Source organism: Sinohyriopsis cumingii, chromosome 1 (assembly GCF_028554795.1).
Source record: "Sinohyriopsis cumingii isolate HCF-2022 chromosome 1, ASM2855479v2, whole genome shotgun sequence".
NCBI classification, from domain to species: Eukaryota; Metazoa; Mollusca; class Bivalvia; order Unionida; family Unionidae; genus Sinohyriopsis; species Sinohyriopsis cumingii.
The window spans coordinates 92384238-92512531 of record NC_142961.1 but is presented as its reverse complement, the minus strand read 5'-3'; the positions used below and the strand labels follow the sequence as shown (position 1 = coordinate 92512531).

The 128294-nt window shown below is 35.5% G+C and overlaps 2 protein-coding genes across 4 annotated transcripts; both read right to left on the bottom strand.

The window, feature by feature from the left end:
• Positions 1-8278: 8278 nt before the first annotated feature.
• On the bottom strand, positions 8279-80699 carry LOC149807352 (IQ motif and ankyrin repeat domain-containing protein 1-like). 3 transcript variants are annotated; one of them, XM_089965746.1, is made up of 14 exons: positions 80448-80699; positions 75614-75828; positions 73047-73211; positions 71317-71446; positions 65275-65399; positions 61598-61660; positions 47542-47681; positions 44376-44430; positions 42038-42130; positions 29466-29580; positions 28232-28331; positions 17454-17588; positions 16272-16400; positions 8279-9546 (listed from the first exon to the last, which is right to left on the bottom strand). In XM_089965746.1, the coding sequence occupies exons 1-14, from the start codon at positions 80563-80565 to the stop codon at positions 9381-9383; spliced, it is 1749 nt and encodes a 582-aa protein (XP_089821872.1). In that variant the 5' UTR covers positions 80566-80699; the 3' UTR covers positions 8279-9380. The 3 variants fall into 3 exon arrangements, with proteins under 3 accessions (XP_089821872.1, XP_089821883.1, XP_089821884.1); XM_089965757.1 differs by lacking the exon at positions 80448-80699 and adding an exon at positions 79636-79768; XM_089965758.1 differs by lacking the exon at positions 80448-80699 and adding an exon at positions 79044-79097.
• Positions 80700-97141: 16442 nt separating this feature from the next.
• Positions 97142-114719, bottom strand: LOC149807351 (protein PET100 homolog, mitochondrial-like). The gene is made up of 4 exons (XM_089965736.1): positions 114560-114719; positions 105328-105414; positions 100945-100977; positions 97142-98195 (listed from the first exon to the last, which is right to left on the bottom strand). The coding sequence occupies exons 1-4, from the start codon at positions 114587-114589 to the stop codon at positions 98106-98108; spliced, it is 240 nt and encodes a 79-aa protein (XP_089821862.1). The 5' UTR covers positions 114590-114719; the 3' UTR covers positions 97142-98105.
• Positions 114720-128294: the final 13575 nt, after the last annotated feature.

Sequence of the window (128294 nt, the reverse complement as noted above, 5' to 3'; positions counted from 1 at the left end):
TCTTACATGCTTAATATAGCATTTTATACAGTTGTTCAAGCTTCATTGATATTTCCTTATCACACACCTGGATTTGAACTATAGATATTTTTAGACGTACTGATTCAAACTTTTCTATATCCCAGTTTGTTTTAAATTTCATTCATATAGTAAATCTAAAAATATTTTTGTGTAAAATATGGGTGTGGGTATGTAATAAATACAAAGTCACATTTATGTTTTGTGCTGAGTCTGGGGAAAGAACTTGTTTGATGTGGCATTGGAATATGTCTTGGCCTGATGGCCTTGACATATCTCAGTGTATATCAAACTTGTTCTTTCTGCTAATTCAGAACAAAACATGTATGCAGTTTTATGAATTATTATTTCACAGTATATTATTTGTAAAATTCTTGGTAATGTTTGTTGCTTTCTAGATGTCAGTTTCAATGTCTTCCAACATAAACATGCATTATTTAGACATTATTTACAGTATTTTCTTGCTGGCTTTAGTAAAGCATAGATACCATTTTTGATGGCTTGAAAATCAGGCCACAATTGCAGCCTTGTTTTTTCAGAGAAAGAGAAGAAATGAAAGCATGTGTGTGCATTGTAATTGCTTTAATAGATGGAGGCTTTAAACTAATGCAGATAATCTAAATATGATTGTTAATGTTCATAAGGGCATTAAAGTTGTGACCTGTCTATTTGGGTTTTGCTAGGGGTGAGAAAGTAGGACTTGTTAGGGTGTGAAGAATGATTGTTGCATTGCTACGTAATGCTAGGTGAGTAGAAAAAATATCAATTGCATAAATGAGCAGATGGATCTGTGTCTACTTTGTTTGCTTGGAATCGCAAGGAGTGCAGTCAGCCTAGACCAGGATCTGACATATCTTTTGCATGAAGCCCATTGACTGCCAGAATCATGGACCTGTGCTTCCATAGGTTGAATTCAGGCAGCCTGGTGACTGCCAGAATGATGGACCTGTGCTTCCATAGGTTGAATTCAGGCAGCCTGGTGACTGCCAGAATGATGGACCTATGCTTCCATAGGTTGAATTCAGGCAGCCTGGTGACTGCCAGAATGATGGACCTGTGCTTCCATAGGTTGAATTCAGGCAGCCTGGTGACTGCCAGAATGATGGACCTGTGCTTCCATAGATTGAATTCAGGCAGCCTGGTGACTGCCAGAATGATGGACATGTGCTTCCATATGTTGAATTCAGGCAGCCTGGTGACTGCCAGAATGATGGACCTATGCTTCCATAGGTTGAATTCAGGCAGCCTGGTGACTGCCAGAATGATGGACCTATGCTTCCACAGGTTGAATTCAGGCAGCCTGGTGACTGCCAGAATGATGGACCTATGCTTCCACAGGTTGAATTCAGGCAGCCTGGTGACTGCCAGAATGATGGACCTGTGCTTCCACAGGTTGAATTCAGGCAGCCTGGTGACTGCCAGAATGATGGACCTGTGCTTCCACAGGTTGAATTCAGGCAGCCTGGTGACTGCCAGAATGATGGACCTGTGCTTCCATAGGTTGAATTCAGGCAGCCTGGTGACTGCCAGAATGATGGACCTGTGCTTCCATATGTTGAATTCAGGCAGCCTGGTGACTGCCAGAATGATGGACCTATGCTTCCATAGGTTGAATTCAGGCAGCCTGGTGTCTGCCAAAATGATGGACCTATGCTTCCACAGGTTGAATTCAGGCAGCCTGGTGTCTGCCAGAATGATGGACCTATGCTTCCACAGGTTGAATTCAGGCAGCCTGGTGACTGCCAGAATGATGGACCTGTGCTTCCATAGGTTGAATTCAGGCAGCCTGGTGACTGCCAGAATGATGGACCTGTGCTTCCATAGGTTGAATTCAGGCAGCCTGGTGACTGCCAGAATGATGGACCTATGCTTCCACAGGTTGTATACAGATAGCCCAGTGACTGCCAGAATCAGTGCTACCATAAGTTGAATTCAGGTATCACAGTGGCTGCCAGAATCTGTGCATCTATAGGTTCAATTCAGGTAGCCCAGTGGCTGCCAGAATGTTGCTTCTGTGCTACCATAGGTTAAATTCATGAGCCCAGCAGACGTCTACATTTTATCATGACTTGTTTAAACAAATTAAAACATACTGACTTAAGATATTGTATCGGTTGATGTATCAATCTGTTTAAAATTGCCCTTTATATAAATATACACATATTACTGAATACTTTTTATGATATTGCGTAGGTCTTCGCCAGTGTTGCAAACTTGGATTGTTTTTCCTTGTGGCTTTTTATTTATTTATTGGCGACATTTTTGGCTGTTTAAACTTTTATATACGACGATTGGTTTGGAGTGCAGAAATTCAGAGGTCCCATGAAAGGAAGCTGCAAACTGAATATAAAATGCACTGAAATTTATCCATTGTTACATAAACAGATTCTTTGTCCATACTGACAAACCATCTAAACAGTGCATTGTTATATCATAATCCACTTATCTTGACATCTAGCATGAGTTCTGTATGTTGTGAAATATCCGCTTTTTTGTTGTTGACATTTCTGGTAACTGAGATCAACCGGACGAGGCATTGTCTCGTAATCTATCTTTCATCGGATTTTCGGCCGCTCTCTAGTAATTAATATATTTACAAAGACTGACATTTGTATATGGATAGTAAGTAAAATTCATCTTCTTTTCACTCAGAATTAAATCTTTCAGAACACTCACGTTTTTTGTAATAATCCCTGTCATCAGAATACCTGCGTCTCTATCGTCTGTTGACCCTTTGTTAATTTTCAGGCGCATGCATGGAAGCATCACACTGCTACCACAAATGTAAAAAAAATATATCTTACTTATTGGTTTATTCAGTAGGCATGGAGGGACAGTAACTAGAATAGTCTAAACGATGGCCAATTTCTTTTTAAAAATGTACCCAGATAAAATAGTTTGCTGAAATTTCAAAGGAAACATATTACCTTTGAAGTACCGACTTTTATGAAAACATACTCAGCAAATGGAAAAAATACCAGTCTCAATCATGCAATACAATTATTTGATGTTGCTGCCACAATAAGAAATGGGCATTCGTTTGGTTCTCCAAAGCCGCCCTTTAGCGGTGACTTCAGTAGCGCAAGCACCCATCATCAGAGAAAGCCGACTACAATCTTTCAATAATTTCTTCAAAGAAGTCAGTACCAAACTTAAATAAAAGTGATGGAATCTGATGGAATTTTGCATTTTCCAACATGACTGCAACACGTTAACTGTTCTGTGAAAGTTTCCTTTTTGTAGGGAAAAAGTTTATGCTTACGAACGCTACCAACAGCAGCTTAAAATGCAAACTAACTTTTACCGACTTTGAGCATACTTTAAAGTAAATGTGTTTCATTATTCATCACGTGATTGTGCTACGTTTTTCCACTGAATTCAGACCAATATGACCTGTTACAAAATTATTGAATATTTTAAAGCTGCGTGTGCATATTTTCGATGGAATCACTTGTATTGTGGATTCAATGTATATGATGAGGTTCACAGGTGAGTACACGGTGTTGATATTCATGCTGTACATTATACATTTATATATAAACAGGATTCACATATATGTACCAATTCATGGTTCTCTAAATAAGTAAATAAAGTAAACTGTTATATTATGTCTTCTCTGTTTTCACTACAGCAGTATTTCTCATTTTATATGCATCAATTTAAGACGGTAACTGTGCCGATAAAGCACGTATTTTACCACCCACATTTATTACCCACACCCACCCACCCACAATTTTTTTTGGGGTACATTTTCTTCAGCTGACTTGGTTGCATATAACACGGTTCAGTATAAAACGCAGTCGGGTTTTATGGCTCCCAACTACCGTGTTATAGCGGGGTCACACTGTGTATGTATATATATATATATATATATATATATATATATATATATATATATATATATATATATATATATATATATATATATAATGGTTTAAATTTATTGGATTATATATCAGAATTTCAGTATATATTTAATCACAATTGATTTCTAATGTATGCTATATGAATAATGTTGAAGATTATTAAATGTATGATGTGTGTTAAATAGTTTTTCAATTTGGTGCTTTGACATGGATGATAATACAACTTATTTGCCGTTCTTATACATGGTAAAGGAGTATTCATTGCTAGAAAAGTTAAGTTTGTGCATGTCGAATTTATTATTGTGACAATTAAATTTATATATTCTCAAGTTACTCTTGAATTTTACTTAGGAGCTAGTTTATATATATATATATATATATATATATATATATATATATATATATATATATATATATATCTCAGAGGAACAGATACTTGTACAAAATATTGTATATGTGTTTTCCATCAGAGAAACCAGTACTGATATATTATACATATAATTTCCATCTATAAGGATATTGATTAAGCTAAAAACATACAACTGAGTGGAGTTAGAGTACCAACCCACCCCCACATCAACCCCAAAGAAAAGATTTACTAGTGCTCTGGATTGAGGTGAGGGATGCCAATAGTAATCACCTCTTTTATCTGTCCATTCATTCATACTTAATTTAACCACCAAAACTTTTCAGTATAGTCTGATGCCATTAGATGTGTACATTGCCTTTTAGCTCGATGCCACTTTGTTGTGTTTTGATGCCAACTCTACTTTGAATAGAATTATGGCCCTTGGAAATCAACTTTACATCTTCATATGAGATATTGCTCATAACTACCATAACTCTGCAGTTCTTGCACACAGTCTGATGCCATTTTGGTAGGTTAATTGCCTGTTAAATGTAGATATTCCTTTAAATGGTTTCATCTTTTCAGGTCCAACTTTAATGCATTTTTTCAACCAAAATTATATCTCCATGGAAAATATCCTTGAAACCATCATGTTCTGATGCTGGATACATTGTGCCAGAATGGTAATGTAGCATAGAGGTATGCCAATATTCTCTCCATTGTATTTGTTGCAACTTCACCTTATACCTATCCCTCTTTCAGAAGTACTTAATACCTGTATAGCAGAACCATACATTCACATTTTCCCTTGTTGGTGTCACAGTAACCTTGACCATAGACCTTTTGACCTGAAAATCAATTGGTTCCTTTCTTGTTCCTTGTGCTAGTCATTCACAATGTTTAGTCAGCACTAAAGTAGAAGTCACTCTGTTCTTAATTGACATATTATGACCATAACCATTAACCTTTTGTCCCTCAAATCTATCTTTCTTAACTCAAATACAAACCATCCACACAGTTTGTCAAGGAACTTAGTCATGAAGGCATTGTAGAACTAAAATACTGTGTGGATACCATTTATCTTTGTTGCGAATCAGTGTTATTTAGTTTTTTCCTTTTGACCCCCAAATCAACAGGTGTTATCATTACCCCAAGTGCAAGCCATGTACAAAGGTTTGTCAAGGCTATTGATCTGGAGAAAAAAATTATTAATATGTAGAAGTCATTTTTGTTTCTTCAGTCACAGGCACCTTGACCTTTTATCTTTTGACCCCAAAATTAATAGGTGTCTTCCTTGCCAGAAGTCCAAGCAATTGACAGTGTGTCATCAAGGACCATAATTCAAACTAAGGTTACTGTACAGAAACCAAAACAAAGAAACTTGGGTCACAATGTGAGGGAGACAACCTCCCTTGTATTTTTATTTCTGTTGTTACATGTATATTTATATACAAAAAAGCAACAACACAAGCCCCTTGGGGTTGATGATGATGGGAAAGATAACAACTGCAGAAAAGGCTCCAGATCATTTCATAGAAATTAGACTGATCCAGTGTAGTTCACCTGGGCATAACACTTGCAGTATTTTCATGCCTGCATTAATGCCTGTATTTCAACTGAAGCAAGCATACATACTAAAAGTTGTTTCATAGAAGTACAACATAAAAATAAGGTGCTTATGCAGGTCTGTATGAAAAAGGGCATACCAGTATTCAACTTGCTGAAAACAATCATGAAGTGGTGGCAGCAGATCTGTAATGTCTGGCAAAGATTTGAACATTCTGGAGCCTCTCGTGTGTGTGTGTGTGTGTGTGTGTGTGTATACTTTTATGGATGTATGGATGTTCTTCTGGTAGGTACATTATAGTTCCAAAGTAAATTATTCTTTTTAAAGTATAATATACAAACCAGTAGTGCTTGATGATGCAAAAGCACTTTAAAGAATAAAGTATGGATATATTAATGATGGATTGTTAGAAACAATTTTCAAAATGGACTGACACGTAGGGGTGGGAGACTGGCTACCCAGACCATGAAAGATGTAACTTCATAAAATAACTTCTGATAACATTTGGATTGTAGAGACTTTCACTGTTAGAAGTCACAATAGTTCATTTAACAATTAAACAAAGGTCATCTAGAAATGATACCTCTCCCCTAAAGATGTACTTAAAGTACTCTGTTGTCAAGTTTTATGCCACTTTGATGAGTGTGCCAAATTTTATTGAGACATATTTAGTCTTGGAGTCTTACCACTGAAACAAAAGCATGGCTAATGAATGGATAGACAAACAAGTAGATAAAAACATTAAAAATATTGAAACAAGAATTGAATATAGTAAAAGACACATCTACTCCATTAGTCTAATATGTGTGCCATTTTTCACAGAGAGATCTGAAATGGTTTGGAGTTTTGCCATACAAATAAAGGTGTAGATAATGGACAGGCAAATAAATTACAAATATTAAAGATGAACAACTGTGATAAGCAAAGTAAATCGGAATGATTGGTCTAATATTTGTACCAAATTTCACTGACATATCTTGAACTGTTTTGGAGTTGTAATGGGGATGACTAAGTCTAATATTTGTACCAAATTTCATTTAGGTATCTTGCACTGTTTTGGAGTTGTAATGGGGATGACTAAGTCTAATATTTGTACCAAATTTCATTTAGGTATCTTGAACTGTTTTGGAGTTGTAATGGGGATGACTAAGTCTAATATTTGTACCAAATTTCATTTAGGTATCTTGAACTGTTTTGGAGTTGTAATGGGGATGACTAAGTCTAATATTTGTACCAAATTTCATTTAGGTATCTTGAACTGTTTTGGAGTTGTAATGGGGATGACTAAGTCTAATATTTGTACCAAATTTCACTGACATATCTTGAACTGTTTTGGAGTTGTAATGGGGATGACTAAGTCTAATATTTGTACCAAATTTCACTGACATATCTTGAACTGTTTTGGAGTTGTAATGGGGATGACTAAGTCTAATATTTGTACCAAATTTCACTGACATATCTTGAACTGTTTTGGAGTTGTAATGGGGATGACTAAGTCTAATATTTGTACCAAATTTCATTTAGGTATCTTGAACTGTTTTGGAGTTGTAATGGGGATGACTAAGTCTAATATTTGTACCAAATTTCACTGACATATCTTGAACTGTTTTGGAGTTGTAATGGGGATGACTAAGTCTAATATTTGTACCAAATTTCATTTAGGTATCTTGAACTGTTTTGGAGTTGTGATCTGGAAAAGAGTGTAAATAGATGGATGAAAAGACAAATGGATGAAAATGCTAAAAATATTGAAACTGAAGAGTTTTGAAAAGCAAAAAGCACAGCTGGGTTTACAATGTGGTCTGGAGTTTTGTATTAAAAACAAAGATAAAGATAATGGATGTACACAAAATGACTATTAAAACTGAACAATTGTAAACAGCAAACGGCACATCTGGATCACAATTCCAATATGTGTACAAGTTTTACAGAGATACATCTGCACTACTAGTCCAATATATGTAACATGTTCACAGAAATGCATCTGTATCACTAGTCCAATATGTGTACCAAGTTTTGCAGAAATATCTGGATCACTAGTCTGATATGTCCAATATGTGTACCAAGTTTCACAGAATATCTGGATCACTAGTCTAATATGTCCAATATGTGTACCAAGTTTCACAGAAATATCTGGATCACTAGTTCGATATGTCCAATATGTGTACCAAGTTTATTCATAGAGATACATGTACATTGAACAGCTTCAAGGTTATGCTCTGTAAATTAAAGTGTGGAAAACTGATAGATGAATATTTGGATAGACAGAAAAATAGATGAAAACAAATTATTGATATTGAAGAGTTGTGAATAGAAAAGTTACCTCTGAACCACTAGTATAACATATGTATAAAGGGTTTGAGAGTCAAGTTCTGGAAATGAAAATGTTTATGGACACAAACAGACACAGCAATAGCTATATCTGCCCAACATTACATACCTAGGGAATATAATAATAACATCATAAAATACACAGAGTTAAATTTGACCACTTTTATGTACTGTGAATTAATTATATTTGTTGTGCACCATATATACTCTTGTATAATTTGAACCTAACTGAAATTGCTTAGACCCAGATCCCCCTTTGCAAAATGCACTTAAACATCTGGGTCTATGCAGTTTGTTAGGAGTAATCAGTAGCACAAAGAACCTAGACCCTGATTGCAGTGTGACAGAAGATCAGGGTCTGCATTATTTATAGTTTGACCTGACTTATAAATAAGTATATATATTCATGGATTTTGTGATTGATTCAGCACTTGAATTACAAGACACAAACAAAGGTGTTCTGCTTTGGAAGAAAATAGACAATCCTGGTTTGACTGTCATAAAAAAAAAATCTTTCTTAAGTATGTACTCAACTCATACATTTCATTCTCCCTAAAATTTATATTGAGTCAAATTTAAGGTTTGCTTCTCAATGCTAGGCCCAAACTGATCAACATGTTTTAAAACCTAATGTTTAAAGTCGATTGAAACTGCAAAGAACAAAGATCCTGATCTACTGTAGCATAATGCACCCACAGATCAGGGTGTATGCTGTTTGTTCTACTGATTACTCCAAACAAAATGCACAGAACCAGATCTTCTGGTGCAATATGTGCTGGCAGATCTGGGTCTGTGCAGTTTGCAGTTGGACTTCATTTCTAAGCTTGTACATATGGTAGGTTCAATCCAAGTACACTGTATCATATTGTAATTTACAAATAATCTGTATAAAAAGCTGAGCTGAGCTTTACTCAAAGTTAAGACATATTTAAAAAAACAGGACTAGATGTATCAATGAATGTAAGCACTGTATAAAAGACCATTTTCACAGACTATGAAATGTAATACCCACATAAATAAATAATCCATAGTAGAGGTTATCTGATGGAACATTTTCAAGTACTTTATTCAATTTTGTAAGGCTTACAAACATCAAACTTGGGTCTGCTCTTGAATAATTTATTAACATAGTCCAAAATACTCAATTTGTCTTGTTCAACCAAACTTTTACATAGATCCATGGTATCTCTATCATAAATGGATTTGGTTGTATTATCTATATATCTTGTAACAATTACAATGAAAACAACTACACAGGAACATGAGTTCTGATTAGATATGTTCTTTCTGTCAAGGATTCTGGAGGATATGGATTTTTGGTAATGATAAAAAATTTGAATCGTGACGTTCTGTATTCATTGAATTTGTTTTTTTGGTATTCATCTCCATCTGTAGGCTTGATCAAAGGCAAATACCTGAAAGACAGGAGAAAAACGATTGGGGAGAATTATGATATATAATTATTGACGAGTAAATACTGTATTAGGACACAGAATGATATCTGGAGAGTTTGATTAAATATCTTCTACAAGTCAAATCATACTAGAAGATATCAAATTGTTCAGAAAGATATGGTCTTTAATTCCCCTGCTCTTGCAACCTGCCATTCATCATTCATAATACTTGCCACACCTTTGCAGACTGCCATGATCTGTGATTCTAACACAGACACAAATCATATAATTGATATTGTCTTACTAGATTCCACAAAGACAATCATGCCATCTGTCATTCATAACACAAACACAAATGATATAATTGATATTGTCCTACTAGATTCCACAAATACAATCATGCCATCTATCATTCATAACAGACACAAATGGCATAACTGATATTTTCTTGCCATGATCTGTGATTCATAACACAGACACAAATGATATAACTGATAGTGTCTTACTAGCAAAGACAATCATGCCATCTGTCATTCATAACACAAACACAAATGATATGATTGATATTGTATTACTAGATTCCACAAATACAATCATGCCATCTGTCATTCATAACACAAACACAAATGATACGATTGATATTGTCCTACTAGATTCCACAAATACAATTATGCCACCTGTCATTCATAACAGACAAAAATGATATAACTGATATTGTCTTACAAGATTCCACAATGACAATCATGTCATCTGTCATTCATAATACAAACACAAATGATATAATTGATATTGTATTACTAGATTCCACAATGACAATCATGTCATCTGTCATTCATAACACAAACACAAATGATATAATTTATATTGTCTTACAAGATTCCACAATGACAATCATGTCATGTGTCAGTCATAACACAAACACAAATGATATAATTGATATTGTCTTACAAGATTCCACAATGACAATCATGTCATCTGTCATTCATAACACAAACACAAATGATATAATTGATATTGTATTACTAGATTCCACAAATACAATCATGCCAACTGTCATTCATAACAGACACAAATGATATAATAACTGATATTTTCCTGCTTAATACACAAGGACAATCATGTCATTGATCAATCATAACACATGCAAGACTTTGCATGCTGTTAGCCTGGTATGCTAGTCTCAAGAAAGGCTATCTAATGTCATGACATAATAAGTATGACATCTTCATATATCTGGATAATGACTTGCTTTTAATACATCATTATAAAATATATATAGATACTGATCTGTCTTGAAGAGATCATTATAGTAGGCATCATTATATAATATATATATATATATATTAATTCTGTATACTGATTTGTCTTTAAAACAACATTATATTGTATATCTGGATCCTGATTTGTCTTTAAAACAACATATTGTATATATGGATATGGATTTGTCTTTAAAACATCATTATATAATATATCTGGCTACTGATTTGTCTTGAAGAGATCATTATATAACATATCTGGATACTGATTTGTCTTGAAGTCTGTAAGTCATATAATATGGATACTGATTTGTCTTGAAGAGATCATTATATAATATATCTGGATACTGATTTGTCTTGAAGAGATCATTATATAATATATATGGATACTGATTTGTCTTGAAGAGATCATTATATAATATATATGGATACTGATTTGTCTTGAAGTCTGTAAGTCATAATATGGATACTGATTTGTCTTGAAGAGATCATTATATATCTGGATACTGATTTGTCTTGAAGTGATCATTATATAATATATATGGGTACTGATTTCTCTTGAAGACGTCATTATATAACAACTCTGGATACTGATTTGTCTTGAAGACATCATTATATAATATATCTGGATACTGATTTGTCCTGAAGAGATCATTATATAACATATCTGTGTACTGATTTCTCTTGAAGACATCATTATAAAACATATCTGGATACTGATTTGTTGTTAAAGCATCATTATATAACATTTATGGATACTGATTTGTCTTCAAGTCTGTAAGACATATAATATGTATGGATACTGATTTGTCTTGAAGACATCATTATATAATATATCTGGATACTGATTTGTCCTGAAGAGATCATTATATAACATATCTGGGTACTGATTTCTCCTGAAGAGATCATTATATAATATATCTGGAGACTGATTTGTCATTAAAACATCATTATATAACATATCTGGATACTAATTTGTCTTGAAGACATCATTATATAATATATCTGGATACTGATTTGTCCTGAAGAGATCATTATACAACATATCTGGGTACTGATTTCTCTTGAAGACATCATTATATAACATATCTGGATAATGATTTGTTGTTAAAGCATCATTATATAACATATATGGATACTGATTTGTCTTCAAGTCTGCAAGACATATAATATGTATGGATACTGATTTGTCTTGAAGACATCATTATATATCTGGATACTGATTTGTCATGAAGAGATCATTATACAACATATCTGGGTACTGATTTCTGTTGAAGACATCATTATATAACATATCTGGATAATGATTTGTTGTTAAAGCATCATTATATAACATATATGGATACTGATTTGTCTTCAAGTCTGTAAGACATATAATATGTATGGATACTGATTTGTCTTGAAGACATCATTATATAATATATCTGGATACTGATTTGTCATGAAGAGATCAATTTATAACATATCTGGGTACTGATTTCTCTTGAAGACATCATTATATAACATATCTGGATACTGATTTGTCTTCAAGTCTGTAAGACATATAATATGTATGGATAATGATTTGTCTTGAAGACATCGTTATATAATATATCTGGATACTGATTTGTCATGAAAAGATCATTACATAACATATGGGTACTGATTTCTCTTGAAGACATCATTATATAACATATCTGGGTACTGATTTCTCTTGAAGACATCATTGTATAACATATCTGGATACTGATTTGTCTTCAAGTTTGTGAAATTGAACAAGACTTGCTGTTAGGTTGATTTTTTTAGTCAGAAGGTGTGAACTATATTCGCTTTCAATTAAAAGAAGTTATTCAAAAGCTACAGAGCTGAAAATAACTTCTTGACAGACAGTACATATGGACTGACTAATATTTGGGTATGTTATGTGAGTGATACAGCCTTGACAAGTATATATGACAGAGTATTCATTCTCTCAATGATGATTATACATGCAGAAAAAGCTTCATTATAGACCTGACAAGGATAACTATAATATAATTTACTGTCCCTGTCCTTATAAAGAAAACTGAGGACATACTGTCCACTGCCTTGTAACAAAGACACAGAATCTATGCATACATCTGTCCATCCATTCAGCTCTATCTGTCACACTTTCATTTCTGCTAAATAGTTTTAAAGCTGTTTGAGATTAAAGGATAACACTTAGTATACTTGCTCATCATCACTAGAAGGTGTGTAATGTACCACACTACAGGTGCTACCTTCAGGTCATCATGGCTCAATATTTTATGTTACCATTTTATTTTTGTTTCACTCTATAACTTGAAGCTGTTTGACATTAGGGGAGATTACTTACCATACATGTACCTCATCAAAAGGTGTGTTGTGGACCATATTGGGATTCCTATCTACAAGGTCATGGTCACAGTTCAATCTGTCATATCATATTCTTCATCCCACTTTCAAACAGTTTGAGAATAAAGGAAGCAGTTTGGTACACATGAATGTCATCATTAACAGATGTCTTCTGTTGGGAGTTATATTTTCAAGGTCAATATCATGGGGATAAATGTTAATTTTTATTACTTTCCTTTAGAGCCATTCAAGATAAAGGAATGAAAACTTGTATTACTCTATATCATCCTCAACGGTGTGTTGCCAAACATAATGGGATCCAATATTCAAGGTCAAGGTCACATTTTAGGTTGCAGTGACATTTTCTCTTCCATTTGATAACTTAAGAATTGTTTAAGATAAATGGGTGAAGCTTTGTCTACTTATATATTGTCACTAGAAGTTGTGATGCACTGCATTTATGTCTTTTTCTCATGGTCAAGGTCACAGGTCAATACTGTAAACTTTCTTTTGTTTTTGCTATATATCTTAAAAGCTGCTTGAGAAACAGGGGTGAACCACAGTATACTTCTGCTTCACAGTTTGGTGGCATTTCAAGTATCACACTTAAGGTTTTACGATCAAGGTCAAGATCACTAATTAATTTTTGTTTATCCCTTGTCTGCCGTTTTCTTCTACTGCCCATTGTGATGAAGCAATGACACCTGGTTACTTTCCATGTCTGCCCAGTAACTTTACAGCTTGCTTGTAAAGATGATAGATTTCATTATTGTGGACAGAAGTGGTGCTAGGTAAGACTGAGTTCATATGTGAAACAGACATTGAATTCTTCACTCCATTGGTCAAACTTTGGGACATCACTGCAGAGCAGTTGTGGGACAGTGAAAAGGGGAATCTTGACCTGACTGGCCTCATCTTGGGACACAACCACAAAGCAGTGTTGGGACAGGGAAGGGGGAATTGAGAACCAACTGGCCTCATCATCTTGGATAATAACCACAGAGCAATGGTGCGACAAAAAAAGGGGGAAGACTGATCATATAATATTCCATCTGTGAGTTAAAAGTTATATCATAAAAAATGTAACCTTAATGTTTCCCATTTCGGAACCCCATAAAATGTGAACAATTATTCTATTCATCATTTATAAGACACAAATGATATCATGACAGTGGTATTTTCTCTTTATATTCCACAAGGACACTTGCACCATCTATCATCCATAACACAGACACAAATGATTTGACAGTGATATTTCCTTCAGGGGTGGCCCTAGAACAGCTGCCAACAACTGGCACCCTAGGTAAACCATGCAATCAACATCCACCCATCACCATCAATAATTTCTCCTCAAATATGCTGCTCCATCTAACTTTGCACCCTAGGCAACCACCTAGTTTGCCTATATGGACACACAACCCCTGTTTCCTCTCAGTAATCCACAAGGACAACTACACCATCTATTGTTCATACGGCAGACACAAATAGTGTTACAGCAGTGATATTTTCTCTATATATTCCACACTGAGAATCATGCCATCTGTCATTCATAACACAATGACATAACAAAATTAGAGAGAACAAAAATGGGACATATCGTATTTCAAAATCTGCAGTGAATTTGATAAAAAGTTAATTATTAGATAAGAGATGGAATCAAAAGTTTCAAAGGTGTCCTACATATTGCCCCAATGACCACACCCTTGAACTTGACCCAGGGGTAGAAGTAGTTAAATCCATGATGTTATATTCAATACATGATGTGAACTGGCTTTTGAAAATATAAGCAAAATAAAAGCATTAATCAAACATCATACCCTATTATAATTCTTGACCTAATAGCCCCACTTATAGGCATAACCTAGAGGCTGGAGTAGTACTAGGAGAACAGGATTGTGTAATGACATTATATTCCAAATATAAAATGAATTGGAAAAGGGGTTACTGACTTACAATTACTGGGAAAAACACTTTAACAAAAATATATCCCCATTAATTGACACCATGACCCAACCCTGGGGGCAGAAGTGGTAATGACAGAAGTGGCATATGTCCCTATTTTTCAAGTAATTCTTGACCCAATAACCCTGTGCAGAAGCAGAACCCAGAGCAGATCTTGTAATAAGAGAAGAAGGGTATTTAAAGATATTAATTAAAAATATGAAGCAAACTGGGTAAGGGGTCACAGTTACAAGCTGTCCCCCCCAACACACACACACACACAGACACACAATCAATACGTGAAACCCTTAAGCACAGCTTATTACTGCCAGTGAAATGAGTGATGTTGATGTTTTACCCTTGCCTGAACTGACAAGATAAAAATCACAATGTATGTACCTATTTCAATCTAAACCATCGTCTTAAAGTCTTTGATATAAGTAGTGTACCTTTGCCTTTCAAAAATAGTATGGACATTTATTAAGTTATGTATTTAAACTTTCAAGGCAAAATAGAAAGAAAACATAATTACTGGTGCATTGATACAAAATCCTAATGTAATAATAAAAAAATGAACAACAATTAACTAGAGTCAAAGGGAGAGGCTACTAGCTTTAGGTAAAATGGCATGAAAATTACAGCTGCAAAAAAAGAGCTCCATGGGTGTCCCCCTTCAACTGAGCTGATATGCTGGTTCTGAAATATGTATTAGGATACAGATCTGATGTTCTGGTTCTGTCACATGTATGAGGATACTGATCTGATGTCCTTGTTCTGTCACACATATGAGGATTCATATCTGATATCCTTGTTCTGTCACATGTATGAGGATCAGATATGATGTCCTTTTTTTGTCACATGTATTAGGATACATATCTGATGTCCTTTTAATGTCACAAGTATTAGGATACAGATGTCCTTGTTCTGTCACATGTATGAGGATTCATATCTGATGTCCTCATTCTGTCAAAGTATGAGGATACTGATCCATTGCTGTACCTCACAGAAGAGAATATGTATTTCACATCAAAGTAAGTTCTTTTGCAGGGAATTAAAATATACTGAAATTGTATAATTTGAAAATTGCTAAGTAATGAGTGTGTTTTAATTAAAAAACACAATAAATGGCTATTGAAATGAATATAAACAATATAACTGTATTTTGATTTCAGCCCTCCTTGTTTGTGATATAAAACCAATCACAATTGATCTTACTTCTCTTCTCTTGTAATACTCTTGTCCATTATGCTGTCCATTAGTCCTTTTGAGATACCATCCCATCGGTCAGAAATTGCTTCAAACATATCCACTTCCATCATATCTACAACTAATGGTTTCCCATACCTAAACAGAACAAAACATTCTGATATAGTTGCGTGGCCAGGCCAATGCATGCATACCAACATTTTGTCAAAAGTCAAATGCAAGATAGCATTTCTCATAGCAATCAAAATTAACGCAATTCTTTCGGTAATACCAGTCAGACCACCCACCTGAATCAAATGGAGAAAATAAAGAAAATGTTACTTAAGCATCCTCTACACTAAAAAAATGTAAGCAGTAAGACCTGATACATTTTTTCATTCATGTCAATATAATTATCAGTATAAAGTATGCAATTTAAGTCAACCAAGATCTTTCAGTTGAAAATCTGTGATATTAAAATCTACCAGATATTTTCAAAAGTAGATTTTTGGGATGAATCAACCAAACAAAACTTACAACAGGAGGTCATGAACAGCATGTAACATGCTGGTATACTATTACATTAGGTTGATGCTGTTTAAAGGAAAATATTTAAATGCCTTAGTGTATGTACAGTAAAAAAAGATCATTTTAAGGTGGTTTACTAAACAGAGTCAATGTTTTTCACCCTATACATTAACAAATTCCTACAATAAAAATAAGACTGTTTTCAGTTAGTTTATGGAAGAAATTAGATGGCCTTTTATTCAATAATAACAGTGAAAATAAAACCATTTTATCAGGTGATTTACTGACCCAAGTCAATAGATATTTATATCATAATAACACATTCCTGCAATCATTTCATATGAAACTGATCAAACATGAATAATTTATGATCGACCTAATGTGGACAGCTTTGGTCAGGTCTAAAATATTCCAAAAAATAGACATGGACTATTTAAATCAGCTCAACCAGATATATGTTAGAGTATCAGTCTGGATATTTCATCAGTATCCATGGAAACAGTTATACTTCATGTGTTTTCATGAACTGCTCTATTTTATGCATGCATATCACTTATCATCAGTTTCAAGTTTGTAACTCTTAATACATTAATTATGCTACAATTAGGATGATGATGATGATGATGATGAAGATGATTTTTACTATTACATAATGACTACTAATTTACCGTAGCTGTTTCCTACCTGATAGCCCCTAAAATAGCAAGTCTAGCTCTGTCTTGCTCCATGTCAACAGGACTTAGGGCTCTAATGTAGTTGGTGTCACGGTACCTCAGGAAGATTGCTGCCTGGCCAGTAGTATCAATAATCAAAGGCCATCTGAGAAAGAAAAATAAAATTACAGCACAGAGCAGTCAGCAGTGGGGTTATGGGGTTATGCACATTTTGTATGTATCTCTGTTAGTAGTAGTAGTAAGTGATAATTAAATATGGAGTTTGAACAGTGCAACAGTACACACTTGCTCTGCAACTCTGCAGTCCTGGGTTCAATTCTCTGTCCAAGCACATATAAGCTTGTGCTCACCAACCCATTTAGGTCCAGATTTTTTCTTCTGTTTATCAGTGTCCTTCCACCTCATATAAAACCTTATGCCAATATCTGAGACGTCAAGAGTGCTAGGTATAGGTTGTTTGAAATTGTTGTATAAACAATAAAAATTAAGTCTTTACAAATAATAAATGGGAGGAATAGAGCATATCTAAGTTTTCTGAGCAGATATCAGAAAATATTTCATGAGTAAAATAGAAACATTGTATTGTTATGAGTGGTGAAACCATAAGTGACAATACAAAATGTATGTACTTTATGAATGAAATATTTCCCTATATGTACTAAAAAAAACATAATTTTAATTTTATTATATAATTTTTATGCCAAATTCCTTTAATTTGCATGGATTTGTTATGCCATCTTGTGTCAGTGCAATTAATGGCTGAATTACAACATTGATAATTTTAGGATGGCAACTTGTTTAAAAAATTTAGACTCTACATATAATGCTTCAGATTATTTGTCAAATTAATGAATGTGTTTTCATGCAAAAATGAAGAGATTTTATTTTTTGTCTGCACATTTCTTCTGTGGATTGACACGGTGAACATTGCTGGGGTGGGGATACCATAGCAACATGAAAGAATGCTCCAATAGACTTAAGAGTGTAACATGCTTAAACAACAATTTTTAAGATTGTGAGTTTACTTGTAAGCATTTTGGCAGTTATTTGTGTTATATTTCTCCTTTCAAACACAAATTTTGTGTGTTGGCAGGCCAGCAGTCGATTTCAGTAACAGAGAGCAGACTCAAATTTAGATTGTCCATAATTTTTTGTTTGCAATCAACATTAATCAATGCCTGATTACTTGATCATTTTCAGACATGATTATGATTGTGATGACATTTAAAATCACTACTTGAACAATTTTATTACTGTATGTAATCAATAGTTGTACCATTTTTTCAATGATTGTAACTGGTACATTATACTGTGTGGGTGACAGAATATTGACTAGAAACAGGTAATGTAATGACAATTTGCATGATTCCTGTGGAAAACCAATTATAAAATTTTAATACTTGAAACCTGCTTTTTCTTGTTTGAGGTTCATTGTCATGCAGAGTTTATACAGCACCTTTTCACTAATTACGTAGATGTATACTACAGGGTCAACAGTCTTTATACATTTTAAGATCTATTCATGCTAATGAAGTGAGAGAAAAGTGTCAAAAAAATAGAGAGAGAGAAGGGATAAAAAAATAAAAATAAACTAGGTCTAAATATAGAATACAGGTCTGAAGAATATACATAAGAGTAGATATACTTCCTAAATGAAAAAAGATAGTAGTTCCAAATGTGATATTGCCACTGTGGTGTTATCTTTTTTCTCCCACTAATACATTTCAATATCTCATCATGAAATGTATAATAAAATGATATATCTGCTTGAAACAGTTATCCTTTTATATTTTTGCTGTCATCAGTATTTATGTTGCCCAAAAAATGCCATTTGTCATTTGGACTTGAATTTTTTTTAAAAAAAACACTGAAGGGAAGTGGGAGGGGGATTGTTGTTTATATAGTCTTTAAATTCATAGCAAACATAAAATAAACAAAATGTTCCACATAAAAACTGGTACCCCATTCTATCCATAAAAAACTGGTACCCAAGAATAAAATGGAACTTAAAGCATCTATTAAGAAATATCACACATATATGAAGTTGTTGTTTACATTCAGTGTGTAACTATATTAACCATAACAAATTTCATATTTATTCAGCTGTATTGCATAGTAAATATGAATACAGATCGTAAAACTAATTTCATTTGCAGCAGCAGAGATGGCGGACAACCTCTAATTGGTTCACTCTCCATTTCGCAAAATACGCCTTCCTGGAAAATCGCAAAAAATCTCGATTTTTCTCAGTATCCGGCGTGAGACAACCCTGTTCACCGAACTTAATAGACTAAAATTTGACTTACTGTCTATCGACAATCGTGAAAAAATCTCAGGAAAATACGCGATTATGTTGATGCCAAGTTGGAGGCAGCACCCTCTCTGCTGCTATTAATTAAAAATTATTATATCATAATATGGTACATCCGGAATCTTACACAGCTAGATTAGCTAGAGAGCGACTAGAAAGCAATCAAAAAATTTGTTCCTGTTAGAGACGAATTTAGAAAAAACTTACAAGCACGACAAGAAGCACAGGTTGAGCACGCAGCAGAAACGGAACAGTTATTTAAACCCGTCACTGCGGTTACTGGAAAGGTCTTAACTGCTATTAAGGGACCTAAGAAGGAAGAGGGGGAGAAGGAGGACAGTCTTATTCAGGTATTAAAATGGACTGCTGAAAAAATAGCTGCAGCTCAGCCTCAACTTGAAGAAACGCCTGAAGGTGCTGTTGGTGAAAAATCCAAAAAAAAAAGGGAGGAATTGATTTTAGGGAGAAATTTACTGAAAAAAGTATAGAAATAATAAAAAAAATATCAACCAATAAAATCTGATGAAATAATCAAGTTTGGTGCATTTGCTGCTGAAAGTTATAATTCAAAAGCAAGTTTTTTAAACCCCGAACATGTTAAAGGTGTAAGTCGTGATGAATGGGTTGATTGGGTGTTTAAAATAAACCGAAATATTTTATAAGACATATTTATCAGGAATAAACAAATATGATAAAATGATGCGAGAACAACAAGAACAAGAGCGAGAACAACAAATAACAAAAGAACAACAACAAAAAGAAAGGGAACAAAAACGAGAAAAACAAAAGAAAAGGGAACAAAAACAACAACAAAAAACCTCCCAGCAAAAGTCTTCCTATCAACTTCCTCCTCCATTGCAACAAACAGAAGAAGAAATGTATTATCCAGATGAGGAAGGAGAAATACCTTACGATGCACTTTATCCTCCAGAAAAAGAATCTGGTGCTACTGGTAGTGGTTTGGGAAGTGTTTTTTTGCCTGTCCTGATAATATCCTCAATGACGTACAATGGTTAGAGGTTCTCATAGGAGGAAAATGTGCCGGAAATAGCTCACCAGAAATAATTAATGAAGCAGCTGATATCTGTCGACGATTATTTCAAGGCGGTATCATGGATATTGGTGTTTACCGAGAACTCATTGATGAACTCGTTGATGATTACCACAGTGACTAGTTGTTAGATAAATAACAAATAGAATAAAATGATCATGTACAATAGACACTATAGACCCGTACAGGTCAGAGCAGTAAACTCACGATTACCAATCTATAGAGCAACTTACGGAGATGGACTTGGTGATGTTGTTCAGGGGTTATTTGTGGGGTTAGCACCAAAATCGGGGAATCTTGCAAAACAATTATCGATGAAAGCTATTAATGTTGTTGGTGAAAAAGCTCCTGGTGCAATCGTTGATGTTGCTGGTAAGGCATTCTCGGCAATCAAAGAAAGATTAGCATGATTAATAAGATGAAAATCACCACCAGTAAAATTATCTAGCACCACAGATATGCCCGCAAATGTCAGTAAAGTACTAAATCAAGCTGCAAATCTGAAACTAGCAGCCTTGATTCAAGGGGTTAATGAAGCAGAAAAAAATATTACTGCAAATTTGATAGCAGGTGGTAGACATCGTGTCAGCTGATAATTTAGATCACCATTTGGAAAATGGGCAAATATAATAAAATGTTTAAACGCATATACGACACAGCATTCAACATAGATGAACCGGTCCCCAAAGATAAATCAGTAAGTGATTATCAATTTTATTCCTATGATGCAAACAAACCAGATCAACGGGGGCATATCGAACTTCAAGGTCATGATACAAGTAGATATTTCTTGCCCGCTGAGGCATTTATTGAAGTAGAAGGTGAACTTGTAAAGGGGGATAATACTGCATACGATGGCGATTCACGAGTTGGTTTTGTCAATAATGGGATTATGGCCTTGTTTGATAGCACCACATACATGTTTGATGGAAGAAACATCAAATCAATTCAGAAGGATGTCAATGTTGCTACAACGATAATTGGTCTAGCAAGATATTCTGATGATTACACAAGATCAGCTGGTCCATCAATGATGTTTGCTAAGGATATTACCATCTACGCTGATCATACTCGATATATTAAGTTACAAACACCACGAAATACTGCAGCTGATCCACAACCAGCTCCCTCTGGATACGAAGATAGACCAGCTGGTGCATTTGATATTATAAAAGGTGATAATGCAGCTTACGACTTAGGATTTGCAACACGCCAAGCAATGTTGTCAGGAAATAGAAAAAGTTTTTTGTGTGCGATTCCACTGTCTCACATCTTTGGATTTTGCAGAGATATTAGAAAGGTCATCTTTGGAGCTAAACACACAGTTGTGCTCATAAGAAAAGGTGATGATAATGATGCAATCTGGCGAGGAGCTGGTGCTGCTGATGCTGGTAGAGTAAATATAACAAAACTCTCACTGTGGATGCCGGTATTAACTCCATCATTCACAGAAGAACAAAAATTATTGTCTTTTATGAATCAAGGCGGTAAATCATTGCTATCATGGCTTACAGTAACCACAGACACCGCTCAAAGTGCCATCAGAGGCATATTTACTTGGCATATAGCATCAGAGCAGGGTGTTTCTGCACTGCAACATATTTTTGTTGAGCTGCAAAATAAAAATCAGTTGAATAGTCAGGAACGTTCACATATGATATTTGACCAATTCGACGTTACTGAGGTTTCATTGAGAATAAACGGACAACAAGAACCATCTGAAGATATATCATTAAAATTTGCTTATAATCATGTGGCATGTGCATATCATCGTTTGCTAACATTCCTGGTGCGTAATATAAATATAGATACCGGTTTGCAAATATCACAGTTAGATTTTACAACACTGTACCCGATTTATTATTTTCCACTGGAGCATCTTGATTTATCCAAACAATCTGTCGTTGATATACACTTCCGAGCTCATGTTAATGATCTGCCAGCTGGTGGTCCCGATGACAGATACAGAGCAATCGCGGTTATCCTCAGCGATAAAGCAATGTTACTTGAAGATGGTAGTGGTCGAATGAGAGTTGTTGATGCACCAGTGGAAAACATGTAGACAATTAGATCAATTGCATTAATTATAAGAATGTCATACAGTCACATTAATGTCACTCTGACTCCAGGTCAGATGAAAAAATTACAATAAAAAAACGCAAGTGCAACCGGTGGTCCAAACAAGTTATTGTTGACTAAAACTCAACTAAAACATTTCAATAAAGCGCAGCAAGCAAAAACCAGAGTTCAACTTGATTTTGCTCCAAGTGCCATCAAAGACATGATTAAAACCGGTGGTATATTTCCACTTCTCGCAGAAACATTTACTTGTCTGATGGGAAAAAGTTGGGCACAATTGTTAGTTACACTGATGGAGAATCTTCAATGCTTGCTTATGTTTCTATAAATTTGCTATTGATGATAAATAGATTTCCTGACACTGCAGTTAGAGTTGCAACAGATTCAATTTACTTGAATAAAAAATATTCAGAATTATTGGCTGGTTTACAAGCACTAATGAATCATGGGGTTCATGGAGAATAAAAAAGGAAATGTTACATTGCTATTGTAAATCCGCGGATGTTGCGGTTAAAGATAGTTATTGCAGCGATCAGATATCAGAATTATCATCGGAGCCATCCGTGTATGATCCAGTATCCAGACACAAAACGGTTTATTTGAATGGGCCGGGAGGTTCTGGTAAGACAACTCGAGTGATTGAATTATTTCGACAGAAACATGATGATATGATTGTGCTAACACCAACACACAGACTTGCCAGGGAGATGAAACAACAAGGAGTAAATTCTTGTATTTACCATAGTTTTTTCAAATACAGCGGTGGCACATGGACTCCCAATCGAATGGGAGAGAAATATATTCCAAAGATCATCAATTGGGATGAAGTGTGCACAGTGTTGTTGGAAATATTAAAAACATTTCTTGATTGGTTGTTATTGAAAAATACAGTTGTGATAATGTGCGGTGATCACGGTCAACCACCTCCGTTTGTTGGACCATCTCCACACAACTGGCTAAAGAATTTTGTAGATTATTACTCGGAGATAACTGATGATTATAGATCTCTTGATGCAGAATTAAACAAGTTCAAGAAATTAATCAGATTAAAACCGAACAAAATTCAATGTGAAATAGCGCGTAAAATAATTTCAGAAACTTCTATGAACGAATTTCTACAAACATCGAGACCAAATGATTTGATAGTGGCAAGTAGAAAAATAGTCAGAGACACACTTCAACAGCGGTTGTTTCAGTTATATAAAGAAAACTTTCCAACGTTGCCAGTGCCGCTGTGTTATTGACCAGCTGATATGCGATGGCAGAATATCAATGTTGATAGACCAGGACAGACCAAGAAACAGAATCTTGTGTTAAATGATAATGTTGCAGTTGATGTCAGTGTTATAGAGAATGCGCTAAATGCTGAAAAATCTCCGTGGACGCTAGGATAAGCAATGATGATTCACTCATCTCAGGGACTAACTATTACTGATACAGTTGTTTGGATCGTTGATGATCATACTGAATGGTCAAACTTAGTTTATCTTGCAGTGTCTAGAGTCAGAAGAAGAATATCTCAGCTACGAAGGATTGTCTTGGATGAGTTAGAAACCATTAATGATGATATTAACAAGGATATAATAAGAAAAAATTGGCTGGTTATAAACAAAGTGACATAAAAAACAAATGCGATTTTGATCTCGACATTGAATTTATCATAGCGCTAAAGCAGCAGCAGAATAATCAATGTGAGGGCTGTAATTGTTCAATGCTGTGGCAGTACTCGAGTAATAATCCAAGACAATTTACCATAGATAGAAATGATAACAGCCATGGTCATACACGGGAAAATATGATGTTGACCTATCTTGAGTGTAATCGACATAGTAGTGCTGGCACCCTTGGTGCTAGTTAAGTCATCTGGGCAGTAATTGTGTGTCTTCGGGAATTACTTGTAATTGTTCACGTGTAAATCCGCGCTGAGGAGCAGTTGAATCCAGTCTGTAGATTGCAGGTCTACCCGTGGATCTTGTTATGTTAGATATCTTGTGTGTCATGATACTCCAAATAGGATCATTTGCTCTTTTTTTACCACCTTCACGTTCCCCAGGTTCATATAAATATCTCACAGTGTCATTACCCAGCACTGGCTGTTTTGAAAATTCACATTGTTGTACGGGCATATGGGTTTTTGTGACCATGCTAATGGGTTTCATGTTGGTTGTTCGAGTAATCTCATTATTTAATGTTGTTATCACATTTGGTAATCTTGCAACCCATTCGCGAGATCTTTTGTCTTGAATTATTTCCTTCACATACTGATATCCAAATAACCGCTCAGCAAGTGTTCGATTAAATCTCTCAACAATTACCTGATCGCGGTGAATTGCATTATGTCCTCGTCTGATGGTGACGTTATGTTGTTTCATCAGCGATGATACTGCACCCTGAAATTCTTTGCCAGGATCAACCTGTAGCAGCTGTGGCCATCGTAGACCACCACGTTGATAAATTCGTTTAAATGCAGAAGCAACTTCAGCAGCTGTCTTTGTTGACAAACAGCTCTGCTTCTTTCTAACTACTTGCAACATCAACAATGGTTAACGTGTATTTATGTTATTTGACGTCTACCAATTTTAATAGTATCATGTGGTAAAAATAAAATATCAGCCTGATGAACTTCATTAGGAACACTAACATCAAAATGTGCAAACTGAATTTGTTTAGGTGGTGGTAGATAAATTTGCCATATTGCCTGTCGGGATAACCATTTTTTAGCAGTAACACGTGTAACCTTTGCTGCTACAGCGAGTTTACTAATTGCTGCGTTACCCTTCCAGTATCCTCTTGGGGAATAATAAATTGATTCCATTTATAATTAATTACCAGCACCTAGCGCTTATTTACCTTTCATTGCAGATCTTACTAACCAATTAGCCAGTGATTCCTTGAAAGATTTATTCGTAATGGAATTTAGCACGTGAATTAATTTCACATCTGCTATGTGTCTGTGCTGCAGATCTTTACTTTTATAAGCTACATCATGAGCATGACATGCTTTATCAATAGCGTTTATCGGATACTCACCTGGTTTTGGTTGGTCTTGGCTGTCAAGTCTGATATCAAGTCGGGTTCCAGAACCACAGTAATTATATCCTGGGAGATGTTTTTCTCCTGGGTATTTAGCCCACGGAGTCACTGGTAACTTTGTTAATTTTGCTGCAATATCACCTCCTCGTTTTTTTTTAAACCTGACTGTGCGGGAATAAATGTAAATTTGTTTGTACCGCATCGTTCACACTTACCTGTAACCACCAACCTGTTAATTTTCATTGTGATAGTTGTAGATCACCTGTTGCGGTACATGTCCTGCATTTCACACAATATAAATCCATATTCTTTGTATATATTTCTATAACATGGAAATCACTGACTTTTTCTGCAACAAGAAAATGAGAACCAGTCAAGCATTATGCTGCACTACTAAATTCTGTTTGTATGATTATCATAGGTCCATCTGGAAGTGGTAAGACACAACTGCTACTCAATTTGATAATGAAGTGGATGAAGTTGGATAAGTTGTATTTGTTAGCATCGTCAGTTGATGATCAGCGTTGTTATGATGTACTTAAAGATTTTAATGAAAACACAAGATCGTTAAGTGAGCGCGGTGATGATGTTATTGAATTTATAACTGATATCAATGATGCACCGAGTGTTGATGATACTGATGGATTCGTTAACAATTTAGTAATGTACAATGATGTAATGCTTGATAAACAATCAAACCCTGCTCAGATATTTTCTCAAGGTAGACATAAAAACACAGATGTGATTTATGTAACCCAGCGGTATACACAAATACCAAAAGTGATCAGAGATAATTGTAATATTCTTGCTGTGTTTAACGGAGCTGATACACATACACTGAGAAATATTCATCAGACCTGGTGTAGCGGTGATATGGACATAAACAAGTTCATAAATTTCTTTTCATGAGCGCAAGCTACTCCACATGGATTTATAACAATAAACTTACATGATCCTCAAGCACAATACCGAGTCGGTCTTGATACAATTTTTGGATAATAGCAGCAGAGAGGGTGCTGCCTCCAAATTGACACCGGCACGATCACATATTTTCCTGAGATTTTTTCACGATCAGAAATAGTAAGTCAAATTTGAGTCAATTAAGTTCAGTGAACAGGGTTGTCTCACGCCGGATATTGAGAAAAATCGAGATTTTTTGCGATTTTCCAGGAAGGCATATTTTGCGAAATGGAGAGTGAACCAATTAGAGGTTGTCCGCCCTCTCTACTGCTTTTGCATAAATGCCATGATTATAACAGCTGTTCATCTATACACTAAAGTGCAATGCTTAATATAATGGTAAATTTCATTTTCTTTCATTCCTGTCCTGAGCTGCTCCATCTTGAGATGTATTCATTTTATTTGTTGACATTTCATACCTTTCCACTCCAACTTCCACTTCAGTAATATCATCTGTAAGAAATAATACAAGTGAAGATCTGACACCATTTTGCTGGGCTCATGATGCCCAAGTGTATTTCAGACACTGTAGCAAACTGATCAGGTAAATCTTTACGCAACGTTTGGTGTTGTTGTAGGGTTTAACGCCATTTTTCAGCACACGAAAGGCTATACATGGCGGCCAGTATTAATGGTGGAGGAAGAACCCGGGAAAACCCCAGAAAGAACCACCGACCCACGAGAAGCTACTGGCAAGCTTTCTCACATACCCACATTAGCTGAATCCTAGACTCGAACCCACACAGACATAGGTGAGATGGCAGTGATCTGTAACGGAGAGCGCTTTAGACAACTCGGCCACTCGGGGCCCCTATGCAACGTTTCAACACAAAAAATGAAAACAAAATGTGAAATGTCAATAGAACATCATGCATTTGTAATATTTTATCATTCAATTAATGCATAAAATGATTGGTTTAATTATTTAGATTACATTACCATAATAGGTTACAAAACACTACGTTTCTTCAGATTAAATCAGAAATAAATTTAAAAGAAGTGGCCATAACTATTTTGCAATCAAATTGGGAAACATGTAAAGGAAACATTTCAAATACCTATGTGCTTCTTGAAGAGAACTTTCATTTAATAGTTTCTTAAACTGCAAAGCATGTTCTAAATTTATAAACTTCAAAGATCATATTAACTAGGTCAGATTAGGTGGTAAAAAAGATAACAAACATTAAAAGACACATCTCCATCTATTCAAGAGTTAACATGCTGAATGACATAAGCCATATAGAAATGAATAAAAACACAAGAATAACCATTAAAGAATTCATACAACAATCCTAAAATACGAGATTAAAATTGGGGTATGGCACACAATAAAAAGGTGATGATGGAGACTTACTTGCCAGAATCTTTGATTTTATTTCCAACATCTCTGAACAAAACATCATCTAGCTCTCTAACCTGTACCTTCAAGCCTGGAAGGTCCTCCTCACCACCATCTGATAAATATTTGAATCAATTAAAACAAAAATAATTGAAGTCATATGTAAATTAACAAATTTCACTAAGTTGTAAAATGAAATTTATCTCATACTGAAATAAAAACAATTTGATTATATCAATCAAAAAGTAAATTATTTCATACAAGAATTAGTGTTAGAGCTATGCAATCTGGAAATGGATCATTCTTTCACTCCCAACATGAAGACCATGAAACAAGATAAGAAACTTGCAGACAAAATTATTGCCTAGTTACTTTTCAAGTTTGAAAACTGAGCCGAAACATACATAAACTATGACTGATCAGATAAAGCAATGTTATCTGTGAAAAATGTAACACCTATTACCAGAAGCCATTCAGAGAATGCCAAGCATTTGGGTAATTACTTTCCCATTACAGAAGACTGTCATTGATAGTTGCTCAATTAAGTATCAACATGTCACATATCAATAAGTGTGCCAGGTTGATACAATTAGATATTAATATGTCACATATCAACAAGTGTGCCAGGTTGATACAATTAGGTATCAATATGTCACATATCAACAAGTGTGCCAGGTTGATACAATTAGGTATCAATATGTCACATATCAACAAGTGTGCCAGGTTGATACGATTAGGTATCAATATGTCACATATCAACAAGTGTGCCAGGTTGATATGATTAGGTATCAATATGTCACATATCAACAAGTGTGCCAGGTTGATACAATTAGGTATCAATATGTCACATATCAACAAGTGTGCCAGGTTGATACGATTAGGTATCAGTGTGTCACATATCAACAACTGTGCCACTTTGGTTGATACCACGGCTAATAAGCAAATCAAATTCTAATAAGAAAAAAGTTCCTCAATGGCAGCTGAGTTCCTACTGAACACTGGTGAAATCTTTTATTGCATATAGCTTATAGCGTTCCCTACATTTAATTAGTTATGGTTCTTGGAAAATTAATTCTGTGAAATTTAATCTATTAATCTGAGGATAAAAGATGAAAATATTCAAACATAATAAGATTCAACATTGTATTCCAGTGTGTTTACCTCTCTTGATTTAGTGTGCTTACCTCCCTTGATTTAGTGTGTCTAGTTCCCTTGATTTAGTATGTTTACCTCCCTTACCATAATTTACCTCCTTTATCTTGTTGCTGTTCCCTAAGTTTCAGTTTTGCTGCAGCAAGTTTGCTTCTGGCTTTCTCAAGACCAATCTTAAGTATCTCCACTTCACCCTCTTGGTCATGGATCGCCTGCATGGACAATAAGTTATGTAATGAAAGTGACATACTATACTCATCTCCACCTCACCCTCTTGGTCATGGATCGCCTGCATGGACAATAAGTTATGTAATGAAAGTGACATACTATACTCATCTCCACTTCACCCTCTTGGTCATGGATCGCCTGCATGGACAATAAGTTATGTAATGAAAGTGACATACTATACTCATCTCCACTTCACCCTCTTGGTCATGGATCGCCTGCATGGACAATAAGTTATGTAATGAAAGTGACATACTATACTCATCTCCACCTCACCCTCTTGGTCATGGATCGCCTGCATGGACAATAAGTTATGTAATGAAAGTGACATACTATACTCATCTCCACTTCACCCTCTTGGTCATGGACCACCTGCATGGACAATAAGTTATGTAATGAAAGTGACATACTATACTCATCTCCACTTCACCCTCTTGGTCATGGATCGCCTGCATGGACAATAAGTTATGTAATGAAAGTGACATACTATACTCATCTCCACTTCACCCTCTTGGTCATGGACGGCCTGCATGGACAATAAGTTATGTAATGAAAGTGACATACTATACTCATCTCCACTTCACCCTCTTGGTCATGGACCACCTGCATGGACAATAAGTTATGTAATGAAAGTGACTTACTATACTCATCTTCCATAAGATCACTATAGAAAAAAGCCAAGTTGAAAACTTTATAATAATAATGAATCAAACATAACTATTGCATAAAATACATTATACTGATTGAAGTACATGTAACAAGTAAAGACAGTGAATATAATGATGCTATATATAACCATCCACTACCATCTACTACAAATACAAACTGACACAAATCATCCATTCTTGACAAATATAAACTGACACAAATCTTCCATTCACTAAGAAAAAAACTGACACAAATCATCTATTCTTGACAAATATAAACTGACACAAATCATCTATTCTTGACAAATATAAACTGACACAAATCATCTATTCTTGACAAATATAAACTGACACAAATCATCTATTCTTGACAAATATAAACTAATACAAATCATCATTTCTTGACAAATATAAGCTGATGTAAATATCCATTCACTACAAACATAAACTGACACAAATCAGCCATTCTTGACAAATATAAACTGATACAAATCATCCATTCGCTAAAACATAAACTGACAAAAATCATCCATTCTTGACAAATATAAACTGACACAAACCATCCATTCACTAAAAAATAAACTGACACGAATCATCCATTCTTGACAAATATAAGCTGGCATAAATCATCCATTCACTAAACATTAACTGACAAAAATCATCTATTCTTTACAAATATAAACTGACACAAATCATTCATTCACTAGAAATATAAACTGACTCAAATTATTCATTGACTACAAAAATAAACTAATACAAATCACCCATTCACTACAAATATAAACTGACAAAAATCATCATTCACTAAAAAGTAAACAGACACAAATCATTCATTCATGACAAATATAAACTGACACAAACTATCCATTCACTAAAAAAGAAACTGACACAAATCATCCACTCTTGACAAATATAAACTGACACAAATCATCCATTCACTAAAAAACAGACATAAATCATCTTTTCTTGACAAACATAAACTGACACAAATCATCCATTCACTATAAAATAAACTGACATAAATCATCCATTCATGATAAATATATACTACCGTATATACTCGCATATAATCCCATTCATGTATAAGCCACACACCCCCAAACTGAACAGGAATAAACACTAAAAAGTGCATGACCTGCGACATAAAGCTGACCCACAACTTCGAGACATCTCAAGATGCATGAGGTAAGTTCTAAATGCGTGAACACCTGGCATTTTTATACTGTATATACCAATGTTAATTACCATGGTTAAATTGAAAGAAGGAATGAAAATACATACCACACAGCAAATGTGTCATCAAAAAACAAAGTCATAATACATGTTTTATAATAAACAATACTAATTGCTTTATGAGTTAATAATAAGGGAATAAGACTGGATATACAAAGAGGGGAAAATAGTTGCCACATGTAAGGTACCATGAGGCTGGCTATTTTGGTACCTTTAGTTCAACAAAATTGGGAATCCTTTATTTGCCAATCAATTGCTGGTGCTTGCATAACACACAATAGTGTAGAACATGGTTTCTTTGAATTATGATGGAAGGCCAGTCATTTTCACAACATAGTTGCATCGATAAGGATTAACTTTTAATTAGTCACGCTAGCTTTCTTGCTTGTTTAAGACTAATCTTTAGCTATTGTGCAGTTTGACCACAACTAACCAGAATATGAAAATAGGGCACAACCTGGGGGAAAATATGGCACATCAAAGGGAGAAACAGTGAGTCTTTTTGCAAATTTCACGCATACTGGATCAGGAAGATCGATCAATATTTAGCTAAAAAAAGGCTTTAAAAATGCCACGAAAAACCTCCCAATTTTAGGTCCCAATCTCTTTTTTTTTAATTCTGTCTCCCTACTTGGCTTTTAAAAAGTTCATAGGTTTGCATTACATACCGTTTTACAAAATTATGGGATTTGTGCTAATATTACGGAATAAAAGGCAATTACACATCAATGTGCAGCAGAGATCGACCAACACTGTTAACTGCTAAAAATAGCAACCCTGTTTATAGCTCACAGACTCAGCTGCAGAATGTAGGACAAATAAACCGGCTTTTATACTACAATATAAATGGCAGAACACACTTTAGAGATTGCATTTATCCCTGAAAAGCAAAAAAATCGCAGTGCTTCAAGACATGGTTGTTTTGGACTTTGTAACAGTGATAGTAGATATTCAGATCATGAACATATGACATGTATATTTTGGATTCCAAAAAACCTCCCGATTTTAGGTCCCAATCTCCTTTTTTTTAAATTATGTCTCCCTACTTGACTTTTGAAAAGTACATAGGTATGCCTTACGTCCCATTTTACAAAATTACAGTAATCGTGCTAATATTAGGGAACAAAAGGCAATTACACATCAATGTAAAGCAGATATCGATTGACACTGTTAATTGCTAAAAATAGCAACCCTGTTTATAGCTCGCAGACTCAGCTGCAGAATGTAGGACAAATAAACCAGCTTTTGTACTACAATATAAATGGCAGAACACTGAAGAGATTGCATTTATCCCTGAAAAGCGAAAAAATCACGGTGCTTCAAGACATTATTGTTTTGGACTTTGTAACAGCAATAGTAGATATTCAGATCATGAACATATGACATGTGTATTTTGGATTCCATTTCCAAAACCGAAATAAAATCTCAAGGTGTGTGGGCATTAGGTGCATGCCTGTGAAAAGGGAACTTTTACTACTGACAAAATCACAAGAAGGATATATATCTGCAGTAAACATTTCATGGGAATAGACTGACGACGGATCATCCTGACCCTATCCCAGCAATACTTACACCAAATCAGGTTCATCATTTACATCTATTTAAAAACAAGAACATGTTCAATTAACATCGGGGGTGGGGGATGTTTTTAATCAATAGATGTGCTAGTAATGCAAAGCCTTTCAGTTCTGTGATACAGTGGCGGACCCAAGAATGAAACAGAGGGGTCTAGATAAATAAATATTTAAAAAATGCACACAAGAGCTCAAACTTTAAAGTGTGTACATATATATATATATATATATATATATATATATATATATATATATATATATATATATATATATATATATATATATATATATACATATACAACAGAAATAAGAAGATTTATTGATGTTGTTGTTGTTGTTGTTGTGGGGTTTAATGCCATTTTTCAGCACACGATAGGCTATGCATGGCGGCCAGTATTAATGGTGGAAGAATAACCTGGGAAAACCCCAGAAAGAACCACCGACCCACGAGAAGCTACTGGCAAGCTTTCTCACATACCCACAATGGCCGAATCCTAGACTCGAACCCACGCAGACAGAGGTGAGATGGCAATGATCTGTAACGGAGAGTGCTTTAGACCAAGATTTATTTAGCTGAGTAACTTTATTGCATAGTTTAGAATTGACCAGATATATATATATATGGATTCCTGCCTCCTCATTCATTTGCATACTTCAGAATTATATACAGGCCTGCTCAGTGCAAGGGTGGAGGGGTACTTAGGGTCCTGCCATCAACTCAGATATCAAAAGAAAAAAATATTTTAACAATAAATTTTCAAATGTTATCCTTGCAGGTGTCTAAATAATGGTAGATTACTACAGGCTTGATATACAAAACTGTACACAGATGTTTATATCCAAAAAAATAAACTAGTAGTGGGACCCATGGGGTATGATTTATGTATTACCAAAATTTGCAGTTTATATATTACATATTAAGACAATGTTAATGTTCAAATGGCTCCTTATTGAATAAGTAGGAACCTTTATTCAAATATTTATTTTTAAGGGTAAAAATAAAAACATGAGTAAATAAACTTATAAATTTCACACATTCAAAATTCAACTGTGATATGTAACATATTTACTTATGTCTTCTGGTTCGTTTTGTAGATACCAGAAGAGGCCATTATGTATAGAGCAACCCCTGTTTGTGATGCTGGGACACAAACTACCTAATATGGCAGTGATGTGGTTGCCAATAAAAATATAAAGGAAACAATGATTCCAAAACAGCTGAAACTTCCTTGAAAAAAGACAAAAGTTGCATCACCAATAGATTTTATTTTGATATTCTATCTAAAAGTAAAATGATTCATGAATATTTCAGGATGGCATGTTATTTACTAAATGATAAACATTTCTACATTGTCATCAGTTTTAAAACATTTTGTATTTACAAGTGTATTATCACTAAAAAAAATATACAACTTTTTTATTTTAAAATGATACATGTAGATTAACTTTTCAAAATGTTCTAAAAACATAAATTAAAACTCTCTTCAATATAGACTAAATCAAAAAAGAAAATCATGTCAATTACTTCATTATATTTATATCTTTTATCTATCATATAATAATAATAATAATGATGACTTTGTATAGCGCCTAATCTTTAGAAGCTCTAAGCGCTTTACAACATTAGACAACACCTATAAGATAAAAAACATATCATGATATGATTACAAAAACAAACAACATGAAATTAGAAAACATTAAAAAACATGCTGAGAATATTTAAGGTAGGAAACATTATTAGGTCCTTACGTTTGTTCTTGCAGTTGAAATAAGTGAGTTTTGAGAGCCCTCTTGAATGTGATCACTGTGTCTTTGTGTCTAAGTTCAGTGGGCAATTCATTCCACGTTGCTGGGCCCAAGTATGCAAAAGAACGCTGTCCATATATCTTTGTTTTCATAGTGGGAATAATGAGTATACGTTTGTCAGAAGAGGAGCGTAAGTATATTGCTGGTGTGTACACATGGGTGAGGTCGGATAGGTATGTTGGACTAGAGTCCGACAGTGAAACGTAGCACAGAGAACAAATTTTGTGTTTGATTCTGGATCGAATGGATAGCCAGTGTAGGGTACAGAGTAGTGGGGAGGTGTGCTCTGATCGTGGTACTCTAAGTATGATCTGAGCAGCTGTGTTTTGAACTTTTTGAAGTTTCTGGAGTAGATATTGAGATGAACCCAACAGAATTGAGTTACAATAGTCCAGTCTTGAAAGTACTAATGAACACACAAGTGTTTTAGTGGCATCAACTGAAAGATATTTGCAAATTGAGCTGATGCGTCTCAGCTCAAGATATGCAGCCAGCTTGCATATGTACATGACATGTTGGTGCAATGTGAGAGTACTGTCCAGAGTAACACCTAGGTGTCCTACTGATTGTGTGAATTTAATGTTGGTGTTGCTGATATTTATTGTTTGAGGTAAAGGATGTGAATGAGAAAGTCTTTGTGTTGTGATCAGAATGGCCTCAGTTTTATCATCATTCATCTGCAGCTTGTTACATGTCATCCATGATTTCACATCAGAAATGCACCTCTCTACACCTTGGATGGTAGCATCAACTTCAGTTGGGTGGCTAGATTTGTATATTTGGGTGTCATCAGCATACAATTGGTGAGACACTGGATGATGATCTATGACACTTGAGAGCAACTGAGTGTACAGAATGAAGAGAACAGGTCCAAGAACAAACCCCTGTGGTACACCACAACATAGATCAACTGGGCTGGAGTGTATTCCATTTGCAGATACAATTTGTGTCCTGTTGACCAAGTAGGACTTGAACCACAGCAAGGCTGTATCGTGAATGTCAAATACATGCTGGAGACGGTGAAGTAATATATCATGGTCTATTGTGTCAAATGCTGCAGACAAATCAAGGAGGGTGAGGACTGTAATTTTTCCGCTATCTAAAGCAGAGAGAATGTCATTAACTACTTTTAGAAGAGTAGTTTCAGTACTGTGGCAAGGGCAATATGCAGATTGTACATTGCTAAAAAGACTGTTTGAATTCAGATGAGATACAAGCTGGGATAGAACAACCTTTTCTAAGATTTTTGATATGAATGGGAGATTAGAAACTGGGCAGTAGTTCTTTAAATCGTTATGGTCTAGTGTTGGTTTCTTCAGCAGAGGCATTACAATGGCAGTTTTGAAAAATGATGGGAATTCCCCAGATGAGAGAGAGGTATTAATATATTAATAAATATATATAAATATATATATATATATATATATATATATATATATATATATATATATATAAACTATGGATATAAATTTTCCATTGTTGAAGGCTGTAAGATAAAAGCAGCAATAAAAATGCAGTACCAGACCATTGTCATTGTTTGTCCTACATTTTCACTTTTGTGTATCACGTGATATGTATAACACATTTACATGACATGTCACTGATCTCTGCTATTGGTATAGTTGCCGGTCAAAATTCCCTCTTAACACAAGCCAGTTTCAGGGTTTTAAAGATTAACTGGCCTGTACTGCTGTCACAAAATGAAAGACAAATTTGCCAACTATCAACATAGGAGATGCTGAAACATCAAGCTTTCCACTGAGTGTAAAGTTATGTCTGTTCAGTCAAAACACAAAACTAAAATTGATTGATGTTTATCTTAGTTGATCTATATGAGAATTTTAGCCTTTAATTTTACCACTCCTCCTGAACATGTAATTATGCTGGTTATGTGCCTTGTACAATTAAACATGGATACCTTTTTTAAAATATTTCCTCAATTTGTAGGATCGCTTATATCACTGAAAATGAGTAACTCGTGAGCACGTGATTCAACATAAATGAAACAGCTATTAAGGACTAGCTGAAATGTTATCTGGAAGGATGCAATTTGGTCGAAACAATGAATAAAGCAAAATCTGCATCTAATATGATTAAGAATAAATAAGGATTTAAGTGATGCTATGCACGCTTTGCACTGTGTAAGTACTGTACATTATAGTTCAGCCTGGTCTCCTGTGTAAACTCAACTGGTCTGTGAATTATGAAGTCTGTATTTACCTTTATTTAATTTCATCTTGGAGAAATCAGAAAATATGCACTTGCAAAATCAATCATAGTACTTTATAACAGTTTAATAAAAGTCGGGTTACTGAAAGGTATTTTTTTTACATGCCTATGTCTTAGGAAATTACTGTTTCATGTCTCGAGATTTACAGCCATTACAGCAGTCAACAAGAAGATCTAAAAACTGTCAAGTTTAGACATTGGCCCATGGATAAGCTGACACCCCTTCTTCCAGGCCTTTAATTTTTCCTAAATTATTCAGCTTATATGCAACTATATATGGTAATACAAATCATCCATTCTTGACAAATATAAGCTGATGTGACGTGTGATGTGATTTGGCCTTTGAACGTAGCTTTAACAATTTGTCAGTCATATCGCTATGATGTCTGCAATGTGGCAGTTTATAGTGATGTCTAGCAGTGGGGCATCATGCCACAGACATGTAACATGATGTCCCACCCAGTCACATTATCCTGACACCAGGCCGACCAGTCCTAACACTAACCTCCTAATGCTGAGTGTCAAGCGAGGTAGCTGTTAGTACCATTTTTGTAAGTCTCTGGTATGACTTGGCCAGGGATCAAACACACGACCTCCTGCATCTGAGGCAGATGCTCTAACCACTCGGCCACCAGAGCAGTATATAAGCTGATTGATGTAAATCATCCACTTACTACAAACATAAACTGACATAAATCATCCATTCTTGACAAATATAAACTGACAAATCATCCATTCACTAAAAAATAAACTCACCCAAATCATCCATTCATGACAAATATAAACTGACACAAAATCATCCATTCACTAAAAAAATAAATTGACACAATTCTTCCATTCTTGACAAATATAAACTGGCATAAATCATCCATTCACTAAAAATTAACTGACACAAATCATCTATTCTTTACAAATATAAACTGACACAAATCATCCATTCTCTAAAAAATAAATGTCACAAATCATCCATTGTTGACAAATATAAATAGACACAAATCATCCATTCACTTTAAAATAAACTGACACAAATCATCCATTCATGACAAATATAAACTGATATAATTCTTCCATTTATTCCATTTATTCCATCCCTTCTTGAGGAATATAAATCGAGACAAATCATCCAGTCACTTAAATGGAAACTGACACAAATCATCCATTCACTAAAAAATAAACTGACAAAAATCATCCATTCTTGACAAATATAAACTGGACCACTCCGGTGGACGAGTGGTTAGAGCATCTGCCACAGATGCTTGAGGTCGCGGGTTAGAACCCCAGCCGAGTCATACCAAAGACATTAAAAAATGGTACTAACAGCTGCATCGCTTGGAACTCAGCATTAAGAGGTTAATGCTAGGACTGGTCGGCCTAGTGTCAGGATAATGTAACTGGGTGGGACATCATGCTACATGTCTGTGGCATGATGCCTTGGTACTAGACATCACTATAAACTGTCACACTGCAGACATCATAGCGATGTGACTAAAAATTGTTAGAGCTATGTTAAAAATCCAAATCACACACACTCACGAATATAAACTGACACAAATCATCCCTTCACTAAAAAACAAAATGATACAAATCATCTATTCTTGACAAATATAAACAGACACAAATCTTTCATTTATTCCCAACATAAACTGACACAAATCATCCATTCTTGACAAATATAAACTGACCCAAATCTTCCATTTATTCCAAACATAAACTGACACAAATCATCCATTCTTGACAAATATAAACTGGCACAAATCTTCCATTCATTACAAACATAAAGTGACACAAATCATCCATTCTTGACAAATGTAATATTGACACAAATCAACCACCTACTAAAAAATAAACTGACACAAATCAACCATTCACTAAAAAATAAACTGACACAAATCATCCATTCATGACAAACATAAACTGACACAAATAATCCATTCTGGACAAATATAAACTGACACAAATCATCCATTCACTAAAAAAAATAAACTGACACAAATCATTCATTTACTAAAAAATAAACTGACACAAATTATTCATGTATGACAAATATAAAGTCACACATATTGTCCATTCACTACAAAGATAAACTAACACAAATCATAATCTGAGGAAAACTTTGATATGTGTACATACTAGTTGTATTCATGCAAGTGATATTAAGTGACTTAAAATGCAGTTTCATGCAGCATATCTCCCAAGTTATCATGCTCCACACTGCTTCAGGTGTCAGTTTTATCTCTTAACTAAGTCAATGCTTTTAAAGAAATATGAGCAAAATGGCACCATCTATTCTGATGCTTCATAAATACAAGTGATTTCAGCTAAATTATTTTAAACTGAACAAAACAATGCATGCCATAGCTCCCTTCAGCTAAAAAAATCAGCCTGAATTAGTTTTAAGTACACTATCTTTAGGGGCTATTAAAAGAGGAAAAATTCCGAAAGTGCAATAAATGAATTACCAAATACATAAAATGTAAAAAACAGTTATGGGCTCTTTTTTATACAATTTACCTCTGAAGTCCAGGAAGTGAAAATGACCAAGTGGAGCTAGCACTTTTTTGAGTAAGAATAAGGCAAAGCTGTATACTCTATAACCGATATTACACTCATCAATAAAGGGAATTAAAGGTCCTTTGAACAATACTTAAGATATAAAAGGTCTTTTTTAAATAGCCAGTGCAACAAGTTAGGAAACCAGGGAAATTCTTTCTCTTTAAAATTCTAACTCTATGCAAAATATGAAACTGTAGAGTGCCATCTTAAAACAAATATGAAAATTTAAGCAATTTTTTTTCTTATTTTCATGTCATTATGTATGATGTTCTGAACAAAACGGTACATTAACATTAAGGTTAAGCATGAAAATAAGCTAATTATGCGTATTTTGCTCTTGCTTACATAATATGCCTTGCATGAGTAGGGACCTTAATTATGGGGAAATTAGAAGTCTTAGAATATAGGAATAAAGTCAACTTAAATTTAAAACTGTTGCATCAAGTAAAAATAGTGTAAATGTTTCTTTTCATTTATTTGCAATGAAATTAAAAAATAAACAATGACAAAGCAAATTTGCTTTCTTCCATATTAAGCAACAAGCAAATATTTTAACCTTTGACCTTTGAGCTTTATCAATCTCATTTGTTCCATCCCTTTTCAAACTGTAAAATTTATTGTTAAAATCTCAGGAATAATTCTGGCTAGTTTCAGGTTCCTGTCTACAGTCTTTCAGTATAACATTGGTTGCTATGTTGACAAAATGTAATGTGCTTTTTTACAAAAGCTCACTTTTTATGATGGGGAGGCTGGACATATTTGAGACTGATACTAATAAATACTGTTCTGTGGGGGGAAATACAGGAGGATTATTTGAAAGGATTATTTTGATGCTTCCAGCTTAAATGTTTCAGCCATACAATCAAAATTAAATCATACAATAATAATACCTATGTGATCTTTAAGGGGGCACTCACCAGTTACTATGTACTTTTGAGAGAGTGATGTATGTAAGGTGAAGTTGTTTGCATTTAAAACATGCACAATAGAGAGAATGTTGGCATTCCTCTATGCTACTTTGATGTAAATTGGCTGACTGTGGCTGACTTTTCTTTGGATATTGTACTTGCGGAAACTGTACGTGATTTAAGTACACTGCCAATTAAAAAATCAGCCTGAATTAGTCTTCAGTGCATTATCTTTAGCAGCTATTAAAATATGGATAATTTATTTTGCCAGACTAGACCATACCAGCTTCTGAAAGTGCAATGAATGAATTACAAAATATATAAAATGTAAAAAGGTTATCAGCTCTTTTTTGACAATTTACCTCTGAAGTTCAAGAAGTGAAAATGACCAAAAGGAGTTAGCAGTTTTTTGAAAGGTGCACATCTGGAGTAAGGCCAAGCTGTATACTCTATAATCCATATTATAGCCATCAATCATACACCAAAATAAAGGGAATTAAAGGTTCTTTGAACTATACCTAAGAGATACAAAGTCTTTTTTAAATAGTCAGTATGACCAGGGAAATTCTCTTTCTTTAAAATTCTAACCCTATGCAAATAAGAAACTGTAGAGCACCACCTAACAGCCAATAGGATCTTGATTAGCGACTAGAATCAACTTTACCAGGTTTCGTTTGCTGATTTATGGCACGTCAACATACATAGGTTATTAAGTCCCAAGACAAAAAGAGTCAAGTGCTTTTCCCAAGGTCATGCCACAGTAGCTGATCCAGGCTGATCTGATAGTAGGGTTCTATTCCATACCATTTCAGACATGAGATCTGTATGCTATTCACTTAGCCATCATGGTCTTGTATCCATCAGTCAACTCTTACCACAAGCAGGATGCCTCATACAAGCAGATTATACAGCCCCAAGCCTACAGGGCTAACTTTACCTGATGACACCTGAATTCAGACTGAAGAACAGGTCACTCATTCCCTTTTATAGTCCAGGACTTCAGTCTTTAAAATGATTGCTAGCAAATTACAGCTTATGATGGCCAGGATTTTAGCATTTTAAACTGTAAAACCAGAGCCTGGATGAAATCAATGACATAGTAATAGCAATCACATACCTTGCATGTATCCAAAACCATTCAAGAAATCCGGGTTTGATACATCAAGGTACCATTATACAAAAATCTGTTCTTCAGCTTCTTGAAATAAGAAGGAAGCAAATATATGATTGTTATTGCATAATTTTTTGCTTATATGAGTTTAAATTATTTTTATCATTTATAATATATTGTACCATCACAAGAGGCCACTCCTCAGAATGGGGCTATCTTTTTATTAAACATAGATTGATTTATTAAGCAGGGGAACTCTAAGGCTTATACGTACCACAACCACACCACCCATATGACTATTTCTGCTATAATACTATGAAAATTAATGATGAAAACTGGTTCAATGTGATGAAATTACACTGATATGTACATGCAAAATTTACCTGTATTGTAAGATCTGGCCTTTCAAATCCCAAGCCTACTGCCGTATCATGCTCGGTTATTCTCTTATTCAGTTCATTATAGGCATACTCCAGCTATAAAATAAAATAAACTGCCATTTGTCACTGTTGTGCTGGAAAATTATAAACAAAAAATAATAATTTTTGGAAAACAAGAAAATGTTAATGACTATTTTGTCAAGGATTACATTTTTATTCAAAGGTGTAGCTAGCTATTTTTTAGATCTTGAGAAGACTGCATTATGTTTTATGATATAGTTTTCAAATGGAAAATAAAAAATAATATAAATTAATTAGTTGACTCAATCTTGATGATCAAATATTGTTTTTTAAAACTTGGCAATAATTCAAAGGTAATTTGCCTGAGCGCGATGACTATGTCAAAGGTTTTTTGTTTATTTTTAATATGTGGATCTGAGATTCTTGATATATTAAATATACAAGTTTAGTATGGGCTAACAGTGGAGTATTACAGATTCATTTTATGTCATTCTTATTTTATTTAGTATTGTATAATAAACAGATTTTTTTAAAAAATATCAGTGTTTTTAAATCATTTTATCTGTTCCCTGAATATCAGAGTAAAATAAAATTAGTACATTCAAAATTTACTTTTGTGCCTGGCTCATACCTTTCAATTATAATGATATTAAAATGTCAACTAACAGTGTGCATTCAGATGGACAAACTAGGTAATGATATTTTGCAATTGATACACTGCAAACTGCATTTAAATGTACCAAGCATAAGTGTTCCAAATTTTACACATGTGTCATGAATAGAAAATATTGTCACTCCTGCAAATCCAGCAATATGAAAAGCAAAATAGGATGCATCCTTATGAAGCTGCTGAGGAACCTGGGAAGGTAGATTGTTGAGCTTCTAATATCAACCCTACCAGAGCCTTTACAAATGAAAGGTCTCTCCAATAAAAGCTGGAGAATGTTGAACCAGACCTCCATCCCACAGTTTGAATAATGCAAGTCAGAGAGCAATATTGCTTTAGTACTTGGCTAGTAGGGACTTCCCTGATTATATGAACTAACATGTACAAGAAATTCATATGGTCTTGGGTTATTTCTTTGTTGTCCGAGCAGATAACCAACAAATCCAGGATAAAAGAGATTGAGTAGAAAATATCATCCTTCCATTTATTGAGTGATAAGAACAAGTGAGATCACCTTCTTCTCCCAATTACCCTTTACAGACTTTCTAAGTGGTGGACTCATTTACTTCAGAAATTCTGTCCAACTATATTACAACCCAAGGAAGGTTCCAATTATACCTAATGTCACACAAAGATTTCCACAGAAATATTTTTTCTGAGAACTTATTTGATATGAGCCAAGTGTGCAGGTTTAGCATTTCTGTGCTGGAATGGAAAACTTAGATGCAATGTTATTCCAGAAATCATGAAGATGCCAGGATTTTCCTAATAAAAGAGTCAGGAAGTCAGTTATTCAAGAGTCTCCCACTTGACAGGACTAATCAAGAAAAGCCTACACTCAGATTCTTTGCCTTGTGGATGACCTTAAGAGAGGAGTGGGGCAAAAGCTTGGAAACTAAGACCATTCCAAATCAATGGAAAGGCACTGGCTACCCTGGCCATTGGATTAGTAGCTGGGGAAACAAGGGTTGGAAACTTGGCATTACATCTTGTCATAAATATTTCCATTAGATTTCAAAAGCCAATGGCTGCAGACTGGACAGAAGACCATAGTTTGGATGGATCATTTTGTGTAAATCTGTCAATTCCATCTGGACAGTGAGTCTGCAATGACATTAAGCCAACTTGTGATGCTGCAGACTTGAAAGTTTATGTCAATTCTGACACCACCATAGAAAATCCCCAAAAGAAAGCAAAGATTTGGAAATTGTTTTGGAGACAACTGATGAAACAGAGTTGACGAATCATCAGAATTAATTTCCAGATAGCATATCTTGCTATGATAGAAGGGCAGCTTTCAGCTCTATCATCTTCAACATGTTAGTGTGTGTGTGTATATATATATACACATGGATCACTTATAAAAGTACCCAACCCCACTCAATTCTAGGAAGTAAGGCAGAAGATGGACACTGCTGCCAGTTTGCATTCATGGAAATAAAACTCCAGGCAGCTGATCTGACCTTTCCACAGTTCCTAGCACTATGTTGCCAATATGTAAAGAGTAACAAAATAATGGACTGATAACACTGTCCTGAATTGGACAATTAACATCCATATTTCAGCAATGAATATCCTTAAATTTAAAATTTCATTTTAAAAATCTGATTTTGCTATTAGTACAATCTTCAGTATCATAATTCACAGCATTACCTTTTTCTGTGCAATGTCATATTCCTTCTGTACTTCCACAAGTGCTGCTTCCAATCTATAAAATAATTCAGAATATATGTATGTATAAATAAATCCATATTACCTACTCTTCAAGTGAAAAGTGTCCACTTATGTTAAATGTAGTGTGTTGTAGGTTGTAGTCCATTTATGTGGCAAATCATGTCATTAATGTGACATCACTGCTGACACTAAAGTCTGAATCAGACATGTGCAACTTCTTCCATGGCAAGGGTTGCATAGCAATTTTGAAATCCACACCTTATGACATAAATGTAACTGGAAACAACCATGTCATGTGCCAGATTTGGGCCATAGGCCATATGTTGCACATGTCTGCACTAAAGTATCTCACCCATTAAATAAGTAATGACCAATCAAACTTTACTTCCCCCAAAGAATAACACTAGTGTTTACTAACTTTTCACTGTGGTATCTCTCTCACCTGTGGAATGAATACTGACAAATATAATTTAACTTTATACAAGCATGATCCCTTGATAGCTATTATTTCTATGGGGTGGGGATTGGGGTATGAGGGTAGTAATACTCAACATGTTCTAATCTAACTAATATTGATACACGCAAGAACAATGCCATTTAGGATCTCATATGACACTGGTTTTCTTTTAAAGGCATAAAGACTCAGAGTAGGAAACAGTCCCATTTTACCCTGCACATCAACTTATTCTTCATCTGTCTAATTACATCCCTTTGAACTCTATACCACTAAATGTAGTGAAACTTTCAAGGAATGTTGCGCACAAACCATTTCTACAAATCTCTGTTCTACCATATTTACTCAATGTATTACATGCATCTACTGAAACTTTGTTACAACTGGGTGTCAGATCTGGGTCAACTTTGTTTTACAACTGGGTGTCAAGTCTGGATTATCATTGTTTATGGCTGGGTGATAAATCTGGGTTAACTTTGTTTACAACTGGGTGACAAGTCATGGTTAACTTTGTTTATAACTGGGTGTCAAATTTAGGGTAACTTGGTTACAACTCAGTGGCAAATCTGGATTAGCCTTGTTTACAGAAGGGTGGCAAATCTGGTTTAATTTGTTCATACAGCTGGGTGGAAAATCTGAATTAGATTTGTGTACAACTGGGTGTCTAAGTTGTTGGTGTGGGCTTAATGACATATTTCAGCGCTTGACAGGATATACATGGTGGTCAGTATATCTCATGGAGGAAGAACCTTGGGGGAAAAACTGTAAAGAACAACTAACCCATGGGAAGCTACTGGCAAGCTTTTTCTAAAGCCCAAGACTAGAAACCAAGTAGATAGAGGTGAGATGGCAGTGACCTGCAGTAAAGGTGAGCATTATAGACCACTCTGTCACCTGGGGATCCTATAACTGGGTGGAAAATCTAGGTTAACTTTGTTTATAACTGGGTGCCAAATCTGAATTAACATTGTCTGCAACTGGGTGGTAAAACTGGGTTAACTTTGTCTGCAACTGGGTGGTAAAACTGGATTAACTTTGCAACTGGGTGGTAAAACTGGGTTAACTTTGTCTGCAACTGGGTGGTAAAACTGGGTTAAAACTGGGTTAACTTTGTCTGCAACTGGGTGGTAAAACTGGGTTAACTTTGTCTGCAACTGGGTGGTAAAACTGGGTTAACTTTGTTTACAACTGGCTGGCAAATCTGGAATATTTCTTTTTGCAACTGGGTGTCAGCTCTGGGTTAAATCTATTACAATTGGGTATCAAATCTGGGTTAGCTTTGTGGACAACTGGGATAACTTTGTTGACAACTGGGTGCCCCATTATACATATGCAGATATGGTTTACTATGTCAAAGGAGCTGCATTGTGTCAGGTTAAAAATGAGGACTTGAATCATTATATTTTGGGCAGGCAGTATTCACAGTCTATACTAGTCTCTGGCAAAAACACTGAAAGACAAATATGGAAACATCATATAATCCAAGTGTCCATACCCTTAACAAGACAAATAATGGAAACAACAATTTAAAGAAAAACTACAACATATCAAATAAAAACAACCAATGAATTCACAAGTAACTGAGAGTGCCAATGCAATGAAAACTTACCCCTTGCAATATCTTACTGAATATACCCTGAGATTAAAAATGAAAGTGAGAATATTATTCTGAACACAACTCTGAGGAGACAACAGATGCAACAAAAAAAGAAAAAAATGTGTAACAGAAGTTCAGTGTACTGTGATTCAAGCCATTAGGTTTAGTGGGTTTATTATCCAGCATGCACACTTTCATACATTCCCAAGTCAGTGTGGCAATGAAATTTGTTTTGGTTTAATTTCTGATTTGTCCACTTAATATTTTGATATTTCCAAGATATTACATTTCAGTGTCTTGTCTTTTGAATGTTTTGTATTGGATCTATCCCTACTTTTGCCTCAAGAAGCATGGGAAAAACAGGTGTCATTAATAATAATAATAATAATAATAATAATAATAATGCTTTGTTTATAGAGGGTGTCTCAAGAGTCAAGGACTATTCTCCCTTGAGGCCCTCTTAGGAGAGTATAACAATGCACATTACATGACGATAGCAACAATTACTGTATGTATGTATGTATGTATGTATGTATGTATGTATGTATGTATGTATGTATGTATATGGCTTAAAAGCACAATCAGAACAATCTTTGCTGTATTATATGTAAGTTTAGTTATAAAAATAAAAGATGGCATGCTAAACAAAGACAGGCATAAATCTGTAAAATATTTAAAAATATAAAATTTGTCCTCTTATGATAAGGAAGGCACACTGGACCTATGCTACACCGTGAACCCATGGGGAGGGGTATGTATCAATATGTCTTTCTCTCATATGGATAAAATGAACCAGTCCCTACCTTTCAAATACATTAGCCCTACATTTAGGTTCAATGTATCATCAAATAAAATCATCAAAAACAAATTTCTGTGAAAAAAATTTCTTTACACCAATTAACAGAACTATTTTTGCATGGGTATTTATCATATGTCTTGAGTAAACCTACAGAGATTTAAGACAGGGCAACTCCCAAAGAGAATAGGTTGCACCCCACTGAGAGCGGGGCAAGGTACAGCATCTCATAAAAAAAGCTACAGACAACACTGATGAGATTTCTTATCACTGACAGATCTTGGAAAAGTCCACTAACTTGCTCTGTTCAGCTTCTCGTCTTTTCCTCTCCTCCTCTCTTCTCATCTCTTTGGCTTCCTCCAGTTTCTGAAGCAGGACCTCAGTCTGGGAGACATCCCAGTTCTCCAGAAGATCCACCACAGCTTGAACTGAGGCTACCTGGAATAGAAAATACCATACTATGCTTAGTACAACACATCTAAATATACAATAACACCACTGATTTTCAAATATACCACAATATATTTCACAATGAGCAAGGACTAGGTGGTCAGCTTAATCTATTTGTCAAAAAGGGGGTGGGCCTTTTATTGGACAGAGTTATCTTTAGTAAATATTTGCCCAAATTGTGAAATAATTAGAATATGATTCAGCATGGTCTTATCATCAGGCATGCTTAGTCTTATCAGGCATGGGCCTATCATCAGGCATGGGTTTATCATCAGGCATGAGTTTATCACTTGGCATGGGTTTATCATCAGGCATCAGTTTATCATCAGGCATGGCCTTATCATCAGTTATAGTCTTATAATTCAGGCATGGACTTATCACTTGGCATGGGTTTATCATCAGGCATCAGTTTATCATCAGGCATGGCTTTATCATCAGTTATAGTCTTATAATTTAGGCATGGGCTTATCACTTGGCATGGGTTTATCATCAGGCATGGGCTTATCACTTGGCGTGGGTTTATCATCAGGCATGGGCTTATCACTTGGCATGGGTTTACCATCAAGCATGGGCTTATCACTTGGCATGGGTTTATCATCAGGCATAGTCTTATAATTCAGGCATGGGCTTATCACTTGGCATGGGTTTATCATCCAGGCATGGCCTTATCATCAGGCATAGTCTTATAATTCAGACATTTGTTTATCATCAGGCATGGTTTTATCATCAGGAATAGTCTTATTCATCAGACATGGTTTTATCATCACATAAATATGGTACACAGTATAAAGAGTAAGTATGATTGACTTGTGGTACAAACAAAAAAGACCATACTTTACCAAGTTTTTTCATAATAAGCTAAGGATTGAGTAAAATGATGCGGAAAATTCATGTCAATATGATTTTCAACTGGTGCACATGAAATGACATGGTGGTAAATACTGGTAAAACTAAAATATTACTTATCTCAACAAGGCAAAAAAGGACAAATCTTGATAGTAATGAACTATGTCTGACATGGAAGGATAAAAATTTGCAAATGGTCTGTCATGACAGACTACTTGGTGTTTTGGTAGATAATAACCTATAATGGACTAAACATATCAAACATATCTGTAAAAAAGTAAATTCAAGTTTATGGCTTCTCAGTAGGATAAGACATTTTCTCCCTGAAATTCACAGAAAACTATTTTATAACAGTTACATACAACCCTATTTAGACTACTGTAATTCAAATGATAAAAACACAGCAAAGCTGGCACATCTTCAAAAAAGAGCATTTGGGCTAATATGAATCCAGAAAGAAAGCAAGGAAAATTTAGCTGGTAAGTTAAAAATATTACCTATTAAAGACCAAATCCATTTGAGAAAAGCCAAATTAGTGTACAGGATCTCCAATAATAGTGCTCCTGAATATTTACAATCACTATTCCAGTATAGGCTACCTGGAAATACTTCCAACCTGCAATCCATGTCTACTAAACAGTATAAAATTCCCAAACCAAACAAGGAATTAGTTTTAAAAAGTTTCCAGTGCTCTGGAACTTTCCTCTGGAATAGTATTCCAGTTGAGATTAGAAATGCCCACTCTATTTCCTTCTTCCAAACCCAATATATCAAGTGGCTTCAGAGATGCAGCTAAAATAAATAAATTCCTTTGTATGAGGGCCTCAAGGTAGATTAGTTCTTAGCTAATTGTGCTACCCTCTTTAAATAAAGTCATTATTATTATTATTATTATTATTATTATTATTATTAATTTAGGAGGATTAGTGATTAGAAGGTTTTCAAGATGCTGACATGGTTTCCATACTTGATATCAGATTAGAACCATTTTTATTAGGACCAGACGTCATATAAAGTCTTTGGTGAAAACCCAATAATGATATACTAGAAGGAGTAGTGATAACATCTTCAAGATGGTCACAGTGGAAGCCATATTGGATTTCAGGTCTGAACAATTTTCTAAAACCAATTATACATCATATAAGAAGTCTTTTCATGAATACCCATGCTGATATGACTTTTTATTCAAGAGGAGTAACAGAAACAAATTTTCAAGATGGCTGTTGTGGTGACTATAGTGAATGTCAGATCAGCACCATTTGTTTTACAACAAGAGCCCCATGTTAATATAACCAGCCATTAAAGTGGTGCAGTGAAAACAAACTTTTCTAGATTACCAGTGTAGTGGCTATATTAGATATCTAGATGTCACTGTAGTGGCCATATTAGATATCTAGATGCCACTGTAGTGGCCATATTAGATGTCTAGATGCCACTGTAGTGGCCATATTAGACATCTGGATGTCAATGTAGTGGCCATATTAGATGTCTGGATGCCACTGTAGTGGCCATATTAGATGTCTGAATGCCACCATTTACTTTTAGGACCCACTTGGTAAGTCTGTTGATGTGACTTTCAACTCAGAAGGAGTAATAATAATAATAATAATGAGGACTTTGTATAGCGCCTAATTTTTAGAAGCTCTAAGCGCTTTACAACATTAGACAACACCTATAAGATAAAAAACATACATAATGATATGATTACAAAAACAAACACCATGAAATTAGAAAACATAGAAAAAAACATGCTGAGAATATTTAAGGTAGGAAACATTAGGTCTTTAAATTTGTTCTTGCAGTCGAAATAAGGGAGTTTTGAGAGCACTCTTGAATGTGATCACTGTGTCTTTGTGTCTAAGTTCAGTGGGCAATTCATTCCACATTGCTGGGCCCTGGTATGCAAAAGAACGCTGTCCATATGACTTTGTTTTCATAGTGGGAATAATGAGTATACGATTGTCAGAAGAGAAGTGTAAGTATCTTGCTGGTGTGTACACATGGGTGAGGTCGGATAGGTATGTTGGACAAAAGTCCGTCAGTGAAATGTAGCACAGAGAACAAATTCTGTGTTTGATTCTGGATTGAATGGATAGCCAGTGTACTCAGCTACAGAGCAGCGGGGAGGTGTGCACTGATCGTGGTACTCTAAGTATGATCCGAGCAGCTGTGTTTTGAACTTTTTGAAGTTTCTGGAGTAGATATTGAGATGAACCAGACAGAATTGAGTTACAATAGTCCAGTCTTGAAAGTCCTAATGAACACACAAGTGTTTTAGTGGCATCAACTGAAAGATATTTGCGAATGGAGCTGATGCATCTCAGCTCAAGATATGCAGCCTTGCATATGTTCATGACATGATGGTGCAATGTGAGAGTACTGCCCAGAGTAACACCTAGGTTTCCTACTGATTGTGTGAATTTAATGTTGGTGTTGCTGATATTTATTGTTTGAGGTAAAGGATGTGAATGAAAAAGTCTTTGTGTTGTGATCAGAATGGCCTCAGTTTTATCATCATTCATCTGCAGCTTGTTACATGTCATCCATGGTTTCACATCAGAAATGCACCTTTTTACACCTTGGATGGTAGCATCAACTTCAGTTGGGTGTCCAGATTTGTATATTTGGGTGTCATCAGCGTACAATTGGTGAGACACTGGATGATGATATATGACACTTGAGAGTGGCTGATGTTGTTGTTGTTGTTGTTGATGGGTTTAATGCCATTTTTCAGTACATGATAGGCTATACATGGCGGCCAGTATTAATGGTGGAGGAAGAACCCGGGAAATCTATGGAAAGAACCACCGACCCTCGAGAAGGTACTGGCAAGCTTTCTCACATACCCACATTGGCCAAATTCGAGACTTGAACCCATGCAGACAGAGGCGAGATGGCAGTGATCCGTAACGGAGAGTGCTTTAGACCACTCGGCCACTCGGGGCCCCGAGAGCCGCTGAGTGTATAGAATCAAGAGGACAGGTCCAAGAACAGACCCCTGTGGAACACCACAACATAGATCAACTGGGCTGGAGTGTATTCCATTTGCAGACACAAGTTGTGGACTCCTGTTGACCAAGTAGGACTTGAACCACAGTAAGGCTGTATCATGAATGCCAAATACATGCTGGAGACGGTGAAGTAATATATCAGGGTCTATTGTGTCAAATGCTGCAGACAAATCAAGGAGGGTGAGGACTGTAATCTTTCTGCATCCAAAGCAGAGAGAATGTCATTAACTACTTTTAGAAGAGTAGTTTCAGTACTGTGGCAAGGGCAATATGCAGATTGTACATTGCTAAAAAAAACTGTTTGAATTCAGAAGAAATACAAGCTGGGATTGAACAACCTTTTCTAAGATTTTTGATATGAATGGGAGATTAGAAACTGGGCAGTAGTTCTTTAAATCATTATGGTCTAGTGTTGGTTTCTTCAGTAGAGGCTTTACAATGGCAGTTTTGAAAAAAGATGGGAATTCCCCGGCGGAGAGAGAGGTATTAATAACATCAGTTAGTGAAGGCAATACTGGATCCAAGCACTCAAGCAGCAGTGATGTTGGAATTGGATCAAGTTCACATGACTTTGGTGCTCTCTTCGTCAGGATTGTATGTACGAAATCCATAGAGACAGGTTCAAATGCTGCTATTGGTTGCCGCTCAAATTCTGTATCCCAACAGTATGGTGACGAGTCAATTGAAATTGTGGTGTCAAGCTTATCTCTAATGGTTTGTACTTTGTCACGGAAGAAATTTGCAAACATGTCCAGAAGGCTGACTGGAGAGAAAGTAGTTGGAAGTGGTGTAGATTTGTTCCTTGACATTAGCTTGTTAGTAATCTCGAAGAGCTCTTTGCAGCTGGAACTTTCCATGACCTTAGTAGTGTAATGGGCTGATTTTGCTGCATGGACTATATTTGTGACCTTCTTCTTAGAGGCTTCATAGATCTGCTTATGAATATTGAGTCTGGTGGAAAGCCAAAGCCTCTCAGCTTTATGGTGGTCTCTTTTAGCATTGCGAAGCTGGTCCCTAACACTGCTATACATACCATGGAGAACACTTTTGAATTGATACTCTGCACTTGGTAGCTGGTGCATTTTTGTCAAGCAATGAATGCAGGCAGTTATCGAATTGTTCTGCTGTAGGAGGTAAGCAAGTTGTTAGGTTTGCTTGGATGTCATACATTAGTTTGGTTCTATTTATCATTAAGAGGTTTCTCTTAGTAGCAGATAAAGATGAAGGGTTAGGGACTGATATGTCAAGATGGCATAGGTGATCTGATGCAAGTTCATGGGATACCAGGGAGGACCGTAGAATATTATCATCAGGTCTATGAAGAATCCAGTCTAAAATGTGACCATGTTTATGGGTGGGTTGGTTAACTAACTGTTTGAGGTTGAAAACATTAATGGAATCTAGGAGTTTTTATGTGTTTGGGTTTCCGGAACAGTCAAAGTGAAAGTTGAAATCTCCAAGAATAATCAGGTTGCCACTTATCGAATTTCCATACTCCAGGAGATTCAGAAACTGCTCAAAAAAGAGAGATTCAGTCAGCTTGTTTTTTCTACTAGGAGGAGGGCAATATAGGCAGAAAAAATGGACTGACCTCCAGTGTGAGTGTGGTTTGGACTAGTTCAAATGATGTATAGTCGAAACTGAATGTTGTGGTGTGGTTAAGACGTTTGATCATGGAGTTCTTTGTGATGACAGCAATTCCACCTCCACAAGAGTTACGGAGGAACGACTTGATGGAGTAACCAGTGGGTGTTAGATCTGCACACTTGGGCTCATTGCCTGATGTTTTCAGCCATGCTTCTGTCAGGAAAAAGAGGTCAATATTCTGGTCGTTGATAAAATTAACTATTTCTGTGTGCTTTTCCGTTGGTCCTACTGATTGGGCATTGAATAATGCAATACACAGAGGTATATCTTGGATAGTTGACACAAAGGTTGATGAATTAATAGAGATTTGAATAATGTTATCTAAATTAATGGTTGAATTTTTAAATTGTTGAGCCGGAAAGGACATAAGGGAGACAACTGGAATTCTTCTTCCTGTTCTACGCTGGCCAGCTTTGAAACAACTGTTCTTTTTTCGCTTCTGTTTACATTTAGGTAATGTTGAATGTAGTCCCAATTCGTTTAGCCTAGAGCACAATGTAGTGTGGAGAGCCAAGGAGTGGTCATTTAAAGCAATTAATGAGGGTCCATCATAGCATAAACGGGTTGACTGGTGAGTATCACGTGATGGCGGTTTGTTCAAAAACAAAGGAAGTTGTAGCAGTGGAGCAAGACAGCTGAGAAAAAGTCTAATTGTTTTCGTTTTCAAAACAAGGATATGAAGAAACACATATGAACTGAACAACCAATACATAATGAACACAATAACGTAGACAAAGACAGAAAACAAGCACAGATATCATGAAAACAGCACAAAAAATGGAACAGCTGCTTCAAGCCGGTTAAGCGATAGTGGGCATCTTGAGTAAACCTAAGTAACAATAACAGGATTTCAAGATGGCTGCTGTAACTGTCATATTGGAGATCAGATCAGCACTATTTGCATTTTAGCCAACTAGATATCATAAGAAATGTTTTAATCAAACCCCATGATGATATGGCCATCTATTTCAAGAAAAGTAACAATAAGAAGATTTTCAAGAATATTTTCCTTTATAAAGCAATAATTACGAAACATAAAAAATGTAAGCATTGTAATGATAATCAACCTGAGCTGGAAACAGACAAGCTCATGTGCATATGTGACCATTAAATAAATTGTCTTCACTAAAGTCAGCATTATACATTATACCTTGAGCTGATATTTTATTTTCTTAGCTAATGTTAAATAATATGGAGAAGGAGGTAGTCTAGTGGTCATGCACACTGGCCTCAAGTGCCTGAGGTGACTGTCACAGGTTCAAAACCAGGTGGTGGCAAGAAGCCACATTTCCAAAAAACCTCCATTAGCATCATTTGCAGGCATGATTCTTAACTATTCTGATATGGCCATTAAATGGCAGTCCACTGAGTAGGGAAATTAGTCACACCCTGTTTGTGGAAAAGATCTCACCTGTGAAATTTGAAGAAAAAAGAAGGTACCTATCAGCACCACAAAGTGTGGATAGGCACACCCACCCATAATACCGGAGATATAAGGGCATGGCAGTAAACAGAATATCATTTGGAACACAAATTGGTCCCAAATAAAGCAAAGATTAAACTCATCTTGATGTTAAAGTTCATAATGTATAAGTATACAGAGTCTCATCCCTTAATCTCAAAAGACTTTATACAAAGTAGAAGGAAAAGTGTAATGGATAATGTAATGTACTAAGCCATGACCTTGACCTTGAAGATAGCTTTTGCAAGATGGTAAGCCAACTTCTCAAAAAGGCCCCATCTTACCAAAATCTAAATTTATGTTGCTGATCTGATTACAGTTTTGCATATTTTAAATGTTTAAAGCCTGTTAACCATGCCCAACTCTTGTGTTATGTCAATATATTATTACCGGTACAACCTGTTCTGGGGCCCTAGGTGGTGAAGTGGTCTAAAATGCTCACTTTTGCAAATCACTGGATCTCAACCTATGTGAATATGTGAGAAAGCTTGCCAGTAGCCTCCCATGTTTCAGTGTCTCTTACCAGGGTTTTTCCAAGGGTCTTCCTCCATTTATACTGGCCACCACATATAGCCTATGCTGAAAAATGGTGTTAAACCCACAACAACAACAAAGTGTCCTTTTCTATTGAATTACATTGCTTGTGATATCACTATATGTGAGAACAATATCCTGAAAAAGAAAGCACAAGTCAAGGCTTTATCTGCTTAAATATCACAGACTGGTTTGCTTTCATTAACTATTTTTAATCAATGAAAGAGTTATTCAAGAAATATTACAAGGAACAAATATGTCTTCTTTTTCATCACCCTTTTTAAGAATTGAGAATTATGAACTTAATTACCCTCATAAAAAAGTTTTAGTCATATGTCAATAACCATAAAGAGTTATGATGACAAAGCAAGGATAGTTAAATTGAACATATATAGCTCCAATGGACGAATAATGACCAAATAATATATCTATGCAGGTGAATGTGCTGGCAAATTATTAATTTATTCAAAACTATGTGAAAAACTGTTATCCCGGTCAGTAGTGTAAGTTCACATTCTATTAGGATGGGACCTTTATGCAAAATTGGCAGTAGTTATCCAAAACAAACCTTGTCACTGGTGCTTTCTCCATTAAATAAAAATAAATATGGACTATATTGAAAAGGTACCATTTTCTACCCCCTTTTCATGACAAATGAATAAACTATACTGAATAAGAATAGTTCATTTTCTGTCTGTTTTTATGTGATTTTTTAATAAAAATTTATGACTCATTGCCTCAGTGCATTTTTTTTAATACATATCAAATTCTTCTACATTCATTATGTTGATATATTTCTATTCCATGCCAAAAAAAGGTCATTTGAGTATGATCTGGTGGTGGAAATTACCAAGAAATGCTTCTTTCTTATGAACAAATTTATCTTCAAATTATGATTGTGGAGCAAGAACTAAAAAGTTTTACAGTCCATACATGTTTGCATTTTACATCTGTGGTATTGTTTCTACCTCAGTTTCCTCCGTGCATAAGGAAATAGAACTGCATTTTCTACCACATCTTATACTATTCCTACAAGTACTCTACTTGTAGAAGTTCCAAAGAACAAAAAGCCAAGGTACATTCAAAAGCAGCTGATCTTTCTTCCAATTATAACAGCTGCAATACTTTTTTTTAACATTGGGCCTGTGCTATAACACAAATTACATTACAAAAGGATCATCTTCAAAAATACTATAAAACATACACTTAGTCTTCTATAAAGGACATTTTTATATATTTATTTCATATTTCAAAGAAAACTATTTTAAAAATTTCAAAACCGGGAAAAATAATACAATGGTCACTGAAGAATAGCAATTCTTGAATAGTAATACATCTACCTCAAGCTAGACAGTGTAAGCCAACACATCTACCTCAAGATAGACAGTGTAAGCCAACACATCTACCACAAGTAGACAGTGTAAGCCAACACATCTACCTCAAACTAGACAGTGTAAGCCAACACATCTCTACCTCAAGCTAGACAGTGTAAGCCAACAAATCTACCTCAAGCCAGACAGTATAAGCCAATACAACTAGCTCAAGATATACAGTGCAAGCCAACATATCTACCTCAAGCTAGACAGTGTAAGCCAACATATCTACCTCAAGCTAGACAGTGTAAGACAACACATCTACCTCAAGCTAGACAGTGCAAGCCAACATATCTACCTCAAGCTAGATAGTGTAAGCCAACATATCTACCTCAATCTAGACAGTGTAAGCCAACACATCTACCTCAAACTATACAGTGTAAGCCAACACATCTACCTCAAGGTAGATAGTGTAAGCCAACACATCTACCTCAAGCTAGACAGTGTAAGCCAACACATCTACCTCAAGCCAGAGAGGATAAGCCAATACAACTAGCTCCAGCTATACAGTGTAAGCCAACATATCTACCTCAAGCTAGACAGTGTAAAACAACACATCTACCTCAAGCTAGACAGTGCAAGCCAACATATCTACCTCAAGCTAGACAGTGTAAGCCAACACATCTACCTCAAGCTAGACAGTGTAAGACAACATATCTACCTCAATCTAGACAGTGTAAGCCAACATATCTACCTCAAGCTATACAGTGCAAGCCAACATATCTACCTCAAGCTAGACAGTGTAAGCCAATATATCTACCTCAAGCTAGACAGTGTAAGCCAACACATCTACCTCAAGCTAGACAGTATAAGCCAGCACATCTACATCAATCTAGAGAGAATAAGCCAATACAACTAGCTCCAGCTATACAGTGTAAGCCAACACATCTACCTCAAGCTAGACAGTGTAAGCCAACAAATATGCCTCAATCTAGAGAGTCTAAGCCAACACAACAAGCTCAAGCTAGATAATGTAAGCCAACACATCTACCTCAAGCTAGACAGTGTAAAACAACATATCTACCTCAAGCTAGACAGTGTAAGCCAGCACATCTACATCAAGCTAGACAGTGTAAGCCATGCCTACCTCAAGCTAGAGAGTATAAACCAATACAACTAGCTCAAGCTATACAGTGCAAGCTAACATATCTACCTCATGCCAGACAGTGTAAGACAACACATCTACCTCAAGCTAGACAGTGTAAGCCAACATATCTACCTCAAGCTAGAGAGTATAAAACAATACAACTAGCTCAACCTACATAGTGTAAGCCGATTAATCTACCTCAAACTAGACATTGTAAGCCAACATATCACCATCAAGCTAGACAATGTAAAACAAATCTTCTACCATAAACTAGACAGTCAAATCCAACATATATGTTAAACCAGGCTGATCACTCAAATGGTAACATTTCTGCCAGCCACACCTCAGAATCTAACTCAAATCTCATAAGAACTTTGTATTTCTTCCAAACCTTTCTTACATGACCAATACCTCCAACCTCCCTCATTATAAATTTACAGGTCATAACTAAGTTTAGCTAATTGCTCAATTTTCACAAACAAATTTCAGCATATAAATTGGTTTGCAAATAATAATATTTCCACAGATGATGACTGTAAATATATGGGTGAGTATTCTTCTAAAGAAAATAGGTGGGTTGGGGAATGGAAGTGGGACCTATTAAACATCTTGATACCTGCAGCATGATACCACCTACTTTCCAAGTGGACCAGAATTTTTGTAAATGATTTTACACTTTGTGTCAATAGTTATCTGCATCAAATTCAGCATGATATGAAAGTTAATAGTTTTTTCTTTCTTCTTTTTTACCATATTACAAACCATGATTTCACAGTTTTAAATATGTATCATTTAACATTTTATTTTGAGATATAAAGAGACACGTGATGTTTTGGAAAACTGTCTTATGTATGGAGTATTAAAAACACCCATCTGTATTGACATTTCACATAAATCTTTTGCAATCAGTTATCATGTCTGTGAAAGTCAGGTAAGACATGCATATAGGTACCACATTGATGGATCAGATAACTTTGGTAAAGTTTGCATTCTCTTGTTTTCAGTGCAATGCACGATCTGCAGGTGATATGTGTAAATTTATCTACAAACTTCCCTTTAAAGATATTTTTATTTAATACTCTATGTTTGTTTGCAGGTGAGATGTATAATTTATCTACAAACTTCCTTTAAAATATATTTTTATTTAATATTCTATGTTTACACACATGAGTGAGAGAGAAAGAATGATTTGGGGAATTTTTGTTTATTACAACTTGACAGATGTATGCACAAAACTGTCCAATTTCATTGATAATGAAACTTTTCAAAAATGTGTCACAATTTTATTATAACGTTGAATCAATGTATTATTCTTTCTTATATCATTTCCACTGACTGTCTTTAGGGAATACAAAGATGCCAACACAGTCAATATTCACCAGGGTTGAACATAAAAAAGATGTCTCGGAGGAAATCTATATTTCCATATATAACATAGATATTTAAAGTTTTGGTTAACATTTAACTGTGTTAGTATGCATCACCAATTAGCCAGAGTATTCCTTTTAAATTATACTGAATCACCTACAAAATGTTGAGTCATAAGTATACATTTTTCAGTATCATGTGTACATTTTCCAGATGTGACTTAGGTCATTATTGGAATAAACACTGTGCATGTGCATCTGTGTGTATGCATGTCTGTTCTATCATAATAGTGAAATAAAAATGCATAATATACACCATTTATGATTTAAATATAAAACTTTTATTTTCTAACCATATGATATGGCCACTTCATCAAGTTTTATTTCAACCAGAGAAAATTCTAATTTAATATTTACTACCACTCATACCATCACTAAAGGAGTCAGAAAATATGGATCAGTCATTCATGAAAAAGCATTGGTTAGAAAAATACAAAACCAATAAAATGACAATCCTCCAATCACATCATCACACACTCAGACATATTCAAAGACAAAATATAAAACATGTCAAAAATAAACAAAATTTAAAATCATGAAATAAAAGGAGACTGAAGAAAGAACAATTCCACAATACTAAATTGTGAGATATAATAAGCTAAATGGAGGCATTATCAAAGCAGTTGTTGTCATCAAATAGCCAGATCTGAATCTGATTACAGAAGTGAAAGGCTGATGGAATAAACAGTTTCTTATAACAATCCATGTTACAACAACCCAACAATTTTAAATCTATAAACTTTGCATTTTTCTTTTAATTTTTTTTCTTCAAACAAACTATAATAATGTACAATAGCAACAAATATTAAATATTTCACCTTGTGTAGCTTTAGATTTAATGTACTGCATATATATATTTTCTGTTTTGAAAGGGGGTGGGTGGCATTTTTGTACAATGGAAAGTCAATGTGTTTTTTATTCTTTGAAAGAACCCAATGAAGACAGATATATATTTTCAAGATAAGATAAGAGTGTGTGTGTGTGTGTGCATTGCCATGAAACTAAGGAAAATTTATATAAATAACATCTTACATTTCCATGGAACAAGGGAAGTAATGCTTGTATTTTCAGTGAAGAGAAGAACTAAGAAGGCCCTAGAAAAGGCTTCATTAATAATCATATCAGCCAACAAGTCCTGCTAGGTTACCATGAATTACTAAACTCCTTTATAGTTTTAACATATCCTTTTTGCTATTTCTGATCTTGTTGCATCAATATTCTTTTTTTCTTCACATAATGTATATTAGTCACTTGTAAGTCAAGTTCAACTACAAACTGAACAAATCCAGATCTGACGCTGCAGAATTCATTGCCAATTCTGGGTTTATGCAGTTTATTAGGAGTGATCAGTAGAACAAACAATATCAACCTTATTCTGCTGGTGCATTATGAGATGGCTGATGAGAGGCTATGTCATTTGACGTTAAACTTGATTGATGCAAACTGCAAATATCAAGTAGAACATGGTAAAAGATTATGTTTGGAATAATGAGGACACATAAAGTAGGGATGGGGCATTTATCAAAGAACCCAAAAGTTTAGATTTAATATTGTCTATAATTTTTGGCAAAATAGGTATATGATAAATTTCTCTGCACTAACCTATATGAGGGTCTAACTTTAAAGCATAATAATTCATAAGCAATGCACATGAATTTTATAAGAATAAAACTGGGTTTTCATGCATGAAAGATTACAAAATAGGTCTAAAGAGAAACCTCCATATTTGACCTTCAAAGGTTTTTCTATTTTTATTAATTGCTGTCATGTTTAAGATTTGGCATCGTCAATATAAACTTTTAAAGACTTTTTTTCCTAATGTGACTTCTGTAAAATTTAGTAAAATTCTGCACAGAGGCTTTAAGAAGAATTTATTTATAGGCTTTTTAATTTTAAAAATGTTGGTCATTTTTGAAGAATCTGAATATATTTCATGCCAGGATGCCACCTGTTAAATTTGGTCAATTTCTTTTCAACGGTTTTTGGTAACTTTTTCAAAGGTTTTCTTTTCTATTTTTAGTAATAGAGGTCATGTGTGGTGACAGATTTGGAAGGCCTTCATGCCAAGATGCCTTCTGCCAAGGTTTATTAAAATTGCTCAAAGGATTCTTAAGAAAACTGTGAAAATAGCAATTGCTCATGGACAATGCACAACATGCAATGAATGGTGCATGTGTGGTGACAATGAATGATGCATGATGGATGACACCAGATGCAGAACTTGATCTTATAGCCATGTGAGCTAAAAGTCTAGAAAACTCTAATCTCTCAAAATTCAAATGAATCTTAATTTTGATTTACAACATAACAAAATAAAGAACACACATTTTTTTAATGCAGAATGAATTTTAATCTATAACATGGGACCAATCTTTTCTGCACTATTCAAAATGGGGAAATTCTGTACTAAGATATTATATATTTGGAAACATTAGAACAAAATATTTTTTTCATTGCATCACTAGTGGTCACCAAGCAACAAAAGGGGTCTACAGGACACCCTACCCATGTACTTACCTGACTGGGCATCATGCCATCTGAAGCATAAATTCTTGGATCAGCACCATTCTGAAGGAGCACCTGAAAAAAAATATTCACATTTTCCTTACTTTTGTTACTTTCAGCCATATAACATGCTCATTTATAATGAATGCTTACTGGCACATATTACTAAACCAGTTCCAATGATGCATCCTTCAAATGAAAATCAGGGTCTATACTCACTGTTATACTAACTATTATTTCAAATGACAATCAGAAATCCTGCCATGCTTGCACATTATACAATGGAAATTGTACATTTCATACACATATAAGGTAGATGTACATATCATACACCTATAAGGTAGATGTACATATCATCACATATAAGGTGGAAAGTACATATCATGCACATATAAGGTAGATGTAGATATTATACACCTATAAGGTAGATGTAGATATTATACACCTATAAGGTAGATGTAGATATTATACACATATAAGGTAGATGTAGATATTATACACATATAAGGTGGCTGTGCATATAATACACATATAAGGTAGATGTAGATATTATACACCTATAAGGTAGATGTAGATATTATACACATATAAGGTAGATGTAGATATTATACACATATAAGGTGGCTGTGCATATAATACACATATAAGGTAGATGTAGATATTATACACATATAAGGTGGCTGTACATATAATACACATATAAGGTAGATGTAGATATTATACACATATAAGGTGGCTGTACATATAATACACATATAAGGTAGATGTAGATATTATACACATATAAGGTAGATGTACATATCATACACATATAAGGTAGATGTAGATATCATGCACATATAAGGTACATATCATACACATATAAGGTAGATGTAGATAATATACACATATAAGGTAGAAGTACATATCATACACATATAAGGTAGATGTACATATCATACACATATAAGGTGGATGTACATATCATACACATATAAGGTAGATGTAAATATCATACACATATAATATAGATGTACATATTATACACATATAATGTAGATGTACATATTATACACATATAATGTAGATGTACATATTATACACATATAAGGTAGATGTAGATATTATACACATATAAGGTAGAAGTACATATTATACACATATAAGGTGGATGTACATATCATACACATATAAGGTAGATGTACATATCATACACATATAAGGTGGATGTACATATCATACACATATAAGGTAGATGTAAATATCATACACATATAAGGTGGATGTACATAATATACACATTTAAGGTAGATGTACATATCATACACATATAAGGTAGATGTACATATCATACACATATAAGGTGGATGTACATATCATACACATATAAGGTAGATGTAAATATCATACACATATAATGTAGATGTACATATTATACACATATAATGTAGATGTACATATTATACACATATAATGTAAATGTACATATTATACACATATAATGTAGATGTACATATTATACACATATAAGGTACATATCATACACATATAAGGTAGATGTAGATAATATACACATATAAGGTAGATGTAGATAATATACACATATAAGGTAGAAGTACATATCATACACATATAAGGTGGATGTACATATCATACACATATAAGGTAGATGTAAATATCATACACATATAATGTAGATGTACATATTATACACATATAATGTAGATGTACATATTATACACATATAATGTAAATGTACATATTATACACATATAATGTAGATGTACATATTATACACATATAAGGTAGATGTAAATATCATACACATATAATGTAGATGTACATATTATACACATATAATGTAGATGTACATATCATACACATATAAGGTAGATGTAAATATCATACACATATAATGTAGATGTACATATTATACACATATAATGTAGATGTACATATTATACACATATAATGTAGATGTACATATTATACACATATAATGTAAAGGTACATATTATACACATATAATGTAAATGTACATATTATACACATATAATTTAGATGTACATATCATACACATATAATGTAGATGTACATATTATACACATATAATGTAGATGTACATATCATACACATATAATGTAGATGTACATATTATACACATATAATGTAGATGTACATATTATACACATATAATGTAGATGTACATATTATACACATATAATGTAGATGTACATATTATACACATATAATGTAGATGTACATATTATACACATATAATGTAGATGTACATATTATACACATATAAGGTGGATTTTCATATTATACACATGCAAGGTAATTTGTAAAATTATACCCTTCTCCTTGAAGATCAGCCCATAACCCAATTTTACAAACAGAAATTTATCTCATAAATCTTTTACTAATTGTAAATGCAAGTCCCCCCAACTACTTTCAAAATATTTACCAGACTGAACCATGGGCATTATTGTACTCATATGAACTTAAAATGGACTCCTTGAATATCCATCTAATCTGAAATTCACTAAACTGTTTCACTGACCAAAAGATTTGACTAAATCAATCCATACAACATTAATTTGTATGCAAGGTCTCCAAAACCAATCTCTGTTCCTGTTGTTGTTGTTGTAGGGTTTAACGGCATTTTTCAGCACATGATAGGCTATACATGGTGGCCAGTATTAATGGTGGAGAAAGAACCCGGGAAAACCCCAGAAAGAACCACCGACCCACGAGAAGCTACTGGCAAGCTTTCTCACAAACCTACATTAGCCAAATCCTAGACTCAAACCCACGTAGTCAGTGGTGAGATGGCAGTGATCCATAACGGAAAGTGCTTTAGACCACTCGGCCACTCAGGGCCCCCCCAATCTCTGTAACTTAGTGGTTGCTTGCAAAATGCCACTGTGACATCATAAGTTATGATGGGGCTCTTTCTTTGAAATCTCAAAGAAAGAGCCCCAATATAAGATAGAAAAAGCAGTCCAATTATAAGTTAGGGACTGCAAATAGCTCAATAAGTTTGAGACTGAGTTAGAAATTGTAAAGGGTCACAACATAAGATTGGGATAGGCAATCAAGGACCACAATGAAAGAGAAAAGTCAAAATTAAAGTCTCTCAAAGTCTAATCTATACAAAATTGTATACTTGGTTAAAATCCAATAATTCCCATTAAAGCTATCTTACTGAAATAAAACTGCTGACAGACAGACAGACAAACCACATGACTGTAATAGGGCTCCATAATTATGGAAATGAAAGGAAAATACATTTATGCTGAAAAAAGTTGTCTCATATTTAAAAAGGAGAATTTCATTTTTATGTACAAATTATGTATATGTACAAAGGTTGTATATGTACAAATTACGCATATGTACAAAGGTTGTATATGTACAAATTATGTATATGTACAAAGGTTGTATAGGAATTTGTTGGCATTTATGTGTTACCAAAAAAAGAGACAATTTTAAAGACAAAAATTAAAGAAAATATTTGTATACTTTAAACAAAAATGTAACCCTTACAACAAATTCTGATTCAATTAATCAGAATTTCTATACAATTTATAAATAGTTTATGAACATTTTTGATACATTGTACTAGCATAGTCCATACAAAGAAATTAGTTTATCCAGCAAGGTTTATGAACCTAATGCTCTACCAAGTGTATAGACCTCTGGACTCTCACCTCACAAGCTTCTAGATGACCAGCAAAAGCAGCTCTGTACAATGGAGTTCTCTGAAACTGACCCTGAGTATTGGGGTCTGCCCCTTTTTCTATCAACATTTTGATTGTATCCACATTACCACCACCTAGAAAGTTAAGCAAAACATAATTACAGAATGATAATTTTAAATAACCATATAAATTTATTAGTATAGTAACCGGGGCCCCAGATGGCCAAGTGGTCTAAAGCGCTCACCTTCACCAATCTCTGCCATCTCACCTCTGTCCATGTCAGTTCAAGGCTCAGGATCTGCCAATGTGGGTATGTGAGAAAGCTTGCCAGTAGCTTCCCATGGGTTTTTGGTTCTTACCAGGGTTTTCCCAGATTTTTCCTCCACCACTTATACTGGCTACCATGTATAGCCTATCATGTGCTGAAAAATGGCATTAAAGCCAAAACAACAATGAAAACATTCTTATCTTTCCAATTTTCAATGAATGTTCGACTTTAAGGTTAATCACTCATGTTTAGAGCAATGACCTCAGATTTGTGGAATTAAATCATTAGACGTTACATGTATTTGTTTTCATTATGTAATTGTACATTTAAAGTCTATAACTAATTTCAAAATGCTACAATTTATTCTTTACTGACTGAAGTCATTTAGCACAAACTTAATTATGTTTGTGCTTTACTGAAATATATATGTATATGTATATTTAGCAAAATATTGTATAGAAGAGCACCTGCTTTGGGCATATGGGTGGTAATAGGCTGACGCTAAAAGGGGAGGCAACTTATGTCATATATACAAAAAAAGGAATTGGTGTTGGAGTTGTGCGGTTTAACACCATTTTTCAGCACATGATAGGCTATACATAGCAGCCAGTATTAATGGTGGAGGAAGAACCCGGGAAAACCCCGGAAAGAACCACCAACCCATGAGAAGCTACTGGCAAGCTTTCTCACATACCCACATTGGCCAAATCTGAGACTCGAACCCATGCAGACAGAGGTGAGATGGCAATGATCCATATCGGAGAGTGCTTTAGACCACTCGGCCACTCAGGCCCCCCCACAAAAAAAAGGAATTGTAGCTGATTTTTTTTTGCAATGGCTTTGCTATCTTGCTGCATCAACAATTAAATGAGTGTACAAGTTAAATAGATATACTGTAAAAAGTGATACAACCCAATCTGGGAGCAAAGATGGATGGATATGTAGATACATGGACAAATGGAGAAAGTGAATCCAAGTTACTGTCCACTTCTGGAACCACATGTAATAGTTTTGTTACATGGTCATCACCATTAACCATGTAACTGATTTCATGCAGCAAAAGAATTACATGTACACAGACAACAATGTTAAATTAAATAAAAATTAATATTCTATGAGGCCTTAAAATACTGGTATTTTACAATTACCTAACTTAATTTATGGAGCAGGAAAAGTGGGTCACTGTGACTTTTAAATAAAGCATAATTACAATGTAGTACTTCTCAAGTGAATCCATGTGTCAAAGTGTCAGAAAAAACCTCAATGCACAAGAGATTATAGTTGAGCGTAACATTGTACTTAGCCTTAACACAAAAGAACCCATTAAGTTTGTTAACTTTTATGACTACAAGAGAAATGATCTGAGAGTTGAATTCAAAAGTAATCATCTGTTCAAGCACAGAATGAACTGTAAGGTAGTTTTGATAAATACTAGTACAGGCACAATGTTCAGTGACTATGCAGAAATGGACCTTAATGAAATTACTCAATTTAACACTTCTGCAATACTCAGTCAATGTATTTTGCAACAGCATCTATATAGTTTTACTTTTAGTGATCCTCAAACACAAACTATAAGGCCATGTCCCACAGGTGATACTGTGCATTCACTATCATTTGTGGGTTACCATATTTTAACGGATAACATGCTTGCTATAAAACACATTTTAACAACCCTAAGAAAGAAGTCCATCTGTTGAATGCATAGGACCTCTTCCTGAATCAATGAAAGTATTAGTACAGCTGCAAACGACCACAAAAATCTTATAGAACTGAATTAATAATAGTCACACAGACACACACTACATTTTGATACTTACAGAACTACCTTCAAGGATATATTTCCCTCCCAAATTTGTTTGCAAAATCAGGAAAGTGTTGGTTATCTTTGATGCTAGCCTTGTGAAATTTTCAGCTTTTTTATTTTGCTATTTTAAATAAAAATTCAGCTTAAATCAGGAAGTCTCCATAACAGAGAGATACTACATTACTGTTTTCCTCTTCTTTTGTTTCAAAACTTGCTTGAAATAATTTGTTAAAAATGGAACAATGTCTAAATATTAGACAGAATTAGAAATCTTATTTTAATATATCTCTCCCCCACCCTCTTTTCCTGATGTCTGAGATATGGAACAGAGCCAACATTATATACTTCTAGCACTTTGTGATCATACAAGGGGGTATTTAAAAAGTTCAGAATATTCTGTTATAACATTTTGTTTCTTTGAGCCAATCATTAGATGACAGCCTATAAAATGATCTTCAGCTGCATGTGCAACATGACAGACCTCTGTAGACAGATGCATGTGACATAAAATAAGCAAATGACAGTTATATAAAAATGTTGGAGAAGGAGAACAATTTTGTTTCTAAAAAAAACATACTGTAAAACCTGGGTACTCTAAAGGGTATTTGAACAATTCTGTTTCTAAAAAAAACATACTGTAAAACCTTGGTACTCTAAAGGGTATTTGAACAATTCTGTTTCTAAAAAAAATATACTGTAAAACCTGGGTACTCTAAAGGGTATTGTCTGATTGATACCAAAGTTGACATGGATATAGTTTATGGATGTAATTCTCTGTCATATCCTACAATCTTGGATGGTTTCAAGGTTTTAAAGAAGACCAAAACTCCATGGAAGATGAGCCATGTTCTTGAAAACCGTTGTCTTCCAATGGTGGATAGGAAGTGTTGCTGTGAGGGGGGCAATTGAAGATGTTGGTAAACAGTATAATCTGTTTCAGATAATTTGTTATTGTGGGGATTATTTTGTCAGCTGTTTTTAATAAATTTATCAATCATTCGAAGCTCAGAATGGTTTGTGTATGATGGATTCTGCATTTGTTGATGGCTAATCAAAAACCAATTTTGGTTTAAATTGCTCAACAGCTTCTAGAGTAACCAGATATATTTGAATCAAATTGTCACAGGGATTTACTTTTTTAAATGGGACTCAAGAGAAAACGATAAAGTCTGGAATAAAAAAAAAACAAGCAAAGTGCACAATTATACTTGAGGTAGTCAGACTGTCTAGAAAGTGTTGCCAAAAGATGTACATAACTACTGAATCCCATGTCCATACAGTGGCATCCAATGTATCCATCTACTCCATCAGAATGCACCAGCACATAAATCCACTGTCATGACAGAATTCCTGAAGATGTACATGCATCAAAACTTTTGCCACATCCCTCTTACAATTCTAATTTAGCTCCAAGTGACACCATATATTCAAAACTTCTGTAACTTTGGCCCCTGTGTAACAAAGCTTCCTGTGCAGATTAACCACATGAAATTCTAACCCTGTGAAATGCAGCTTCATGTACAATCTTAATAACCACATGTTGTAACTCTGACCCTGTGTAACCCAGGTTCATGTACAAATTAACCATATGTTGTAACTCTGACCCTATGCAACCCAGCTTCCTGTAAAGACTAGATTAGCAAAGTGCTGTAACTCTGACCCCCATGTAATCCAGCTTCCTCTACAGATTAGCCATGTGCTGTAACTCTGACCCCCATGTAATCAAGCTTCCTCTACAGATTAGCCATGTGTTCTAACTCTGACCCCCATGTAATCCAGCTTCCTCTATATATTAGCCAAGTGCTGTAACTCTGACCCCCATGTAATCCAGCTTCCTCTATAGGTTAGCCATGTGCTGTAACTCTGACCCCCATGTAATCCAGCTTCCTCTACAGATTAGCCAAGTGCTGTAACTCTGACCCCCATGTAATCCAGCTTCCTCTACAGATTAGCCATGTGCTGTAACTCTGGCCCCATGTAATCCAGCTTCCTCTACAGATTAGCCATTTTATGTAACTCTGACCCCCATGTCATCCAGCTTCCTCTATAGATTAGCCAAGTGCTGTAATTCTCTGGTCACCATGTAATACAGCTTCCTCTACAGATTAGCCATGTGCTGTAACTCTGACCCCCATGTAATCCAGCTTCCTCTACAGATTAACCATGTGCTGTAACTATGACCCCATGTAATCCAGCTTCCTCTATAGATTAGCCAAGTGCTGTAATTCTCTGGTCACCATGTAATACAGTTTCCTCTACAGATTAGCCATTTGCTGTAATTCTGACCCCATGTAATCCAGCTTCCTTTATAGATTAGCCAAGTGCTGTAATTCTCTGGTCAACATGTAATCCAGCTTTCTCTATAGATTAGCCATGTGCTGTAATTCTGACCCCATGTAATCCAGCTTCCTCTATAGATTAGCCATGTGCTGTAACTCTGACCCCCATGTAATCCAGCTTCCTCTATAGATTAGCCAAGTGCTGTAACTCTTGTCTCCATGTATTCCAGCTTCCTCTATAGATTAGCCATGTGCTGTAACTCTGACCCCCATGTAATCCAGCTTCCTCTACAGATTAGCCACGTGCTGTAACTCTGACCCCATGTAATCCAGCTTCCTCTACAGATTAGCCATGTGCTGTAACTCTTGTCTCCATGTATTCCAGCTTCCTCTATAGATTAGCCATGTGCTGTAACTCTGACCCCCATGTAATCCAGCTTCCTCTACAGATTAGCCATGTGCTGTAACTCTGACCCCCATGTAATACAGTTTCCTCTACAGATTAGCCATGTGCTGTAACTCTTGTCTCCATGTATTCCAGCTTCCTCTACAGACAAACCACATATTGTAACTCTAGCCCTGTGTAACCCAGCTACCTCTACAGACAAACCACATATTGTAACTCAGGCCCCTATGTAACCCAGCTTCCTCAGTAGACTTACAACATATCATAACACTGACCACTGGGTAAATCAGATTCCTCTACAGACTAACCACATATTGTGACTCTGGTCCATGGGTAACCCAGCCTCCTCTTCAGATTTACCACAAATTTTAACTCTAACCCAGTGTAACACAGCCTCCTCTACTGATTAACTACATATTTTAACTCTAACCCAGTGTAACACAGCCTCCTCTTCAGACTAACCACATATTTTAACTCTAACCCAGTGTAACCCAGCCTCCACTACAGATTAACCACATATTTTAACTCTAACCCAGTGTAACCCAGCCTCCTCTACAGATTCATCACAAATTTTTAACTCTAACCCAGTGAGATCCAGCCTCTGCTACAGACTAACCACATATTTTCACTAGCCCTGTGTAATCCAGCTTCCTTCAGATATTAGCCACATGTTGTAACTCTGACCCCTGTGACTTATATGCATGTATATATGGTATTTATTGACTTAAGCTATGCAAATCCTCATCAAAATTATCAATGAAATGCCACTATGTGGTATGGTTGGGTAAACAAACACAATCACTTTTGAAGGTATATACCATTAAACTAAAGATTCAAAGAATGTGCCATTCAAAGGATGGGGGATACATTTCTTTGAGGTAAGTTTTTTTCTGTACATTTAAGGTGCTGTTAAACAAATGCAGAAATAATGTTACAAACTCTATGGGTTAAAAACTTTTTTTATAAGATATGAATTAAAATAAATATTTATATATCTTTAAATCCTAAATTTATTTTTCTGGTTTAGTGGATCAGAAGAATATGAGTAAACTGTATATAGTGTTTTTCCTGTGCATGTAAAGTACATATGAGTGAATTTGTGGCTACATCTATAAATGATTAATATTATATCAATACATTATATTATATAATTAAAATATATACAATACTTGATACCTTCACTGACAAATATTATGCATTTCGAAATAAAAAAGCTAGAAATAATAATTTTGCTACCCATTTCATAAATAACTAGTAACTGTATTAAATAATAAAAAGATGAAATACATACTTGCTGCTTCTGACAAAGGTGTGTTGCCATTAGCATCATCACATTCTACAATGTTCATCAAATGCTTGCTTCGCAAGTTTCTACCGATAACATCTTGTCCTACACCATTCTTGTCATCTAGTCCAGATACCTACATTAGGAAAGTAATTTTTGTCGTGTTGTGCCAAAGTCATGTGACACAAGCATTCTGAAGTCAGCATAAAAAGAGTTACAGAGATAAAATGGTTTACTGATGTTTCATGCAACATAATGCATTTTCTGGAATGGTCGGGGAACATTTTTTAAGATTATTATGCTAATTTAGTGTTGCATAATGCAATATTATTATTTTGTTTGTGAATGATGACCATCTTAACTTGAATAAAAGATTTGCTCTTGTTCCTTTTAAACAAATCAAGTTACCTTACTACTGAGGTAAGTACAATAACATGAAAATGGTATTTTCTTAATGTTTTGAAGATACAGATTGTCATAAAAAAACACACATTGCAATAGCTGTATGCTCACATCAGCCTAAACTGACTGTTTTAATATACAGACAAATTTAATGCTTCAGTCTAAATTGACCAATTTACCTTGCAGACAAACTTAACACTTCAGTCTAAACAGACATTTTCACATTACAGTCCAATTTACACTTCTGTCTCAACGAACTGTTTCTCATTACACTGCAGACCAATTTAACTCCAGTCTAAATGGACTTTTACACTGCAGACCAATTTAACACTTCAGTCTAAATGGACTGTATTCCACTGCAGACCAATTTAACACTCCTGTCTAAATGGACTGTATTACACTGCAGACCAATTTAACACTCTTGTCTAAATGGACTGTATTACACTGCAGACCAATTTAACACTAATGTCTAAATGGACTGTATTACACTGCAGACCAATTTAACACTCTTGTCTAAATGGACTGTATTACACTGCAGACCAATTTAACACTCCTGTCTGAATGAACTGTATTACACTACAGACCAATTTAACACTCCTGTCTAAATGGACCATATTACACTACAGACCAATTTAACACTCCTGTCTAAATGAACTGTATTACACTGCAGACCAATTTAGCACTCCTGTCTAAATGGACCATATTACACTGCATGCCAATTTAACATGCCTGTCTAAATGGACTGTATTACACTGCAGACCAATTTAACACTCCTGTCTAAATGGACTGTATTACACTGCAGACTAATTTAACACTCCTGTCTAAATGGACTGTGTTACACTGCAGACTAATTTAACACTCCTGCCTACATGGACTGAATTACATTGCTCATCAATTTAACATTTTAGTCTGATTCTTTAAATGAAACATAAGCTTAAAATAGCCAAATGAAAAAACTATCCTACTTCTGATTTATATACATTTTTTTAAAATAGAAAGATGTAAAAACTATCCATTCTGTTTTAAATGTTCTAAAATAGCAAGACATAAGAACTATTGTACTAATTGATATATATATATATATATATATATATATATATATATATATATATATATATATATATATATATATATATATATATATATATATATATATATATATATTATTTTAAACAGCAAGATGTAAGACTAGCCTTTCTGTTTTGTATGTTTTAAAATGGCAAGACAAAATCTATTCTACTAGCTGTTGTATTTAATTTATTTTAAAATAGCAAGATGTAAGAACTATTCCAATTTCTGTTTAATGTAATTTCTTGTCCATATTAATGACCTGCCTCATTTAGGACACTAATAATAACATCTGTATCTCCTTCAAATGCAGCCTCCAATACTCTTTTCTTCCTTGCAGCTTCTTCTCTTTTTCTTTTCCTCTCCTCTTCTTCTTTCTGCCTAAGTTTCTCAGCCTCCTCCTGCTCCATTTTTACCAACTTCACAAAGGCCTGAAACATATGCACCAACTTGTAAATCAGATATGTAAGACCTGGTTGACAATTTTTGTTGCTTTTTAAAACTTAAACCACTTGTGACAATGTTTTACTGACACATACTTTACCATTCTGGAATCTATACTAGCTTTTATGGAAACAGACACCTTGTTATATTTAGCAATAAAGTAATCTATATTACTAAAAAATATTGAAGTACACTACTGAGATAAAAACATTGTAGGGTGTGAAGCTCAATAGTAAAGTGACAATATTTTCTATATATTTTCCATCTAAAAATTGCAAGTTCTCCAATATTTAATTATTCTCTTAAATACACTGTGCATTTATTTTTTTGAGTATAAACAAATGATGTAAGGCAATATTGTTTAAATATTTTGTAATTTTGTATGCACACAGTTAGCTTATACCAGTTTAATGATTATGTTTTTTGCTGTTAATATTACATCAATTGCTTGTTGAACCTGCATCATAACTTGAACTATTACTATTATCTGGGATTTCAGAAAGATGTACACACATACACTTGACAAACATGAATAACGTAGGGACCTGTTTTTAAGTGTGAATTACACAATGTTAATAATGTATTTTTAATTTGTTTTAAAAATAACGATTTATTGCAGATCTAGAAGAAACTGACAAATCTGGACAACAAACAAGTGTGCAGAAGAAAAGCATTGAAATGATGTATGCCAGAAGAATTAAAGTTAGAATAGAATTAAAAGTATGAAATCAAAACTGGAAACATTGTTAGTACAAAAATTTTAAACCTTACTCTTGAATGACATACTGTATAGAACGCTATCCCAATTGCCTCCCACTTCAGCTGATGCCAATAAAGTTAAATGTACCATCTGATTTGCTTTTTAATGCCACTATTCATTCAGCATCCTTGTTATCCACCATCTGCAAAGCCTATCCATTGATATAAAACTGTGACTATCTGCCATATTTGAATTATGGACTGCCTCCAAAAGAGCTGATTTGTAGCATATCAGTTCAGTTCTACTTGCCTACAGAAGCCAACAGTGCATGGAACAGTGCTTACCATTGCTCACTGTCTTAGCATACTTCCTTTAAGAACATTAGGTAATAACAGTAGGGGTGAAACAATATGCCTATGTCATGCATTGATACATATCACCATACAAAATCTATGATACAATACAAATCAATACACATAAAGAATACAAAGACAAGTAAGTAATTATTCAAGGCCATTTTTTAAAAAGTTAAGCATATTTTATTATCATTAAATATATGATACAATGGTAATGGGCACAGGTTCCAATTGGATAGGGACAGAGAAGGTGGGTTACACAATGACACCATTCATGATTTGAATAAATTATTGAACACCATATGGTGTATCTTTTATATATTTTCAAAATTTCATACATGTTTTTTGAATTCTATATTTTTCATCTGCAGCAATTGCCCTTTCCCCAAAGCAGTAAATCTTAATCAGAGCATTGCAGGTAATGTTCTCATTAACCCCAGCTTGGGACACAACATGAAGAAAGAGACAGTGGTTTCTATGCCAAAATAGAATTTAAGTTGAACACAATACAGGTCAGTTTTTAATGTACTTACATTCTGATGCAATCTTGCCTGAATAACATCTAAGCCTTCATGACTAAAACTGGGCATTTTAATGGATGCAATATTTAGACCTGGATATTTTGCATCGTATAGTTATAGTTTCAAAGTGACATAAGGCATGCCAGGTCATCCTATTCGAGATTGTCCCTCTTCATATCAAGTCATAAAACCACTAACAGATAACACAAGCTAAATAAGCATGAGATAATTGTGTTACAGATGGCTAAAAGTAGGAAACTGTTCTTTATTCCAAGTTACAACATGAGGCTAGTCAACCAAAGAATTGTGTTACATCTGGTGAAAAACAGAAAACTGTTCTTTATTCCAAGTTACAACATGAGGCTAGTCAACCAAAGAATTGTATTACATCTGGTGAAAAACAGGAAATTGTTCATTATTCCAAGTTACATCATAGGGCTAGTGAACAAGAGAATTGTGTTACATCTGGTGTCACAGCTGGTGATTAAGCAAGAGACGTCATAATTTCAAGTTAATTCGAGTTAACCAAGTCTCACATATCCAGATTACATGAGTAATATTTCAATCACAAAATCATAGTTGCACCAATTACTATGTCAAATCAGTGGAAGTACCATGTTAACATGGGTCTAATCACAATTGCACATGAAATACAAATAATACATAATCTAAAAGACAAACAGGTTTCAAATGTTTCTTTTGCCACTTTTAATAATTTATGGAATTTATTTAAAACATCGTAAATGTTTAAATTAAGTTGCTTTAGACATCACATGATTTTCTATGCTAGTGTCAACATATTGGGAACAAACCTCTTTTTCCAATTTGTCCATCAATTCATTATACACCATTTTCTCCTTTCTTTTCTTTTCCAGTTGTTTCTCTGCCAGAAACTGTCTGATTTTTTTCTGTATTTTTATGGCTGCCTCATCTTGTTTTGTCCAAACTTTCTTCTGTGGCTGTAGTGTTGATTCTTTTCCAGGTTTACCTCCCTTGGTTTCAGGGGCTGTGCCAGGCTTTTTGGTCCCTGCATTGAGTGAGTGAAGAAAGTATTATGACTCTATGGTCTAAAACTAGGCAACAGAAAAGAGCTAAAACCTTCAAGTTTTGTAAGATTCAACAAATAATTTATTTCCCAAGAGTACAAAGTGAAAATTTAAAAAAAATTACGAATCTTACCCTATTAGGAATTGAATAGTCTAAAAGTTCTATCACAAGTCCAAAAGTATACAGTATTCCAAATGAATTAAAATGGTATTCCAAATGAATTCCAATCATTAAAATGCTGATGTACCAACAGCCTGGAATAGTGTTGATGTGCTAGCAGTCTTGATGTTTCAAAATGATATAATCCAAAATGTCTCTAAATGACTTTATAACAATCCCCAAATAATGATTTAGTCCTAAAGTCAAACAGCACTTTGTAATTCCAATGAATAAGTTAAAATAAAAACATCCTCTTAAAATTAAAACTGAACACAAGAAAAAGACTGATTTCACTTTGGATGTTAGGATAGTAATAAAATAATTTTTTTTCGCTTCAAACTTATATTAAAACCTAAGACACTATATGATAACCAGGATTAGGATAATCTTAATGGAAATTTCTATCAAACAATAAATGAAATTTGTTTCTGGAATCTTCAAGGGTAAGAGACAATCTTGTATCTATAACTCACATCAAGAAAACATGTTTACCCATAAATTAACAAATAATAATAATAATAATAACAATAATAATAATAATAATAATCTAAATATAAATTCTTCAGTCATAGATAAAAATTAGCAATGAAATAAATTGATTATAAAAAAGACATAAGTCAGGTAAGCCCAAACTATAATCCTCAGTTGTGGGTAAAGGTCAATCACATACTACAAATTAAATCTACCTAGCAAATAAAATTAGCAAACTTGGTTCAAAATGAAAAAATAAAATTTGAATTTCTTTCAATTGAACATAGTTTTTAACTGACCTTAGATCTTAGAAAATATGACAAAAATTTGTTAACTTTGGATTAACTTTCTAAATATATTTTGTTTGAGTTGAAAATTCAGAAGTTCACACAATTCTGTGATATAGCTATTTCTTCTCAAATACATTTGAGTCAACTAGAGTTTAATTTTCTGCCTAATTTGATCATCCAGATAATTATCAACTTGTTCAATTTTTAAGTCTCTCATAAGTACTCCAGTAAAACAATTTCAGATGATGACCTTTTAGGTTGTTGTTTAATTTGATCCCTAAGCTTCAAAACTGTAAAATTTGGATAACATGCATTTATGCTGAGTTTTATAAACAAATATTGGTTGCATGCACTTCTTTTCCATGGACTAACTGTTAGCAAATTTGTTTTAACAGTACACTAAACATAATTATGGTCAATTAAAGAGAGAAATAATAGTTATAGTGCAAAATCATAATGAGGTAAATATATAAATAAATATATCAATCACCTAATTAGAAAACAAAACCACCTTAGAAGATCAAAGTAAAGGTTTTAAAAATTGTCTTTTTTAAGCAACCATGCATACACATATTTTTGCTATACAAATACAACTAGACCATATTTACTTACTTTCCATAGACACTTATTTTTGCTTTAAAAGTATCATAGGGACCATGTGAAATTTGTTGCATTCCAAAGAGTGGCAGTGTAAATAAAATTTGCATTACTCTAAATGTTTGGTTTCACTACCTTTAATTTTATTGGAAAAATACATAGATCAATTAATTGTAATACCATTCATTTTAGCCATTTACTGATATTAATGTTTTTGTTCAGGACACATATTTTAATTATATTTTAGTCTTCACTAACATTATCTGACAAAAATTTCATGAAATTGTATTGATGTTAACTCTGCAAAAGTAAAATCACATAAGCCAGTGTACTTATTTTTGCAATAAAATAATGTATGGTCCATATCAATCTTTTCCATATACACTTATTTTCAGATGTGTATATCTTTTTCAGATTAGCAAATACTTTTGAGAAAATAAAAAGCATTCAGTAGTTTTGACTGACCTAGTAACCTAAGTGGTTAGAGCATCCAGCTCGAATGCAGGAGGTCACGGGTTTGAACTACAGTTGGTATTAGCAGCTGCCTTGCTTGGTCAGCATTGAGATTACTGTTAGGACTGGTCAGCCTGGTGTCAGGATAATGTAACTCTGTGGGGCATTATACCACATGTCTGTGGCATAATGCCCCAGTGCTACACATCACAATAAGCTGCCACACAACAAACCAAGTGATATGACTCAGAGTGTTAAAGCTATGTTAAAAATATTTTTTTAAACACACAAACAAAAAAAACATACGTAATAGTTTTAACTGTACAAGAGCAAAATGTAATTGACCACCATCCAAGATTAACCTGTAATGATATGCATGAGATTAAAGTCATGGCCATAGTCACTGCACCCATTCACCCATACTAAGTTACATGGTTACTTTTATTAGATCTGGGTAATCCCAATAGTAGATCCCATATAGATAGCTAACAATGATGGATACATGACAAAAATTATGGTAACAAAAACATTTTTAAAACTGAATTTTAAAAATTGCAAAATGCACATGCCAAGTTTGCCCATGTAAACTTTAAAGTTTTTAAATCTATCTTGTAAGTTTCACACTTTCAATTTTATTAGAGTTTACAGCAACAAGTCTATAATTTATTGCTAAAATCTGAAAATTTATGGTCTCATCTACAACATTTGCTACTTGATAATACAAATATAACATGCATTTTGCCAAGGATCAATAATGTCACATTTTGTTTCACTGAATTAAGTGAAGTTAATATTTTTTTTATTAAAGAATATGTGGCTCTAATTTTTTAATATACTGAAAGCAAAATAAAATACACCTTTTTAGTGAACAGACATGAAAATTCATGAGAAAAATGTATTTGTAATTACCTCTTATTCAAAGTTTGAGAAAAATTACCAAACCACAAACCTTAATGATCATTATCATCCATTAACTGTAGTGTGGGCGATATGTATTTTGGGGCTGAGAACATTATATATATAAATATATATAATTAGTTCTCATCTATCTACACAGTCTACACCGTGTAGATGACAACTACTTACTAGGTCATCATGAGAGTGTGTCTGCTACACAAGAGTGCATATAACACTAATTGAATAACATCATTTTTTGGTGATGTGTGCTTTGTCGATGACGGAATATGGGTTTGTATGTGCAGGCAAGGTGATGGGTGCCATTTACCTGTGGACCTGGGTTAGAATCTCCATAGAGTATGAATTAAAAATTATCTAAACTGTATGATAGTATTATTTGTCTTATATATATATATATATATATATATATATATATATATATATATATATATATATATATATATATATATATTATTTAGTGAGTGAAGAAGAAACATTATACATTTTGCATTTTAAAAAATGTTGCTTTTTTCTCCTCGGTAAAATGTCATCTGAGATACATCTCAATTTACTTTAGCATAACTTCTGCAAATATTAAACAATAATAGCAATTACTCATTTCATAGCAGCTTTGATTTCCAGATGTGTGCTGTATAAACCAATACTTCAGTGACTAATGCCTCTTTATCAGTGAACAAGCAGCATTACACCAATTAAAAATCTGGATATTAGGTAGTCCTATAATGTAACACTTTGACCCTAATATATCAGGGTGGGGGTGGCCAATAAATCAGCCCCTCATCTGTGCATGATGGTACTGATTGACAGTTTAGGGGATGATATCACCTATTAATTAAAACATACAAAAATCTGCAGCCAGTTTTGGATGCACACATCGGTCTACATTTTTATACAATTACCGGCATTTCTTGTGGCTGTGGAGTTACTGTCAGCTGAATGGATCGTTTCGTGGCACGTACATTATATTTCCAGATTAAATCCTATGTTTGGTGACTTGTAAATCCATGTGGAATAGCACAACCCTCAGTCCTGTGACCATTTTGAATTTTGCACTAGATGTGGCTGTTGTCAATTACTGGTATGCGTCTAAAATGTTTTTTAGGTTTGTCCCAGAAAGATCTGCATGCAGCAAAATTTTAATGAACATGTGACATCAGACCCACATAACATTCATTGGTATCAACAAAGACTTGGAGGGTTAATTTATTGGACTGGAAGGGGACAGCCAGACCCAACCCCCAATATTAGTTATGTCAGAGTCATCTTACATTGTAGAACGGTATTAGGAAACAACTATAGCTTTTAATTATGAAAATCTCTATGCATTTAATTTTTATTTATCAAAAAAATCTTCGTAAAAAATAAATATCTTTTAAGACTACTATTGACCTGCATCTCAGGTTCTACAAATGTTGAGCTGGTCTTTTTCACCTTTTTTAATTATTGTGTAATATATATTAAGACTAATGTTTCTGATTAAACTACTTTCTTACAAATTAAAAAATCAAGGAGAAACAGAGGCTTGTGCTCATTTAAAGAAGATGAAAATTGTAAAACAAGAAGAAAAGTTAAAATAACTTAAGTTTCAAAGGTTGAATAACTTATGCAACTCAAGTCACTGCTGAAGCCAATCTCATTATGTCGTATTTATACTCGACGTTAATTTATTATTGGTCCCTATTATTTATTCGAGAAAAAAATGTGGCCCTACCTGTAGCTGGAGGCTGTCCTTTTTTCGCTGGGCCACCGCGTCCTGCAGCTGGTTTGGCAGGAATTTTTGCAGTCATTTTAGATGGAGCTTTAGCTGGAGCGGGTTTCTTAGGTGGCATTTTTGTAGTTGTGAATTATTTATCATAACACTGCATTTTCAGATTTCTTTTAATTGGAAATACGCATCGGCTTAGTACCTAGTTGATTCAAACTGTGGACTTAAGGTTGCCATATTCAACAAGACAGGTTCGCACTTGGTTGTCATACAGTACTTAATTTTGATTGGTTAGAAACTAGGAACAGATGAACGTAATTCCGGCGTCGCTTCAGAACGGGCATGTTTTAACAGTCTAGAATGTTACTAATTGAATATGATACTTTCAGTTTTTACATTTTAACACATTCAAAGATTAAGTAGTGGTTTGTCTGGGCATTTTTATTAAAAATATTTTAACTCTTAGGCTTGTTCAGTTAATTAAGAACATCTCAAGAACCAAAGTGTAGTTGTGTTAGAAAATTCATAAACATGTAGTTTGAAGAAAAAAAAAACAACCTTGATCCCGATTTTAATTTTCCCCCAAAATTTAAACATAAGACATAGAACTGTTAGATTACAGAAAAACTCCAATGTACAAAAATTAACACAAATACAAGTGGTTCATAAGATCAAAATCAGATGGTGGTTAATTCTCACACTTCAACAACAGCAAAAATGGTATTTGTAGGGGGTATTTTCATATAAAAATGTAACACAGTACTGCTAAGAATGCATGCTTATATTAAGTATCCTTATTATAGAGGCAACAATGCATGAGAAACTGACATCTCAACATAAAAGATGCAACTGAAATGTGAAAACCATGCCACAGACATGTACATTTTGGCATGGTGGTGTGGTCCTCTTTAGCATGTATTCATGTCAGGTTTTATGACTGTACAAGCTACATCTCATGTGAAACTATCCTTGCCACAAATTATGCACATATTTATAAAGTATTAACAAAATAGCGACAGTGACCTACTTTTGGTCTAGTAGTCTGTTACAACTCTCTGGTAATTTAAACTAAGTAACAGAACGAAGCAAAACTAACAAGTTTTGAAAAATTCAACAAACAATATAATTCCCTAGAATATAAAGTGAAACTCAAAAGGAACTTACAGTATTGTGAATTAAATCCCAAACAATCTAAATAATCTATCACAAGTCCAAAAATATAGTGTTCTGAATGAATTCCAATCTTCAATGTGCTGATGTACCACAATAATGTAATCCAGAATGTCTCTGAATGAAAGTCAGATAGGTCATCACTACTCTGTCCTCAATCATGGACAAAGATCAAGCACACAAAATAAATTAAGTATACTTAACAAGTCTATTCAGGAAGTACAAATACATGTATTCTGGGTTTCATAATTGCATAATAAGAGTGTCCAAACAACAGTAAAAGGTTTATGTGGTCACTGATGCATAAATAGCAGACAAGACTGGGTGTCCTCCATGTAGAATGGTGGGTTACATACACATATTAAGTCTTGTATGCAGCTGATCCAAGCATGAAAGGTTTATATTAATGCCAACTATATTAAATTAAACTTCTTGATGGACTCATTAGAGTTGCATTAACACTGCCACATTCCAGTGCAGACAGTGAAAGGACATTTTTCATTCCGAGGAAAATTTTGGCTGACTCCATAGGAAACCTGCATCTGGTAACCTAAAATCATCTGAGCATAGATAATGATGAAGATAGCCACAAATATAACCAAATGATCACCTAAAAAAATGAAAAATGTTGGGTATTTTTTGGTACATATAAGAAGAGTATGAATGACAACAAGCTACCGTGAAAGGACTGATGTGATCATATAATATGCATATTTTAATTAATATATATATATATATATATATATATATATATATATATATATATATATATATATATATATATATATATACATACATACATACATACATATATATATATATATATATATATATATATATATATATATATATATATATATATATATATATATATATATATATATATATATATATATATATATAAAATAGAAATTTGCTCAATAGTTGTAATTTTTGTCCATTTGCATGCTAAAGGTTAGGAAGATAAAAATCCTCCATCTTTTGAAATAAAAATTCCTGACCGAATTGTGAAAATCTCCTGATCTGTACTCAACTGACCTCCTTGTTCTGTCACATGTTTGACTTACTGTCATAGAGAGGCATACATAACTGATTATTTAGATACAGAAAAATGATATTTAGAACATTTTGATGACAGTGACATTAAATTGGCCTAAATTGAAAAGTATGCTTAAGTTTATTCTTGTTATGTATATTTAACTAATGTTGTTTACCTGATTTTTGTCATGATTATGATTTAATGGCTGCAAGTGGAGTTAATGCCTACCTACGTAATTTTTGTCATGACTGTGATTTAATGGTTGTAAGTGGAGTTAATGCCATCCTACCTAATTTTTGTCATGTTTTTAAGTTGTAAACAAGATGTTTACAAGAATATGAGTTCGAGAGTTATTAGAATTTTCCATATGAAATTTTGATTTTCCTGAACAGTCTATTGCATCATAGGTCAAGTGGGTATTTGTATACATAGGGAATTTGGTAAACAGTTATTCATTGTTCTAAGATCAGTCTGAGGAAACATTTCAGTTGCATTCAGATATAATTTGAGACGCATTAGTTTTGTTTAATTATTCAGTGGTATTATAAAGTGCTCATTTACTTTTTTAGACTGAAACACTACTTAGGAATTATTGAGAACTCATTAAAATGCATTCTGGATAGAATTCATCTGGAACTTTCTTTACTTTTGGACTTTTGGACTTAAAATTTTCACTTTGTAACTTAAAAAAAATAAATTATTTGTTGATTTACTAAATATATTTGTTTCATTTCTTTCTGTTATATAGTTTAAGACCTAGAGTCATAACACTTCTGTAAATATGATAAAAGTCTAGTTGATTGTTTGCCACAATTAAAGTCAGTTCGATAATGAAAAGCTTCTTGTATATTAAAGTGTCATTCTTTTAATTTCTTTATCCATTCTTTCTTTATTTTCAGAAACTTTCTGGGATATTACAGACCTTTTCTTTTGTGTGTACAAACTGTGGAATACTACAGACCATTACATTTTATGGGCATAAACAACAAAATACTGTAGACCATATCCATTTTTGGGTATAAACTGTAGGATTCTAAAGACCATTTGTTTTTCTGGATATAAACTGTGGAATATTATAGGCCATTTCTTTTTGTGGGCATAAACTGTGGGATGTTATAGACCATCTTTTTGTAGGTATAAACTGTAGAATACATAATGGATCATTTCTTTTTGTGGTTGTAAACTGTAGGAAACTGTTGATCATTTCACTGTGTGAGTATAAACTATAGGATAATATAAACCATTTCTGTGTGGCTATGAAATGTAGTGTTATGTAGAAGAACATAATCCATACTTTATATTTCTCTATGAATACAGATTAAATATTCAGATCACTACTTTTGGAGATACACATGTTTATTTGAATCCAAATCTAGGACATTATGTTTTCACTTGGACATTATTAAAATAGTTGACAACTTTGAATGTTTTATAAAGGTAACTGACCCATATCCTGGCAATATTATTGTTTAACTTTTTATATCAATGGTGTTTACTTGAAAAATTGCTCATTCCTTCCTTGAAACTAGATGTGGAATCAGTCTTAATGTTGTATTCAGTTTTTTATTTTGGTGGATTTATTTATTTAAATTATTCACTGGAATTACAAAGTGCACATTAATACTTCTGGGACTAAATCATTATTTGGAATAATAGAGAATTTATTCAAGGACATTTGGGATTATATTGTGATACATTAACAGACGATTAAGACATCCCCACATCCAGACCATTTGCACATTAGTACAATGAAGACTACATGCACATAAGCACATTCGATATTGGAATTTATTTGGAATACCAGTGGAATTCATTTGGAATTTTATACATTTGGACTTGTAATAGAATGTTTATGACTATTTGGGATTTAATTCACAATATTGTAATTTTTTTTTTTTAAATTTAAGTTTGTATTCTGGGGAAATCAATTATTTTTTTAATTCTACAAAACATGTTGCTTTTCACTCTTTTCTGTTACTTAGGTTTAAACCATAGAGCCATAAAACAAAATTGGGGGCTCATGTCCAGGATATGAATTTCTATAAAACATTTTAGAAAACTTAAGGTAATTTTTTAAATTTAAATTCATTTTGTTTTCATTTTTTTGTATTCCCTTGTATTTTAATTTCACATTTGAGAAATCTATAATGAAAACAACAAGCTTCCAATATCTAAAGTGGATTACCTTATTTTAAATCCTACATAGGAAGGGTTAGAGTCCTTGAAAAGGAATGAATTGCTCCAGCTTGCCCAACAATTTGATCTTTCTGAAGCAAAGGCTTCTTTAATGAAGCGAGAAATACAAAAAAGATTTTTTTGGGTTAAAAGTGCTTTGGGATTGATTTGTAAGTCTCTATCTGAAATGAAATTAAAAGAATAGAAATAAAAAATTCTGATGGAAATAGAGCTTCAGCTTCAGAAAGAAATGATAGAAATCCAGAATCAGAAAAGAGAGAGACAAATGCATTTGCAAAAAGAGGAAAGGAGAGAGAAAGAAGATAGGCTAATGTAAATGCAAAGTGAAAAGACAGGAGAGAAATACAGATGCAGAGAGAAAGCAAAAAGAGAGTAGTGGTATACTAAAGATAAATGGTGCCTGGGGTGATGATGATGGCCCCAAGACCTCTGGTACCTGTACTTTCAGTGTCCCAAAACCTCTGGTGCCTGGAGCAAATGCTCTGTTCTTCCCACCCCATCCCCCAGTTAGTACACTATTGACTAGAGGGAAATACAGAGAAAAATGAGAAAGGGAATTTCAGATTAGATTCAAAGAATTAGAACTGGCAAGTTGAAAACACTCCCCCACTTTACACACAAGTTCAGGTTTTGATGTTATCAGAAATATAAGGTTAGTAACCCCTTTTAAAGAAAAATTAGATCAATAATTTCCTCATTTTGAAGAAAATGCTGAAAATTTTAAATGGTTAAGAGACTGTTGCACTCTATTATTCTAAAGTGTACTTATTGACAAAGCTTGTGAAGTCTACACTGGTTGGCATCCCATAGTCTCAAGAGACGATGGAAGTGCACCCATGAGAGATGTCGCAGACCAGTGATCAGAGCATGTCACCAGCTGGACCTGTCTAGAGCAAGCTCTTCCCAGATGTTGACATCGATGTCAAGGGCTTTCATGTCACACTTGCAGACATCCTTGAAGTGGAGATGTGGCCGTCTGATCGACCTTTTGCCAGAGTCAAGTTTCAAATAAAGAAGGTCTTTGGGGATCCATCCGTCATCCATCCGATGCACGTGCCCCAGCCATATGATGCGACATTGGCAGAGGAGTGTGACCAATGCTGGGAATCTTGGCACATTCAAGCACCTCATTGTTTGTTACTCAATCGCTCCAGATGATCCCAAGTAAGCGTCGGAGGCATCGGATGTGAAAGGCACTCAGTCTTTGTTCTTGTGGGACATAGAGAATCCAGGTTTCACTGGCATACAGGAAAGTGCTTAGCATGCAGGCATGGTGCATGGAAATCTTTGTGTTCAGGGTCGGTATGCTGTTATTCCACACTCTTTGACAACCTGGAGAGTTGTTGATGCCTTTCCAATCTGCTTGTTGAGCTTAGCATCACGTGAGAGGTAGTTGGTGATGGTAGAGCTGAGGTTCCTGAACTGACTGACTACCTCAAGTTCGTAGCTGTTGATGATGATGCTTAGGGGGTCCGTGTCTTGAACCATCACATTGGTTTTTATCAGGCTTATGGTTAACCCAAACTCATTGCATGCTTTAACAAAGCGGTCCATAAGGCACTGTAGTTCAGCTTATGTGTGAGTGGGTAGTGCAGCATTGTCTGCAAAGAGCATGTCCCTGATGGCTGCTTCAAGCACTTTGCTCTTTGCCCTCAGTTGTGCAAGGTTGAACAGTCTGCTCTCTGATCGCATGTGCAGGTAGATTCCTTCTGTGGACATCCCAAAGGCATGCTTGAGCAGAACAGCGAAGAAGATGCCGAAAATGATGGGGGCAAGGACACAGCCCTGTTTCACTCCACTTTGGATGTCGAAGGGGTTGGACGTTGAGCCATCGTACTGCACTGTGCCTTTCATATCATCATGGAATTACTGGATCATGCTTAGCAGCTTTGAAGGGCATCCAATCTTTGCCAGGATTGTGAAGATTCTGTCTCTGCTGACCAGATTAAACACCTTGGTGAGATTTATAAAGGCCAGGAAGAGGGGTCTATGTTGTTCTTTGCATTTCTCCTGCAGCTGCCTGACAGAGAAGATCATGTTGATTGTGGACCTCTCTGCACGGAACCCGCACTATGACTCTGGATACACTCTGTCAGCAAGCGACTGCAGTCTGTTCAGGATGACGCGTGTGGAGACTTTACCAACGATGCTGAGTAGGGATATGCCCCTGTAGTTGTTGCAGTCACTTCTGTTGCCTTTGTTCTTGTAGAGGGTTACCATGTTGGTGTCTCTCATGTCCTGAGGCACTGCACCCTCATCCCAGCACTGGCAGGGGTGGTCGTGCAGGTTTGTGGGTGCAAGCTGCAGCCGCACTTGATGACTTCTGCTAGGATGCCATCCTTCTCTGGGGCTTTACCAAAGGACAGTTTCTCTAAGGCATTCTTTAGTTCTGCAACAGTAGTTTTCTCGTCCAGTTTGGCCATGAGAGGGAGGTTTTCAATGGCGTTGAGGGTATCGTTGATCATGTGGTTCACTCTGGAGTACAGTTCAGAGTAGTACTCCACCCAACTCTCCACCTGCTTGCCCTTGTTGTAGATGGTATCACCTCAGCAGACTTCAGTAGTGCTGCCACTTTCTTCGTGGGACCCATTGCTTTCTTTATGCCATCATACATGCCTCTGATGTTTCCGATATCTGCTGCTGAGGATGGTATCACATGCAGCAGACTTCAGTAGTGCTGTCACTTTCTTCGTGGGACCCATTGCTTTCTTTATGCCATCATACATGCCTCTGATGTTTCCAATATTTGCTGCTGACTGTATGCTCTGACAGAGCTGAAGCCAGTAGTCATTGGTGCACTGCCGTGCTAACCTCTGCACTTTGCTTCTGGTGGACTTGTATGCCTGTAGTGTCCTCTTGCTGGGGGATTGCTTGTATTCCAGGTGAGCACTGTGATGCTGTTCTATGGCTGGCATGAGTGTGGCGGAATTAGCCTCAAACCAGTTGTTGTTCTTTGACTGCTTCTTACTAAATGTCCATGTGGCTGTACTGTACATAGTCTCTCTGATGTGATACCATGTCTCTTTGGCACTGCTGTTGGGAGGTTCTGAATCAAACTCCTTGGACAGGGCATAAGTGAATTCCTCAGCCTTAACTGGATATGATGTCTTGCTCACATCAATACGTGGTTTACCCTCTTGCCTAGAGCAGTGGATCTTCTTCGGCTGGAGCGTCATTTTTCAGCACACAAGCAAGTGGTCAGTGTTGCAGTCAGCATTGTGGAAGGTACAGGTAAGAAGCACACCCTTCATGACAGACCATCTCCTAATGATCAAGTCCAGCTGGTGCCAGTGTTTGGACCGGGGATGCCTCCAAGACACTTTATGCTGTGGTTTTGTCTGAGAGAATGAATTGGTGATGCTGAGGTCATCGTACGAGCACATCTTTAGGAGTTGCTGCCCATTCTCATTCATCTACCCAATGCCAAACTTGCCAAGACGGGAAAGCTAAGAGTCATAGTCGGCACCCACCCTAGCACTGAAGTCACCCAGTACTATCAAGTTCTCTTCCTTGGGAATTTTGTCGATGAGCAGGTCTAACTTGTCGTAGAACTCATCCATGGTATCTGCAATGGAGCTTAGTGTGGGAGAGTAAATGCTGATCAGGTTGAAAGGCCCAGTTGTGGTGTGGAGGTGGAGGGATAGCAGTCTTCCATTTCCTTGTTGACAGGGTTCTATCATCCCCAGCAGAGTTCCTGATGGCGAATCCAACACCAAACTCTTTGGCTTCATTGGCACTCTTTCCTTGCCAGAAGAACGTGTAGTTCTTTTCTCTGAGAGGACCCAGAATCTGGTAGCCGTGTCTCCTGTAGTGAGGTGATGTCAAGCTGGAGTCTTGCAAGTTTGTCGTTGATGACTGGTCTTTCAAACAATGCTGATTGCCTGGAGATCATCTGAGAGCCCAGTCAGCAAGGTCCCGACATTCCAGGTACCTAGCTTGAGGTTTTGAGGTTTCCTTGTTGGTTTTCTTTTGTTATTTCTTGGTGTAGTAGTTGCAGTCTGCTTGTCAGGTACTCATGTACCTTAAGCCCTATGCACCCAGCAATGCAGGTGAACTGTGGTGGGACGGTACCTTATTGGCTGGGGGCTGCCAGCTTGAGGCAGGTGGTAGTTGTCCAGTGAGACCTGTTGGTCTCTTCCACCATTGGAAGCAACCCCTGGCATCTGACTCTACGCCAATCGAGCAGTGACTTATAACCAGTAAACTGCTGCTTCTCGTGTTGTGTCGATGCTGTGAAGCAAAGCTGGAGTGTCATCTCCAGGGCACAAGCCTGGGCAGGGTGATATGGAGAATCAGCTGTTGCCCATGCAGCTGATTCTGCCTCTCCAAGCAGCTGATGGATCCAAAGGAAAGGACGAGCCGATATGTCATGGCACCAGCAACGTCACAAGAGTTGCTGAAATGACACTAAAAGCAATGCCAAGTCACCTTAGGGACTCCGTCTCCAGATTTTGTTGGGATTTACTTCCTTAGCCTTTCCCATGAGAAGGTATAGTCGCAAGGCAGTGAAGGCCTGAAGTCAGAGTTAACCTTCTCCTAGATGGGCGACCATCCAAGGTTAACAAGCCAAATCTGCCCGAAGCATCTGGTCACGAGGCGCTACACTGTAATGTTAGTACAACATAGTGGTGATTATGGTCTGGCTAAGGAATGTATCTTGAAGGGTTAAGAAATGGTATCTGAGTATATCAAGAAAGGTTTAGGAACTATAAAAAAGAAACTGGACAGAACCATGTCAAATTAACAATTATTTGATAGGAAGTGGTCAAGACTATGATAACTTCAGACAAATCATAGTAGTTGAAGAGTTCAAGAATTGTGTAGAGTGATGTCAAAACCTATCTTGATGAGAAAATGCCAAAACTTAAGAAAACACTGCTTGTATAGCTGACAATTATTCCTTGACTCACAAAGTTTCATTTTTCAATAAGCCTTTCACTCATTATTTTTTGGGCAAAACGCCATCTCAGTGTCATATGAGCACTTCAAAATCTCTATCTGGCACAACTTTTAGGAATTAAACTACTGAGAAGACTGATCAGAATTCATCTCTTCCTACAAACACCTATTGCAAGAAGAAAGGGCATGTTATTTCTGATTGCTACAGAATGAGAAATAAGCAACAGAATAAAGACAGAACTATTTCAAATGCTCTTTCTTCTAAGAGGTTGAGGTCACAGTCATGTATTGAAAGCAATACATTTGTTGGGTCAAACCAATTCTTTTCATTTTATTATGGAGAATTATGAACTATTCATGTCAAAAGGTTCTATATCACTTACCAGTGCTTCTGCCAAGTCTTTCTCTATTAACATTTTAAGGGACACAGAAGCTTCTTTGAATCTTTTATTATCAGGTACTTTGCCTTTATCTGAGAAGTATTCTTCTAGTGAAAGTGTTCTTGTTCAGCAAGTAGAGTGCAGCTTTGTCAATGTTCCTCTAAATTGTGTAAAATTTGTCGTCAGACTTAGTCTATGGACCTGTAACAGTCAGAACAGTGACATCTTTACCAATGAGGAGTATTCATTTATTGATAGGCAATGAACTAGCTGGAGATAAGGTTGTGGTTAACCCACAAGTATTGGTAACTGACAAGTCTTGTATGGATTTGTTAGCTATACTTAATTTGTATTATTTGTTGGCTTTTCTATAGGATTATAAGTATATCTGTATTTTGCAATTGACCTTATTCCAAAATCAAGTTAATGGTCTACCTGACTAGTGACAAATGTGTAAGAACAACATGTTGTATATGTGCACTGGAAACTTATCAAACATTCTGACCTAACACCCATCACTTGGGTGACTGCCACAATACATATCATCATAACATTGCACAATATCAATATATATACTTATTTTTTTCCATGATATGCTATGCTAATACAAGTAGCCCTGATTACCTCTGGTAATTGGTCAATAAGATGTAGGTTATCTCACTAACTAGGTCAATTAGGATGTGAGTTAGCTCATTAAATAGTTCAATTAGGATGTGGGTTAGCTTACTAAATAGGTCAATTAGGAGGTGGGTTAGCTCATTAAATAATTCAATTAGGATGTGGGTTAGCTCACTCAATATGTCAATTAGGATGTGGGTTAGCACATTAAATAGTTCAATTAGGATGTGGGTTAACTCACTAAATAGGTCAATTAGGACATGGGTTTGCTCCCTAAATAGGTCAATTAGGACGTGGGTTAGCTCCCTAAATAGGTCAGTTAGGATGTGGGTTAGCTCACTAAATAGTTCAATTAGGATGTGGATTTAACTTAGCTCATTAAATAGTTCAACTAGGATGTGGTTTAACTCTAGTAGGTAATTAAGATTTGGGTTAACTCACTAAATAGAGCAATTAAGACATGGGGTAGTTTACTAGCCTGTTATCAGAGGCATCTGGACTCAAACTCTTGAGGCTGGGGCAAGTAGCTATATATACTTCCATTAGCATTATGAGTAGTAATGATGCTAAATAGTGTAGACTTTGGTGGCGTGGGATGTTAAATGGCATGCATCTGTGTAGGCGTAAGATCCCTCTTATGGTGTACATGTGATTTAATAAGTATATTTTAAAAAAACTGCAAATAGAACCTGCCAAGCAGTACAAAAATGACTGAAAAATATTTTACGTTTCTAAGATCTTTATTTACATAGATACAACTGATGTACACTGATCTGTACACATTCATGCATTAAAGAGAGAAAAAGTTAACATTAATTCATAGCAATATAAATTATGCATCAAAAAATCATTACAACATGATACGCACACAAAATGTTATAGGTTTTATTACATGCTATCAAGGAAACCCACCAGTCAACCCAGAACTTCTCTAATTTGATGTTTAACCATGTCCAGTTTTGTCTCCTGAAGTTTATACTAAAAAGCACTACAGCAAGAGAAAAATATAAAATGTATATATATTTAAACAACTGCAGTTGTTACATAGAAATTTATGATTCCATGTAAATATGAGATTAGCAAAGTTCACATCCAAGAAGAAATATGTTTTGTGGGGTCCCTGCCTGTACAGATGGGATTAGTTTGCGTAAGAAAAAGGAGAAAGAAGAAACAGAAATTAGTATAAAATATACAATCGAGCTAGTCTCTTCCAAAAAGGCTTAAAGTAAGCTGATATGAGAGAACAAGGGGCATCTCAAAACCATTATACAAATGCTAGATTATTGATCCAAATGGTACCCTAATTTCCAATTAATACTTACAGCAAATTTAGATCATAATATTTTAGATTAATGATGGAAGAATGGATGTACACCACTCCCTTGACAACTCGCGATCCCGCTTATAACGCGGGATCAGGCATGGATCCCATTTATTAACCCAGAAAATACCCCAAAAATTGATCCCTATTTGTTGAACTTGAAGAAAGTCGCGATCAAAATTGGTAATGGAAACTTTGATGTACTCCTTGTTTTATCGTCGGAAATGGTAGATAGAACCTGGAAATTGTAATCAATACTATGAAATATCAAAATTAAAAATAGGTCATACAATTTTTTACATTTTCTTTTCAAACAACATACTGTCGCAATTAACGATATGTAAGGAAATGTCGATCAATGAAAATGTCACCCATGCCGAGTGGAGGCAGTAATTTAAAAAATAAATACATAAATACAGATTAAATAATTCTTTAATCAATTGAAATTTGTGTTCTAGCTCTATCTTTTAGTTCCATTTAAGTTTAATCGTCGTATATGCAATGTGTCCTCTTGTAATTAAACGTAAAATGTGTCAATCTATAATAACAGCTATGTCCGCAAACATTTCTCTTAGAACCCAATTAAATACTGACCGTGTTTTGATAACTGACTTCCAAAAGTATTTTTGTATTGTTGCACTGAATAAAAAGCTGGCCTCCTTTGTATTATCATGTTAATTATGTCCTTTGAATCAAATAAAGGAGGTGGAATAAAAGAAAAGTTAAAAGGCACGAAAATCTTACAAACTTAAATTCTAGCGGCCCCGGTTGTATGAACTCACTTCATTTGATCAATCGAACACTTATAAATGTTATTGTGTATGTAACATAAACTATCTTAAATTAAGCAACTCTTTCATAACTGTGATCAAAGATAACAAGACAGCTAAGCAAAATGAATACTTCGTAAAATAAAGAGCTTGATTTCACAGATACGGACCATTGTGGGCAAGCGAGTTTCAAGGATGATAAGAAGTTTCATTATTAATTCCAATGAAATCACGACATCAATATTGTACTAATGGAGCAATATGAAAATTGAGTTTGTCTCAAGAAATAAATGTTGCTTGTTTTTGAAAAAAGGAATCTTGTTTGGTGATGGGTGGTGTATCAACAGTTAGTCTAGTTCCCTGCTCTTGGGACTCCCAATTTGGCAGGATAATATTAAACACCACTACGGGAACCAGACTCATCAAGAAAACAAAAAGCAGTGATGTAATACAGATTTTTTTTGCGTACACATGATGGTTGTTGAAACCACTTGGAATGATCTTTCATATGTTGGACATTTTGAAAATAAATGTTATTTAAACAGAATAACGAACAACTTCATTAGAAAAAGCACATTATTAAAAGAACAACTTCATTAGAAAAAGCACATTATTAAAAATTATTATCAACGTGATTGCAAAATGAGGTTTCATTCAATAAACAGCCCAGTTCCCTAATGCCACGGTGTTCTTGATGTCAAAGCGATTTGTTTCAATTTTTTGGAGGTCCCTTGGTAACTCGCACCTCGTTTATAGTGCAGTCTATGTTTGTGGACCCCATTGTGCACGAGTTATCGAGGGAAAGGTGTATATTGAAAATAATGGATAAAGTTATCATTGCTGGAAATTAATGTGGAGAGTGAAAGGATAAATATATACTGTCCTCTCCTCCTTTTGATCTTTAACTGAATGCATGCTATTTACATATTAACCAGAAAGTGTTTCAAATGTCAATTATACTGCTGAATTCAGTGAACTGTAAACCAGTTGTTATTAAAGTATAGTTAGTACTGAACATTAAAATAATAAGTCTTGCTGATATACTTATGTGTGTAGATTTTAGTTATATTAGTACATTTAAATATAAATGTATGAACATTTGTTTTTTGTTTCTCATTTCATGAAAAGCCATTTCATACAAGTGTATTTTGTCAACCAAAGATTTTCCTCAAAGTTTTGATATTGTTTGAAACCTTTCCATAGTTATCACTGAGAGCCATAATGTTTAATTAAAAAGGAATAGCAGTTACTTTTATCCCCATGCATCTTTTAAAATGGTGGGGATTAAAGCACAGAAATGAAACTTTGGAAATATGATTGGCAGGAAGCCTTTACATGTATGCAGTGGATTCAATATTTTAATTATGACTCTTGGGATGAGACGCATGTCTCAGATGGTTGTTTTGTTTTTAAAAGCTAAATAATAATAATAATAATAATGAGGACTTTGTATAGCACCTAATCTTTAGAAGCTCTAAGCGCTTTACAACATTAGACAACACCTATAAGATAAGAAACATAATATTATTACAAAAACAAACAACATGAAATTAGAAAAACATTAAACAATAAAAAACATGCTGAGAATATTTCAGGTAGGAAACATTATTAGGTCTTTAAGTTTGTTCTTGCAGTCAAAATAAGTGAGTTTTAAGAGCCCTCTTGAATGTGATCACTGTGTCTTTGTGTCTAAGTTCAGTGGGCAATTCATTCCACGTTGCTGGGCCCTGGTATGCAAAAGAACGCTGTCCATATGACTTTGTTTTCATAGTGGGAATAATGAGTATACGATTGTCAGAAGAGGAGCATGTTTGATGTTGAGATGCCCTCTCCATGGTATGAGAACTCACAGACAAGGACAACCATGCCCAGGAGGCATGAGGGCTTGCTATTGGTATCACTCTATCTATGAGGTCTGAGTGTTTGCAGTTATATTTGTCCCCACCAGAAAGGAATTAGCATGTACAAGTATCATTTACCCCATCCATGCTTGAAATTATTAAGAAGACAGGCCAGATGTGAAGATTTGCCGTTTGACCAATATGGTATAGACAGATGATCCATACCAATGTGATAGTCTATACTGATCATACTACACCAGTCAGCTGGCAAATATCATCATTGGTATGCAAGTCACTGTCCAAATATGGTTCCCAAGTGGAATATCTCTTCCTTTTTTGACATTTACAAACTTGTCATTCCATGTTGCTGGGCCCTGGTATGCAAAAGAACTCTGTCCATATGACTTTGTTTTCATAGTGGGAATAATGAGTATACGATTGTCAGAAGATGAGTGTAAGTATCTTGCTGGTGTGTACACATGGGTGAGGTCAGATAGGTATGTTGGACTAGAGTCTGACAGTGAAATGTAGCACAGAGAACAAATTTTGTGTATGATTCTGGATCGAATGGATAGCCAGTGTAGGGTACAGAGCAGCGGGGAGATGTGCCCTGAATTTGAAGAACTGTAGGTGAAAATCACAAAGTTGGTTTGTGTCATCTTCAAGTCCAGGGCTATGACATACGCAATAGGGTTTTGTGTTACACTCTATGTTTCTCCTGTGTCACAACATAGAGACTGTTGATATGGGTCTGAAGGACATGAGACAGGTCTAGACATAGCTTGCAGACTTGCCCCACCACCCCACCTCCAAATTCATAGCTCGGAAACAGCTGAGATCCACACCTTCTAACCTTATCTTGGCTGAAGGACATGAAGAGAAATCAGACATATATCCCAAGGAAGGAGACTTGTTCTTGGGTTATTAATTGGAATTTTCTGAAGTTCCTCGGCTTATAACTATATATAGGTTTGAAGGGCATGAGGAAACAAAATTGGACACATGTCCAGCACAGGCTCTGAGTGTTGTGGCATGTGGCTGGCTAATAATAAGGAAACTTTTAAGATCTCCATCTTAGAACTATATATACATTTAATGGATTAATGGGCACCCACACAATATATATATATATATATATATATATATATATATATATATATATATATAACACACTAACTGGAAATGAATAAGAGAAATACACATGTACGGATTTAAAAATTTGACCCTGGATCAAACCATACCCTTAGCTGTGTCCATTGGAAGCATAGAGATATGCAGTGTCATGTCTTTCACCCAGTTCTAGTTTGTTTCCTTATTTGGATTACACAGAATTTGATGTTTACACAATCATCCAGTGTGAAAATAGTACATGTGGCTTTTTGAATAAAATGTGGAACCAGAGTGCAGGGATACTTCTGTAACTTTGTACAAAATTCTCCAAAATTATTCTGCTCTGAAGGTTTACTGAAACTTAGATAATGGCTGGGTGATATTTTATAAATATACATATCGGAAAAGCATGTTCTTAAAGGTTATGAGAGTGTGCTCTTGAAGGCTAAGGTAACAGTTGTTTACATTCAGTGTGCTGTCTGTAACTCTGAATTTCATAGAAGCAGTGTGATAAAAATTGGTAAACTTTTACATATATGCAAGACAAGAGTGTAAAATTTGCCACTTTCATCATTCTAATTTGAGAGTCAGACGTGGAAATTACTATATTTGCTTCGAGCTGTAACTTGTGAACTTTTAAATAAAGTAATAAACATAAAACTTGGCATAGCTGTATATCATGATCACTTGGGCATGTCTGTAATCCCAAGTCTTAGTTCTCAGGTCAATATTATATTTTGTGTGTCTTAACTGTCACTCAAAAGCTTTAAATGTTTTCCCCTGTGAAATCAATGCATGAGATTGTATAATGTACCTATCAATCATGTGTATCAATAGCATGGTCCTACCAGCAAGATCAAAGTCATGTGTTCAGTTTGTTCACTTTCTAGGGCTAAATCTACACTCACTGAAGGTAGTTTAATTAAAACCTATGTTTAAATCACAACTTCTGAATGCATCATTTAATTTCATGGTATGTTCATAAAGGTTTGGATCACAGAACAACATCAACTATTTTTCTGCATAGCCAGTACCATTATCATGACACCAGGCTCAACAATTATAAGATTAACCACTTAAATCCAGGCACTAAGTCTTCGGTATGACTTGGCTGGGGTTTGAACCCATGACCTCCCACATCCAAGGCAGATGCTCTAACCACTCAGGCCACTGGTGAGAGAGAGAGAAAAATGTTATAGTGTAAACTTTCAATCAGTAATGTTTTGAGATGACCCTCCTGATCCCATTACACAACAAATTACTTGCTTTATCCACTTCTCTAAAACTATACATAAAAACTACTTTAATTCAAGAAGAATTCATTACTGTGTAAAAACAAAAACGTCCATTCTGTGGCAGGATTGCAGTTTTTTTATTATCACATAATTAACATGTATGTATCAACATCCACTCTCAAGCCATTTACACCGTATAGCTATTTTGAATTGTCATGTGATCATATTGGCATATTCAAACTATTTTCATACAAAGAAATCCCTATCTTTAAATGCAATTTACAGCCTTATTAAACCGAACAAAAGTTTAATTAATCTTTTTTAGTGATATTCTGATTCAAACAGAAAAGGAATGCAAAGTAAAATTGCTGAAAATGGATCCTGTAGACCCCCCCCTTTAACTTTCAGTTGTAACTCTTCCTATCACCCTACTGCTGAGGGTAAAAACAACTCCTTTTTATCACATCTCTTCCAACACGATGAGCAAGCTGATCAATTAAAAATAACTGAATATGAAGATTTAGGAAAGACATGTATTATTCTGTTACACCATGTCAAGATGAGTGATGAAGATCTTGGAAACTCGTTAAGTAGTATTCTGTTACACATGTCATGATGAGAGATGAAGATCTTGGAAAGTCATAAGTAGTATTCTGTTGTATTCTGTTACACCATGTCATGATGAGAGACGAAGATCTTGGAAACTCGTTAAGTAGTATTCTGTTACACCATGTCATGATGAGAGACGAAGATCTTGGAAACTCGTTAAGTAGTATTCTGTTACACATGTCATGATGAGAGATGATCTTGGAAAGTCGTAAGTAGTATTCTGTTGTATTTTCTTACACCATGTCATGATGAGAGATGAAGATCTTGGAAACTCGTTAAGTAGTATTCTATTACACCATGTCATGATGAGAGATGAAGATCTTGGAAAGTTGTTAAGTAGTATTCTGTTACACAATGCCAAGATGGGTAATGTAGATGTTTTATTAGTAATATTATCAGCATTCTAATGATTCAGTTCTGAATGACTATCTCCAAGATCTGTAAATTATCCCATATGCCTTGTATTCTGCATTATTTTAGTTCTTGGCCACTTTTGCTAGTTCCTCTTCCCATTTTTCCTCTTTCTTCCTTTGGGCTCTTTCAATAGCTGCTTTGTAAATATCAATCTGAAATCATATATATATATATATATATATATATATATATATATATATATATATATATATATATATATATATATATGCATTGTGCTATTCAAAATGATTTTCCTAACTGTAGATGAGTTTCAATGAGTTAATACTTATGCAAAATTGTATCTTCTTGCTCCAATAAAACGTTTCTAAAAATTGAAAGTGTAAAAATACTGTTATCTGCTCTGTCTCAATATGCTAGTGAGTTGTGAATGAGTTTTCAAGTCTTTATTGACATTCATTATAACTTACCAACAGAAATAGAAGTCATTTTTTCTTCTTTTTTTTTTCTGTGCATTGTATGCAAATCAATTTATAAAATGGTGTTTCTTCTCCACTCTGATAGAAACAATGATATAATCAAAGTACCCAGAGTTATACATAACTCCTAGTGTATAATGTAAGTCTACTGCAGACAGTCCCAAACCCCCAAACACAAAATGTGCTGTTAGTTATGGGGTCAGTAGTGTCCAGCACACAGTATAAGAAGTTGCCACACTAACATGGCTTGCATCCCCAACCACCAAAGACTCAAAGTACCGACTTGGTGTTACATACTGATAAATGAAGTAATGTCACTGTGGTTGGCAAATGTGCAAATCAGTTAAGTTTTGGTCCACCCTTTGCAGGCAGCAAATGGGGTAAGACGTGGGTTAAAGGAAAAGGATAACTTGGAACTGGAAAACAATCTCTTCAGTGGCAGGATGTCACAAAAAATTTGACAATTTGCTTGACAAGTCGATTACTGGCCTAAAATGTTCTAAAATTACAAAAAGAAAATGTTTTATTATGAATGATTTCTACCAGATGAAGCTCCATCATTAGCAGCCTAGCAGGAATAATTTCTAAATCAGTAGGTAGCAATTTGTAAGGATAGCTATGACTGCCGAGTTCTGACTCTCCAGATTCCAATTAAGTTAAAATAGTTCAAATTTATAAGCCTTAATAACTGGGAAAAGGTTTATTGCAGAATTTTAATATGTTAACCAGAACCTTAAAAAATAAAAGAATTTAATCCTTGAAATGTCTAATTTTAGCATAAATTTACCATCGCATTACTGAAACAACTGAGGGAAAAAATCATTGGCAAATTGCAAATTCATTAATATTGTGACAATTAAATTAAAATAATCAGAGAGTAGTCAGAAACGTCAAATGACCAATAAATGACTACAAACAATTTTTCTTCTTTTGGGAAAGTTTACTTTACACATTTAGAGTGTTTAGTGTATCTCAAGTTTGCCACCCTGAATGTTTTTAGATCAATGAGAGACCACTCTAGAGTCTAGTCTTACTGGTTCTTCATCACCAGTATTAGCCAATAGGGGTTTTCATAAGATAACCTGGTGACAGTAATAACTTCCAGGAATTCTGGGCAACACAAAAAATAAAATAGATCATATTTCTAACTGATCAATATGATGACTCAATCATCAATCTTTGAATTTCAACCAATTCCCAACACAAGTATTTATCATCCAAATTTGAGCACTGTCGTAATGTACCATATTACTAGTAGCATTCTTAATTTATAGAAATATTACAGATATCATCCTTTTTAATTTTTAGAAATATTACAGATATCATCCTTCTTAACCTGCAGAATGATTAAAGATATCATTCTTCTTAATTTACAGAAAAATTACTGATGTTATCCTTAATTTACAGAAAAATTACCGATATCAGCCTTAATTTACAAAAAAATTACTGATATCATCCTTAACTTACAGAAAAATTACTGATATCATCCTTCTTAATTTACAGAAAAATTACTGATATCATCCTTCTTGATTTACAGAAAAATTACTTATATCATCCTTCTTAATTTACAGAAAAATTACAGATGTCATCCTTCTTAATTTACAGAAAAATTACTAATAGATATCATCCTTCTTAATTTACAGAAAAATTACTGATATCATCCTTCTTAATTTACATAAAAATTACTGATGTCATCCTTCTTAACTTACAGAAAAATTACTGATATCATCCTTCTTAATTTACAGAAAAATTACTGATATCATCCATCTTAATTTACAGAAAGATTGCAGGGGCCCCAGGTGGCAGGTGGTCTAGGGCATTTGACCTTACAGATCACTCACCTCTGTCCACATTGGTTTGAGTTTGAGTCTCAGCTGAGCCAAAATGGGTATGTGAAAAAGCTTGCCAGTAGCTTCCTGTGGGTCAGTGATTCTTCACAAGGTTTTACCAGGTTCTTCCTTCACCAAATACACTGACTACCATGCATGGCCTACCATGTGTTGACAAATGGTATTAAACCCACAAACAAATCAGAAGGATTACATATATCATCCTTCTTAATTTAAAGAAAGATTAAAGATATCAGCCACATTAAGTCACAAAAAGACTATAAATATATAAATTTACAGAAAGACTGCACATATACTTCATTAAAAAATTTCATAAAATGGAGCACTGAAGGTCTAAATGGTAAAGGGAATTAATATTTACTTAAGACTTGATCAGAAGACAGTTTTGAAATTCTGTTTTCTCTAAACCAAAATAACACATTTATTGATCACACTGTCCTATTGTTATCAGTAGCAAATTATAGCCTAAGAAACAAAAAAATTATGAAGCATAATAAAACATACAGCCTTATTCAGTTATTTTAATGAGCTTTATTTAAGTATTCACATTTTTATTGCACTTTTGGGAAAGCTGAAACACTGAGTATAATACACACTTAAAAGTATATACTTACAGCTTCTATATTAGGTGGTGGCATTATTTCTCTCTGAAATAAAAATAACACGTAACTTTGTAATTAGTTAAAACTGATTTTAAAAAATACCATGAATCATAATATATTGTGTCATTCAATACGGGTAAATTATTATAATACCTTTAACATTAAAGTTTTGTAATTTACTGACACCATTTTGTTTACCTATTATACTAATAAAGTAACTGCAACTGTGGCAACATTATCTAGCCACAGAAGATCTTCGGTAGTCACTCTTCTAAAATCATGCTGATCTTGTCTGCCCATCTCAACTGTGATTTCATCAGCATAGTGTTGATGCTTGGAATGCCCGTCCATGTGAGAACCTCAGTGTCTGAGACCCTTTCTTGTCATCTTATCCTGATCGGTTTCCTCAGGCAGCCCATATGAAAACGGTTCAGATTCTTGGCAATCATGTCTGTACACTGTCCAGGTTTCATAAGCATACACCTGGATTGGCAACACAGTGTCTTTGTAGACCTTAAGTTTTGCTTGAAGACTGACCCTCAGTGCTCCCAAAAATGTGCACGTAGTCTACCAAATGTCGCACTTGCTTTAGCAAGTCCTGGCATTGGTTTCTTCATCAATGTAAACTGCATATGAAAATGTATTGCTGAGGTAGGTGAGCTTATCCACTTACCCACTGCCAAGAGGGTTTGGCCATTTAGTGTGATGGTGGGTTCTGTTAGGTTTTACTGATGCAGATTGGTGCATCACTTCTGTCTTGTTGATACTGATTGTGAGACTGAAATTGTCACAAACCGAATTGATATAGTCCATATGTATATTGTATGTCAGACTCAGATTTGGCATCCCTTTTTACACAGGTAAATTATGTAAGATTGATATTAAAATTGGTAAATATTATTGCAGTTTTATGCTTAGCCTTCTATTTCTGAATGGTGTATGTATTTATATCAACACTTTTCAATAATTTAGGCATTGTTTTAATGTGGAGAAAGATGCTTTTTCCCATCTTTTTGAGTCAGACCTCTTAGAATTTACGAGACAAAGAATCAAATTTTGTGTGACTTTTCAACTGGTCTGGTAATGTTACAGTTGATGCAGGTCACCATTATTTTGTAGAAAGCTGTATTGATACACTGTCATGCCAAAGGGAAGATGCAAGCAGATATTTCTGTAAATATGTAATTATTTTTCACACAAAAAATCTTGCCAATTTAGAAACAAAATGAGTAGTTTAAGCATCTAATCTGATTCCAACCAACTTTCAACAATGCATGCTATTGTATTCTATTTATAAGGAAGATAATGTCACAACAACAGACAATTGGTAGAAATATAGATAGGGTAATGTATGCTCTTTGAGCCAATCAGCAATCTTCCTTTGTATGGTACTTGCATTTAGTTCTCTAGAACAGATGTCTGCCTAGTGCTGTCAAAATTTTTGTAAACATATACTGGGTACACTCAATCATATTGATTGTTTACCCAAGTACCTGATCAAAAGGAAAATGTATTAATGTGTACAAAACTGAACAAGCAGCATGTGAAATCTATTACGGGTTTCAACTAAACACATGACAACTATGCAGCAAGATCAAATAACTACAATCTGTTACTTACCACTGAGCAAGTATCACATTTGCTGCTCAATCAAATGGTTGGCACATGAAAAACAAGCAAAGGCATTAAGGTCAAACATTCACTGGAAGAGGCAAGACTCTACTTGGCACTGAACAAGTACATGTATTAAATTCACAGCTCAATCAAAAGGATTTTCAATTTTAAAAGGAAGTGAATGCTGCCTTTACAAGCCAGAAGCTTATAGTTACGTGCACTTGAAGAGAACTTGGGAAATATCACTTCAGAATTAAACCTAACTCATGGAAAGGAAAATGCAACCTAAATCAAAATTTTTATTGCATCAAAGTAGTTATACAGCAAAACACAAATATTAATACAAATACAGGTTGTTAGGACTTGCACGAAAATGGAAGTAATATACTTGCTAGTAGTAAACACCAACAGTAAACAACATTGATGGACACTTCACTTTGCATTGAGTTGCATTTAATTTATCGCAATCACTTTCAAATTATTAGAATCCAGATAACTATATACAAGTACTGTGTAATGAAAACCATCATGAAACGGATAAACACTATGCATACCATATATACAATTCTGAATGGGAATAGAGGCATGAAAACATAACATTATTTGAATTCAATGTATTTTACTGCACTGCAGACATCATGAGTTTTCAACATTACTCTCAAATTTATAAACCAAAATTGCATGTCATGCTTATAAGATGATCCCTACTCTGCATGAATAAATTTTAGTAAAGAAAGGGTCAACTTATAGGATAAACAGGTTCCCAATGGCTCATTTTATTACCCAGGTACCTGTGTACCTACTGACAGGCCTTGGGCTGACCACAATGGCTCATTTTATTACCCAGGTACATGTATACCCAATGGCAGGCCTAGGGCTGACCAAAATGGATCATTTTATTACCCAGGTACATGTGTACCCAATGGCAGGCCTAGGGCTGACCACAATGGATCATTTTATTACCCAGGTACATGTGTACCCAATGGCAGGCCTAGGGCTGACCACAATGGATCATTTTATTACCCAGGTATATGTGTACCCAATGGCAGGCCTAGGGCTGACCACAATGGATCATTTTATTACTCAGGTACATGTGTACCCAATGGCAGGCCTAGGGCTGACCACAATGGATCATTAAGCATGAAAGCTGCTGAAAATTGAGGCAGATGGAATTATCTGAAATGCAAATTATTGGCATTTGTCATGTGAAAAGTAATTACTTACTTACTTAAATATATGCTGTTGTCTTCACTTTGGCATGACATTTAAGTCACACAGTCTTCAAAGTACTGATGATCTGGTGAAATCATAACAATGTCTGACCAGACAAAAACTACTAAAAATTGGACATTATCTCTTAGCTTCTCCCATATGGAATTCATAAAGATGTGTGATAGCTCACTGAAAGAAAACTTACGACACCTAGAATAATGAAAGTTTTCACTATAAATGTGAAGACCACTAAGGAATGAAGGGTGTTATGTGTAACTGCAATTTTTCAAGTTACAGACCTTGTTATCTTATTAAGGAGCATGAATGACACATTCTTTTTGTCTGTCATGCAGCTTACTACATGTATGACATACTCATTTTCTGTCACGCAGCTTACTACATGTATGACACACTCTTTATCTGTCATGCAGCTTACTACATGTATGGCATACTCTTTTTCTGTCAGGCAGTTTACTACATGTATGACATACTCATTTTCTGTCACGCAACTTACTACAGGTATGTCATACTCTTTTTCTGTCATGCAGCTTACTACATGTATGACATACTCATTTTCTGTCACGCAACTTAATATATGTAAAGCTTATTCTTTTTTTGTCAGAGAGTTTAATATATGTAAAGCTTATTCTTTTTCTGTCAGGCAGTTTACTACAAGTATGACATTCTTTTTCTGTCATGCAGTTTAATATATGTAAAGCTTATTCTTTTTCTGTCAGGCAGTTTAATATATGTAAAGCTTATTCTTTTTCTGTCAGGCAGTTTACTACATGTATGACATACTCTTTTCCTGTCATGCAGCTTAATATATGTAAAGCTTATTCTTTTTCTGTCAGGCAGTTTAATATATGTAAAGCTTATTCTTTTTCTGTCAGGCAGTTTACTACATGTATGACATACTCTTTATCTGTCATGCAGCTTAATATATGTAAAGCTTATTCTTTTTCTGTCAGGCAGTTTAATATATGTAAAGCTTATTCTTTTTCTGTCAGGCAGTTTACTACATGTATGACATACTCTTTTTCTGTCATGCAGCTTAATATATGTAAAGCTTATTCTTTTTCTGTCAGGCAGTTTAATATATGTAAAGCTTATTCTTTTTCTGTCAGGCAGTTTAATATATGTAAAGCTTATTCTTTTTCTGTCAGGCAGTTTACTACATGTATGACATACTCTTTTCCTGTCATGCAGCTTAATATATGTAAAGCTTATTCTTTTTCTGTCAGGCAGTTTAATAAATGTAAAGCTTATTCTTTTTCTGTCAGGCAGTTTACTACATGTATGACATATTCTTTTTCTGTCATGCAGCTTACTAAAGGTATTGTCTGCGTAGGTTCGAGTCTCGGGCTCAGCCAATGTTGGTACGTGAAAAAGCTTGCCAATAGCTTCTCGTGGGTCGGTGGTTCTTTCCAGGTTCTTCCTCCACCATTTATACTGGCTGCCATGCATAGCTTATCTTGTGGTGAAAAATGGCATTAAACTCTACAACAACAACAACAACAGGTACAATATACTCTTTTTCTATCATTCTGCTTCCTAAATATGACATACTCTTTTTTTGTTCACTTGCTTCTCAAAATACTCTGGTCTGTTGAAGAAGTAGAAAAGTCCTACTGGAAATGTCATGTACATTGCCATCTGAAACAAAATGTAAAGAAATTTAAAAGCACAACAAATCCAGAAATTATAAGGCAGAATCAGTTAAAATAACTTTGAATTTCCAACTATTTTAAACTGCAAAGTAATAGCATTATACATTATTTTTTTCAATGTTTAAAATATGAAGAAATGTCATTGGTCTAAATACTAAGAAATGGCACTTTGTTACAAAACCCCTGAAAAAGATAAAAATGCAATATATCCATCAATTTTTTACCTTTACTTTTGAAATATCTTAAATAATGGTAACCAACAATTTCATATGCTGCTAAAAGACATGTTCTGTCACATAAATTCATGACCAATTCTTCTTACATGAACAATAACAATAGGTAGTAATTTAATGTTCATACAATGGAGTTCATAATTTTTTTTTTTTGCCTAAAAATAACATGGTGCTGTATCTATGCAAAAAACACTACTGTCTCAAGTAATTGATTCTTTTTAGTATCATATAAGTTACTTCCCTTTCTATCAAGGAATTACCTATCCACAGTATGTACTGCAATTTACAATACAAGCTGCCTAACAGCCAAATGCATGTGCAGTTGGCCATGAAATCAGAGCCAGTAGGATGCTTTTCACTCAAACTTCTTCCAATGATGTTGGTCAAATATTTTCAGTAAAAAACTTTCAAGGTTTCTCTATTTTTTTCATCTCATCCAAATATGATGGCACATCAGCACTGTTTGTTAGTTAGTTAATTAAAGAGGCTTGCACACAGATGTGCATGTGCCTTGAGTTTATTCCTGCACCGAAGGATGGAAACTGTGCTTCATCCCTCAGGCTTTTATGTCCTCAAACAGTACTGTTAATTTAGCTGTCAGCTAGCGAAACATGTTTCATGCTAGCTGAATGGAAGGCTGACACAAGTGGGAATAGACCCAGCACACACTTACGTATAATATTTCTGTTTAACTTGATTGGATGAGTGGGAATGGTACTTTCACTCACTCTTATGATGTGTGTTATGTTGGGACATAAATATGCGTGCATTGCACATTTTGATTGGTGTCCAGCCGGGGCAATGGAGGAAAAATGCAGGGAAAGGCTGCTATCTGTCCGCTGGATCCAGGTTGGTGTCGGAAGATAATTCTGAATTTTCTAATTGCTCTTATTATCGACAAAAGACTAACATACAGTATTCTGTGCTGCTTATTAACTGTTAGTTTAGAGTGAGTAAGAGAAAAGAGAAGAGAAGCAAAGCAAAAAATATATTAAAAAACTAAAAAAAATTGGTACTGATCATCTATACATTTGGGCAGCTCATGGCACCGAGGTGGGTGATAGATGTGAGTGTATCATCAGCCCGCTCACTGGTGGTACTTGCCCCTATTCGGGTTGTAAACCGTATGCTACTCCTGCCCCCACTTTCCCACCCAGCCACACTAAGAGGGGTGTCCGCTAGTGTACAGTCTAATGATGTATGGATGTTTATTAATTTGCCCTATTTCTAAAATTATACCTTAGAATATATTGCATAAATTATTTTTAATAATTAAAGGGATATTTGGTGATTAAGTGGGGTTTTAGTTTATTTGAGGTTTGTTAAATCCTATTTTTGAGCCCTGTTGTTTCTAGGTATTTTATTAGAAGAGAAGCAAAGCAAAAAATATATTAAAAAACTAAAAAAAATTGGTACTGATCATCTATACATTTGGGCAGCTCATGGCACCGAGGTGGGTGATAGGTGTGAGTGTATCATCAGCCCGCTCACTGGTGGTACTTGCCCCTATTCGGGTTGTAAACCGTATGCTACTCCTGCCCCCACTTTCCCACCCAGCCACACTAAGAGGGGTGTCCGCTAGTGTACAGTCTAATGATATATGGATGTTTATTAATTTGCCCTATTTCTAAAATTATACCTTAGAATATATTGCATAAATTATTTTTAATAATTAAAGGGATATTTGGTGATTAAGTGGGGTTTTAGTTTATTTGAGGTTTGTTAAATCCTATTTTTGAGCCCTGTTGTTTCTAGGTATTTTATTATGTTAAGATTTGTTAGTTGTTTGTTAGGATTTGTTGGGTATAGGAAGTCTGGATATTTATAGGGGGATCCAATTTCTTTTGGACCTCAATGAGTCTGAAAGTTGTTTCTTGCTATCTGGAGTTTAGTGCAAACACTGAATAAACGATCTAGGTCTTCTACAGTGTGACAATTGTAGCAGTTTATGTTTGCTGGTTTTGGACTTAAGTATTTACCAAAACTTCCTGATAATCTTGTTTTTCATTAAGTGGTTAATGATTTTTTGGTCTACACTTTTACCCTTGGGTGGTTTGATGGATTGATCTATTGTCTTTAGGATTGAGTGCAGTTTCCTACCTTTGGGGTGGAATTCCAATGTTTCTGCCATTTCTGGTTAATACAGGCTTTTACAAAGCATTGTGCTTCTGCAGAGCTATATCTGAGTGTGGCTGGATTGGGGTCTCCTAATTTAACTTTAGTGAATTTGTCTGCTTGTTCATTGCTAGGGATTCCTATACGAGATGGTACCCACCTAAACTCTTACTATTTGGTTCCTTGTGGATAATTCTTTGAGCATATGGTAGGACCTGGCAAGAAAGAGCTCTCTTGATCTAGTGTTGCGATTTTTGAGTTTATTACACATAGAAAGTCGCTAATAATGACAGCTTTTGGGATGTTACTGTCACTGATCCATCTGAGTGATTCATTGATTGCCCAGAATTCTGTTGTGAAATTAGAGCAATGGTCTGTTAGTCTGGTCCCTATTTGTATGTTATATTCAGGGATAACTACTGCAGCTGCAGTTCTTGGTGGTTCAGTTGTTTTGGATCTGTCGATGTAGATTTTGTGAATCCAGGGTAGGTGGTTTGTATGTCATTTATGATAAGTATTTTTAGTTTGTTTTCTTGTTCCAGTTTGTTTCCTTATTCGGTGGCCTTGGTGTTTGTCCTTGGGTTAGTTTGCAACCAAGGGGCTTGGTCAGGTGGTTTGGTGTATTCTTCCTGTTGCTCAAGGATTGGGAGATTTTCCCTTAGCTCTAGGACTAGTTTGCCGCCAGGTATATTTGGAACTAGTTTTGGTTTGAAAGTAACATTGCATCTGCTTATGGCTATTTAATGAGGGGTGTATTTGGATGGTTGGCTAATAGGATTCACTATCATATGAGCATTTCTTGTCTTCTCAGATTTAGCAGCATTTCCCCAGTGACAACCTAAAGCTCATCTAGTGAGATAGAGAGAAGTGCGCCAGTGCACATGATTAGTGCTTTCCTTTGAAGAGTTTAAAGTTTATGTAAGAGTGGTTGTTTTGCCAAGTTGTAAATTTGACAACCATAGTCCAATTTGCATCTTACAAATGATTTATGGATTGTTAGCAATGTTTCCTGATTGGATCCCCATGTTGTTCCTATAAGATTTCTTAATAAGTTTATATCCTTGCTGCAATTTTGTCTAAGTTGGTCTATGTGGTTGTTCCATGTTAACTGGTTGTCAAAAAACATACCTAGGAACCTTGCCACCTGTACATATTTAATTAAATGATCCTGAATATATAGGTTTGGGTACTCTAATTTCTAGTTTCAACTGAGGGAGAAGATGATGGCTACTGTCTTTTCATGTCAGTTTTTAAACCCCCATTTTTATGCCTATGTCCTATGTGACCTAAGCTTTGTTGGATTTCTTTAATAACTGGTTTGCTGGCTGGGTTACCCACGTTAGGTTAACTTTAGTGGTGGCTATGTTATGGTCTAGGTCATTAATCATAAGATTGAAGAGCGTAGGGCTGAGTACACTCCCTTGGGGGTACCATTGTCAAGTGAAAGTTCTTCGGAGTGGGTGTTGCCTACTCGTTATAATCCTGCAACCTGTTAGAAAGTTTTTAATCCAGTTAAATAATCGCCTAGTAATTCCGAAGTGGTTTAGTTTTGCAATCAATCCTTAAGTCCAGAACAGGTCAAAAGCCTTTTCTAGATCAATGAAAACTGCTATGAGGTTTCTTTCTGTTTTTCTCATAGAGCTGAATGCTGTTTTTATATCTGCTTCTGGTAAGAATAATTGATGGATGGTGGAGCGCTTGTTTCGAAAGCCACATTGGTTTTCAGATAACAGGTTGTTGTTTTCAAGGTGATGTTTTAATCTGTTCAAGATTATGGTTTCCATTAGTTTACAGATGTTATTGGTAACTTAGGGAGATGGGTCTATATGAATTTATATTATTTTGGTCTTTGCCCAGTTTAGGGATGGGAACAACTATGGCTTGTTTCCAGCTATTAGGTAGTTGACCATTGTTCCAAATTGTGTTTAATAGCTTAATAATGGCTGTTTGTCCAAACCTTGAAGGCCTTTATGCCAGTGTACTTTCTGTCACAAATGGTCAAATCCTGTTGAGTGGCTTCTTTGCAATAAAGTTGTTCAAATATTTTTCTATTTATTAGTAACGATGGCCGTATTTAGTAGCAGATTGGTATTACTTGCAAAAATGTTCAAGTTCTTTACACCACAAGCCTTTCTGTCAAATTTGGTTCGATAATGTTGAATGCACTTGAATCCTGAGTCTTTTCAAGGTTTCTTCTTTTTCTATCATCAACAGTCATATCCAAGGCATAGTGGCTTCATTTGAACAAATCTGAAAGTTCTTAATGCAATAATGTTTTTTGTTAAATTTGGTTGACAAGATCTGAAAGCTTGTTAAGCCAAGATGTTTCTATCAAACTTCTGTTGACTAGTTTTTGAGAATTTGTTTAAATGTTTTGCTACTTTATGTAAAAAGCAGCCTTACTTGATGGCAAAATGACTTCATTTGTAAAACTTGAAGTTCTAAGATGGTCTGTCATATCTGTCAAATTCTGTTCTGTGGTTTTTGCAACAAAGTTGTTAAATGGTTTTAAAAATTTGTGTCTTAAAAGGTAGCCATATTTGATGTAAGAATGGCATCATCCACGAGATGGTCAAGCCAGCATGCCTTCTTTCAAATTCTGCTGATATGTTTTTCAAAATAAGTTTAAAAAAGCCTTTTAAGGCTTTTATTTTTTTAACAGTGCTGCCATATCTGATGGTGCACTGGCCTCTCATGCACAAAATTTTAAGCTCTTCCAACATGGATACTTCCAAATTTCAGCAAATCTGTTTTTCTGATAAAGTCATTTAAAAGGTTTTTCCATTTTTTGTAATAGTGGCTACATTGGAAAACAGATTAGCATAAAATGAAAAAAAAATAAGAAAGGCTTTGACACCAGAATGCAAAATTACACACAAATTTAAAACATAATTTTTGAAAAGTTGAAAACAAAAACTGCAAACAAATTTTAGACAACACATGAAGGATTATGCATGAAGCACAATGAACAAAGGAACATACTATAAGATCTTAAAGACAGGTGAACTATACAAGTGATCCAAGTGGACTTAATATTGCTCACCTGATAAACAAGTGCCTACTGGTAATAGCCAAATGCAAGAGCAGGTAACCAAGAAATCTGCATCAGAATGCTTTCTACAAATTCTGTGTATTATACTGCATATCTTGTGGAAGCAACTGTTTCTTGGTTGCTATACTTTTTCTATCTTCATCCATATCTGATGGAACATCAGCAACATTTGGTCAATATTGAAAGGCCCCTATGCCAAAGATGGTTGAATTCTGTTAAGCAGTTGTTTTCTTTTTTAAAAATAAAGTCTGCAAATGTTTTCCTTTTTTTAGTAGCTAACTAAAAGCAGACATGTCTGGTGGTCTCTGTAAATCTAAAAGACCTTCAAGCTGTCAAATTTGATCAAATCATGTTAAGTCATTAAAGAGTCTTTTTTTATTTTTTAATAACAGCAGCCAAATTGATTACAGAGTGACATCATGTGTAAAAACCTAAAAGTCCTTTGTGCCAGAATGCTTTCTGTAAAATTTGGTTCAATTCTGCTGAGCAGTTTTTCAGGCTATTACAAAGATTGATTTTTATTTTTAATAGTGATATAGTGCTCCCTCATTATAAAGCAGTCTGACTATAAGACGTTATACTCTAAGGCTCAAATGTACTGTATTATAATCAGCGAATACTGTATCGTGTACTTCATTATAATAATAATAATAATAATAATGAGGACTTTGTATAGCGCCTAATCTTTAGAAGCTCTAAGTGCTTTACCACATTAGACAACACCTATGAGATAAAATACATATAATGATATGATTACAAAAACAAACACCATGAAATTAGAAAACATTAAAAAAAAAACATGCTGAGAATATTTAAGATAGGAAACATTATTAGGTCTTTAAGTTTGTTCTTGCAGTCGAAATAAGTTAGTTTTGAGAGCCCTCTTGAATGTGATCACTGTGTCTTTGTGTCTAAGTTCAGTGGGCAATTCATTTCACGTTGCTGGGCCTTGGTATGCCAAAGAACGCTGTCCATATGACTTTGTTTTCATAGTGGGAATAATGAGTATACGATTGTCAGAAGAGGAGCATAAGTATATTGCTGGTGTGTACACATGGGTGAGGTCGAATAGGTATGTTGGACTAGAGTCTGACAGTAAAACGTAGCACAGAGAACAAATTTTGTGTTTGATTCTGGATCATATGGATAGCCAGTGTAGGGTACAGAGCAACGGGGAGGTGTGCTCTGATCGTGGTACTCTAAGTATGATCCGAGCAGCTGTGTTTTGAACTTTTTGAAGTTTCTGGAGCAGACATTGAGATGAACCAGACAGAATTGAGTTACAATAGTCCAGTCTTGAAAGTACTAATGAACACACAAGTGTTTTAGTGGCATCAACTGAAAGATATTTGCGAATTGAGCTGATGCGTCTCAGCTCAAGATATGCAGCCTTGCATATGTTCATGGCATGTTGGTGCAATGTGAGAGTACTGTCCAGAGTAACACCTAGGTTTCCTACAGATTGTGTGAATTTAATGTTGGTGTTGCTGATATTTATTGTTTGAGATAAAGGATGTGAATGAAAAAGACTTTGTGTTGTGATCAGAATGGCCTCAGTTTTAATGTGTTGTGATCAGAATGGCCTCAGTTTTATCATCATTCATCTACAGATTGTTACATGTCATGATGAATGATGATAAAACTGAGGCCATTCTGATCACAACACAAAGTCTTTTTCATTCACATCCTTTACCTCAAACAATAAATATCAGCAACACCAACATTAAATTCACACAATCAGTAGGAAACCTAGGTGTTACTCTGGACAGTACTCTCACATTGCACTAACATGACATAAACATGTGCAAGGCTGCATATCCTGAGCTGAGACGCATCAGCTCAATTCTCAAATATCTTTCAGTTGATGCCACTAAAACACTTGTGTGTTCATTAGTACTTTCAAGACTGGACTATTGTAACTCAAATTTGGCCGGATTCATCTCAATATCTGCTCTTGAAACTTCAAAAAGTTCAAAACACAGACGCTCGGATCATACTTAGAGTACCACGATCAGAGCACACCTCCCCGTTGCTCTGTACCCTACACTGGCTATCCATATGATCTAGAATCAAACACAAAATTTGTTCTCTGTGCTACGTTTCACTGTCGGACTCTAGTCCAACATACCTATTCGACCTCACCCATGTGTACACACCAGCAAGATATTTACTCTCCACTAATGACAATCGTATACTCATTCCTCCCACTATAAAAACAAAGTCTTATGGACAGCGTTCTTTTGCATACCAGGGCCCAGTAACGTGGAATGAATTGCCGACTGAACCTAGACATAAAGGCACAGTGATCACATTTAAGAGGGCTCTCAAAACTCACTTATTTCGACTGCACGAACAAACTTAAAGACCTAATAATGTTTCCTGCCTTAAATATTCTCAGCATGGTTTTTTTTGTTTTTTTTAATGTTTTCTAATTTCATGGTGTTTGTTTTTGTAATCATATCATTATATGTTTTTTATCTTATAGGTGTTGTCTAATGTTGTAAAGCTCTTAGAGCTTCTAAAGATTAGGTGATATACAAAGTCCTCATTATTATTATTATTATGATTCAAACTCAATTTTCAACCACAACAACACATGATCCAGTGTTTACAGAAATGAGGTATTGTTGTGCAGAACCCGGGAAAAACCCAGAAAGAACCACCAACTGTAACGGAGAGTGCTTTAGACCACTCGGCCACTCGGGGCCCCAATATCTTGTACACTTTATGAATATCACTTTTCTTAAGTAATGTACGATTCTTCTTTCTAGATACAAAATGGATTTTTGACCCAAAATAGCATGTGATCAAATGTTTACAGAAATGATGTATCGTTGCACAGAATTACCCGATGTGCAGAATAGGCCGACATGGCGGTACACTCATAGTTGTAAATTCTGAGTAACTAAAGCTGCAAACTTTTTTGAGAACTCTTTTTTTTTGCAGACAATAAAATATGTTGTTTGCACTTACTATGAGCAAACACCATGAAAAGGAGTATACTTTATTAGCTAATTTGTTGTTTTTTTTTCTGATGCTTTGACCATAACAAAAATACCATATTTATTAACCTGAGATGAAATTTTAAATTTGGCCTGTTATCCTTACAAAATGATCAATTAATCCACACATCCACCCACTCAGTAAGTGGTTGAAGTAGGACTGGCAGGTCTTTGAATTTGCTGCCCAGTTATCTGCATGCGTGCGGAGGACTCCTGCATTAGTGATTTTTAGCGTCCCAGATCAAACATTTGAGTCCAAATACGCGTAATTAGGCGTTTCTGAGACCTCTGTATACTAGTCATACAACGTAAGTCACATCACCCGATATTTTTGTTCTGGTGGTGATGGATCTTACGGCCTAACTAACGGCGCTGTGTTGCGTGTTTTGATGTCGACGAACAGTCGACAAGCAATAAAACAAAAACATTGTAGGACTAACCTGGGTCATAAGTAGATTAACTGATCTGGGTTGTATTGGAGAACAGCTTTTTGTGGTGCAAGCAAAAGCCTTGTAAAAACTTGTTTGTCAACAGAAAATCATTTCACGTAATATTTGTGCACCTTAGTTGCTGTCCAGATGTCAACTTTCTAAAATAAAATGCATATCTAGAAAAAGTAAACTTCACCACTAAACAACCTATCCTCGAAAATACGTATTTCCAAGGGACTGTCGCTACTCCAATATTGACCTATATCAATCAACTGAAAATTACAGAAATACATTTTACCTTCACTACTTCTAGATGCCATGTCCCCATTTTAGCATGTACCACTTCCCTTGAGAAAGAAATTTGTTAGCTTAAATATCGTCTTGCCCTTCGCCTTGTTCTTGGGGCCTAACCTACTGCTTCGGAGTGCCATACGCAACACAAGGGAGGCGATTCTTACTTCTTCAACCGGTAACGTCTAATGTATTATTTTCAGTGAACGTAAGCAGCAAGGAGGGTGAACATACCACTTTTTTGAAGGGTCTAAAGCAGCAAGGAGGGTGAACATACCACTTTTTTGAAGGGTCTAAAATTGAAATAAACCCTTGTAAAAGAAAGGCGGTTAAATAACGTAAATAACGCTAAAATCAAGATATTCTAATCACCAGTGGAGGCTTCTCTAATTGGGTTATAGTCTGACTATACATTCCCGTTTGTTTCTACCCCCTACCGATTTCAGTAAAGAAAACTTTTAATGCGATTTTTAAAAAAGGACACAGAACTAAGTCAATTGAATCATTGATTTATAATTTCTAACCGACTGTGATCAGAATTAAAAAAATTCTGGCATCCCATATACTTTCATATTTAACGGACTTTCCATACTAACACGGCGCCATATTGCGTACACTATGGCTTAGTTTATTTCCATCAGACAACATAATGACGCAATGTATCCTATTCGGTAACTGCCGGCTAATTCCGTAAATTACCATTACGTTAAAAGTTTGGAATTATATCCCTTTGCATACACGAACATACAAATTAAACCGCTTGTTAAATCCACGTGAAATGCAAATTTATTGTTATCATTCGTTTCCTTTGCTTGATTCGACACAGTCCATATCGGAAGCAGACGACATATGAATGTACATTATAATCACGCAAATACCCCTTTGCTGGAAATGAACTTGTCCAGGAACTGGAAATGGATCTCGGGCATGTCCGTCTATTATATTGAAAACTTCCGTTAAGCGTGAAGCGCGCAGAAGACCACGGTGTTAGGGTCACTCTACTCAAAGTCAGTTAGAAGTTTTACATCAATGAATGAAATGACTAAGTTCCTTGCACTCTTTATCACATTAAATGTTTCAGTTATTGAAATCGTTAGGGGTGTACATACAAACGGGGATGTATAGTTCATTTTATTATTTTGCTTTTTCCCGAACTGAAATATAAATGTGTACTCGTATATTACGAAATTGGACTAACTCGATGGTCGCACCCTCCCTGCTGCTGTAAATATGTGAGTAATTTAATCAATCTCTCAACCAAAGATTTTATCGAGACTTATACGATATCGTTATCGAGGATCATATATGTATCGTGATAAATCCGTGTTTTAGATTGCGCTTTTGAAAAGAAGTTTTTAAACTTAATCATGTCCATATCCCCACTACACCAAGTCTGATGAATATTTCGCAGAGTATGTGTATCGACTCCATTAAACACAACTAATATATTACAGTTATCTCTGATCACTTTAGGTATTTGTGTGTATCGCTGAGTAACATAAATCACATCAGTATTTTTATATCTGCAAGGAGTAAATATCCGAGCTGGATTTGATTGTTTGTCCAGCATCACATCATCGTATACAACTAAATTATTAATAAATCCATCAAGGCCGTCTACGGATGGTGCTTCATCAATATCGGTTATAAAATTAATAATGGCATCGCCATCTTCTTCAAAACAATTTGCATTTTCATTAAAATCTTTAAGTACACCGTATCATCTCTGATCATCAACCGACGGAGCTACTAAATACAACTTATCCCATCTGAGCCATCTCATTATAAAATTAAGTAATAATTGCGTCTTACCACTTCCAGATGGACCTATTATTATCATTCTGATAGAATTTGGTGGCGCTGGATGATGTTTGACTGGCTCTTGCTTTCGTGTCGCTGAGAAATCAATGACATACATGTTATATAAATATAATAAATAATATGGATCTATATTGTGTTCGATGTATAGCATTTACATCCACGCGTGGACTAGCAACAATAATAAAAAAACATAAAAAGCGTGCACTTACAGGTAAATGTGTGCGATGTGGTACAAAAATATAAATTTATTTCTACCAGTAATTTTACTGGCGGTGGTGATATCGCAACTTCATTAGGAAAATTACCAGGAACTCCATGGATAAAATACTCTGGAGAGAAACACCTTCCTGGATTTAATTATTGCGGTCCTGGTAACCGAATTGAAATCCGACTTGATAAAGAAGATCAACCAAGACCTGGTGAATATCCTATAAATATTATTGATCGAGCATGTCATATTCATGATCTAGCTTATAATGTAAAGATTTACAACAAAGACATATTGCAAATGTGAAGTTGATTCATGCATTAAATTCCATTAAAAAAAATAAATCTTTAAAAGAATCATTATCTAATTGGTTGATAAGATCTGCGATGAAAGGTAAATTACAATTCGGAGCTGGTAATTAATCAACTGATTATTGAAATAATGAAACTGATTTATTATATAGCCCAAGAGGATATTGGAAAGGTAGAGCAGCTATCAGTAAACTCGCTGATGCAGCAACTGTTACACGTTCTGTTGCTCCAGCGTGGTTAGCACGACAGGCAATATGGCGAATATAACTACCACCACCTAAACGAATTCAGTATGCACATTTTGATGTCAGCACTCCTAATGAAGTTCATCAAGCAGATATTTTGTTTTTACCACACGATACTATAAAAATTGGTAGATATCAATCAACGTATAAATACGCATTAACTGTCATTGACGTTGCAAGTAGATATAAAAAAGCAGAACCATTATCAACTAAAACAGCAACTGAAGTTCCATCTGCGTTTGAACGAATTTATCAACGTGGTGGTCGACGGTGGCCACAATTGCTACAGGTTGATCCTGGCAAGGAATTTATTTTTTGTGTAGTATCGTGGTTGATAAAGTAACATAATGTCAAAATCAGACGAGAACATACTGCACTTCATCGTGATCAGGCAATTGTTGAACGATTTAATCGAACACCTCCTGGGCGGTTATTTGGATATGAATATGCAAAGGAAATAATTCAGAAAGATATAAAATCTTGCGAATGGGTTGCAAGATTACCAACTGCAATAGCTGCATTAAATAATGAAATTACTCGAACAACTGCCATGAAACCTTTTAATACAATAACAACAAAAACATATACCAATACAACGACATGAATTTTCAAAACAACCAGTATTAGGTAATGTTACTGTAAAATATTTATATGAGCAGCAGAGGGGGCGAACCCGACAACTTTTTAGACAAAATTTGATTGAGGCTTTAAAACGACAAATAGAGCCTTCCTTCGAAATCTCACTTTTCGAACAAAAAAAAAATAAAGTCTCCGTTTGGCAAATGGAGCCTTAGCGTTTTTTACTCGAAAACGCTATATTTCGCCACAACATCTCGTTGGTGTTTTCCCGTGGTAATCATCGGGCGTCCCGCGTCGATGTCATCGCCCCCTCTGCTGCTAAGTGGTTATTTACAATGAAAATTATTTACAACTAACCGAATATTTGGTCAAGTCCGATACGATATCGTGTGCGAGGATCATGTAAATTTATCGTTACGAATCCATGTGGGGTCGACTGAGCATGACTAAAAAAGTTTCGAAAACCATTAAAGTCCATGTCACCGCCACACCAAGTTTGCCAGATATTTCGTAGCGTGTGTGTATCAACACCGTTAAATACAGCAAGAATATTACAGTTGTCTCTGATTACTTTTGGAATCTGAGTGTATCGTTGAGTGACATATATCACGTCAGTGTTTTTATGCCTGCCTCTGGAAAATATCCTAGCTGGGTTTTTTTGATTGTCTAACATAACATCATCGTACACGACTAGATTGTTAACGTCGCCATCAATATCATCAATACCCGGTGCATCATTGATATCCGTAATAAACTCAATAACATTTTTTTTAGCGATCGCTGATGCATTCTCGTTGAAATCTTTCAACTCCTCGTAGCATCGTTGATCATCCACGCTAGGAGCAACCAAATACAACTTATCCCACTTCATCCATCTCATTATTAAATTGAGTAACAATTGCGTCTTGCCGGATCCAGATGGTCCGATGATAATCATCCGGATCGAGTTTGGTAACGCTGCAACATGCTTAACTGGTTCTCTTGTTTTAGTCGCCGAAAAATCAATTATATTCATATCTCTATACATAAATTATGGATCTATATTGTGTGAAGTGTAGAGTGCGTACTGGCACAAATGATATGACAACCGCTACAACAAGAAATAACAGATCGGCGCTTACTGGTAAGTGTGTACAATGCGGTACAAAGAAATTTAGATTTATTTCTATTAGACCCGGGGATGTTTTAAAAAAAAGCGAGGAGGTGACATCGCAGCCAAATTGGCAAAACTCCCCGGAACACCGTGGGCAAAGTATCCAGGAGAAAAGCACCTTCCAGGATATAACTACTGTGGCCCCGGAACACGATTAGATATTAGACTCGATGATCAAAATCAGCCCAAACCCGGTGAGTATCCAATAAACGCTATCGATAAGGCGTGTCATGCTCATGATGTTGCTTACTACAAAAGTAGCGATCTGCAACAGCGTCATATCGCGGATGTAAAATTAATTCACGCGCTAAATGCTATTCCTGATAAATCCGTCAAAGAAAAATTAGCCTCATGGTTGGTAAAATCGGCTATGAAAGGTAAATTAATGATTGGAAGCGGAGCTTCTCGAGCTGGTAATTGAAAACGATAGCGTTTATAATAACAACATGAAATCCATCTATTATTCTCCGAGAGGATACTGGAAGGGGAAGGCCGCAATTGGTAAACTTGCAAGCGCTGCAAAGGTAACAAAGACCACTGCGGCTAATTGGTTATCCAAACAGGCTATATGGCAAATCTATCTACCACCGCCTAAACAAATCAACTTCTCGCGCTTTGATGTCAGCGTACCTAATGAAGTTCATCAGGCTGATATACTATTTCTGCCGCATGACAACGGTTACAAATACGCGCTAACTGTAGTTGATGTTGCGAGTCGATACAAACAAGCGGAGCCGTTAAAAACAAAGTCGGCAACTGAAGTAGCCGCTGCGTTTGAAAGAATTTATCGAAGAGGACCTCTGCGCTGGCCAAATCTATTACAAGTTGATCCCGGTAGTGAATTTCGCGGCGCTGTTTTATCAACGCTGAAACATCATAGCGTCGCGATACGACGAGGTCATACTGCGCTACATCGCGATCAGGCAATTGTTGAACGATTCAATCGGACTCTTGCTGAACGGTTATTTGGGTATCAATACGCGAAGGAATTCATCCAAGAAAAACGATCTCGTGAATGGGTCAAAAGGTTGCCAGGTGTAATTGCAGCGTTAAATAACGAGATTACCCGAGCAATCAACATGAAGCCCAGCGACGCGATTAAATACGAGTACATACCCGGAAGATCAAAAATAGATAGCGTTTCCAAGCCGATTCTCGGCGATGTCACTGTTAGATATCTGTATGAACCAGGAGAGCTTGAAGGCGGTAAAAAAAGAGCTACTGATCCTATTTGGAGTGTTACCACACATAACATATCAACGATAACACGATCAACTGGTAGACCACCGATCTATAGACTGGATTCAACTGCTCCTCAGCGTGGATTTACACGCGAGCAACTACAAGTGATACCTGACGATACTCAATTACCCCCGCGTGGTCTTAACTAGCGCCGTTGCGTCTATTACACTCAAGACAGGTCAACCTCACATTGTTTTTGACATGACCGAGACTGTTATCGATCCTATCCACGGTAAATTGGCGAGTGTCTTTATCCGAATAACGCCAACTCATTATACAATTGCAACTCGCGCAGTGATTATTCTGTTGTTGTCGTAGCGAGATTATTAATTCGGCATCAATATCAAAACGCCGCTGTTTTTTTTTATCCTGTTGGCGGTAACCCGAGAGTTTTCTATCAATGACGCTTGCATCGATGGTGACTTTGTCGCCGGCTTCGTCAGTGACTCCGTCACTGGCTCCGTCAATAACAATTCTTCGAAGCTGATTTATCCTTCGTACTCTGGACACTGCAAGATAGACTAGATTCGACCATTCGATGCGATTATCAACCATCCAAACAATTGTGTCCGTGATGGTTAGTCCCTGCGAGGAATGTATTGTTGTAGCGTATCCTAGCGTCCACGGGGATTTATCAGCACGTAGCGCGTCCTCGACGACGCTGATATCAACGAGCACAATATCATTCAGCACGAGAATTTGTTTTTCTGTCCCTGACGCTGTCAGGCCTGGAATTTCAACTTCAATGTTCTGCCGCCGTGTGTCCGCGGGTCTATAACATAACGGCACTGGACGCGTTGGAAATTTTCCTTATGCAACGTAAACAACTTCCGCTGAAGTGTGTCTCTGACTATCTTTCTACTCGCTACAATCAAATCGTTTGGTCTCCATGTTTCCCAGAATTCATTTAACGGCGTTTCCGGAATCACCTCGCGGATTATTTCACACTGAATTCTATCCGGCTGTAATCTGATTAATTTTTTAACCCCGCGCAGTTGTTCATCAAGTGCTCGGTAATCAGTATCGGTTTCTTCATAATAGTCCACAAAACCCTTTAACCAATCATGTGGACCCTCGCCGACAAATGGTGGTGGTTGACCATGGTCGCCACACATGATCACCGCTGTATTCGCGAGCAGCAACCAATCAAGAAACATTTGTAAAACATCTAACGAAACAGTACATATCTCATCCCAAATGATAACCCCAGGAATAAATTTTTCACCCATTCGATCAGGAGTCCACTCACCGCCGCTGTATCGAAAAAAGCTGTGATAAGTAACGGCGTCAACATTTCGTTGTTTTATCTCTCGCGCTAGTCTATGGGTCGGTGTAAGCACGATTATACTTGCCCGCGTTCGAAATAATTCAATTGCCCGAGTCGTCTTTCCTGACCCGCCACAGCCGCTTAAATAAACCGTCTTGTGTCTACAAATTGGATCAGAACACGGTGGTGCATTAGACCATTCTGATAAATTATCACCGCGTAAGTAATTATTTTCAACGGTGACATTTGCTGACGGGGAATAATCGCGTCGTATTTCATTTTTAATTCTCCATGTACCCCAACTCTCGTCCGGACTAGTAAACTCGGCTAAGTTTCCCTTATACGCTACGTCTATATAAAACGAATCAACGGCTACTCTAACCGCGGTATCGGGGAATCTATTTATCATCGAGAATAAATTGATAGCGGCATAACCCAGCATAGACGCCCTCAAATGTGGATACGCCGGGCTGTCTCCGTCGCTGTAGGTAACAACTGTACCCAACCTTGTTCCATTGGACAAGAAAGCTGTTTTGCAGTTCACATATCTATTTTTTGCCACTGCGTCCTTGATTACGAAATCATATTCTGCGTCATCTATAATCAGCCGTGAGCAATATCGTTTGTAGTCGTGGTTTTTTCCACCTTGTGTAAACTTACCAATTATTCTTCTACCGAGATCTTTTGCCTCTCTGTTTCGTTGGTTAAATATCCTCCTGGACCATTCGATGATATATTCCTCGTCGGCATCAATGTTTTTTCTGGACTCGTCAATTATGCTATCTAGACGCTCCGGTTCTGGTAACCAGACTTCAGTCTGCGCCCGGTATGATATAATTGCGTCACTGACAATCAACGAAACTAGCATGCTACAATCAATCATATACCGTAGCAGCGCTATTGGCAACCACTTCTTTTCAGCCATGTGTCTACCGATCCAAATATAGCAACAGCGATGAAGTCCTGCCGCGAACTCAAATGATACTATGCGAGCGAATCCGGTTAAATCAAAATCAGGCAGTGGTCCATTAATAGCAACACGAGTCATTTCATGTCTGGGGTGTCCAAATCGTTTGAAATACTCAGCGGCGGATCCATACCCGAGAAAACTCGCTGGATAACAGGCAACCATATCAACCGAAATCATAGCGTCGCGGTTGTATTCAGTGTTCCATAGTCCACCGTGATAGTATTCCAAACAACTGGATTGTACATCCGGTAGAAATTCCTTGCGCGTTGGTCTCCACGCATTTTTCCTTGCTGCAACATGAGCCGCAACCGATGGAATCGTAAAACAATTTGTTAGCAGTTGTTCATCATGCTCTTCAAATTCTATGGCGGTTTTTTTCATCCTGTTATGAAACGCTTCAGTGCGATATAATTCGCCGTTTGGTCTTACAAACTGATCAAAGGTATCAGCGCTGCGAAGTAACCACACTGATACAGGGTCGTTTTTACACAAGCAAGCAATAGCATCAAATAGTTTCCTCTCCGCGAGAAAACCGTCCTTGGAGAATTGTTCTCCCAGGAATTCTTCGGGTATATACTTTACTGTTCTATCCCGTGGAAATATTGTGATCGCGGGCGTCCATGCGTGTTCGTTATGATCAATAATTTTGATTGGGGCCCCATTTGATTTGTACTTTGATTCGTATAATACTTCACCGGTTATCGTTGTAACGGTTATTGGAAATCTCAACGACGTTTCTAATCTCGCTATGTCGCTGATGGTCGCTCCACGCTCTTTTACGGTTAGTTCCCACTGGTTGATTTTGCTACGTCGTAAATCAGTCAATTTGTTTCCTCGACATTCATTTGTAAAATGTTCTATTATTCGTTCTGCTACACAATTTATCCCCGTTGACTGTTTCATCGGTTTCAGTTTTCCGATATCAGGTTTCTTATTTAACGGGTATATTCCATAAACAACTGCTGTTTCAGGATACGCTCGTTCATAGTATGGTCTGTCAATTCCGGTTAACAGCCCCGGCTTGGAGTCGCGGCTAACAATGACTGTTTTCATGTCGCTGAGAACTGGTTCAAATTTATCACGTATGATCCAATTACCTGATTCCACCCGGACAATGAATTTTACTCTGAAGAAATACCTTTTACCGTCAAGTTGTGATATTATCGTTGCTGCGCGGTTGTCGTTCATGGTAGCATCAACAACGCCATCAATTCGAAATGTTGACCAACTATGAGATGCGCCATCACGCTTGAATTCATCGATACAATCGCGTATTTTACTCAACAGGGTTCTATCGTTTATTAACGCTTTTGGTGCGTCCTTGAGGACTCTATCAAGATTGAACTTAATATTTTTCCAGGGTTTAATAGCTGCTAATCTCTCGAACTCATCCATATAATTAAAACAAGTATTTAAATGAAAGAATATAGTATAATGAATCACTGCAAATGGTTGATGATTGGGTCGACAACCCCGTGCAATAAATCATGTAGAGGTGAATTCTGCGGGTATCATTTACAAAGCGTTCGTAATGGTTCTCTTGGCCCCCTCCCGTGCTTGGTTTGTCACGTCGGTGTAAGAGGAAAATCGCAGTTGTGTATCAATTGTGGCGGAAAGCGATACAGGGAACTAAAACGCTATTATGACAAGCGAATTAAAAACGCCGTCATTGACCCCACCGCAGACTTCGTCATCAAAACCCCCCAGGACTACGTTGAAAGATTCATAATTAAACCAAATAATAAATTAGACAAGTAGTATTATTATACAAATGGACCAAGAATTTCAGCCGCATCCTGTGCTCGTCAATTACGAGGCATCTCGCGACGGCATTGTTAGAAACCGCAAACTGAAGAAGCCGGTTGGTACCGTAAGTAATCAGGGGTATCTGATGTTTGGTGCCGGAAAGAAGAAGTACCATGTTCACAGGGTGGTATTTGAAGCATTTAACGGATTAATCGAAAATGGACTTGTGATTGATCATATTAATAATAATAAGACTGATAATTCTCTTATAAACTTGCAAGCCATCTCTCAGAGTCAAAATACCAAAAAAGGCCAAACCGGTAAATACCCAAAGAAAGCAAAATCCGTAAAGTCATTTGATACAACAACTCACGAGGAAAAAATATTTCAGTCGATGAATGAAGCCAGTAGATACTTTGATATTTGTATCGCCTCAATACGAAAAGTAGCAGAACGAGTATATCAAACAGCAATCTCAAAAAAGACCGGGCATATAATTCGATTTTCATATGTAGCGGCGCCTATGGCGCTGACGAAGTCACCGGCGCCTATGGCGCTGACAATAAATTGTCCATTCCGGAAGAAAACGAATTATTAAACACCTCGGGATTGATACACGGGGTTTCATTTTTTTTTATTTAAAAACAAGATGTTCTATAAGAATAATGAATATCGAAGACATCAATAATATATTAGCCGAGATTTCAAAATTAAAAAATCAAGGAATTGAATTATCTGATGGTCTCGACAGTGAAAAAATATTATCCGATTATGAGATTATTAACGAACAATCGAAACGGGGGCGTTTTACCCTGGCCCGCGAGTATTTTTTTGTAAAACGATTACAACATACGATTAATGAAAACTTGTACCACAATGACGCAAATGCATTCATTGGACTATTTACTGCCGTTGAAATAATACGAAAAAAACTCGGACGTGTTTATGAACGACGCCGGGAGATTTCTAGTAAGATCAAAAACATTAGAAGGATTATAGACGGAGCCTCCGGCGAGAAATTAGAAATTGCTTCGCAATTGCAATAATGGTAGGCGAATCACTCACTACTCGGCTAGCCAGAGAGCGGCTAGCGGCGCTTAAAAAGTTCATACCGTTACGAGACAGGGTCCGAGAACAACTTCAAACGCGGCAGCAACTACAAACCGATTTTACTGTTGGAAGCGAACAACTGTTTGCCCCGGTAACTAAAGCGACTAAGGATGTTACAGCGGCAACAGAACGAGCAATATATGGGGATATTCCTAAGGAAGGCGAACGGAAAGAGGTGCCTCTTCTTCCTGTACTTGAAAAGATAGCAGCAGAGACAGAACAAACACAGCAACGGATAAAACAACTTTCCAGTGATATAAAAACCCAACGAGAGTATGAACGATTAGCTGATATTGATGATTCTGAACAGGGTGATGTTGGTGAACTTCAAAAAATTTCCACTCAAAAAGGAGTCCCCTTTATAGATAAACTCACTGAAGATGCTATAACACAAATAAAACGACCTCAATTACTGAAATTAGACAATTATAGGGTTTTTGGTAATTTTGCCGCTCAAAGCTATTATTCAAGAAATGACTTTTTAAAAGACGAGTATAAAAACAGTAATATAAAACGAGATGACTGGGTTAATTGGTTGTATAAAACAAATAAAGGGGTTGATCGCTTGCATACAAAAGAATTGGGATATAAAGAATTTAGAAGGGGGATTGATGATTATGATATACAACAACAACAAGAAATACTACAACAGAAAAAAGAAGAAGTCCGAGAAAAACGTCAAAAAAAAGCTGATTCTAAAAAAACAAGCGGAGAGGGGTATCCAAGTGGTAGTGGTCTAGTTGAAAACGCTAGTGTTACCTGTCCTGGTAGTGTTCTCAGTGATATATCACGGCTAGAGGTACTAATCGGAGGAAAACGAGCCGGAAATAACTCTACGGAAATAATCAATGAGGCTGCTGATATTTGCAAGCGGTTATTTGCAGGTGGTATCATAGACATTAATTCATATCGAACGCTCATAGACGAACTCGTGGATAATTGATCACTGGTGATCAATCACTAATTGGAAAACTGGTGTTTTTAATAAGGATGATCATACACTACAACCATGATAAACCAGTACTCGTCTACGTGGTAAACTCGCGATTGCCTGTTTACCGCGCGTACTATGGAGATGGTCTCGGTAGCACCATTGCGGGGTTATTTACAAGAATGGCTCCAAAAGTAGCGCCGTTAGCCAAACAATTAGGAATGAAGGCTATTGATGTTATTCGTGATAAGGGTATTAATGCCATTGGAGATGTTGCCGGAAGGGCGTTTTCTGCAGCAAAGGACAAACTAATGTCGTTGGTGAAATCCAGGAGAAAAAAACAGAAACCACCGGTGATGCCATCAACGACGGTGATGCCTGCAAATGTCAGTAAAGTAATAAATAACGCCGTGGAAGAAAAACTAGAGTCGTTGGCGGCTCAGTCATCCACCAACGCGCCCATGAACACAATAGCGGGGGGGGTGGTCTTAAACAGAATTCAAAGAAAATCGCAATTGAAAACATCAACATGATAAATAATAGAATGTTTGCGCGAACCGCTGATCCCGCGTTTGATATGGATGCCCCAGTGCGCAAGGATGATTCTGTCCGTGATTATCAATATTATTCTTATTATGCAGCGCAACCCGACCTACGATCGCGAATTGAACTTCAAGTCCAAGATACCAGTAGATACTTTCTGCCATGTGAAGCGTTTATCGAAATTGAGGGAGAACTCGTGACAAATGCCGCCGATAATGCACCATACGCAGATAACGATCGTGTTCGAGTTGGCTTCGTTAACAACGGTATCATGGCGTTATTTGAGAGCGCCAGATATCTTATTGACGGGCGAGAAATTGAATCAATAGAACGCGAGGTTGATGTTGCAACGACGATAATTGGGTTAGCGAGATACTCGGACGATTATACGAGATCGACGGGCCCATCTATGATGTTTGCGAAGGACACCACCGATAACGCCGACCATTTTCAGTACGTTAACGTGCTAGTGGAAAAAGATACCGCAGTTGACCAGGTTGAAGCAAATAACCCAGACCGCAGAGCAAGACCAGACGCTAATTTCACTGTTATAAAAAGTCTTAACGATAATTACAATATGGGATTCGCAGCACGAGTAACAATGTTGCAAAGACCACGCCGACAGTTTTCATGCGCGATTCCACTCCATCACATATTTGGATTCTGCAGAAATGTCAGGAGGGTTATCTATGGGGCTAAGCATACAATCGCGCTGACGCGAAGGGGCGATGATAACAATGCAATATGGCATGCTGCTGGCGTCGCTGCCGGTAAAGTCATTTTAACTAAAGTAGCATTGTGGATGCCGGTGCTGACTCCATCAGTTACCACGGAAGCACGATTGTTAGCATTTATGGAACAGGGAGGAAAATCGTTGTTGAGTTGGCTAGCGGTAACAACTGATGCTAAAGAGGATAACGTCGCCGATACGTTTACATGGCACCTGGCATCAAAACAGGGTGTTTCAGCCCCGCGTCATATTTTTATAGCGCTACAGAATAGGGAACGATTGGGCAGTCAAGAACGCAGCCATATGATATTTGATAAATTAGGAGTCAGGGATGTTTCGCTGAGAATAAACGGACAACAGGAACCATCCGAGGATATACAGCTTAATTACGGCGACAACCATGTCGCACGTGTGTATCATCGATTGCTGTCATACATGGGTCGTGATCAAAACGTCGACACTGGTTTGCAAATATCACAACTTGATTTTAAAAACCTGTATCCGATTTATTACTTTTCGTTGGAACATCTTGATTTAACGAGACAGTCCGTCGTTGATATACACTTCCGAGCTCGTATAGCCCCGGGTGGTGTTAATTACAGAGCGGTTGCTGTCATCCTCAGCGATAAATCAATGCTGCTAGAAGGTGTTGGTGGACGAATGAGAATCGTTGATGCGCCAGTGGAAAACATGTAATTGAAAACACAAACGCGTTTACAATAAAATGTCGTATAGTGTCGTCAGTGTAGAGTTGACTGATGGTCAAGTCAAGAAATTACGATCAAAGTCGGCTAAACAGTGCGGGACCACAATAACGCTGAAGCCGTCACAGATGGCAGGTGGTAATCATAAGATATCGTTGACGGCGCGTCAAATAAAACATTTC

Excerpts from the sequence above, each read along its gene's own strand:
- LOC149807352 (XM_089965746.1), bottom strand. The coding sequence starts at position 80,565 with ATGCCACCTAAGAAACCCGCTCCAGCTAAAGCTCCATCTAAAATGACT. Across the intron at positions 75,829-80,447 it reads AGGACAGCCTCCAGCTACAG|GGACCAAAAAGCCTGGCACA; the intron begins GTAGGGCCACAT and ends CACTCAATGCAG. Across the intron at positions 28,332-29,465 it reads ACAGCAACAAGATAAAGGAG|ATGGTGGTGAGGAGGACCTT; the intron begins GTAAATTATGGT and ends AATATTTATCAG.
- LOC149807351 (XM_089965736.1), bottom strand. The coding sequence starts at position 114,589 with ATGGGGACATGGCATCTAGAAGTAGTGAAG. Across the intron at positions 105,415-114,559 it reads GGCATCTAGAAGTAGTGAAG|ATGGCAATGTACATGACATT; the intron begins GTAAAATGTATT and ends ATTTTGTTTCAG. Across the intron at positions 100,978-105,327 it reads AGCAAGTGAACAAAAAAAGA|AGAGAAATAATGCCACCACC; the intron begins GTATGTCATATT and ends TTTTTATTTCAG.